Below are 144179 nucleotides of genomic sequence, written 5' to 3' on the forward strand. Positions count from 1 at the left end.
AATCAATTACCCACTAGTTTTTCTTTTGTTTCTGAAAAGAAAATCCAATTACCAAAGGATACACTGACTCGTTTTTAACAAGCCCATCAGAATTTCATTGTGTACAGGGTGGGGAAGCAAAATTTACAATATTTTGAGGCAGGGATTGAAAGACAGTGTATGACCAATTAATTTATTTGAAAGTCATGAGAATTTATTTGCCACAAGAAAATTTACATAATAGAAAATGTTTTTATTCTATGTGTCCTCCTTCTTTCTCAATAACTGCCTTCACACACTTCCTGAAACTTGCGCAAGTGTTCCTCAAATATTCGGGTGACAACTTCTCCCATCTTTAATAGTATCTTCCAGACTTTCTCGTAATAGTTTTGCTCATAGTCACTCTTCTTTCCATTATAAACAGTCTTTATGGACACTCCAACTATTTTTGAAATCTCCTTTGGTGTGACGAGTGCATTCAGCAAATCACACACTCTTTGACGTCTGCTTTCCTGATTACTCATATGGGCAAAAGTTTCTGAAAAGGTATGGATAATAGTGTTAGGTATGATTATGACATCAATATATGTTTGGTTTCAAAACAATTGACTGAGAAAAAACAACTAAATGTTCATTGTAAATTTTGCTTCCCCACCCTGTATGCTCTGTGTATACAGTGACAATAAAAGGAATGTTGAATCTTCTCCCTCCGCTCTGTTCTCTGCATGTGTAACGAACTGCCTTTCTAACCCCCCCTCCTTCGCTTCATGTCTCTGTCTCTGTCGTCCCTTCTTCTTTTACTATTCTCTCAGTCTGACTGGGGGAATGGGTGAGGAAAATGGAGAGGGGCCATTTTTCCAGACCACAACTCCTGCCAAATCCCCTGTGGTGGCCAGCGAGTTGGAAGAGAAGGAGGAATTGGTCAGAAACCATCTGTAGAGTCCAGACTGAGCTCTCAGATTTGGTGGGAAACTCCGCTTCAAACCCCGACCCCTGCCTTGTGTTCCATCTTATGTGTTCAGTCAGACAGCGTTGTACCAGATCTTTCCTCATACATCACTCATATTTGATTTCTTTTTTCTCTCTTGTTTGTGTTCAAAGCTTGAAGGGGCATTCTCCACCTCCACCTGTTCATTGACGACGACGAAGACGATGATCTGGACTGGCTAAACTGACATGACATGCAACCACAATAGTGTCTGTTTTTTTTTTTTAATGGTCAACACTGTAGTAAGTAAGTAAGTAAGTAAAGCTTTATTTATATAGCACTTTTTAAAACAACATGTTACAAAGTGCTTCACATAAAGGAGACATAGATAAGAACAAATAGGAAAGACAAGAATAAGAAAACAGGCACAAGCAACCCGCACTGAATGAACACCATGGCCACATATGTCACAAACAACCCCTAAGACAGACCCATAACCAACACTTAATACACCAATACACAGACACAATATAGATGTAAACAAACCTCCATACGCAAATATATGCACACACACTACACTGTCCTGATTTAATGAAATGCTTGTTTATAAAAGTGAGTTTTTAAGAGTCCCTCAAAGGTGTATAAAGAAGAATGTGGTGCTTTCCCATCTGTCTGCGAGGAGAAGCTCATGCTGATGAACTGAAGGAAAAGTCAAACCGATGAACAACTTCTCTGCGGTTTCACATTGACAACTGCTGCCACAGCTTCACGGAGGACAAAACTACAATCCTTGGCTTTTATTCTGGTCAAAATAACACAGAAACTGCTTTTCTTTAATTGTGTCATATCTTTTGGTGATACAATTTAATATCCAACTTTTTACACAGCACTGTAGCAGATTATTTAGTTGGATCAGCAGTTACCCTGTTGACGTCTGTGGTTTCAGACTGTATCGTGAAATAGTTTTTAATGATTAGCTCGCTGCTTTAAGAATAAGTTTTACACAATTTTGCTAAGTTTTGCTTATATTCATTCCTGAATATAAATGAGATGAAATTGTGGCCTTCATAATGTTTTCATTCATTAATTTTCTGAACCTGCTTTATCCTCACTAGGGTCGCTGGAGCCTATCCCAGCTACATAGGGGCGAAGGCGGGGTACACCCTGGACAAGTCTCATGTTCATCGCAGGGCTGAACATATAGAGACAAACAATCACTCTCACATTCACACCGATGGGCAATTTAGATGAACCAATTAACCTATCGGTGCATGTGTTTGGATGGTGGGAGGAAGCCGGAGTACCTGGAGAGAACCTACACAGACATGGGGAGAACAGGTAAACTCCACACAGAAAGGTCCCACCCCCCATCGACGGTGTTGGAATCGAACCCAGGACCTTCTTGCTGTGAGGCATCAGTGCTAACCACTGCACCCATCATAATGTTTTGTTCATGTTAAATCTGTTTTTGTCTGCCATATTTTTGTTAAGTCCTCTGAAGATGTTATTTTCTCTCCTCCATTCGCTTGTTAATTTATTTCTCTGAATATCCACTGCACATATATTCATGAAACCTGGATGAAGCGTAGAGCGTCGGCCATGGATGAACCCAGTAGTTTATGGAGCAGACATGTACAAATTGGATACTACTTTTTTTTTTTCTCATTGCAAGATTTTGATTGAATTAAATGACTTTCTGCAGGGGTATGCCCTACTTTTTTGGTTGTTCACATTGTTTACATCTATTCTATATTTATTGTATAGTTAATTACTTTGGAATCAATGAGCCTGGTGCTTGTGGATCAAATATTTGCCACCAGATACCACTGATTTAATTATTGCCTTAAGCCTTGGGAAGTTTTTGTTGAAGTAGTAAGCTAATTATTATGTTGGAGTTCAGTCTCATGTTAAACTTCAAAATATGGAAATGAACAATCATACCATTAGATTTAAGTGTCAAAACATGAATTCAAACCCAATCAGATGTTTGTTTGTTTTTTTAAAAAAAAAGATGCAATAATATTTCTAATTTGGACTTAAATCTAATGCTGTTAATTGTAATGTACATAAAAGCCTGAATTATTTAGTTCAAGGTTGCTGTAAATTTGTTTTTCCATTATTATTTTTTTTATACTGAAAATGTTGAGTTGATGTTGTGACTCCTTTGAGCCAGCAATGAGAGCTTAAGGCCCTCGTAAACAGTTATTGTAGCCAAACAGAAGCACCGGTCATGAACTTGGATCAAAGCCCAAACTAATATGAAATATTTGGTTACAGTCATGTAAAAGGTAGGTTTATTCCAGTGGCATTAGGTTTGGTGTAGGGGTATTAGTTGACTGTTGACCTCAAAATGAAAGACACTTGTGTTTTTTTTTTTTTTTTTTTTTTTTTTTTTTTTTTTTTTTTTGGAATTTTTAAATTTTTATTTATTTTTTTCATTTTTCTCCTGTTTTTTTTCTCCATACTTTACTTACAAAATACCATATACACATAGGCCAGAACATGGCATGGAGAAAAAAAATATGCTTGAGGTGAGGCAGGAAGAAATTATATACAATTACATAAATAGGTAAGTAAATAAAATAAAATAAAAGGAATAAACAAAAAGAGAAAAAAATAAATTACAACTTAAACTCTTCACATAAGGCTTTAGTCTTCACAGCTTTAGGGTTAGTGCAAAAGTTAAGTGTGTCTAGATAGGATTTCAAATAAGATTTAAAGACCACAGAGCTGGGTTTCTGATTGGCAGACTTGCTTGTATGTATATGAAATTTAGCTGATAAGGAAATGAGATTAAGAATAAATGATTTCCGAACAGGCTAATCAGTAATAAAGAAACCAAATAAAATATCTTCAATTTTGAAGTTAAAAGAAATATCCAGCTTTCTATTTAAAAAAAAAAAAAAAAGATTGATACCACACCAAAAAGTTGTACAAAAGGCACATTACCAAAACAAATGAGTTAATGTTTCATCTGAATTATGACAAAATGAGCAAAATGGGTCGACACTGATCTTCTACTCAATCAGAGCTGAATTAGTTGGATAACACCTATGGAACAGTTTTAAAGATACCTCTGTCACTTTATTGGAAATGAAACACTTCCTTGGTAATAACCATACCTTTTCCCATTCCACATCAGAATATAAATTACTCCAAAAAAAGATGGAAGCTGGCTTACAAATTATATCCCTTTGAATGATTTCTCTAATGCATTTATTACTAGTTTTGTTTGGGTTTTTTTTACTCAAGAATGGATGTAACTTTCCTGTGTATAATTCTGATTGTGCAGTTTGAGGGCTAATGGTTGTTGAAGGACTAATAGTAGAAGGTAGCAAAGGTTTTAAACCTGAAGGGATAGAATCAAACACAACTGCATATTCTCTAGGGAGTACCGGAGTTTTATATTCCAACCAAAATTCACTGTAAGTAAATAAGTGACCTTCCCTGTTAAACAACTGACAGACAAGCAGTGTTCAGTAATCAACCCAATTCTTTAAAAACAACGACTTACGTTCTGGTTATTCCATACACAGGGTGTCCCATAAGACTCCATACATAGGGGACATAATCCATTCCATGGTTCTAACATGTATTTCTTTCTATTTCTTCAGCAGTGGAGGACACGCATTGAAATGTGTTCCCCACAAAATGGTAGTCACATAGAGCATATTGTAGAAATCAAAATGGTTTATGTCAAGAAACGTTTATTTTTCCTATGTATGGAGACTTATGGGACACCCTGTATAAGATTTGTGAGGGGAAAAGTTATGGAGGACCAACATAAAAGTAAGTGCTGATGAAAATGAGAAAGTTTCTTTGGTCTAAATCCGGTATTTCCTCCCGTTTGCAAAGACATGAATTTGCACGTACCCTTGCCTCTGATTGGCAAGAAAGGCTCTTCCGCGGTTGGCTACTTCAATCTTTATTTATTTTTATTTATTATTATCTTTATTTGACTTGATTTGAGGCGTTTACTCATTTCCAAGGCAGGCTGTCAACAGTGTTTTTTTTTTGTTTTTTTTAAGAACGTTCTTTTAGAACACATTTTGGGGGTGGGAGGGGTGAGGCGTGACGTAATTTGTATAAGGGTTAAATACAGTGTCGAGCTTCCAATGGGTGGGGCAGCACGTTGGTTCAGTGGTCTAAGCTCATGTCTCGCGAAGCGAATGTTGTGAGTACGAGTCCGGGTGGGAACCCCTATGGTCAGATGTACTGGCAGAGCTGTGGAGTGGGCAGTGCTGGTCACCTGGTCGGCATGGTGCTCAGGGTGCGAGCGGAAGGGCGTGGGGCCAACGGTCCTACCGAGGGGGCTGGTAGGGAGGTAGGCTCCGCCCACGTCTGGAAGAACGTAATCATCCCTGGTCCAGTGCTGTGCGGGCCGGGCTGGCTGGCGCTGCTAGTGAGGCGGTGGTGGGTGCGTGCCAGTACGTCCCCAGGAGCATACGCCGAAGGGGGCGGGGCCAATGGGTTCTGTTGAGGCGTGGTTGGTAGGGAAACAGAACTCACCCGCCCCTGGAGGCGTGTCGACTCCAAGTAGGGGTTGTGCGTGCGTGCGTGAGTGAGTGAGCATGGGTGAGGGTCGCTGCGCTGGCGTGCTGTCCTTTTGGGTGTGGCTTGGCTGACGTCAAATTTACGTCATCCACATTCTAGAATAGAAAGAGAGAATGCTTTTTTTTTCTTTTTTTTATGCTGTAGGGACGCCTTAATAGGGGTGAATGGATGAATGCACGGGAGGTATTTTAAACCAAATAAATTATATTATACTAAATTTATAATTATATTACATTTGTAATTATATTATATTTATAATTACATTATATTACATTTATAATTATATTATATTAAATTTATAATTATATTAAATAATTCTTTTCTATCTTTTTCCTTTTTTTTTAAATAGACATATAAAAATATCAGGACATATCTACAGCTTGTAGAACTTGACATTTTGTTATTTGACATATTGTGACTGACATAAATGCCAAGTTGTCAATAATTTTTAGGGTAAATATCAAAGCAGTATTTCTTGTAAGTTTAAGTTTTGATTAATTGTGCAGCTCTAGTTTTAGCCTTCCTGGATGCACCGCCACAGGGATTCCCATATTCAGTCATTTGTACATGTTTTGTAGAGGGATCCTCTGTTTGTTTTCTTCCTGGAGCGGGCCCTGCTTATGTGACCGTGGGCACAGACAGTTTAGACAGGTGTCTGCATAGCTGAGAACTACCGAACTGAGAAGAAACAGAAGAAGGGAGAAGAAGACCCCAAATGAGCCAGTGTGTGTGGAAGTAGGTCAACAACACAGATGTGCCTGACCAAAGAGCATTTAATAAGAAAACAAGAGCTTCCGAAGAGGGTAGAAATCAGTAGATAATTTCTGCCGGCGGAAAAACAGGCCGAACCTTCTAGAAGGACGGAAAAGGGTGTAGAAGCTTGTGGGCTCTTGTGGAGAACAGCCCGTGTGTTTACTGTGTGTACCCATGGAACAGCTGCTGAAGACGGCCTGACCCAACTCTGCTTTTTTCACTCCAACTGTGAGTTTTTGAACTTCTATTAGGAACAGGACTTAGTATTCAGTTCCAGTGAATTAGTTTAAGAATAGAGTGATTTGGACTTCTGTTAACGGACGGGTTTTCCGTCAGTTGAACCTCCAGAAGGAAGGAAACAGAAACAAATGGAAACACACTGAGAAAAGGGCAAAGGGAGGGGGCTTCACTTTTCAAATATGTACTTGGCATATACAGCACAGTTTAATTCATAACGTATGCAACAGTTTAATTGTTCTTCCTCCTAACATATGTGGGTCAGGTTGACTTCTGAAACACTCCTGCTTTAGGAGGAAAAGCTCAGCTGCACTCGGACAGTTTTTCGCTGGGACTCAGAATAATGCTGCTTTGGACCACTCTGTACAAGGTAAGGATGAATTCAATTTTATACAACGTTATTCAGAATGACTTTATGCACTGTTTTCACAGAGCCAAGCTGCTCTATGCTATTAGCACCGAGCAACATGAATATGTCAGTGTCAATGCTAAGGTTAGCTTAAGTTACCACTTACGTTAGCTACACGACTGTTGGCGAGTATTATTTTATATGCGGTCATATTTATTGAAATGTACACACAGCGTATGTTTTGTGTCGACTTCAGTCTAAAGTGTGTGCTTTCAAGAGGGCTGTTGACAACTGAGCTTAGTTTAGTGGGGCAGAGGCAGTTGTAAGCGGTGCAGTGGCTTGGCCTGGCAGAGGAGAGCTAACATGATGGTTCTCGGTAAACATCATTCTTTACATTTACATTACGCCTGAAATTTCCTTAGGGGGTCAAATGAGTGGCCATTTTGGTCAAAAGAAAGTTGTAAGAAATGCATAGAACTGTGTTGAAATAATGCTAATCCATTTATGCACAGACTACTGATATTATTTGATAGTGGAACCTATATTTTCATAAATATTGGATTGTAATAGCAGGTGTATGTGAAAACTTTTGCTGGTGGACGGACGTGACATTACCCATGATGATCTGGTCAGTACCAGTACTTCATTAGTAATAAACTTACGTACTTACTATTGCTAATTCTTCTCTTATTTATACATGTTAGTATTGTGGATCTAAAACAATAACAGCTGACACAAACACACTAAATGTGTCTAAAAGAATAGAATATTTGTTTTTCAGGTATATTCAGTTAAAATATAACTTGGCCATTTGTGACATGAAAATATAGCATTAATTGTGATGGAACTGGACATTTTTGAGCTGAAAACATAGTTCATATGACCATCAGCATGTTGAACAGAACTGAAATCCTGTACATTTGCAGAACTTGCATTTACCAACACAAAGTTCCTTTGGGGATTCACTTATATTGATTTCATATGCACAAAGACAGAAATAAGACCTCCAAGCAAATTTTAGCCGTTTACTGTTAAGCAGGCGGGTCAGTTCCCCGTTTTTCCGGAGGTTAGGTTGCTGTGCCATGACATAGACCAGGGGTCAGCAACCCTGGTCCTAGAGAGCCACTATCTTGCATGTTTTAGATGTGTCCCTCTTCCAACACAGCTGATTCAAATGATAAGCCTATCAGCAAGCTCTGCAGAAGCCTGATAATGACCGTCAGGTGTGCTGGAAGAGACATGACATGTTGTCTTATTGCAAAAAACTCTCCTCTGAACTATCTCAAGTGCAGGTATTGGTGAGATCAGCGTTACCGCTTCCTGCAGAGGGGCCGCTTCACCCATTACAGCCGGGGGATTGGATGTTGGTCTGGGACTTAAGACGGAAGCACTGGAAGCAGCGCAGGCGGCAAGGCCCCTTCCAGGTGCTCCTGACGACGCACACAGCAGCCAAGGTTGCCGAACGTGCCACGTGGCGCCACGCGACCCACTGTAAGCGGTTTCTGGGAAAACCGAGGACGGGCTGGACCATCGATCGACAACGTAGACCCCGGAGCTGGAGACTCTGCATCACGCACCCACACTCACAAGACTCACTGGTTGAAACCTAGCGGTGATAACGACCCCAGTGACGTCTCATACACACTATCCTTTGCCTGGTTGCTGGCGAGTGACTGAAGACCCCTGCCCCACACATACACTGATTCGACGATGATGGAGGTGATCAAAGGGTCAGCGGTCATCTTCATGTGTCTGTACATATGGTACCATGGCACATTCTGTCAGGTATCTGATCCTTCTTCAACGCATCACACTCCAGTTGCGCCCTGGTCTGTCGGAAGACAGCAAGGGACAGAAGAACCTCGGAGACGTCACGGATGTGACCTCCACATCATTGATCACCACGAATATAATGATAATACGTGGTGGCAGGTGACACGTGATCTGACACGGCGTGTCACTAACCAGTCATGCTATGTGTGCAGTTTGATGCCACACAGCTCACACGAAGGTACTCTGTTTGTTCCTTATCCGCTCCCGATCAATCACACTTTGACACTGATAAAGTGGACAGTGGGGGACTGGCCGAACATCACATCAATATACCCCTGGCTGGGGTGGAAACCCAACATGATCTTCAGAGACCCAAGAAATTTTTCCAGAGACACTAATACTTCTATGGTACAGAAAAATGTTGTTTTTAGGCTCAGAAATCTCTCTAATCGTTTTTTCATTCCATAGCTGTGCTTCCATTTCCCAGTCACAGAACACACACGGTATCATCTGGGACACACATCAGGGTGTAACATTACTCTTAAGGTAGCCTGCGGGTTAGCAAATTGTGAAAATAGGACTGATAAATTTACCTTTCCTATGACAGGGACATTCTCCCCTTCTCCATTTTTGGTCCTCTATAACATCACTGCATTGCTAGGTACACCATCCCCATTGACATACTTTGATGCTAAAACTAATGTTACTACCACATATAATGCCACCGTAGCTCTCACCCCTTCTGATTATGGGTATGGCTGTCCCACAGATAGGGTGTGGACGTGTGGTCAACACTCATATCTGTACCTCCCGGCACGGTGGGCAGGTACGTGTCATCTCTCTTATCTGATTCCTGCTGTTTCCAAATTGACCATTAGTCCATTAATGTCACCACCTCACACCCGTGTTAAACGGGACCGGATTTCAGGAGGCCATAAGTTTGCGATCAGTATCATTCCCCTGTACGGCCCTGCCCGTTTAGCTTGGTATATAGAAGAACTTTCTGTTGAGTTGGAAAATCTCACTGCTTCAGTTGAACAAGGGTTTGATACTCTTACGAGTGAGATGAAGGCCCTCTGCACAATCTCTTTACAGAATAGGGCAGCCTTAGATCTCCTGTTGGCCGAAAAGGGAGGTGTCTGTCACCTAATTGGAGACCAGTGCTGTACTTATGTACCTGATATTACTGCCAACATGTCGGATGTCCACAACCAACTTGATCATCTTAGACGAGTCCTACATGAGGAAAACACTGCATATAGTACAACAGGCTGGGATTTTTGGGGTTGGTTGCTGTCTGGGGGATGGAGGGCTCTGTTGGTGAAAACTCAAACATCCACATTTTGGACACACCACCCATGTACATATTCTAAATGTCCATGCGCATTTAAGACATGGAATGCTTTAATTGTACATCAAAGTAGAATGCATTCCACACAGGTTAGTCACTTTCAAAAAGAACTGACTTCTTTCAGCTGTCATGTATGTGCATGCAAGAATTTAGCTAACGAAAGGGAGTACTCTGTTCATATCAACACACATCTGAGGAGAAATGAAAATATTTCTTGCATGTTTGTTGGCTGTAGTTTTCAAACCAATGTTTATGGAACGTTTAAGTCTCATAAGAGTCGCAGACATACACCTCACACCCTAAGTGATTTTAGTCAAAGTCAAGTCAAATTCATCTTTATTGTCAGTTCTGCCATGTACATTGTATACAGAGAGGACTGAAATTACTGGACTCTAAGGCCCCACAGTGCAAGTAAACATAAAGTGCAAATAACATAGAAGAGTCTAAAAGGTAAACATAAAAGAGTGCAGTAGAGAGTAACAAAAGAACAACAATACCAAGTATTGTGAAAACAACTAAATTAGCATCACCACCATTGTATGATTCTTTTTCTGATTGCAAAGACGAGGAGTGCATGGAAGAGGAAGTTTCTGATACATCACTAGATTCACTCCACTGGCTACTCATTTTATATTGTTTTCATTTCAAAATTCTGGTGCTAACTTTCTGAGCTCTACTTAATCATTTCTTGTTCGAGTTTAATATCGTTTTGTAGATAGTTAAATCAAACTGTCAGCTCTGTCGGAGTGACAGGAGCATCTCTTGTTTAAAAAGGCTGAAGTCTTACACCCACAACACACTGGGCCAAGGCAATCTAAGCAGAGAGGACACTGGTCCAGTCCCTGGAAAAGACGCCTACTTGGTACGATAAGGTTACTGAGCATTTTCTTAAAAAGAAACAGAGGGCCGAATGTATGTTTAAATAACTTGACTTTTTTTGTTTTGATGTAAGCCGACAATGAGCTTCCCCTGTCTGAAAGACGAGCAGCCGCCACTATACAGAGGAAAATGTGTGTTAACAAGCAAAGGAGGCAGATCTAGTTTATTAGTTTGTAAAAAGGGGGCGGGAGTCAATAAGTTATACTTCTTCCCACTCCTTTTCGAGCGCAAAAAAATTGTATTCATTTGTTTTGACCATGTTGTATGATTCTTTGTTATCTGATGATTCTATGTGCTCGAAATAAACTACTACTACTACTACTACTACTACTACTACTACTACCACCCTTTCCATTTTATATCTTCCATCAGTAATTGCAATCCACTGGTCCTGTGTTGGTGGTTCTGTCCTCCCCCAGTTCCTTGTAATAGCTTTTTTGCAAGCCACTAAAAGTATCTTAACCAAGTATATGTTGTTTCCTGCTACATATCCATCAGATAAGTTACAAAAATACAGAACATCACAGCACAGTGGAATCTCATACCCCATTATTTGTTTTGGTACTCTACACACCATTTCCCAAAACAGTTATTTTATCACATTTCCAAATAATGTGTGTGATCTACATCAAATTCTCCACATTCACTCCAACATTTCTGCTGTCTGTCTAACTGCTTATTTTTCTTCTTAGGTGTAATAGCATAGTAGCTTTTTGAAATTGGATCCCCAATAAATCAATAGTATAAACACACCTTCAATAAAAAAAATCTCCATCTTATAAACTCTTCTAAAGGGAAAGAATATTCCCTCAGTTGGTATTTTGATGATGATTCTGAAGAGTGTTAACACAATGGTCTAAAATCTCTCATAGGCATTCGACAGATTTACATGACTCATACTTACCATCCATTCAAAGTGAGTTCCAAGTGATGGAGGCCCTGTCAACCTGGTGAAGGCTGTTCCATGTAAATGTTCTTGTGACAAACAGCCGTTTGTCACAGTTAAGTATGAATACAGGCACCTTTTTTTTCACATAAGCACTTTAACTTGCACATGTAGTTTGACAGCGCAGCACTTTAAACAGACATATTTGCACAAATGAAATAATTACACATGATTGGTTTTTAAAGTAGTTCATTGATTTAATTGTCTTTCCTTTTCAGTTTTTACATCCAGTGGTACTTGTATTTTAATTGATGATTGCTTGGCCCTGGAGAAACAGGGAGACATAAATTAGATCACAAACAGAGTGCAATGTAAATGTGCAATATTTAAGTTTAGCTTTCTTTAGTGTCTGTGTGAGTGGATTTTAAAGTGTTTAGTGAATGGTGTTTAGTGTGTTTGTACTTACCCTGTCCTTGTGTCCAGGTCCGTCAGCAAGAAGATTCACTGTAGGAACAACAGCCCTGAAGAAGGTTCCGGCCTGGACCAAGGCAGGGAAATGTGTGGGGGAGCCTGGAGGTGTATTTTATTGGTTTATGGGTTTTTATTTATCTTTGGTGTCTAGGTTTAGAGTTTTTAGGTATATAGCTGGGATTTTAGATAGGTTAAGGTTGTGGGTTTTAGTTATGGAGGTTTTACATTAGTTTTAACAATTTATGTAGATTTGTAACTCCCCTGTTGAGTTGTAGTGGTTTTATCCAGTTAGTAGAATAGTATAAAATATGCCCATTTTCATCTGCTGGAGAAGACACTGCTGCGCCGACCTCCACATGCACTTGCACTTTTTAGCCTTTGCACTTTTTCAGCACTTGCACTTTGTTTGAAATAGGTATTATTGAAAATATTTTAAAAATTGTGGACCACGCCATCTCCTGCCTCTGCCTCATCTCCTTCCTCATTTCACTGACCTCCAACCACTAAACAGCCTGCCTACGTCAGTTCTTATTTGTTACCACTCTCTGTATTTTTACTTCAAAAAGATGCTAAAAAATCATGGCGATGCATGCACCTAACTGCAAAAATCTCACAGTGGTAATGGTGACACAATTTTAGCATTTTAGCAGAACTTTTGCAGCAAAAATGGAGCAGCAGAAACAGTCAGTATGACGCTGTACACCATAAATTGAAGATCCTGTCTAACTTTTAAAGTGATCAAGGCACCGAATCTTGAGCAAAACCTACAATCACATGTTATCTGCTTTAATTCCAAAGTAAAGTCTTTATTCATCTCTAATATATTAATTATTTTTATTTCCTTTAGTGCTTTACATCTGTCATGGATTGTTTTACTCATGTACTCAATAACCTTGGCTGCTGTTGGGTGGATGTTTATCGCTGGTCTAAACTGTTTGACATTTAGTTTTGTCCCTTTTCAGTTTTAATAGAATGTGCTGTAATGGGCTTCGTATCCCAAAAACAACAGATGGGTTGATTTAAGAGTCGGTAAAGGGGGGAAAAGCACATTAAAGGTAGTGAAAGTGAGAAAGTTATGCCATAAATCAGGTGGCAGTGGGACAGTGAGGCAGAGATAAGCATAGATAGATGGAGAGGGGGAGGGAGAGGAAGGGGAGAGGGAATGCAATAATGGGAATGTAATTAATTCTCGGGTGAATTTGTTGTGAAACGCTCTCCACAGCATGCGGTTTGTCTTAAAAGCCAAATCAACACCCAGGAACTGTTCTGAATTAGACTTAGACCGGTTCATCCATGTAAACACAGGGGAATCTTCCTCTGGGATGCATCATATTCAGCTCAGTGTTTCAGAACATGACGTGAACACAATGCATACACTACTGACCTTAAGTGATTTAGACAGAAGAAGTCAATATTTATGTTTTATAAGTCTAAGGTTGGAGATCTATAATTAATGTGGATAGACTACTTTGCAAGGTGGGCTTTTTGTGTCACTTTAAACATACTGTATCTCCTAAAAACATTTGGAAACTTCACCACATTTTAAATAAAACAAACCCTTTCATAAAGTTACTAAACATATAACTATTATGAATCAAAACAATGAGTCATCTCCTCAGCGTGTAAGTGTCATGTTGTCTGTTCTGGTAATATATGGTTTTAGAATAGAATAGAATAGAATAGAATAGATCTTTATTGTCACTTTTATGATAAAAATAAAAATACCTTCAGCAGTTCTGTTCTGTTAACAGCAGATTTTTCCTACGCTAACTACACTGTAAAAAATGACTGTAGAATTAACACCAAAAAGTTGTAAAATTGCAACATAAAAAAACTGTAAGTGACAATACAATGCAAAGTTGTTTATTTGAAAAGATTTTTGTGTTAACGATTGAATCGAATATAGCTGTAGTTCTTACAGGAAGAGTATGTGAACAAAATCATTTGTATGTAGAAATGATGTATTTCTATTGTTTTATTGTTGAAATAATGGCCTATTTGCTTTTTTTTTTTAATAAAAAGTTATAAAAAAAAAAAGTAAACATTTAACAATTTAACATTTTAAATTAGTAAATTCATGGGTTGGTAGAGTTGTTAGAGCGGCTCGTCCAATAACCAAAGGGTTGGTGGTTGGAATCCTGGTTCTGACTGTCCATATGTCCAAGTGTCCATGGAAGACACTGAACCCTAAATTGCTCCCAGTTGGACCTGGTGGCTTTGGAAAGTGCTTTGGACACCATGAAGGTGGAGAAAATGTGCTAAATAAGTGCAGTCCATTTACCAGTTAAATCTACATGTTTAAAATGTTAAATCTACATGTTACTCCGCAAATATGTTTACAGTTGGATGTGTTTTTTACAGTATTGTTTTGGAAACCACAGCTGCCAGTTTTTTTTTTCCGTAAAAACAACAGGATTGTTTTTACAGTGTAGATTGCAGTGAAAAAAACAGTTTAATACAAGATAATTCAATGTGACATAAAATGGACAAACTTGACACTAAAGTGGGCAATTTATAAGAAGAAATGCACTGTACAAGCACTTCTAATGACTTTTATTTCAGGGAAAGCAGTGACTTGGGACTGGACTCTAAATCATGTAGGTTTTTCACATGTTGAGCAACAGGGGCTGGGTATGTCCTGGGACAGAGCCTTTGACAGATATGGGTGTGGAAGCCTGTTCATCTGATGGAACACATCTAAACAACAGCTCTGACTGCAGCTCTCCTTCTAACAGTCCGTGGATTTCCACGGTCAGCCGCAGTGATGACAGGCGACCTGCCAGCTCTGCTGACACGGGCCTGATCTGAAGACTATTTGGAGAAGGATCTGTCTGGACATCTTTCCGACAGGAGGTAAAAGTGCTGTCCACAGTGGAGCTGACCGCATACATTTCATACACTTCACCTGCGTGTTTGGCAGAGCGCGCACTCCACTCATCCCTGCGTGTAAAAACATCCCCACAGACACAAGGAGGAGTGTGTGCCTGTGCGCTGCGCTCTGCCACTAGGAGAGGAGTCACTAGTTGGACCTGTTAGTAGAAGGAAAACATCTCTGGCCGGATCCCACCGCCTTTTCCCTCTTACCTTGACGTGCGTAATCGTTTTTTGCGCTTCAAGTTGCGTCTTGGCAGTCGGAGAGTTTAGATTATCACCGCAACAGAGCGCACTTAGCAAGGTAAAGTACTTCTGTTGTTCTGCACACTGCATGAAATATGACATGAATCTTTCCTTTCTTGGCTCAGATAAAGTTGGTACATTTATTAGCAGTGATGTAAAGGATTCGGACATTCTGGAGTTCATCTCAGCTGAAGTTGCTTGGAGTTTTTATACGTTGTCTTTATTTTTAATGAACAGCTTTTTTAGTTTTGCATCTTTGTGTCTTTTTACTGCTGCAGTCTTGTTGTAAAATTGCATTTGTGTTGTTTTTCTTCTTCTTGTGATTTGTTTATTAGAGAAAAAAAAAAGCACTTACAATCCTTGGACATGCAAGGCACAACAGTGGTGCATGTTTAGGGTCATAGTTGTGTTGAGAAATACTTTTTTTTTTTTTTTTTTTTAGCTTGAGCTGAGAAGAAATGGTTCAGTTTTTAGATCATAGCTGAAACAATTGGACAACTTAGTGAGAATTTTTGATAGTTAAGCATTAACAGCTTCCTAAATATGTACATGTTTGTCTTTTTATGAATGTAATTTCAACATTTTTGGTTTTAGACTGTTGGCTGCACAAAACAAGTTATTGGAAGACTTCACTCTTGCTTATTGTAAATTTAATTGAACCATTTTAATAATGTAAGTAACTCAATGGAGAGCTGAATCCTTAAAGAACCAAACATATATTTAACCTCCTGGCTGTCTTAAGATGAAAATATCACACAAACAACAACCCAAACATGGAGTCACTGATACTGATTTGACAAGTGACTGAACAGATTGCCTTACAGTAACATCAGTCATTTGGAGAAGTGGAGCAGTGGAAATGGCTCTGCAGCCTTTCCTTTCCACTCATTTACTCATTGTCTCTCAGAGTGGATGATCATTTTTGCAAGAGTTATCATAGTTGTGGTCGACCAGATTGTGCAGCGGAGGCCAAGTGATTAAGAGGCGACAACGTCAGGGCTGTGTGCAACTTTTAGTTTAACAAACTCTCTCTGTGTGCTGGCTTAGACATGGCGGCTCCACCCTGACCCCCACCCATTACCCCCATACTCACCCACTCAACGCACATTCACACACACAGACTGAAGCTGCACCCCCACTCCATGAAAAAGGGGGTCGATTCTTTTCAGGGACACAATGCACACTCACACACACACACACACACACACACACACACACACACACACACACACACACACACACACACACACACACATGCAGAGTGCAATTTGCTTGAATTACTTGTGATCAGGAATAAACAGGTTTCATTTGTGTGTGTGTGTTTGTGTGTACCTCTCTGTTCCCTTGTTGTGTGCAGGAACATGTGGGTTTAGATGTTAACTAAGGAGGGGACTATTGATTTGCTTTATGAATAGAAGTTTCTGTGGTGTTGGGGAGTGATGAATGTGTTTGCCATCTTGAAAGGGAGCCTTCCAGTCAATAGTGTGTGTATGTGCATGTTTTACCTCTATTTGTGGAATGATGTCTTCATTGGGACACACTGTTCTGACTTGTCCCTGTTTTGCAGATATAAATACAATGAAAAACATTTTCTAAGGTAGACTGTTGGTCAGAGTCTACTGTGTGATTGTTTTACATCTCGTGCTGTCACTGTTAGACTTTGATTTGTATCAGGTATTTCTGAGGAAACCTGGTGGAAACAGTCACAAAAATGACGGACAGACTGTTCATCAAGTTTATTCTTCAACCCGGTGATGTTTCTTCCTGTTCTGTAGTTAATATTAATACTTGTTACTTTGATGTTTTATTGAATACATTCATTTATAGCTCTTTTACACCAACTTGGAATAGATGCTGTTCTGGATCACAATGTTAATTTTGAACTGTTTGAAGCAAGGTTGTGTGCTAAATAGGGGTGTGTATTGGCAAGAATCTGGTGATACGATACAAATCACAATACTAGGATCATGATACGATATATCACAATATATCATGATACTGTTAAAAAGGCAGTTTTTTGTTTGTTTCTTTTTTTTTAAATGATTATTTCTCTGAAGATTTGAATTACACCAGAAGTATGCACAAATACTAAACACGTTTTTTTTTTTGTTTGTTTGTTTTTTTAGATCACCACAGGATCTAATGCTATATCACAAAATTTTCCTCTGTTAAGTCTTAAATTATGTTTCACAGAAATTACAGTTTAAGATCCTGTTCAAATGTTCATATTCTATTAGTTCATAACTAACATCAGAACATTATCTTTGTGCAATCTCAACAAAGGAACTAACATTATTTAATAAAAGAGTGTTAAATAATAATAAATAAAATATAAAAAAAGACAAAAATGAACCTCCACAACATCTGCATTTGAATAAATACCTAAAAATATTGATACAGTACTTTTTAATATTGATACAGTATTGGGAAATGGCATATTGTGATAAATTGCAGAACCAATATTTTCTTACACCCCTAGTGGTGAAATTGTACTTATTCTTATTGTTTATAAAGTTGAAATAATTTGGTTTTCAGACACATTCCTCTTTTTATTCCTATTTCTACACATCAGTAATCACCTTTGGACAGGTTGAATGATTACATACTCGGTCCCAGTCCCACTTTATCTCTCAAGAATAAATCACATTAGGCCCTTTCCCACAGCAGGAACTTTTGCAGGAACTTTGAGCATTACCCTGAATTTTGAAAAACCCTGGTGTGTTTTCATCTAAATTACCCTGATAAAAATTTTTCCCTCTCCCCCAAACTTTCCCCGAAGAAGTTCCTGGTATAGGGAGGTAGTACTTTTCATAGTCAGAATCATTTCATGAGAAGAAGGAAAAAAAATATAATCCAACTTTTGGAATTTTCATATTTGATGATCAAGGGTTCATTGTTTTTTGGTGTGTGTTTTATTTCCTAATATATGAGCAGAATTTTTTTCATTTATATCAATCACTGTAATAAAGTGTGATGTTGTGTTGTGAGTTTAAAACCACAAATAATCTTCAAATAATCACTCAGGACTAAAACTTGAAAAAAATAATAATTTAACATGATAATTATTTATATCAATATAATATTAATCTTTATTGGTCATATTATTCAGCCATAGTTTGAAACATTTTGACCAAAAATAAATGGTTTCAGAAACTTAAATGTTGGTTTGTTGCAGTAACTTGATGCTGTTTTATTCATCTACTGAGTTAAGGAAAGTGTCAGGTTTCAGTTGAACACAAGAGCAAGTGTTAAACCAACAGTGAAAAAGGATTAAAGAGAATAAAAGTTGATTGTATGGGGAAATATCTTATGGTCCATTTTGTATTATGCACCACTCTCCATTGACACATCCTTGAATACAATGGTTTCACTCAAACGTTTAACTGTGGGCTGATTCACGAGACGGCACCAAGCTTTTCCTCTGGTGGACAAGGCTTTGAAAAGATGTGTGAAAACAATGGAGATTGCCTGAATATGCAAAAAGCCCAAAGCAGATTATCAGCACATCTCAGACGTTTGTTTAACTTAATCTGGATTCCAGTCGTTCAGTGTCATTGTGCGTCCACTTAGTAACAGACTGGTTTGGTGTTTAGCTTTCTGGATTTGTCTGTTTTGTGTTGGCACAGAGACAACAGTTCACCTCCTTGTATAAATACAAAACATAGAACAGTGCCTGTAAACTGAATTTTGCCTGCGCACTGATCAGATCATACAGTTTTTCCTACCACTGATGTGATTTTCTGATAAATGACAGCACTAGTGGAAGGTTATGTAATGTAACACACTTTCTGTCAACCACATGCTCCAATGTGGTTTGATAAAATATCTGTTATTCCCATCAGCTGACTTTGGGATGGAACATGGTCTTTATTCTGTATAAGTCACTCACAGAAATACTCTGAAATTCAAAATGTCAACCACAGTGCATTATTGCAGGACATAACAAGACTTTATTATTTTTGTGAAATTTTTCTAAATTTCTTATTGTTGTATGGAAAATCAAGGTCAATGAAGTTACCATATTTGGTTCCTTACTTGTAAGTGGTAAAAAACAAAACAAACAAACAAACAAACAAACAAAAACAATAAGTACAGGATGGGGAAGCAAAATTTACAATGAACATTTAGTTATTTTTTCTCAGCAGGCACTACGTCAATTGTTTTGAAACCAAACATATATTGATGTCATAATCATACCTAACACTATTATCCATACCTTTTCAGAAACTTTTGCACATATGAGTAATCAGGAAAGCAAACGTCAAAGAGTGTGTGATTTGCTGAATGCACTCGTCACACCAAAGGAGATTTCAAAAATAGTTGGAGTGTCCATAAAGACTGTTTATAATGGAAAGAAGAGAATGACTATGAGCAAAACTATTACAAGAAAGTCTGGAAGATACTATTAAAGAAGAATGGGAGAAGTTGTCACCCAAATATTTGAGGAACACTTGCGCAAGTTTCAGGAAGCGTGTGAAGGCAGTTATTGAGAAAGAAGGAGGACACATAGAATAAAAACATTTTCTATTATGTAAATTTTCTTGTGGCAAATAAATTCTCATGACTTTCAATAAACTAACTGGTCATACACTGTCTTTCAACCCCTGCCTCAAAATATTGTAAATTTTGCTTCTCTACCCTGTATATATACAAAATACAAGAAAAACACATGTAAGGTGAAAGGAACATGCATTTTAGAACATTAGGGCTGTTTTCACAGAGTACGCAAGTCTGTATCTGAGTACGCTGGATCCCAAAGTCCACTTACTTTTATTCATGTGAATGCAAGTGTTCCATGCTCAAGTACCGTACCCGAGTCCAGTTGAGAAGGTAGTCCTGGGTACAGACTGCCCGGACTCCAGCACATTAGGTTGTCATGTGAATGCGATCTGTGCCCGAGACGTGACCTAATCACCATTCCAACAACGGAAGTGACCTAATCACCACGAGACCATAGATGACACCTTATTGACCGAACCGCTCAGTGATATATCAGGGACAATGAGGATTGCTCTTCTGCACTTTGCCTCAAACTCGCTAACAGATAAAAAAAGTAGTGCCTGTCTTGCCACCATTGTGGATAAATTAACAGAACATTCGCTCAGTTGATGACGTCAGGGTTTGTCTTCTTCTGACTTCCGCGTTTGTTGGATAGTGATAGAATTCCTTCCACACCTCCACCTACTGTTTCGGCCCTGTAACACCCACTTGTACTACGTGCTTGTGAACGCAACATCTGCAGGAAAGGTGTGAACATACCCAAGTACAGTACAGACTGGAGTACGCTGTGTGAAAATGTCCAAGAACATCACTTTTAGAACATTAGACCAACATAAGTGCTGATCCAGACCCCTGTCCACATCCACATTCCCCCTTTGAACATCATTCCTTACATTAGTACCATTACTTCATGGTACCTAACAAAGCAGGTACACTCACTGTTCATGCAGAGGTGGACCTTACAGACCCTGTAGACCACATTGGACCTGAGATTGTTCCCTCACTGTCCTCACTGTAACTGTTGCTGTCACTGTATTGTAATGTATTTGGGAATTACCAAAAAATAGTCACTTGCCCAGTAAAGGGTTAAAACCTGCTCTTGGTGGTTAAGTGACCTTTTCTCCCAAAACTGCTTATGATTATCAGAACTAAAGCCAGGAGATGATTAGCTTAGGTCTGCACGAAGACTGGAGACAGGAAACAAACAGCGGCTCTGTCCACAGAGTGGACCAGGTGGAGTCCCTTAATGAATGTAGCCAGTGTGGGTCTATGGGTCAGGCACATTTATTGCTTTTAAGATATTGTAGAGGTTGAGGAGAGGTTAGGACACTCATTTACTTTCTGTATAAAATAAACAGCTTTGTCTTGAAATAGATGTGATAGGAACTCCACTGCATAATATTCATACATATTCACTGATTCCAGCCATTGTATTCAGTTTGGCGCTTGGCAACATGTAGAATTAATTAAATTAATCAATGTGTTGCTTTGTGAAAATTATGAAAAATTCTTAAATGGCAAATTCAAGATTATTCCCCTGGAGAACTTTCTTGTTTGACAAAAATTCAACATGCAACCTCTTTGTTTCTTGTAATATACTAATAGTGAATGTGTTTCTTCAATCATTCATTATGGTTTTGGTAAAGAGCATAATCTTTAGTAAATGAAACCAGGAACAGAAAAAAAGACTGCAAATCATCTATAACACAAAAAAAAAAAAAATGAGATACATTTTTTTTTTGGCCACATCACCTGGTTTAAATCCAGGCATTGGTGAATACATCTCAAAATAATCATATATCATTCTTTTAGAAAAGCAAGAAACCAGTGAAGCAGAGGAAATGAGATATAACCCAAAGGCTTAAGGTTTTGTTTTGTTTATATAATGTAACACAAGGCTGTGACCTGTGCTTCTGAACTCTGACCCCTGGTGTTCACCTCAGACAAAGAAAATGAACAGAGCATATAACCAGACACATATACCGCCTTCCTCTCCTTTAAAGCAGCGCTGTGTAGGAGGAAGAACCAGAAGAAGAAGAACCTGATTAACTTGGCTTTCCTCAGGGTCAAAGCAGGCAGTTAACAGAGATGGGAAAGTGGTTCAGTGGGAGAGAGCATCATAAATTACCTTCGTACAGTGTGATGGGAGGGTCTGGAGGGAGGGATGGGGTGAAGAGAGAGGTGAAAGGTAGGAGAAGGGTTAAGGGTGTCGGATGAGTAATAGATTGTCAGGTCTTAAAGTCTTATGGATCTCAGAAATGACACCTGCTGGCTGTCATGGTTGATACATGGGTGATGGAGGGATGTGGGCATTGTTATAAGGATTCTAAAGTGGCCTTGTAAAGGAAGATTACACTGTTGTCAGACTTTGAATAGAGATGATAATGTGTGAATTGGCTGTCATTTAACTGGTAAAGACAAGGGAATCACACTTTGTTTACGAGCTGTGGTTTGAGCGGAGCGTCGTTGTCCTGCAGACGTCTCCTGTCACACTGATAAGACGTCAAGAAAGAAGTTAAACAGCCAGGTGCTAGTAGTGTGATTTATACTTTAATGTTGTGCTATTTCACTTCTGTGCAATTTCAGTTCAGCATTTAGTTTAACAAATAATTAGTAGTGGTGGGTGGATCGATACAAATATCGATAGTATTGATACCAAACTGGTACCGGTATCAGATTGATACTAGCGTGGTGAGATTGATACTTTAGTGCCAGTTTTTCTCTTGTATGTATTGCTGCAGTTTTGTCAAAGAGACAACAGCCATTGTTGTTCTACTGTTCTATCGTTTCTGAAAAAAACTTATTTTGATAATGAAGTATTTTCTATTTACTTATAAACTTTGTCCTAATTCTGTCTTGGGTTTTAACTATTTAATAGGCTAATAAAGACGGAAACATCACAAAACACTTGAAGGTCATGAAAATTAATTGAGATTTAGTAATTAGATTATGCAGCCACCTTAATTATTGAAATGTATCGATATGGGCAATACTGACCCTGTATTTACTTGGTATCAGATCGATACCATAATATGCAGTACCACACACCACTAATAATTAGCCCATCTCCAGTCTAGCCACGGCCACTGGCACTCAGGTGGTTAAAAGTATTACAGCTGCAAACTTTATCTAGTCTTATACTGGATTAATACAAACAAAAGTCATTACAAGTAATAAAAACCTATCACAAGTCATTTATGGCTATGATTGTCTTGTCTTTGCACTAACTAACTTACATTACATTTACAATACAATACCATCCTATTTGTTTGTTTTGTTTTGATTCTCACATCATATAGTACTTTTTTTTCTAGAAGTAATATTCAGTTAAAGTAGGGGAACACCCTTAAAATGATTTACGGGCCCACAGTGGTGGTTACATGTTTTATCCCAGTGAGTAGAAATGACTACTTTTCAAAGCATACCAAACATTTTTACACTGGTTTCCAAACTTCAAGCCAGCATTTGTTTTCCATTAAGAGACTGAAAACTTCAGATTTTTAATTTGATTTACATAGAGGGATGAGCATCATTTTGTTGTCCTTCTGGGACCTTTAATGTGGTGTGGTGTTGTAGATGCAGAGAGGAAGAGGAACGTTGCAAAGTCTGTCTCTTATACATCTCACGTATCTTTTCAGAGTCAGCTTTTGGTTTAATTTAAAGGAATAGTATAACAACTCTTCTTATTCAGTTAAAGATGAATTAAAAAGACTGAAGAAAAGCTTGGATGCAGTTAGCTTAGCAAACCACTCTGTCCAAAGTTGTAGCTGATCCATCTGCGTTGCCATGGTAACGTTACATGATGCTCGTAACAATATAGACCTGCTATACATCCACGTATCCAGAAGAACATCAGCTAAAAGCTCAGCAAAATCAATTGGTAGACAACAAAACACAAAACAAAACAGCCACTTAAATGGGCAAATATCTACAATAAGCTAACAGTCTGAGACCAGCGTACGTTATGAATAATTTCATAAAACAAAAGACAAACATGACAAGCTTTGGGGCTTCCCTAATCCGAATGACAAATGGCATGGAATAATGAATGACCACTAGGGTTAGGGTTACGTCATTCGTTATTCCACGCCATTTGTCATTTGGATTAGGGAGGCCTCAATTTTTGTACCACTAAACTAAGCTAACACTAAGCAGATCCAACAGTACAAGTATTATTTTCTACCACTAAAACTCACTGAATGTGACAAAGAAGAGCAAAAATAATTATTGCATTATAAAGCAGTGATCATGAATTTTGTCATACTTTTACTGTTTATTTGTTTTACTTGGTTTATGTGTATGAAGCTTCTGTTATCATGCTAATACATTAGCTATCAGCTAATATATCACATTAGAAACAAACGGTCTGGGGCTTAACAGGTTAAACAGTATATTAACACATATGGTCCAATACAGATTTTTGTTGAATTCACACATAAACTTAACTTAACATATCTATAGTTTTGGAGGATGTATTTATGAATGAACCACAGAAGTTCCTTATTTAACACAGACCTGACAGTTGCATCAGTCCTCCCATCCACACCTTGACCACAAAGTAAATAAATACATTTCCCAACATGTTAAACCATTCTATAAATGAAAGTAAAAATATCAGACTATTCTCTGTTTTTAGTTCATCATGAGACAGTGCAGTCAGTGCACAGGATGTTTGGGATAAATGCATTTAAATATTGAACACTGGACATCAGTGCCCATGCATCTTATTTCCACACATCCTGTTGCCTCATTGGCCACTGAACCTACATCACAGACCTACTGTGCTCCGTACTGAGGTCTCTTTGTAACGGGTGGTGTGACTATGACGTCAGAAATTCTGCACAGCGGCAGTGTATGTGTTTGTAGGTAGTGTACCGGCTTGAACCGTCACTCAAACCACTGAGGAAAATACGGTATATGTACTGTCCAACAAGGCAACTGACTGAGCTATTTATGAACATCTGAGGCTGCGTGTCTGTTTCAAATACTGTAAATACCCCACCCATCACTCCGTACCCCACCCTCATACCCAAACACATACAAATACATACTAACACTGAAGTGTGCCTGGCGAGGTATACTTTTCCAGTGCAGGTTTCCCCTCAGATGCTGAAACTGTTACATCAGGGTGTTCCTGTTCGTGTACAGATGCTGAATATAGCGTCTTTCCTGCATCATTTCCCAACAGCATGACTGCAGCGCTGTATGGAAAAGCTCTAGAGTGTGTGGGAGGGATACCTGGAAACACCTAGATACACACTAAACTCCACAAGTGGAATCCACCACAGCCTTAGAAACAAAGTTTGTGTTTAGTTGGAGGGAAAAGAGTTTGTGCAAAGAGAGTTTGTATTTCTTTTTTTTTTTTAAATTCTATCTTTTTGTTTATTCTAACTTAACCTAAATTTGCTTCGTGACAGCTTTCGTGACACAGAGGATTTCTTATCTTTATCACTGAAGTATCACTGTCAGCTAAGTGACCTGAAATACTCTGCAGGTCTGAACAGCAGTAGTCACTTAGATAGTAGAGCATTATTAAGTCCACCACTGCCTCCTGTTATCAACAACCACACAGAGAACACTCTGATGTGGATTGTTGAGTTACCATTTCTATGTGTTGATCTCTAGTCATTTAGTTCTTTTAACTCTTGACCCGTGTACACTGCAGTTTGTGTCTAGATAAATACTGTGGGCCAGTCATTTCGTTAATGTCCAGTGCATGTTAACCCTTTATAGGGCACTCATGGAAATAGTCCGTTATTAGAGGACATAAGAAGACTATATTACCTCCGCCAAGGAAGTTATATTTTTGCCAGGGTTTGTTTGTTTGTCTGTCTGTTTGTATGTTTGTTGGTTGGTTGGTTAGCAAGATAACTCAAAAAGTTATGGATGGATTTTCATGAAATTTTCAGGAAATGTTGATACTGGCACAAGGAACAAAAGATTAAATTTTGGTGGTGATGGGGGGGCAGATCTGCCTTGGCAGAGGTCTGCGCTCTCCAAGTGCTTTTCTAGTTACTTTTGTGAAAATTTTCCAAAAATGTCATTATGTAGAAAATCAAGGTTAATGAAGTTACTATATTTGGTTCCTTATCCATAAGTGGCATAAAAAAGCAAAAACAAGTGATGCCAGGCCCAACAAACCCCACCCTTCCCACGTACATTAGCTTATTTTGGCATTGATCCAGCTGATGTCATCATGTCTATGCAGGTGCTGATGTCAGCATATCAATTGCCTCTACATATGTGCCAGGTTTGAAGTAAATTGAAACAAAATTGATGTTTTTATAGACATGTGAAATTTTGCCCATTATAAGTAAATGGGAGAAAAAAAAAAAAAATCTTAAAAAATATGAACTTTGACCTACTTTTCCCAAAATGTAATGACATCTATTGTGGGTCACTGGCAATCTATAAACCCAATTTGGTATGAATTCAACCAAGAGTTTTGCTGCCAGAGTGTTAACAAAGAAAGAAAGAAAGAAAGAAAGAAAGAAAGAAAGAAAGAAAGAAAGAAAGAAAGAAAGAAACAAACAAACAAACAAACAAACAAACAAACAAACAAACAAACCGAACCAAAAACAATACCCCTTGCCTCCCCTTCAGGGGGTGGGGTAAAAATCCAAGAAGTTTATTTGAAAAATACAAGAAAAACACGCATAAGGTGAAAGGAACATGCATTTTAGAACATTAGAACATCACTTGTTGAACATACCAACAATATAAGTGCTGATCCAGACACCTGTCCACATCCACATTATCCCTTTGAACATTATTCCTTACATTAGTACCATTACTTCATGGTACCTAACAAAGCAGGTACACTCACTGTTCATGCAGAGGTGAACCTGAGATTGTTGCCTCACCATAACTGTTGCTGTCACTGTCTTATAATGCATGTGAAATTACCAATAATAGTCACTTGCCCAATAAAGGGTTAACTTGGTTCACTGCAGATGAATTGATATTTGACTTCATTAGCTGTTGTCGAGCACCCCTTGCTCACCAAAAGTACAAAGGAAATCTCCAAAGGTCATGCACAGTTTGCAGTAGAATTGTCCAGTAGATTTATGACCCACGTTTGGTCATAATTCCACAGTGTTTGATAGGATGGCAACATTATGCTTTGCACTGTTGGTGTTAATATAAGTTGGTGGTCAGTCATTCAGTCCACCATTTGGTTTCAGACTGAATGAAATACAATTACCATGATATTCCACTGGATACATTCAGGTCCCCAGGGATTAAATCTGAATGGTTTGTCAAACTTTTGCTTCATCCAGGTTAATGTCTATTGACTAAATAAACCATTTTATTCATTTTCCCCAAGTCAGCACTCCTATCTCCCATATGCTCAATCACTGAGACATTATCTTGGTTTGTATCTTCTAAACAAACGATGGTTTCATCAGGTTCAGCTTCACTTTATCCATCACAGGGTTCCTCATGGTCTGTTACCATAATGAACATAGTGTTTTCTCAAAAATTTGCTGTTTCAGCCTCGTAGAGTGACTTACAGTAAACATTTAATCAGCCTCTAGAAGTCACCAGTGGAGATTTGGGGTTTTTCTTTTACTGTGTTTAGTGGGTGTGGACACTTGTGACGTTTCATGTTTTATTGTATTCTCAAGTGTGTTCAAGAAGAAATGTGTGTTCACTTAAAGGAGTGATATTTTGCTTTAAAAAAAAATAAAAAAAAGAATTATGCATTTTAAAACATTTCCCTGTGGTCTACATAAACTGTAAATGCTATGCTTGGGTCTGAATTCTTCATTAATTCAACGCCACAGGTCCATCGACCCTATTTCTGAGTAATGACACCAGAAAGGTCATTTTGAGCACTGGCCCTTTAAATGCAAATGAGCCACTTCATGCCCTGCCCCCTCCAGGTTGTTGGCCGTACTTTCAGTCCCATTCAGGCACTTAATACAAACAACAACTGAACGTTTTAGGTAATTGGCTCGAAGTTTGGACATATTTTCAGTATGGACTACAACCGCTGCTGCTGACAAACAATTGTGGCATACTTGGAGAAATGTTTGTCGGAAGTCTTGACCTTATATGTGCAAATGTTGTGACATAATTAGTTATAAAACACAACAAATTAAGCAGGAATTGAAACTGGTTGTAGAAATCCACTTGATTTTTGCCGGAATGAATATAAAGATAGCTTTGCAGCACCTGGAGGGTTCAAATTCAAACTTTATGAACTATTAGGGTCCAAATACACAAATAAATGAACCAAAGACTAATAAAAGTGCGTTTAGCAAAATATGACCCCTTTAATATAATGCTGTTTTAGTGTCCTTTTGAGAAAAAAAATGTCAAAATTAAATGCAATTAAAGTTGTAGTCTTGTCTTTAGAATAGAATGACTATATTTGATAAGTGTATTTTGTGTGCTTAATAACATTCAGGTGAAATGTCTACTCCGTTATCTACTGTACATGATGAAGTATCTGCTTTAGTGATCCTTATTTCACTACTTAGCCTCTCTGACATATAGTAAGACAGAAACATGTATGGGCTGACATTACACTCTGTCTTTTTTTGCTCAGCATAAATCAGAGTTAACGTCTGAAAGACACGTGTAATGGAATCCATACGTTTATCTCTCTTCCTGCTCGGTCTCTAGAGCTTATACACACACTCTGTCTCCGAAGAGGCCCTTTGAAGGTTCCTCAGTCTAACATTAAATTAAGTTAAAATGATTTATCACCTGGATCAAAATAACATTTTGAAGGGTAGGAAAAGCATCTCTTGGCTCAATTTAATATACTTTATTTCTCTGGAGATGAAAGTTTTCACTGCAGTGGTATATGCAAAGTGATATAACAGCATCACAGGCCAATGTAGGCTTCACTAACCGACCCTCTGTGGTCCATCAGGTTACTTAACTGTGACTAAGGTCACTGAAAACACAGTGTGTGTAAAGGCTTTCACTCTGTCATGGCTTCCTATGTTGCAGACTCAGATAAAGTTTCACCATGTCAAAGATTTAAAGGCCAGATTTATGACATTTTTTAGTTTCCACACACAAAATACATGACCCTGACATATTACAAGGGGTTTTTATGTCTCCATGCTTCTCGCTTTTCTCTTTGCAAATCAGTCTCAGGTTACTGTTAGACTTTAAGCCTTTTCATGTTTCACACTTCCTTTACTTCTCCCACTGAAGAATGATATATGAGGGTCAAGTGGCCACTCAGTTCTGCATATGAGTTTCAAACCCGTGGAATGTGTCCAGTGTTAATGAGAGAAGAAACAACTGTAAGGCAGATGAGTCAAATATGTGATGCACTTGCAGATACAAAGTACAACACAAACACTTACTGCATAGATGTGAGTAAGAGGCTGAGGAGGTAACATTATATTTAATTGGACCTCTTTTTCTCACAGGAAGTTAAAAAGATGTTACTAAGACTGTGATTAGAGAAGTGTTAACAACTTAGCCCCATTATTACTGTCATTGACGTAGTTAAAGTGTTGACGCAGAGGGTGAAAATGCAGGATCCAGTAAAACACTTTAACTTCACTCAGTATCAGTGCTATATAATCTGATCACCAATCAAATAAAAGCAAGTACATTCCTACTGGTGTGAATTGGAAAGGGCGTGTTTACATCATTATATCAGATATAATGAAATACTGTTTTCTAAAGGGGGCGTGACATTTCAAAAAGCTGCATCTGAGCAAGTTTTTTTTTACTTTATTTAATTGTAAAGGTCAGTTTTTGAGGTCCAGGTTTTTCAACACTTGTTAAACCAAACATAAAGTGTGCAAAAGTTCTCAGAGTGACGATGCTTTATTGCTGGAACTGGATGTAGCAGGTTCATATATTAATCCTGTAAATCTTGAACCATTAAATCACTGACAGAAAATTCCAGTTCTTTGAAACTGGAGCCTTTATTGGTCCTTCTGAACAACCCAAAACATTTTTTTTAAAATATCAATTTCCATCTTTTAGTTCCAATTTTGTGTCATAGTTGAGACATCAGGTCTCAATGCTCAAATATTATTATTTTTGAACAAACAAAAACATAATATAACACAAACATGTCTTACAAATTGGTAATTCCTTTTTAAAACTGGTAAAGTTCTGTCTCCTACCCCCTTAATGACAATCTTGTAGTGTCACTGGAAAGGCGTCTTGTGAACAAGTTCCTCCCTTTGGTGGATTATCAGTGTATTGCATGTATTTAATTGTATACATCAGGTTTCTCAAGAAAAAAAAATTCACACTGATCATGTAGAGGGCTTCAAAACTCATGTATCAAATATGATACATTTGGCATTGTAGGGTTAAAGATGTACTCACACAGTAGAGCAGGTGTATTTCTTCATTGTGACAGCTAATAAACTTAGAAAAGGCCATTGGCAGAAGGATTATTGCATCATATCCTCAACACTCATTATCTAATCATGGAGCAGCATTGGATTTACTGGAAAAGAAGAAGTACAGCTGTGAAAGCAGGACCAGCGCAAAGTCAAAGGGTTTTATAGAGCTGCCAAAAATGGACAAAAGAATATACAAAATTAATTAATGAATATGCTTCTGTGGAGTATGGGGACGTGCAAGAGACAGATCAAAAAAAGAAAGAGATCCTGACTTTTAGTGTAACAGCATTTTATTTGTAGATACATTGTTATTTCACAGGAAATGCAATATTTCAGGAACAGTTTGATAATATATCTTAGAATCTGGTGCAAAGACTCGCTTGGTAGCCAAAGGCCAAAGGTCAAGGTTATAGTGACCAAGGTTATAATAGTTTGGGATTTTTCATTATAGTTTAGTTTTATTTAGCTTTGGGTTTTTTTTTCTCTAATTCAGTTAGTTCGAATTAGTTTTTTTCTAAATGCTTAGTTTTAGTTTAGTTTTAGTGTTAGATTTATTTTTTTCTTATCTTTTATCTTCCTCCCCGTCATATTCAAATAAATCCCAGACAGGACTCTGCTGCTTTCTCCCAACTTTAGTCTCCAGTTTCAAGGTAGAGTGGGGACAAGAAGCTGACTCTAAACCACAAGTGACAAGAAGTGATGGACCGTGAAGTATCATATGGTGCCGCCAGCTAAAACTGCTCTAGCGAAATAAATCTTTTATAATAGATAATTAATTTCATATCAATCCGACACTGACAAAGATGAAAACAAAGGGAATTTTACCCATAATTTTATACATTTTAGTTAGTTTTGTAAGCGCACGATACCGTTTAAGTTAGTTATCATTTTTTCTTTTAATTATAGTTTTTATTTATTTCAGTCAACGAAAATGTTTTTCAATTCTAGTTTTCATCATTGCGTTTGTTTTCATTTATGATAATAACCTTAGTTGTGACCTCCTCTGATCCCCCAGTTTTGGCTATAACACTGACAGGAGCTGCATGAGCAGATTATGATGCATGGATACACTTCTGATTGACTTTCCAGTTCTTGTCTCTTTTCTATGTCTCAAAGTCATGTTTGAAAGTCCTCTTTTTCCATTTCACCCAAGATAAGTTTATTTTCTCAAACTTGTTAAAGCTTCACAGCTGCCATTTCACAACTCAATCGCTAACAGCAAGCAAATTGATTCTGATGTGAAAAATCATTGCAGTTATTTTTATAGTTTGCATTTTTTGTTGGAAACAAACACTGTTCAGTTAGTTTTACTGTGTACAGATCAGAGATTACAGTATGTTAGTGTTCACATTGTAATCAGGCCATTAAAGATCTTAAACTGGTAAAAGTAGATAAAGGTCACGTAAACATAGGTCTAATGGAAGACATTACTGCATGGAATGTCTTTTGTTAACAGAGAGTAAATAAAAGAGTGTTACCATACAAGGCATGGAAACGGCTGAGCTTTGGCTAAGAATTTCTTTGCTGTTCAAAAAGTACCAAGAAAACTCCAAAACACATCACCTTGTTGCAGAAGATCCATCTAGTAATGTGTCTATACCCATAGAATTCAATAACCATAGATCCTTTATTGACCAAAATATGGCAGTAAATGTGAAAGTGTTGGGAAATAGAAGGTCTGTCCACTTTATTTTACCATAGTGTGCAAGTGCGTTTGTTTTGGTTGCCCCTTGCAGTTATGGTAATGTTCTGCCAAAGATAATATGACTTTTTTTTTTTCATCAAAGCTGAGGCTACAACACTAGATACATTATTTATTCAGAAAATTGTGTCAAGTGAGTGTGTCTTGCCATAACAGAATGATCTTTGAGTTTTTCTTATAAAGTAAAATGATCAAATGAACAGCAGATACATGCACACTCCAGCACATGCAGTGTATTAAAGTCTATCCAAAAAACAGTTTTTCTCATTCTAGTATTGATGTGTGTGACTCTGGCCTGGTCAGAGTCCTTGGATCGCTGTAGAGACTTAATGATCAGGGCGTAGGAGAGGTCCTGCTTTTCTTCTACAGATTGCTTCATTGTCATTGGCACAAAAACAGCAACAAACAAACAAAAAAATTACCTTAATTATTGCTCTTTCTGACCTCTCATTTGTTCAGTGTTTGTTTTTCTCTTCTTAAAGGAATTTGATGCTTGACATTGAGATTTTTACATCCACTGAAGAGGTTTTATTTTCATAAGGGTTTGTGTTTTTGTTTTGTGCATTTGTGTGTTAGCAGTGTTACACAATAACTACTGCACCCATTTTCATGACGTGTGGAGCATGGGCCATGGACCAATATATTTTATCCTGTATATTTGATGTCAGATTACATCAGAAATTGTGAGATTCTATAAATTAATGAGACAATAGTTATTACTTCAAAGGAATGTTTGTCTTTGAGTTACAAATTCTAATTCAAAACACTGTCTAAACATTACAATACATTCACTTTTCACATTTTACATGGTGTAAGATTTATAAAATGATTATATAAATTTACATAAAAAATATGTATATACTGCATGAATCACACTTTCTCACATATCTTGAAAATAAATTATTAGCCCTTTTGTCATTTGTTTTCTACTTCATCTTATCAAAGTATGGAACACTTAGCACATTTTATCTCTGAAACAGGTGATTTCCAAAACAGTGTAGCCCAGTGTTATTACCAAGAAAGCTAGTTAGTTTAGTAACTCTAGTGTTTACAACAATTAAAGGCTTTTAATCATTCGCAGAACTGCAGACTGAAGCCCCTTTTACACAGCGCTTCTGATATGGGAATGTTTTGCCTTTATTCCGTCTGTGTACATGAAATGGTGGGGTCATTTGATCCCACTTTCGTAACGCCGCTTGAAGTAGTAACAGAGCTGTTACCGGAACACATCACACAAGAAAACTGTAAAACAAAATTCAAGAAGTTAGTCAAGAAGCATCTATTGACCGTGAATGATACTTGGGCTAAATGAATATACACTACCAGTCAAAAGTTTGGACTCATCTTCTCATTTAAATGACATGAGATGGACCGCAGATGGCTAACAAGTGTTCAGCATCACTGGGAACTCCTTCAAGACTTTTGGAAAACATTTCAGGTGACTACCTCATGAAGTTCATTGAGAGAATGCCAAGAATGTGCAAAGCAGTAATAAAAGCAAAATGTGGCTATTTTTGAAGAATCTAAAATATAAAAAAACGCTTTGAGTTATGTCACACTTTTTTTTAACTCCATAATTTCATGTGTTCATTCATAGTTTTCATGCCTTCAGTGAGAAACTACAATGTAAACAGTCATGAAAATAAAGAAAAAACAGGTGAGTCCAAACTTTTGACTGGTAGTGTATGAACTGTATATGCCTAAAGGAGCTGTCATGTCTGTATTTTGTCTGTTATTTATTTTCTTTCATGTTATGTTGTATCTGAAAAAATGTTGTGTATAATTATATTGTAAGTTATTTGCATTGACTAGTTGTAAAGATTATTGTAAGGACCCCAGGCAGAATAGCCGTAGCTATGGTACAGCTAATGGGGATCCTTAATAAAAGAACGGAAAGAGCCGTGATAAAGGTGGAATCATGATTCCGGAACATGATGTAAAAGGAACACCTCTGCAACCAAGATCTGACGTTTTGATGACGGCGACCCCTGCGCCTGAGAGACAGCAGGCGCATATGGAGGCACTGACATGGATTCTGCACCCCTGGTGTCCCAGGGATGCCACGGCTCCTGGTGCTGCAGCTACATGACATTTTCACCCGTGGCACAAAGCTGCGGGACCGGCACCTGGGGCGACTGCCACAGAGTCCATTCCAGTGTCTCCATATGCGCACTATATGCTGCACTGCGTCACCCCCTCCTTTGATTCCAGAACGCAGGTCCGCTGTGTAAAAGTCCAGCCTGTCCCACCTCTGTTCCTCCTTTGGCTGTGGAAATCGGTCAGTGGTGGAAAAAAGGTGGGATCACCATCTCGCCTTTTTTCCAGGATCTGTGTGTAAAAGTGGCTTGAGTATCAGTTACCAGAGTGCGATTTGTTGGAGGGGGGTGGGGGGGATCAACCACCCCCCCTCTGGTTTTTACATCCCTACTTCTGCTCAGTGAATTTCATCCCCGGGGGGGGACAACCAACCAACAGAAATAACAGCAGGTTGTGACAGTTTTCTTCCACCTACAGTATATCCTACATTACTGGCACTAACGTTCACCTGAACCGAACTGTCGGCAGTCTCAGAATTTGCAAACTTCCCCATGCACTGGGATGCCGTATGGGGGGGTAAACATGACAAATTCATGGGGCCCAGCATTTGTGTGTTCAGTGGATACAAGTTAGAAGTTGTGAAAATTTCGTGTAAGATCCGCTGTATAATAGAGGAATAGAACCCAGGAGTTGGACGTTGAAAGTATGTAAAGTTTAACTTTCATTTCACACTAGTGTTAGTTATGTAAGTTAAGGACCGCACCACCATGTATATAATTGCTGGCCCCGCCCCCCCTTGTTTTTTTTTTATTTTTTTTTTTTACAAATCTCATCCTACCTGTTACTGTTAGCTATATTGACATTAATGTGTACTATAAACTGTAACAGTGGAGAAAAAAATCTACCAGTATAAACATCCAAGTTTTAACAGCGGGGAAATTTAAGCAACACTGTATATACATTAAAACAGTTTTTATCCAAGGCTGATGGTTTGCATGCTGGCTATAAGAGACACCATCAACATGTTATTAGAGGACAAATAGGTGACGTACACACACCTGGCCTATAAAGACGTCACCTTGTTTACCCGCCACACAGATGGAGGCTGAGGAATGCCCTTGTGAGTCAGTCAGGGAGACACATTCACACACAATCTAATGAGTGTGTGTTGGTCATCTTGGATGTTTTCCACAGATCAGACCACACAGACTGATGCTTAGACCATGTGTAACTTCTAAAGACTTGAGTGTGTCCAGTTGCTGCTTCATAGTGAACACCTGCTAACGGTGCTGATGGAGTTTGAAACAGCAGCCCCTGCATCATTTCTGCTGCTGCAGAGTCCGTTAGCCTCTGCCACCTCCCTCCCTGCCTGGGATTTTTTTTTTCTTGCTGTATCGGACTGTCTTGCTGTCCCTCCTTCTCTTCTCCATTATTCTCATTTCACACATCACCTGCTCTCCTCGTATCCTGCAGAGAACAGTCTGACTCAAAGTTTGCCCCTTTCTGAAAGGACATATCACAGCTTTGGCTACTCATGCTACACATTCTAAAATGCTCCACCTACTTATTGCTGCACCCCCCCACCCCCCCTCCAGTCCTGGTATGCGTAATGACTATTTGCAGTCAGGGAGGGAAACTAAGTGATGTGTGTGTGTAACTGGCACAGTGTGTGTGTGCTGCAGAGCTGTTCTGCTGACTGCAGGAGCTCCACCTGGCAAAGGGGGCCGGCGCATCAGCATTTTGGGAGGGAGTGAATGAAGATAAGGAGGGAGGGGGTTGGAAGAGGAGATCAATCTGGATGACAACCCGTACACTCAACCGCACATCCTATAATGAAAAGAAATCTGAAAAGAATCAGATAAATACTGTATGAAGGAAGAGGACTGACAAAAATACATTTAATGAAAACCTTCCATTAGTTCAGAACTGTTCTGTGAACATGAACAGTTCTATTGTGTAAGTGTATTTGAAATCAACTAAAACATGTAGAATTTCTGTTAAATCACAATAAAATGAGTTCAACTTTTAGGCACTTCATTGTAGTTCAGCTAAATAATGTGAAATGTGTTGCAGTGATGAAATGTTCCAATTATACGGAATTTAATTGAATTTAAATGATATGATGTAAGGATTATTCTAATTTACATTCATGCATCACCAATATAAAGTAAATACAAAAATTTGTAGTTACATGATGTCTGTGTTGGAGGCTGTTTTGAGCTGGAACTGATCTTTTTTGGACTTCAGCTAATTCTGTTACTATCTAATAACTGTCTGTATTGCCTACAGGTTTCATATCAGCGCCCATATGAACTGTTAAGATGCTTTGAGATGAAAATGGCCAATATATAAAAATGATCTGACTCCTACACAACTCAGATTTTCATATGAGTCCATGCAAATGTTCCCTATTAAATCTGTAAATATTGTCTTTCTTAAATAGTGTGCAGTGTTATTGTTACCTTTTCGCATTCACATCTGTCTTTATTTTATGAAGGACAGATGCAAATGCAAAGGTTAACATTTTCTGAACTGTTTAGTCCTTGTGAGGGTCATGGGGGTACAGGAGTCTATCTCGGTTACCAAGGTGGGGTACACTCTGGACCTGTCACCAGTTCATCACAGGCTTGATATATACAGACGAATGTTAGAAAATCACACCACAATAAAAGGTCTTAAGCCACATATTGATGCATGGCATTGATAATGGTCTTCTTCCTGTGTCTTCATCAGGTGCAATTGCCAGGTGTTATTGAGGAATTAAGTAATCCTGTGCAAAAAAAAAGAAAAAAAGAAAATCAAGAAAAAGTTGAGAAGTTAGATTTTGTCATTTACAATGGAAAGAAAAGTGGAAAAGAACATATAATGATAAAATTGAGATAAATTATTTAACTTTAATATTGGCACAGTTTTATTTCCATATTGCACGTTCATGCAGTGGCAGTACTGTAGTGTGTACCTCTGTTTTTGGCTTGGCTGCAGTCTGGTTGTGTGTGTTTGAGTGTGTGTGTGTGTGTGTGAGAATGAAGCCTGAGGTGGGGGGGTGCGTTCTCTGTGGGGAGACGCTGCACTGTGGCTCAGTCTCCCTCTGAAGTTGTGGACTGTCAGTGACATCGGGACATGGTACAGTATGCTGCGTCCTCGCACTGTTGGATGACAGGAGACCTTTACTGCACAGTATGTATAATTAGACTCACGCTGCATATTTGTGTGTTTGTGCATGGTGGTCACATGTAGTCCTCCGAAGGGTAAAGAAGTCACAGGATGTTCCATTGGAGTAAATATGTTTTTTTTTGTTTTTGATGCTGTCAAGTAACTTTGTGTGTTTAACATTTGTGTGTGTGTGCACTCATGCATAGAGACAAGGATGCAGGCAGTTCTGCACTCCGATAGTAATTACACAGCTCTTGCAGGAGGGTACAGCATTGCAGATAGAAACACTGTGTCGAACCAAGTCCTGACAATACAAAGGCCTGCACTTTGTAGATGACTTTTCTTTCTTTGTTTTCCATGTTTTCTGTGTGACATGCTACAGGACATGTGTTTAGTTTGTATCTTCTTACTGAACTAACATTAACCCCTTCCTGTCTTTCTTTCTCTGCAGTGAGCTGACCCCCAGTTTGGCGAGAAGATGATTCCTGTGCTGATCTTAGCTCTGATCTCACTGACTGTAGCAGACAACTTAGATACTCTGTATCCAGAACTGGAACACTCCAGAACCATCTATGTCGTAGGTGAGCTCATGTGTCTTTCATGTACTGTCACCATATGATGTGATGTAGAAACGGAGGGCAACAAGAAATTCTTTTCTTTTCTGTGTTTTGTTCACAACACCCACTCTGCTGTGTCATTTGTCATTTCCTCTGCTTATCAGTTAGTTCTGATGCTGTGGCTCAGTGATAAGATGGCTAAGCGGGGGATTATCAGCTCAGTAAGATAGTGCAATCTCATTAGACTATCTGCATTTGCACATAAAAACATTTTTACGTACAATCATTGCTTTACGCTCTTCCAACACTTTTCCTTAAATGACATATTGCTGCATAGCTGTCACTGTGAGACCTTTGAAGTCAATGCAAACAATCTTATGCTTTTTATGTGATATTATTGTCCATATAGATGACTGAGGCTGTAGATTACCAGTGTAATGATTCAAGAACTCAGCTGAAGAAGCAGTTAAAAAGAAAATGCAAACTCTCCCACTAAGAGTCACACAGTCCAGTACATAGGATCAATGTGCTATTAGCTGTTTGGTCAGTTGACCTGACAGGCACACATGCTTATGCAGCAGACAAAGTGAAATGCTGTGGTGGTCAGGAGGCAGTGAATCTAAAAACCCTGTTAGTAACGGTTAGCAGAAGATCTGAACTGCACTACACATGACATCAGGACATCAGAGAGATGAGGAAGGAGGACTGGAAGATGTGGATGTAGTGAAACATCTCCTGTCCTGTGAATATTTTACATTAAATCATTACAGAGACTGTGATATTTATGAACTGTGAAGTCTCATCTATCATCTCACAGCATTGGATGTTAGGGCTGGCTGGCTAGTTTAAAATCTCTTCCACTGGTTCTATTTCATGTATAAAACAATTCTTGGACTGCTACAGCTCATTTATGCAATGATAGCTCACATGAAAAGCAAAGCTGTAAATTATAAAATGTTAAAAAATGAAGTTTAATTCCCTGTTTTGAAATTCTGTCTTTGCATTTTACCCATCCTAATACACACACAGTACCTAGCATTAACATTAGCAATTAGCATTAGCACAGAGCACACATTAGGAACAATGAGCTGCTATTGAATACACTCAATAAATAGTCTTTTTTTTTTTTTTTTTTTTTTTTTTGAGTAAGATAAAAGATTCAAGAATTATTTAGAGTCATTTTGCATGCTAATTAGCAAAACACACAAGCTGAAATTAGAGTATAACAATGTAATAACATTGCAAATAACAACATTATAAAGAGTAGGTAAATCGTAGGTAGCAAATTTTAAAGAAAATCGAAAAATGTACTTGAAAACAAAACACACAGTAGTAAAAAAAAAAAAAAAAAGCCTTAATGTATGTTGCTCCCTATGTGTTGAACCTGCTGCAAATATCACATCATCACACTTAAAATCAGTTTCAGTTCAGTTTATTTCAAATATGTAATAAAAATAAGCAAAATAACCACACATTAGTGACTCCAAATAAAACAGATGAAACTTATCACAGCATATAGTGACTTGATTTGCATATTCAAAAAGGATTGGGAGGAAGTGTAAATTTATTTAATCCCACCCCTTCTCCACATAACAGTCAATTATTTAGAATCCTATCAGTATAAAGGATGTACCAAAAATGACACATAATGAGTTCTGAAACATTGTTATTGTCTGCCAATTTTATGTTGCTGTGGCCAAGATTTTTAATCTTGAAATTCTCCTGGTAAATTCTGGGTTTAAAAAATAAATAAATAAAATGAAATAAAATGAAACACAAGTTGTTGGCATAGTTTTGTGAATTTCCACTGGACACTAGACTCTATATAACATCTGATCCCTAAAGCCTTTTAGTCAAAGTACTACTGGACCACCTATCACAGCTGGAAAACCGCACTATTTTGGGGAATTTTTGGCAAATATCATAATTTACCAGTCTTATGATGTTGAGAATGCGCACCAAGACAGTCAGAACTCCACCTACATAATGGTTTCACATAGTTGTTTAAACAAAATGTCAGTAAATAACATGCTTTTTTATGGTTGTAACATCTTTTTCTGTTGTTGTGTTCCAGAAAATGGCCCTCACCTCTCGGTGCTGTCAGACCAACCTAAAGTGGTGTCCAGACGAGGGGGAAATGCTACTTTATCGTGTAAGATTCAGAGGGACCCGTCTCTGTCACCCAGTCGCAAGATGAGGATCAAATGGACAAAGCTGACCTCAGACTACCTTAAAGAGGTTTCCTACCATTTGTCTTCTACTGTCCATGATTATCATTATAGACTGACATACACTAACTGCACACCAGGTTTTGGATGTAGATTGTAGATGTAAATTTGTGAAGCTAATGCTCTAAAACTCTGGGAATACTGTTGTTGCCTGCATGGGTTGGAACTTATGACTCCTGCTGGGTTACTGTTACATCACTGACCACAACTGATGACAGTAAAACACCAAGAAAAGCAGAGAAATACAATAAGACATGGAAGAAATGCAATCCAAAAACACATAAATAATATGGATGTAAACGGTCCAGATTTCCAAATATGAACAAGATAAGGTAAAGTAGTGTTTTTTGACATTGAATATACAGTATATTCAACATATTGATACGTTCAAGAACATGCAAAGTGTATTTAAGAGAGAAACTCTGAATATAAATGCAAGTGTAGTACAGGAAAACCCCAGGGAATATCTTTAATTTGCAAGTTTTATTGAATGGAGCCATTTTTTCCCAGCTGACACCTGTCCAACACCAGTTTGCATACAGTACTATCTATTGATTTTTTTTCATATTGTGAGCTTGACTTTTTATTTAAAGAATCAATTTAAATATAATGTATGTGGTCAACCTTTGTATAAATTCTGCTGTACAACACACCTACCAGGCTGTGTGGCTTGAATAAATCTCTGTTATTTTTGGATTAGTAGACAATAAGACAAGTCATAGTGATTAATGTTTGGAGGCTGAGTGTTTATTGTTCTGAAATTAGGTCGAGGCAGAAAATTATGGTGCCTACCTCATTTCCTATAGCCTTATCTATAGCTAAGCTTAGCAATTCATATTATGATGTTGCAAGCCATATGCAATATTTGGAAATGGTTACTGAGTTTTTGTAAAAAAATTAGGCCCAAAATTGTCTGCATTTGTATTAAAAGATAAGGATTTCCCTGAGAAATTGTGTAAAGTTCATTGTATGCCGATGACTCAGTTTTATATTTCGGTCACATTAAACTGAATTACAGTAATACTCGCTTTTAATTCTGCTGTAACTTTTGATAATAATAATAAACATTGCATTGAAATTATCCACTAACCCCAACTAAATATTGTTTGTCGTAAAAACCGTGATGCATTTGTATTTTCATCAAATGTGAATAATGGGTCAATTCTTCATCTTGCTCTAGGTGGACGTCTTTGTTGCCATGGACTACCACAAAAGGAGTTATGGACGTTTCCATGGCCGTGTCTATTTACAAGGCTCCTCCCCCCTGGATGCCTCTCTGGTCATCACAGAAATTACTTTGGATGATTATGGGAAATATAAATGTGAAGTCATTGATGGTCTAGAAGATGGAACAGTGGTGGTGTCTCTTGATCTTGAAGGTATTATTTCTGAATGAACGATCCCTGTAAATAAAGTGTCTATTTAATGTGGCTGTGTGGTAACAGACTTTGGACTGCAGTCAGTCTAAATTTAGCACTATGTGAACAGACTGCTCGGGGGAATGTCAGGAGCAAGTGCGTTCTGTAAGCATAATGTACATCAGTGTCAGAGCGCTTTCATTATGTTTACGAGACATCAGCCATTACTGCCTGAAGCCAAAGGAACTCATCCAACCTGGCATCAGTCTGACAGATACCAGCTGGGCGTACACAGCGAGAGACTTTAATGAATCTTTATTTTGACTACTTCCCATCCTTACCTCCTTCTCTACTCTCTAGGTGTCATCTTCCCCTACTTCCCTCGCCTCGGTCGCTACAACCTCAACTTCTATGACGCCGAGCGGGCATGTCGCGACCAGGACGCCATTGTGGCTTCCTTCGATCAGCTGTACGAGGCTTGGCGAGGAGGGATGGACTGGTGCAACGCAGGCTGGCTGGATGACGGCTCAGTCCAGTATCCCATCACCACACCGAGGGAACCCTGTGGAGGCAAGAACACCATGCCAGGGATTCGCAACTATGGTGTAAGAGATAAGGAGAAGAACCACTACGATGTGTTCTGTTTCACATCCTACTACAAAGGTAAACAACCCATTATAACGTGTGTGTGAGGCTGTTTATCTGTATTTACCCAGAATTCTCCTGTATGCAGCAGTCCAACAAAAGCAGTTTGAAGAAGAAAGTTTGTCATGACAGTCTTTGCCTCTGATGTGTGTTTTTTGCTGTTCGTTACAATCTAGCATTATGACACATGAAGACTTTTATCACTAAAATAAACCATTACCTGAATTCTCTCAAAATCTTCACACTGAGTGGATCTTGCTGGGTTTACACAAGTTTACACAAATAAGACTTTTTTCTGACCATTTTCACTGCAGTTTAAGGTCTGTTTTGACCTTGAAGAACTTGAACCTGCCTTTATCCCCTCGAGACTTTACTTAGAAAAAAACCAAAACAACAAGAAAAGCACTTGGAGAGCGCAGACCTCCACCAAGACAGATCTGCCCCCCCCCCAATCACCACCAAAATTTAATAATTTCTTCCTTGTGCCAGTATCAACATTTCCTGAAAATTTCATGAAAATCCGTCCATAACTTTTTGACTTATCTTGCTAACAAACAAATAAAAAACACGCACGCATGCAAACACATAAAGCAAAGTGATCACAATACCTTCTGGCGGAGATAAAAATGCTGTCCACTGCAAAATAAATTCTATTTTTAAAAAAATGCATCTCAAAAAACTGTTGCATTATGCTGTTTCCAATCAAGACAATTATTCAATGTAAAAAAGCCAAAACTTTTACTTTCTTGGAACTGAGGACGATATTAACCCATAAAGACCCAGTGCTAGTTTTGTGTCACTTCCCAACTGAATTTTTCTAGTTAATGTTTCTCAAGTGGTTTATCACCATTTATTAGAATATTATCCTCTGTATTTTCCATTTTTCACTGTAAATCATGTATTTCCTCTATTTAATTTCCTCTATTTTATTTAGATATTCATGAAAACTGAGTTAATTCAAAGGTTATTATATTAAAATACAGAAAACTGAAGAAAAAGTGACTTTTTCAGCTAAGATATCAATAAGTGAATATAAAAACAAGTGTCTTCATCCGCTGTCATTGATCCAACTCCATGGGTTTTAGTGGTGAATCAGTGTTGTAGGAGATGACGGTGTTTCCACGTTCACTACGTAGTCTCTGAACGTCCAAATGGGTCGTAGACCAGGAACAGATGACAAGCTGCATTTTACACCAGTTACTTACATGTATTGATAAGATTAATGGTTCAACAGATGTTGAACATTTAGTTCAGTAGATGCGTTTGGTTGCCGGTGAAGGTTTGGGTCTTTATGGGTAAAATAAAACATTATCGCATTTCTTGTAACTATTTCTACTCAGTATACACACACCACCAAGGTCTACTCTAATAAATTGTGACCAGTTTGCACTAGTGTTTTTTGTTAATATGTTGGTTTCATTTTATCATACACACATTTTACAGCAACGCTGTAGTTAATGCATCTTCCATATAAGATTAACCTCATAATATGAAAGAAAAGCAACAGCAATGTCAATGTTTGCTTTTATTCTTTTTGTTTATTAGCTTCTTTTTCTTCCCAGGCCGATTCTACTACTTGATCCACCCCTCGAAGCTGACTTACGATGAGGCGGTCAGAGCCTGTCAAAAAGATGGCGCTCAGATCGCCAAGGTTGGTCAGATGTTTGCTGCCTGGAAGCTTCTGGGATACGACCGCTGCGACGCTGGCTGGTTGGCTGATGGCAGCGTCCGTTATCCTATATCCCGCCCTCGCCGCCGCTGCAGTCCAACGGAAGCTGCTGTGAGGTTCAATGGCTTCCCAGACAAAAAGCACAAGCTGTACGGAGTGTACTGCTTCAAGGGCCACAACTGAGTTCCAAACACACAAAGACAACCTGCAAATACACACACATACACTCACATGCACCCACACACATACACTGGTAAACATACTAGTGGAGTGAAAAGGAGAATGGAGGAAGGGTATAACAGATATGAACAAATGCAAAACTGTGATGCTTAATTTCATTGAAACTTTAAGACAGCATTGTCAGACCGATGTCATGTTGCTTTGTAACCTGAGACGTGATATTTCTGAGGGATAGTTTACACATATTTAAGGTTCATATTATTTAATCAAGGCCTTTGTGGGAGGGTTAGGGAGGAGGGTGGGTTTTAGGGGATGTGACCAGGTGGCCGGGGGGGCGGGGATCACACAGCCACAGCGATACCGTCATTGAAAATGGACTAGGCATGCCATAAAACAAAGGACGACATGTCTGGACTAAAGAGTTTAACAGCAAAATGTCTCATGGTTGGACTAAAACTTGGCACTTACACTGTTTTGTTCAAGACTTGGAACAACAACAAAGCCATGATTCACAGCTGAAAACAGACGAAAAGAACGACAGCTTAGATCACACAGTATGATACTTGTTAGAATGCAAGCCTAGCACAACCTTACCGATCTTTGCTGTTCATACTTCACAAGGTGCTACGACTGGTACTTTGTACTTCATCATACCATCAAGTATTTTATGTTTTTATACAAATGTGTTGGACCAAACATCAGTCTCACCACCAAATGGATTAAAAAAAAAAAAAAAGAAACATCCAGCTGTTAGGGTTGTTTTTATGTTTTCTAGGTATGTAGATGTGATTATCTAGAAATGTATTTCTGTTACTGACTATTTTTTGATATAGAAATATTTACATTATTATTATGTCTTTATGGCCAAACTATCTATATCCAAGTCTCTTTGGTTTACATAAAACATAACAACAGTGGAAAAACTAATTCCACAATCCTAAAAAAAAACATGAATTTTTGCACTGAACATACAGGAGATTACAGTATAAGGAGCTCAGAAGAGCAAGGAAACACTAGTTTGCCCTGTAAAGCAATAGAAAATGCCTGGCAAAAATAAATACAAAACTGTGCTGTGCAGCGTTATTAATCTACATGCCGAGTTCAGACTATGTTTATAGACCTTTATGGCAGTATATCTACGTTTGGCTTAAACTTAGAGCATGATGTAGCTTCTAAAAGCACACGGCAAAGCAGCTCCCGGCATAATATCTATCTAGCGCCTTGATAAACCGCTATTTTTGATACAACTAGTTTCTTATAGTGAAGGAGCAGAGCAAAACAGAGCCTCACCTGTGTGTTCATGACTGTAATTTGGTTTAATAGCATTCCTTACACAAATCAAACAGAAGAACAGCTGCTATCAAACGTATTTTCAGATCTGGACTGGCTGGGAAAATAAACTGTTATTTAAATTCAATACTGTCCCTCTCCACTTTCCCCTTCCTCTCTGTTATTACCATTGTAATATAACTTTATATTTGTGAGCCTTTACTTTTTTTTTTTGGCAACTTCATGTGATTCAAGACTGTGCAACTTGTTTTAGCATGAAAGTTACCCACTGAAATTAGACGACAAACCTTGTCATTCATAGTAGACTTCATCAGGGCTACCTCCAACATAATGCAGATCTTTTTTATTTTTATTATACAAAAATACTAGGGATGTCCGATATTGGCTTTTTTGCCAAAAACCGATATGCTGATATTGTCCAGCGCTTAATTTCCGATTCTGATATCTACCGATACTTCTGCCGATATATGTGGGATATTAAACTAATTTTAGGTAACATCACATATCTCCTGTCATGGAATTAACACATCATGCCTAATTTTATTGTGATGCCCCATTGGATGCATTCTCAAATGCAACAAGGCTTTTAAAATGTAAACACTGTCTGTGCAAAGAATACATACTTCAACTTAAGTCGTGGAAAAAATGCCATATTTATTTATTTTCTCTCCCTTCTTTCATGAGTCTATTACAGTGTGGCAACTCTACAGTACAATTTTGAAAACTGCACATTTCTTTCAGCTACAAACAATGCTTCACTTACACGTCGGTAAATGCCGGCAAAATCAAGGCATTATTTTATCGGTTTTAATGATAGGCAAAAAAAAACGATAACGATATTCACCGATATTACATTTTATGCCAATATCGGGCCGATAATATTGGTGGGCCAATATTATCTGACATCCCTAAAAAATACTAGTTGCTCACAATGCATATTATTTTGTTTGCAAAGGTTGAAAAACATACTTTTACAGCTGTTCGTATTGTAATGATGTGTGTGACTCATCCTCTTGCAATACCAAATATGGCCAGTACACAAAAATATCATTGTTATTACAAGCAACTACTTCAATATTATACTGAATAATTTTATCAATTGATAAAAAGTGACTAAATGTCTTATAAATGTGCAGTTTAGCCAGGGTGACTTTTAGATAACAGAAACAGACAAAAAGGGGCGTGTAAGGAATGCTATGTAGTCAAATTATAGTTAGAACACACAGAGCTGAGATCAAAAGTTAAACTAAGCCTGGTCCTGTGTAAGCATGGTTTTTCCTGGCTGTTTTTATCCTCTCCGATTGCTATCTAGGCTCTGCAAGACTCAGCTATGAAGCAGCCAACCTGTCTCCGATCAGGCACAGCAGGCCTGCAGCCAACCTGCACCAGCCTGCTGAATGAGACAGAAATACAATACAATTCAAATACCAGTAATTCCTGCATGGGGGTGCTCAGGCCTTCTCCCATTTAAGGGTATCACAGGGAAAATGGTGCACATTGATCAAGTGTAAGCTCAGTGTACACAGCCCCAGCTGGCCCTGACTATGGCTTAGGTCATCCACTTGGGGTTGGTGTAGGGTGAGCTTTACTTGGCCTTACCTTTGACAAGCCACTGAACAATCAAAAGGAGCGGTAATGCTACACTTTATCACTAAAGAACTGCTGGACAGACTCATAAAAATAGCTTTCTGTTATGATTATCTATGATTGACGCAAGAGATAGAAATGTTTGGTTTAACAGATTTAACAGAAGAAACACAGTACTGAAAAGTCTAAAAGATTTGCTTCTCTTAAGTTGTATTATTTTCATTTGTTTGTGAACAATTTACAGTGAATTCATGGTGTGAAGAAATCCCAAATGACCTGTTGCCTTTTATTGTGTGCATTGTCGGACTAACTTTCTTCATCAGGAGCCTTGTTAATAACCGCAGCGTACAAGGAAACCTTAGGGACCCAAAGACAAAAGGACAATAAAACAGTACATAAGCCATGACTCTGTCTCCATCTCTTTTTACTGGGATCATTGGGTTCAGTTATTATCCTAAATACATCATATCCTATGAGCAATGAGCCTGCCGTTGCAAAAGAAAATAAAAGTCAGCAGAGTTGATATGGGCTGGAGGTGGAGCGGTAATTGACTGGAGGACGGCTGGTGTAGTTGCTGGGTAATGCTGTAATGTGCTCGACGTGTTTCCAGAGGGAGGGGTGCTTGCACAACTGTTTTCCTGACAGGAACACCAAGGCCATTCATGGTCCTGCTCTCCACTTATTTTGTAAAAAAAAATGTTGCTTTTTCAGGACCTCGGTGACGACATCTGAACAGTTTTTATGTTGATTCATATTCTCGAGCTGGTTTCTAGGAGCCCGTTGACTAAGAAGGACAACACAGGTGACACGAACATTTATCATGACTCATGTTCTCTGGCTGCAGGAAATCAATATAAATAAGGCAGTGTTTACTGCAATATCACAGAGGTGACATTTTTGGAGAGAGCAAACATAATTGTATTAGATGTATAGTACTGTGCATAACTCTTAGGTCAACATTACACTGCAAATTATTTAGTTCTGACCAGGATAAAAAACAAACAAACAAACAAAAAACTTAGATTTAGAAGTGTTAGATAATTTATCTTGTTTTAAGAGTTAATTTCTTATTTTAAGTGTTCATAAATCTGTAGACAGGCTTATTTCTAGATATTAACAATCTTAATTCAAGAAATCTTGTCAAGTGAAATTATCTTCTGCATGGACAGATTTTTCACTTGTTTTGAGCACTTTTTTCCTCAGATTTTGTGTTTTTATTTTGTTTTTAGACACCCCTTTTTTGCAAAGTTAAGTTTGTTGTTTTAAGAAGACTATAAAGATCATATGTACTATAGCCCATTCAGTTGGAATAAAATATTTTAACCTCTTCTCATGAAATGGTTTGTGACAATATGATTTATTCTTGATAGAAAAAGTGTAACTGAGACTCTTGTAAGTAATTATTGAACCTGATCAAAGGTGATTACTGATGTGTAAACAGAATTATTACAACTATATGGGCAGATGTGTTTATGCATTTCTGAGTGTACAACTGGAATATACAGGAAATATGTAAACCGCCTTAAAAAAAGAGGAAAAAATAGTAATATTACAGAAGCTACAGTATATGGGATCATGTGGTCAGAGAAAAGAATGAAAGATCGCCCAAGTGTGAAGAAAAATTCTCCGGAAGGTTTTACATGAAGGTTGGAAAAATAAACCACAAGGTTCTTTCAGACCCTCGACTCAGAACAGTTCAAGATGCCCTAAATCCAAATGGAGGTCACACTAAATACTGGCTTATACCTGTAGAAGCCATTTAGTAGTGGTTTTATTTGTGTTTCAATAATGTGCATGTGTTTCCTGCATTTCATATCGTGACAGATATGAAGATGCATTCTTTATACAACCCTGCAAAAACAGCAAAACTAAACTTAACCTAATACTGTAATTGATCTTTTTCAAGTTTTTCTAGGATTTTCTCTCATAAAAGTCCTGTATAGAGTTCATATATTCCCTAAACTGAAAATAAATAGACTTGATATGTTTGTTTTTGTCAACAGCAACAAAAAACAAACAATTTGTGTCTTGATTTAAGCAGCACTTATTAATACTGGGCCACTTTGGTTCAGCCTCCACATTGTTTTTTGACTCTTTAATAGGAATAAAAGGAGTTCAGAGACAAAAATAGGGTATTTGCAGAACAATGTCGCTGAATTTTGTTTTGTTGTGGGATTTTTTGACAATAAGCCCTGAAAATGCCATCCTTCCTTGCATAACGTGGCATAAAATAAAACAGCAGGTCAGGTTGTGTTATAATAGTTTCTATTATTGCACACACAGCTGACAATGACATTGTAACAAGGACAATGGACACTTACAGTAACTTGAATGGGGACAGACAGTGATTACATAAAAACAAGCTCTTGTGCCACAGATACAGTAACTCAATTAACCACACTGTAGAAAAACAATAAAGTCATTTATATTGTGACAAACAGAATATATAAAAATGGAAAATGAAGGAAGAACAAAAAAGCAAAGATGGCAAAATTCATAAGTATCACAAGAAACTGTATGACTGTTGCATGTAGACGTTATCTCTAGATACTCCTTTTGAGTCAGACAATTTTCACATTCCCTTTTTTGTGTTGTAAGAAAAACAGATTCCAGATCTGCAGCAAAGAGCAACATCTACCTCTAGCTGAAAAAACATTCCAAAACCCAACGTTAAAGGCTGCAGGTCGGGTTGGCTTTGAGTTGCAGAACAATTAAAAGCATGAGCAGCTCAGCGAGTTACTAAACAATATGCAAAATGTAGAAAACATACATGGCGGCAGCATGTTCTACATGATAGGATGCTTTCTTTTAAAGTTTCAATATGACAGAATCTGTAAACAGCAAGGAAGTCATCACTTCAGTTCCAATGACCTTTATTTAATATCACAGTCCATTTGTAGTTTTAAGTATACAATAAGTTAAAATCATATGGCTTCATATAATATCTATGATATAAATCCTATGAATAATACCACTCCTGTAACACACACCAAACATTCACACTGTAATAATCTACTGTTCCCTCTTTAGCTGTATGCTACTCTTTAATCTATGACATTATAGATTCGTCTCAATTTTGAGCATGTCATGGCACATTTAGAGCATGGAAAAACCATGAATTATATTATTGTTTTTGTGTCTCTACAAAATATAAGTCATGCACTTGCAAAAAATCTTTCTCTGTGCTCTCCATGTGCTGCTGTTGAGACACAAATGTAATTCCTTATAAAAGATTTCCCCACTCCCTTTTTTTCTTTGTTGGATTTTGATAAAGTTTTGTACAAAATGTAAAAAAAAAAAAAGGGGTCATAATAATCATCTTAATCTGCACAAAATGACAAATTGAAAATGCTCTATTATAATAATTTACAGCGATGAATTCATGCTCCTTATATTCTATCAATAACGTAAAACAAATTCTCACAATTACAGGGCTAGCTCATATAAAAATAGTGTGTTTTGGTAGCTAGACGTACTGCTCAGTATTTATGTGCCGTGTTATTAGACTTGAAGATTTCACAGAAAGCGCCGGTGTTCGGATTCTGCACTGGGATGTGAAGTAGAAAAGGAGAACACCGTATGATGATTTTCACAGACCACCTGTGTGATGTTTGACTATGCCACACAATGAAGCCTTTAAGGCATTAGTCTTCCTGTTTAGAGCACTGTGACATTGATATGGGAGACTGTTTCAGGAAATATAATCAGTGAGCTAATTTACTAATGAAACTCACTGGTGTACAGACCCTGGAGTGTGCTGAAAAGGTTTGCACTACTGAAATGTCTCCTATGTCCTTATGAGAGCCATTGATAGACAGTTTGGTGCATTACTCTGTCTATCCATGCCTCTGGATGACACGACAGGCCTGCTACTGCTAAACTGATTTACAAAACCACAAACCAGATCAGTGTCTCATCTGATCTTCATCCTGCGTTAGGCCCTCCGGTTGCCTCTTCTCTCTCAGCAGCTGCTGGAAGCGCTTCTGGAAAGGGCCCAAGAAGTTATGAAGGATGCTGTAACTTTGTTGTTGCTCTGGTTGATTGTGTTTTTCATGACTCTTGGTTTGATGGATGTGATGGTTCAACAGCCTGTTTTGCTGTTCGTTGTTTTGGTTGTTGCGGCGCCGGAGAGAAAACGACTTGTGGTATGTTGCCGCTAAGAAAATAGAAAAAAATAGAGTAAGCATCAATGAGAAATATGCATTGTGTGTGTTGTCGTAAAGCCATAATGTCAGCACTCACGGCTCATGCAGGTGACTCGCGGTGTGTCCCACTGGCCATTGGCTCGACAGCGAATAGTGGGGGGGTGTCTCTGGATGAAGCCTTGTTTACAGTGATAACGGACCAGGGAGTTGATCTCATAGCGAGGCTTCATGGCTCCAAACACTCGAGCATCCTTCACCACTGGAGGCTGCCCACACGCCACTGGATGGTAGAAAGAATACATGACGGTACTCATATTTTCAGAGTAAAACTACTTGATTACAGCCTTTTTTCTACACTAGATTAAATGCCTTCCAGCCTCATTTCAATACTCACACTTACACAAAAGGTCTCAAACAACTTTAGAAAACTTCAGAAAAATTTTGAAATATTTCATTTTGTAGTCTGACATATTTAACCCCATTTAAGGGGGTCGATCATCCTCCTAAAGTGGACATTTCTTTGAGTTTGGTTTAGTTCAAACTGGATATCCACAACATGAATTTTCGTTAAACACTTTACACTTTACAGCACAGCTAAGAAAGGCATTGGTAAAAGATTATATGTATATTTGTATGTGTGTATGTGTACTTGTATATTGTGTATATGTATAAATGTATAGATGTATGTATGTGTATACGGATGTGTGTGTGTGTGTGTGTGTGTGTGAATAGATATATAAATATAGAGGAGCAATGTAAAAGGAAGAGTGACATATATATTATTAATAATATTTTAGGGAGACGGGGTGGGATTAAATAAGTTGCACTTCTTCCCACCCCTTTTCGGGCATGTAAATGGAACTATTGTGCTGTTCTTCTGTCTAAGATTGTTATGATTCTTGATATTTGTATTATTATGTATGTCTTGATAGTTTGCATATATGTTACATTTCATTGCATGTTCACAATAAATCACAAAAAAAAAAAAAAAAATCACAATAAATTACTGTTTTATCCAAAAGCGGCACATTCAAAGTTAGTCAGACACTCTCAGTAGTTAACTGGATGCTAAAAACATTAATCAATAAGAAGTCAAGTTTTTTCATAGTGAAGGTCATTTTCCCTGTTTGACTGTTCTGTTTTAGGACATTGAAATAAAGCAGATGTAACCTTAGGGGAAAGACATCAGACTCACACTTTGCTGTCAGAAACATGTGCATGTATTTCCATTTTTCCATGTGTGTACCTGTTCCTTTTTTGCAGGTGAAGGTCAGGTGGTAGTTGCAGGGCACGTCGTTCCACTGCCCCCCCTCATGCCAAATCATCACCACACAGTCCTCTCCTGACTGGAAAAAGCTGTCGGGCTGGTTGGGTCTCCAGTGGTCGTATTGCTGTCGGAATAGTCACAGAATATCAACTTAAGGGTAAAGTACCTTTAGGAAAGAGCTGCAAAAATCTAAACTGAAAGGCTGGGAGTGGTCTGTGCTTCACCATACAGAGAAATTCAACATGATTTCTGCAATTACCCAGCTGTATTCAGTACTTCCCAGACATATGCAGCATTACATGTATAAGGGATGAGAAGCCCCCACCTATCCCCATGAGGAATGTGGATGGCGCAAAAGCAGGGTTAACTCACATGTGACTGGATGTAATTCACAGAGAGACCAGACAGTGGTGCTATTAGGACAACAAATAGCAGATGCAAAACCAACTCTGTGGCATCTCTGTGGCTTATTTACAGGAAGAATACCACAAACAAGTCAAGACTAAGGAAATGTCCTGACAGAGAGCATACACAGACATAACAGATGGACTGCATGCATGGTTTTGTACAGCCACTCACTCTAAAGAGCATACACTGTCTGGACAAACTTTGGCAATGTTCACCCAGTAAGGGTGTGCCTCTTTATACTCTGGATGATAACACATTACAACAACAGAGTCCCCCCAGTATCAGGTTTCTAGCTCTCATCGGTCCAACTTTTGCTGCATAATGCAGCTCACATGCTTAAACAGCTGAGCGTTCCCAGCGGACGCAGAGTGTGAGGATGTGTCATCATCGCCGAGGACACAGAGGAGGCAGTGGCTGCTATGCAGAGCAGGAGTCACGTCACTATGAGCAACTGCTGCACGGCATTCAGTGAAAATGATGTCATGTGACGCTTTCATGACAAGTACACAGGTCAGCACCTTGAATGTTAAATAGTCCATACTGGCGCATTTTGTGTCCTTACACGATCCTCTGTCTCACTGCTCCTTAGAAATGCTTTGTCTGGTTCTAATTTTCCAACCATTGTTTTCTTTCTGGGAATAAACCATGCACAGACAAAGATATGCATCTTGTTCTGCTTTATGACCACTGTATTACATTTATTATTTCCTAATATTTCCCTTCCAAATCAGTTTAAGATGAAGTTAATAACATGATGAAACCAGCAATGCTGCTGCACTAATAAAAACATTACTGACTCCTCTATGTCTACTTTCTGTTATCCTGACACTAAAAATCTCAACAACTAAAGAGCAAACTCAGGGCAAATGTTTAATCTGTGAAATACTTCATATATTAAATACAGCAAAGCTTTATTTGACTACTGAACATGCATTATTTTGCATTATCGTTGAGGCGTTTGTTTGGTGTGACATGTAACAGTTTGGATTAATGGATTCTACGTTCACTGATGTTATGCTCAGCTTCTGAAATACATGGACATGAAGGTATTTTATATGTATATGCATGTGTATATGTATATGTATATGTATATGTATATGTATATGCATGTGTATATGTATATGTATATGTATATGCAGTGTAATCACAGACATAGGAACCGTGATACCACCCATTAGTTTATGAGCTGTGGTTTGAAGTAGTTTGCGATTTGGCCATGACCCTATTGGCTTTTTGGAGGAAGAAGTGACCATATTTGGATAAAAGGGGCAGGATGACAGGAGCCTGATGGTTCAGAGCCATCAGCGAGAGGTCACTGCTGAGCTTAGGGTAAATACAGGCTTCTGGGATCAATAAAAGTGACAGGAAAAACTGTGTATTAAAAAAGTAGAAATTCTGAACGCCCATCTTACTAGAAATTTTATTAATGGAAGAAAAATGTAAAAATGTACCACCAGATTTATTTATAATTGGACTTATTAAAGGTTTTCAATAAAACAGATGAGACCTGAATGAGTCCTGAAAAAAAAAAGACTGTGTAAGTGTATGGGCTTTTTGGAGCTACTCCATGTGGCCATCACTGGTATTACAACTTAAAGATACTTCTACATTCATTTTCATTTTGGAGCTGAGGTTCAATCGCAAATAGCTTTATTTGTGTACATAAGTCACACCGTTAACTCCTAATTTCTTAAAATCTTATTTGAAAAATGTGAAAAATATTCTGTATTATAACGTAAATATAATGTGTGTCTTACCATTGGTCTACCGTCAGTCCATCTGAAGTCTCTCTCAAACATCTTGTCGTTGAGGCCTATCCACTGGTAATCACTCCCCAGTCCTGTACAGGAGACACACTTCATCCTATTGAAATCTATTATTGCACAAAGCCTGTCTGATAATGAACAGACATTACTGGAGCTAATTATTATGCAAAGGATTTCAGATGAGAATGGAACTGCATCTGAATAGACCTGGATATTCAAAGAGAAGAGCTGTAAACAAAAGAGGAAATGTTCAGTTGACACACACTGTTTAGCACATTTGTGGTCTGAACATGTGTGTGGCACAAGGGTTTGGTGAAAGGGTTTAGCGCAGAGTGTGAACAAGCACAGAGCAGGAAGTGGAGGATATGTTCTGGCTGTGGAATGGCACGAGTCCATTTCATCTCAATGAGCAGCTTCCCCAGTAAAATGAGAAGCAGGGTCCGTCTGCATGTGGCTCAAGCTTTGATTTGTCAATGAAAACTCTTCACCCCCTGTTTCAACTTTTATTTGATCTTTTTAATACTACTTTAATACTATCCGATGTGACTGGGCTTCCTTCTAAACACACAAAAGCACCAAAATGTTTCAGGGAACATTTGCAGATCAAATATATTTTTCAGTGCAACAATAAGCAAATGATGTCACAACAGAAGGACAAAATATGGGATACGCACAGAAAAGAAAGAGTTTAAGAAAGGCTTATGAGGGTCATATATTATTGTTTCACTGGTTGAGTTAAAGCCACTGTGATTGGGTAAGATAAGATAAGATAAGATAAGATAAGATAAGATAAGATAAGATAAGATAAGATAAGATAGGATAAGAGGATAAGAAAAGATAAGATAGGATAAGATAGGATAAGAAAAGATAAGACAAGATAAGATAAGATAGGATAAAAAAAAATAAGATAAGACAAGATAAGATAGGATAAAAAAAATAAGATAAGACAAGATAAGATAAGATACGATATGATAAGATAAGATAAGATAGGATAAAAAAAAGATAAGATAGGATAAGATAAGGTAAGATTGGATAAGAGGATAAGAAAAGATAAGATAAGATAAGGTAAAGTAAGGTAAGGTAAATTAAAAGTAAGGTAAGGCAAGGCAAGGCAAGGCAAGGTAAGGTAAGGTAAGGTAAGGTAAGGTAAGGTAAGATAAGATAAGATAAGATAAGATAAGATAAGATAAGATAAGATAAGATAAGATAAGATAAGATAAGATAAGGCAAAGGTAAAGCAAGGCAAGGTAAGATAAGACAAGATAAGATAAGATAAGATAAGATAAGATAAGATAAGATAAGATAAGATAAGATAAGATAAGATAAGATAAGATAAGATAAGATAAGGTAAGATTGGATAAAGAGGATAAGAAAAGATAAGACTTTATTGATTCCACTATCAGGAAATTGCAGTAAAATACAAATTGCTGCAAAATACAAAAACAAAGGGCAAGCAGAAACATTTAAGTGTGAAATATTTAATCTAAAAGAGAATCTGTTATTTATATTACTTGTTCAGTCCTCCTGTTCTGGTGACTTGGCTTTTACTTCCATCCTGCCTTCAGTGTACTTCTGTAATGAATGCTGAGCACTAAACAGTGTTTATGAAAGTAATAGAAAATAGACTTACGGTTGACGAACTGCTGCTCCTCATATGACAGGATGCTGCTAAGGTGGGCGCCGTGCATCCGACACTCCCTCTCAGCAGCGTCCCAGGTCCGACGGTGTGTGAAATACTTATAGCAGTGAGACTGAAACTTCTGCCAACCAAATCCACATACTTCAGTGTCTACAGAGAGGAGGACAAGGGGGATGTTTTGACAGTTTAATTGTTAACACTCCTTAAAGGTTTGCTTTAGTTTGTATAGTATCAAGTGTACGATGTCCAGTCTTTAGTCGGTGTAGTCTAAACACAGTTTTTCATCTTGTGAAATATTGTGCATTGCGTAATTATTCTACTACATCCAGTGTACAGCAGGCATTTTTTACCTGCAGACATAGACCATTGTAAAGCCACTCTACATTCATTTATTATTCTGTCTGACACTGAATTCAACCTTGGACCTGTTCTGTAGGAAATAACACTAACCACTGTGTCCAAAAGAGAAAGAAAAGAGAAGACTTTATTGTGAGCAAGGCAAATAGAGGCAATGCAGCAAATGTGTAATGACCAATAAAAGATTCATTAAAAATACTGTAGCAGCCCTTACTGCTCAATCAGGCAAGAAAAAGACACAACAGCAGCTGCAGAACTGGAAACAATGAGGGGAAAAGTTGCTTAAAGTTAGGTTTCAACTAAAGTCAACATGGCACTGTTTAGGTTGAACTGTTTATTCTTTTTCAACAAATATTCATCTGTAGTTAACTGATAAGTCCTCTGGGGTCTTTGCTACAAGTACAGTGATGCAGGGTTACATGAGCAGCAGGGTCTGCATCAGCTTTAACTCTGAGGCTGAATGTTGTCACTTTGTTTTTATGTTTCATATGCCAATGTTTTCGGAGAAACTACAAGAAAAGAGCAACTGACGACCAAGCACTTGAAAACAATAACCACCTACACATTAGTAACATTAGCAACCAGGAGGAACATTGCAGCAACACCTTAGCATTTGAGCAACTGCTAAACAAAAGGTAAAACTCAACTCAAACTCAAATCCCACCTCTTCAGATCATCATTCGAAAACTGACCGCCCATTCAACCTCTTCCACTCTCACCTACCGTCTTTTGTGTGTTTTTCTTTTGTCAGTATTTGTCTCTGTATTTGTTCTTCGATCACCATTTAGTATTAACTTTGTATCTGTTTGTTGTACCTTGGTTGTTTATTGTAAAGCATCTTTGAGTACTTAGAAAAGCGCTATAAAAAACTGATGTATTATTGTTATAATTATTATTATTATTAAAAAAAACAACAGCAACATACCTACTTTAGTTTGCAAAATTTAACCAACTACCAATATTACAACTGTATGGACAGATTTTACATCCTTAAGGAAAGAAATGAAAGTAAGCACCTCATTTAGCTGATTGAGGATTAAGAGCAGACTAGGGAAAAGATTTCACAAAGCTGTGATAGTATAAGTTGTATAAAATGCAGCATACACACAAGTCTCATAGTCTTTAAAACTGGATGGTCTGTGGCAAGACTTGGCTGCTTTGTTCTGGTAATTACATTATATACACTACATTGTCCATAGCCAGTTGATTTGCTTCCCTGCTGTGGTAACATAAACGTATTGCAGCCACACAATAGCTTTCATTTGTTTCTTTCTAATCAAGCTCTGGTTTAGGCAAAAGAGAGAGGGAGAAATAAAAAGACAGCGAGCCCGAGCTGAGGTCCAGCTGGGGAATAAAGGCCCCACACTGAATGAGCTCAGTAACACACAGTTGGACTTCATTAACCCTCACAACTCTCCAGTTGTCTGCAGGTCAAACACACGCACAGTGATAATGTACAACACACATATTTAGTTTGCTATACAATGACTTTAATCAGTTGTATGCTTTGTCAGTCTCAGTAAACAATGGATGTTTTGTATCAGTGGCCTCAGAATGATGCGTATGCCAATAAAGCCATGAAGGAAAGTTGCTGTCAGACCTGCGGGGTATGAGCTATCGTCAGCCCACTGCTGATCATCTTAATAACTCCACTGTGCAGCCACCTGGAGGGTCAGGTGAGGACTCCAGACCCACTAATAAACACATAGTCTTGATCCATGACTCTGCCTCTGGCATCCAATCACTGTTTGCAAAAAGCAGATTCTGATGGAAGGAATCGGTTTACGCCAGCCTAAACACTGCTTTATCCAAATGGTGAAGTCTGAGGCTGTATTTAGCAGTATTTAGCATTATTTCAATGCCACACAGCTGCAAAAGCTTTCGGACTAAAATAATAGAGCAATTATCTCTTTTCTTGCTCTTTCCACTGGCAAACTGATACAAGAGGACAGCTGTGTCTGCTCTTTATCTAATACTGCATGTACTGTATGTGGATGGGGAAACTGGTCCAATACGATTTACATGTACACCATGTTGTACAACCTGCTCAGATCCTTCACATTTCTACAGCATTCTTAAAAAAAAACCCCCAAAAACATACAAGTGTTTTAACTGCAGATAATTAAGCACAGACAAGAAAATACTCTTGTTTAAAACCGGCTTTATTTGATTTTTAATTAAATATGCAACTTCCTTGCTATGCTTTATTAAGAATAAATAATGTCAAATTTTTCACAATTACACATTTACTATAAGCACTAAACTGATAATTCTCCCCCTACAAGAAATATTTATAGGGTGAAATCTGAATAGTTTCAAGTTCGCTGGATGAATTCCAACAAAGCTTTTCATAATTCATACAACCTCATCCATTAAAACTGTGGGTAAAACTAACTGCACACTTCTCTCCCTGCTTTGACAACTAGCCGGTATTACAGTGTTATGACTTTTATCATTACCTCTACTACACAATAGAAAAAGGGAAAGCAGCTTCATTACAGCATTTCTATTTCATAGAAGTCTAGTTAAGTGCAAGAAATACTGGGAGAGGAACACTAATATCAATTTTTTATGGAAAAATATTAATCCTTGGAGACTCCTTGTATGGCTGAACCTTGATTTGCTGCTGAGTAATGGCAAAAATATTGGATTAGAGGCTGGAACTAATCTGCTGTAGAGCCAACGCCCAGTGCAAGAGGACAACTGCGGAGAAAAAAATCATTCTACACATTGTGTCCACCTGTGTGATGGCACTTCAGATAGTTTATTGTTTAGGTCTTCTTATCTTCACTTTGAGCATCTGTTCTATCAGTGTTTACTGAGCTCACTATGTTTTTTTCAGAGACGTGGAGTCGGAGACAGTTTGGAATGAAGCCATGAATTTGTTGACTTAAGACTTGCCTGTTAAAAACCAACATGTGTCTTTGACTGTAATTATATTGATTTGCAACGTCACTTGGACTTTTTTTGACCTGGAATGACTACCTCAACCCAACAAAGAAAAATGACTTTATAAAAAAAAGTTAAGTGAATTAACTGAATCAAGAGGGAAGTTGTGTCTGTATTAGCGCAGATTAGTAGAGAAGCACTGGATGATGGCTCACATCTGAATGTTGATGTAGAAACCAAAGACATACAGCAACAATGCAAGTGGACATCTGAAAACATTGGTGAGGTGCATATAATGACTTGTTTGGACTCATGGAGCAAGTTCAGTGCTGTCAGTCTTCACTTCAAGTTAAGACATGAGACTGACAGGACGTTAAAAACAACAGCTTTGTTCTCCCTCTGCTTGCCATACCTGTGAATACACATTTTTCTTGTGACTCTCAGCTTATTTGTACCCTCTCTCAAAGAATAAGAATAAAACTAATGCTAAGAACGGTAAAACTAACACCAAAGCAGCACTAATCTTGAATGACTTTGCTTTGTTTTTGTACTTTTTGTGCATAAAGTGATTGTAAAATCATTCTTCAGAGGCTGACCTTGTTCGCAGAGCTCTCCTGAATAGCTGGGCAGGCAGAGACAGGTGAAGGAGTTGACCCCGTCCAGACAGGTGGCTCCGTTCAGACACGGGTTAGACTGGCACTCATCAACATCTGCAGACACAAGCCTATATTATTCCTCATCGTCCCATCTGTCAGTACAGGGTCAATACGGTGTGTTCAAAAAAAGCACATGTGTAGGTGTGTGTGTGTGTGTGTGTGTGTGTGTGTGTACCAGTTTCACAGTACTGCCCAGTGTATCCAGGTGCACACATGCAGATATTTTGTGGTCCTCTCTTGTAGCAGGAACCTCCGTTGAGACACACACTATCAGAGCATGGCAGGAGATCTGTACAAATGACACCAAGCAAATGGAAACTCATTAAAATCACACCAGTGTATGCGTCATTAGCAGAGCTGTAATGGGCTGTAGCTCACTGGCTCTCAGTGACTGGAGGAGGCTCAAACAACAGCTGTGGATTTTATTCATCTTCACAGATTCAGCCAGAGAAAAGAGAAGTACTAAGTGTTTACACTGTGGTAAAAGCTCAACAGCAAAACATTAGTAATACAATTCATGTACCTCTGATATTCACAGTGCTAGCTTCCAAAGAATACGATGAATCAGTGCCAGTCTCTGGTTGCTGTGTGGCTGGGGTCTCTTCTGGTGCCTGAGGAAGTGCCTCCACCAGAGGAGGCCTGATCTCTTTGTCATAGTCCTCAAAGTCATCTGGGAGAGGGGTGGCAGCAGGGTCAGGGACCAGAGCCCACTGGGGGACAGAATGGGTCCCGTGCTCAAAAGTGTACAAGGGTGTTGCTGTTGAAGACACTGGGTGGGGTATGAACTTTGTTGAAGTTGGGGTGGGTTTCTCAGTTGTGAACTGCTCAGTTTGGTCTCTGTAAATCTTGGTGGTTTGTGTGGTTTGGTCAGCAGGGGTTGTGGTTACAGGCTCAGTGGTAACAGTCAGATGTGTCATGTCATCTGTGGATACGAAGGAGGGATGTTTAGTGTGTTTTGGCGTGCTAAGCTCGGATGTTATGAGTTTGGTGGTGAGGGTGGTTTGGTCTCCAACAGTCACAGCTGCTAAAGCTGGTGCAATTGTAACAGCAGCCTCTGTAAGGTAAACCAGACCATGTTCCCCAGAACCTCCCCCCTCTCCGGATGGCTGCTCTGTAGCTGAGCCTGCTTCTGTGGCTCCGTCACCAGGAGGTACGACAACAGGGACTTCAGATACTCCCACTTCCACCGAAGGCTGTTGTGGATGGAGGGTGGAATAAGTTGGTGGGAGTGTGTGCAGAGACCTGGGTGACAATGTGCTGGTTATCGTAGGTGTCTCTGGCAAGTTAGCATCTTGGCCTGAAGCCTCGTCCTCTCCTGATGCAGACCCTTCGAACTCTTCTGTTTGTGTCTTTGTTGTAGTGGGTGTTTCCTGTGTATCTGGAGTTAAAGTGGGAACCTCAGTCCCTCCGATTTCTGTCTCATCAGTCATGACACCTGACAGAATCTCTGGAGCTGGTGTGGGCAAAGATTCATCGGCTGATCCCTCCAGCGTTGTCCCCGCCTCGTCATCCGTGGCCCGGCTTGCAGACCCTTCCATATCCACGTAAGTGGAGGGTCTTTTGGTCACAGGATGGGAGACAAGAGAGGAAACTGAAGCAGAGGATACAGTAGGTGCCACTGATGAGACCAAGGATGAATAAGTAGTTGTGCTCATAGCTGCTGCCATCTGATCATCTGGTTGTGGAGTTTTGACTCCCTCAGAGTCTGTAATTATGTGGTGAATAGTGTCAGGATACAGGTCTGACTCTGTAGTGACATCTGGGTATGTATCGGTGGGATGAGAGTCCACATCATCTGTTTCCTTTGTTGGCGTCTCCTCTGTGTGGATTTCTATGTTGCCATAGTCAAAAGGGGTAGCACTTTCCTCCTCCTTCTCCTTGTCATCCCCTTCATCTACCTGGACAGGGGTGGCTGTCTCAAACTGGTCTCCTCTGGCTTCCTCTGGCAGCTCTGGCTCAAAAGTCACCTGCCCAAAAAAAAGTCACAATAACTAACACATATATACATAAACAAGACTAATCCTTAGAATTCTTTAAGAAATTTTATGCAAAATCTGACCTTTGTTCTCATGTTTTACACTCAACTAGATATGTGCTGAGATATTTGACCACAGCAGCAGCACTAGGAATACTGTGAGTAGTCATAAAGGTCTGAACAAACCTCCAAATGGATATGAAGCGAATCTATAGTATGTGAGCCATCAGATGACAGCAATTGGCCGTATACACTTAGTATTAACTTATATTCTATCTGTAAAATTGTCCTTTTCATTCTTACTTAATAACACTTAGCTGCACTGAATAGTTGAGGAAAATTGTGTTGTAATGAAACTTAAAAAGACTGTAGTATATTGTAATTATTACAACTGTTTAAAGAATTATCAAGACAACCAAAGTGATAGTGAATGAATGAAATGGAATGATACCTAATCACACAAATGTCTTAAATAAATAGATCTGAAGTGAGAGATTTGAATATTCTAGGTACATTTTTTCTGTAGCATCACCATGTTCCTACATCTCAGAAATGTCTTTTCTGAACACAGTGTTATTAACACGGATATAAATGATGTCCAAAGCTAATGAGCCCTTAGAGTCCAGTGGTTGTACCTCATGTTTTCCGTTGACAAAGCTGACCGTTGGAGGCAGGCCAATAGGAGAGGGGTCAAAGGAGTCAGCATCACCACTGCCCTGGATAGCCTCACTGGCAATCTGGGAAAAGTCAGTAATCTGGGGGAAGAACTGCTGGGAGCCGTCAATGCCACCCCCAGGTTGGTTCAAGATTTTCAGGACATCGTCAACTAAAAACAAAAGAGAAACAAACAACATGAATAGATAGATGTACAGATGATAGGAAAGCCTGATAATAGACAATAAAATCTAATGGTAGAACATCCCATTTTGTATGGGCTTTTCCCTTTATTGCATCTGTCTACATATGTCTGTCTTTAGCATTAAAACAATTGCCTTGAGCTGATAAGTGAAGTCAGTGTCTCAATTGTACTCAAGCTAATTTCTGATGTTGATTAAAAGGAACCAAGTGCATATCTGGATGGTTAACAGTCAGCGGTCTATGTTGGTTATGATTAAGGTTGGTCAGTCAGTGCCAGGGGCTGCACTCAGACAATGCACACTTGTGTCTCTTCATTAAGACTTTATGGTACACATGGAAACAATATCGTGGGAACTGGGGTAAAAAAATGTGCAAAAAGCAATGCGAAAACACCAGACCTCACTTTATCTTGCTTGAGGATGAAAAGACGCTCTCTGCATGTGACTTATCTAAGCAGTTAAACTGCATTAGCTGCAATATGTTTGCCCAAAGTCAAAAAGCCTCTGTTTGACTCGGAACTCAATACCACAAGAAACAGGAATACGTTTCATCATAATGTTCAGTGCAACAATTTTCCTAATTTCCTCAAGACGTGGAAACAGTGAGTGAAAGGGCCTCACACAAACCTGCGCCGGGTTCATGTGATGATATATAACCTATGCAACATAATACTTCTTTAATATTTCAATAACAAACACAACCCTGAGAAGATGGCACGACTTGGCTGAGAGGGGAACAAACACATTAAGAGTGTAATATGAGTGGGTGTATGTGTGTGTGTGTGTGTGTGTGTGTGTGTGTGTGTGTGTGTGAGTGAGAGACGGGTTAATGGCAACAGAAGTACTACAGACAAATGTGGGGGAGGAAAGAGAGTGTAGAAATTAAATTGTTGGCTACGGCAATTCAGGCAGGTCCCTAGAGAGGGGACAATTAAGGTCAACAAGTTGTGGTTTGTTTCCGGTTCCTTGTACAGATATTTAGACCTCAACGTTGAACACACAACTCTAGTTACATTCCTGCTCAAAAAAACCAGAGACTGATGACTCCTTAATTGGACCACCAATGTGTGTGTTTGACAGAGAAAGAAAGAAAGAAAGAAAGGTAAAGTGAAAGAGAGCCGCTATCGGACACGTTTGACTGTGATTTGAGCTTGTTTTCCCAATGGAGACACTGTGATGTGTTTACAATATGTTTAGCTACAAAATTGGCTAAGCAGAGATGACTGACTTCATAACTTTCCACATCTGGCTTTATTACCAGTGTGTGTTTTTGTGTGTGAGAATCTGTCAGCGTGCAAGAGAATACAAAGCTGAGAAAGGTAAGACGCCATAAGCTGCTTCATACGGAAACAACAAACAACGCTAAATCAACGGAGGAGATTACTGTAAGGATTTTGACAGTTCAGCGCAAGAGACATGAAGTCATGCTTAAAGACAAATGTTCTCGCTGAAAGACCGAAAGGGAAATCCAAAAATCCTTGAACCCAAAGCAGTCAAAGTTTGGCGCAATGGAAAATGTGTTGCAGCTCATGAGTGGGAATATGGGAATGCCTTGTTCTGTTGAAGTCATAGGTCAGAGTACAGGAAGAGGAGGTCAATGTCTACCATCTCTGGAAGTCTTCTCACACTATAGGCCTATGCATCTACCTCTATTGTACCATTTAAACAGAGCTTTTTCAACGCTTTAACCCATAAAGACCCAAACAGCCACTGGCAACCAAAACCATCTACTGATCTAAACTGTTTAATACCTGTTGATCCACTAATCCTATCAATACATGTAAATAATTGGTGTAAAATGCAGTTTTCATCTTTTCATGGTCATCAGATATGACCCATTTAGACATTCAGAGGCTCCGTAGTGAACGTGAAAACACCGTTATCTTCTACAACATTGATTCACCAGTAAAACCCATCGAGGTTGATAAATGACAGTGGATGGAAACACTGGGTTTATGGTCAGTTAATGATAGATTTAGTGGAAAAAGACACATTTTCTTTATTTTTCTGTGTTTCTGATATTATGACAATCAACTTTAACCTGAGCTTTTATGAACATCTACATGATCACTGAATTGAATAGGGGAAAATACATGATTTTCATTGAAAAAAAAAAAAGCAAAACACAGAGGACAATATTATAATAAATGGTTTAAAAATCACTTAACAAGGTTAGATACAGAGAAAAATTTATTTGGGAACTGACAAAAAAGTAGCAATGGGTCTTTATGGGTTAAGAAAGATAAATTATATTATATTATCGTATTAAATAATATTGAGATTTTATCTTTCAAGCACTGAAACCCATGAAAAAGTATTTAAATCATTCTGTCAGTCTCTTTCTAAACATAAAAATCAATACTGTGGATGTCTTTCAGATTAAAGCATTATTATAAATTGGATGCTTTTGTGTGTATAGTCCAGTTTAGCAGTAAAGAAAAGTTGGATAACAGGTAGCTCTAAAATGAAAGCTGGAATCGTCTTTCTGACAAGGCCTTGTTTTGACCAATATGTGTCATGAGCTCCACTTTAGTTTAGTGGCAACATAAGTGAAATGAGCTGAAGGGAAAGATGGATGTGTCACTCACCTGACTGGTTGTGGTCCTGCACATTAACAATGATGACATGGATCGGAGGTTTGCCTGATGTCTCTCCATCTACAGGAATGGCCACTGACCGGTCATGGTCGAACACTGTGATGAGTCCCGGGGTGACATCCTCTTTGAAGACCACTGCGGGCTGTTGTCCCATGTCTCCACTGCCACTGGGAGGCCTGGCTCTGGGGTGACCACTACTGGAACCACATACTCTGGGTAACATCTACAGGCAGCTGTGGCTTCATTGGGGCTTCCTTTGATGCGGTTTCCATTCCCAGCTCTGACTCTGTGGTGACCCACACCTGTGTTGGGGTGACCACTACCCCCACCTCAGCCCCGCTGGAGCTGTCATCACTGCTGCCTCCCTCCCCGCTGCCGCTGCTCTCACTTCTGCCTGACCCCGCCTGGCCTCCGTCTCTCTCGGGGGCGATATCTAAGTGTACGGTCTGTGAGCTGGTGGTGGGTAAAGGAGGCAGCGGCATGGGGAGCAAAGCGTCTCCTCTAACAGGTACAGACTCAACCATGGTTAAGTTCTCAAAATCCCGGATGTCATAGTCGTCTATCGTGGGAGTGGGGCTTACAAAGGCTGTGGTGTGAGGGGAGGTGCGGCCTGTCTCTGTGTGGGGGGCTCCATGTTGGTCTGGTGAAGTTGTGTAATCAGGCCTATGTGTGGCTGTGTGTGGTCTGTCTGTTGGAGAATATGGTACTGGCTCTGGTCCTCTAGTTTGAATGGCAGCGCTGTCCGGGACTGGGGGCTGCGTAGGTGTGGGAGAACGGGGAGAGTGTGTGCTGCTGTCTGGTTTAGACGAAGACGGAGTCACTGACGGGCCCACAGTGGTCGGCTCTGGTAGTTTAGCTGTAAGAGAGAAATAAAGAAATGAGAGAGGGAGTGTTTTAAAAATTGCAGCTATGATTCGGGGTCAAAACTCTCGCTTATTAATGATGTTTCCCCTTTACATCATGTTGCGCTTTGTGTGTTTGCTACTTCCAGAAGTGGCCACCAGTGGCAGTAATGAGCTCACTGCAATTTGATTAACTCTTCAGTAGTGATGTAGTTCTCAAGACCGGTCTCGAGAACAATTTTTTGTGGTCTCGGTCTTCTCACGGACTCAGCTCATTTGGTCTCGGTCTTGTTTTGGTCTCTACTCTCTTTGGTCTCGGTCTTGTCTTGGTCTCGGAAATAGCGGTGTCGATGGGATTTGTACAAAAACTGCATCATCACAGAATAGTATTATCTACGCGCCCTCTTCAAATACATTGTAGAACTTTTCTCAACAGACAATGCCAGCCCTGCACAGTCTATTAGAGATGTAGTTCTTAAGAATGATCTTCTTTGTGGTCTCGGTCTTGTCACGGACTCAACTCATTTGGTCTCGGTCTCGTCTTGGTCTTGATATCCTCCGGTCTTGGTCTACTACTCTTCAGTCAGTAATCAAAGAAAGTAATGATGGGAAACTTGGATCATTTTAAGAATCTGGATCACTGTGAATCGCTCACTGGTAGGATCTGGGTTGTTTGAGTCATTTGAGTAATTTGAGCCAGAATTGTCCAATCACACCCGAAAGGACGAATCTAAATCAGAGAACTCACATTACAACAGATCCTGTGAGTAAACGAATCTCTGCTTGTGAGTGGATCTCTGTGTGAGTACTGAATCTTCTTGGTGAGTGGTTCTTCTATCTGCAAGTGGATCTTGGGTAAGAGATCTGAGTATGGATTCATCCATCCATCCAGATTGTTGGGTTCACCATTACATTTGGTTTCCTCCCTACAAATCAACTCTTTACTGTAATTTATGGGACTTTACTAGTGGATATCTACAATCTGAGTAAATGGACACAGATCTGTGAGTCAAGAGTCATTTTAGGAATGCAGGTAAAAGATCTGAGTAGGGATTCAATCGACCATCTCCACAAGGAAGGAATACTGCAAAAACAATTTTAAATGATAGTTGTATGGCTTGAATGAGGACTATGAACATGAAATTCTCCAAACACAACAAAAGCTAAAGATTAGCTTCATTTCTGTAGAAACATGACACAAAAATTAGCAGTTTAATGCCAATAACTGATCTTAATGATTTCCCCCTCCATTTTCATTATTTATAAGTGACGTTATATTGTCATGCAATATGGTCTGTGGTCTTATCTATAACCTATAAAACCACAGGTCTGGCTTTCTTGAAAAAAAAAAAAAAGCAAAAATGAGACCAGTTAACATGAGCTAACATCAATAAAGTGCAAAAAATGTTTACAGAATGAATCAGTATTGCCATGACTCATTAGAAAATGTACTGTACTATCAGAAAAATGCTAAATATGAGTCTGCCTGAGAACTGTTAGAGTACGACGGGCTATAAAAGGAAACAGAACTGAGTTTTAAGACATGAAGGTAACCTGTTAAGAATGAAGCCGTTTCAGACATGGAAACGTCTGGTGCCAGAATATTAACAGGATAGTCTTTTGACAATGACTGGATGTTTTTTTTTTTTCTTTTTCCTATAATGCTATTTACAATTGTGAGCAGACTATAAGGATTTGTTGTTGAGGCTCCTCAAAATATCCTGCGATGCTCGCAAAGATTTATATCTCATTATGATGGAATACATACCATATGAGAAAAGACAGGAATCCAAAACACACATACAATGCTTCTTTGTGCAGGTTTAAGTGCTGAGTTCATATAGTTAGTGTCTTGGGAGTAAGCAGGAGGCTTTGAACGTCACTGCCATAATGCTTTAATAAACGGTGTGTAATTGACTCCCTTCCATCCATCCCTACCTCCTGGCGGTCCGGGGTACGTATGGACAGATGAGGAGGGTGGGATGGGGTGGGTTCCCCTTTTCTCCATTTTTTTATTCATTTATTTCTTTTACATTTCCATTCTTCCTCTCATTCTCTTGTTGTTTTTTGTTTTTTTTGCGGTTTCCATGCCCGCATAACAGAGGTGTTTATTGCCAACTGGCCTGCAGCCTCGGAGGAATAGCTGTAGTATGGTATGGTCCTTTTTTGCACCGTGAACCAGACCTTGCATGTTCAAGTTCGGTTCAGCCCTGCCCAGATATGATGTCATGTGTTTGGCGAGCCGTGGCCATCTGGCTGGGCTGGGGGTCTGTCTCAAACTGTCACTTTACCGTATGTTAGCTCTCGCTTTTGCAGCTTTGCCACCTCACTTAAATTTTGGCAGAACGCATTAGCTGAGAAAGTACCTCCACATGGCCAGAGATATGACTTATATAATTTTTAGTCATATATAATACTCAAGGTTATCCTTTACTGAATACCTACTTTGCAGTGCACATAAGGTGACCTCTCTTCTTATGATCCTTGCGTATTTCCTAATAATGATGTTACATGTGGGAGAAGTAGATCTGCAGTCTCCTTTCCACAGTTTCCTCCCCTCTGTCTGTCTGTTTTTTTTGGGAAGGGTCCAGCTGTGAAGCATTAGGGACCTGTCCCGTTTCTGCAGTATCTGTGTTAGAGTGCATGAGTTGGGTTTTCCCCTCATAAAAAAACGTGCCCCACCATAAACAGGGCAGAGGGAGTTTATTCTTCTCTTGTTTGGGTTTGAGTAACATTTGTTTTCAGCTGAGCCTGGTGTCACCTCTTTCTCTCGCCACTTCTGTACGCTTCACTGGTTTTAAATGGCTGTTGGTGCCGCACTACACCTTAGTATTTATGTACAGAGCAACAGTTTTCTTGTAAGGTTTCTTAATGATTTGAAAGCTTGGATGAGGACTTGCAAAAATGCACAGTGCTGACCTAGATTTAAGCTAAGAAGAGAAGGAAAGAAAACACTGTCACTGTAACCTGTAGATAAAAGTTCTCAACCTAGAGGATGGGATTACAGATAAATCAGAAGTGCCTCAAGATGATTAAAGATGAAAAAGATTGAAAAAGGCCTTTTTATAATAACTGTGATCTTTTCTCTGAATAATCCCCCCCAGCCTCATAATATAACTTATTTTATAGAGTGTGGGAATTTAAAAGTTTCAGTATAAGGATTAGTATTAGATATTCATTGATATATAATCACCTTAATATGAGAATCATTTGGTTTCTGTTACCTAAGAATGAGCCATTTATTTTTCACACAGGAAGTGGGTTTCTACAGTAACTCAGAGCAGACTTCTTTGGGTTTTATATTAAGTGGCATCCAGTGTTAAGGTGCATCATTATCACCTAGAATTTTTAGAGTTATTTTATTGTTTTCACAATTAAAAAAGCTAAAATTAAACCAAACACTGGCTCTAATGGGGTCCTTGTGCAACTTCAGACTTATTGAAGGGGTAGGGGGGGTATTCAGATAGATGTAATCTTCACCTTCACCACTAGATATCACTATTTTACACAGAGACACAAATAAAAGAAAATAAACATTTACCATAAAAGTGATTTTTTTCTCTAAATGTTCAGATCCGTATGTTCCAGCCTTACCCTTAAAGCAGTAAGCGCCGAATTTGTCAGTAGGGTCCGGGAAGCCTGTTTGGTTCTCGAATTTGTACATTGTGCGAACCCCCAGCAGGCCTCCACCGCACTGAGGCCTGGGGACGGTAGTTGGGTAGCGGACACTGCCGTCCGACAGCCAGCCGAAGTCGCAGCGGTTCAGGCCTTCCCTCCAGGCTGCAAACAGCTGACCGGGTGATGCCAACACTGTGCCGTGCAGCTCACACTCCTCAAACGCCTGCTGCAAGGTGAGCTTTTTGCTGATTTGAGAGTAGAAAACTTCACCTACAGAGAGAAGACAGATGTACCAACGAAAATAAAAGTCAATGTAGTTAACAGTAATAATTCACATCAAAAGTTGAGTTGATGTGGAAGCCTTACTGACCTTAATCCTACTCCTTGACCTTGGACACAGTAGTGAGATTAGCATAAACACAATGTGCATCATATTAACTCATAGAGTAAAGCCTGCCTCAGGAGTTTCTACACTTTTGTCTTGCAAGGTTATGATAAAAATGACCTAACAAGTTGGATTCTGGAAGTTGTTGGATGTACTGCTGAAAATCATGAAGAAGAAATCCCATGGCCTGCACAGTAAGGCATTCATTAATAACTACGGTGACGTCTTCAAATTGCTTGATTTCTTTCCGGCCAACGGTCCAAAACCCAACGACATTCAATCCACCATAATATAAAACTGAGAAATAGAGGAAATCCCTCATTTTAAGAACATTTAAGAACTTCAGAGGATATTTGGTGCAGTTGATTTATTGCATTCTTGTCACTAAATTATTAAAAACAGAATTATTTATTTTTCCCTAAAGGGCTGTAAATAATCATACACTCCATGACAAGTACAAGCACTTGTATTCCTTTCAATGTGTTTTTTTTAAACTTGTGTGTTTACCGTGCAGTCTGTCTACGTAGCAGTACACATCATATTTCTCTGCGGGGTCTCTGAGGCCGTACGTTCTCACTCCTGGTTTGCTCATTAGATCACCTGCACATCCAGGACGGGGCGATGTGATTGGGTATCTGACAAGGAAAAGAACATTAGAACATAATAATAATAAAAATAATAATAATGGATTAGATTTATATAGTGATTTTCTATGAACGCATACTCAAAGTGTGTACAGTGGATCCATTATTAATTCACTCACACATTCATACTCTGGTGGTGGTAAACTACATTAGCTGCCCTGGGGCAGACTGATGGAAGTGTGGCTGCCAATCTGCGCCTACGGCCCCTCTGACCTCCACTGAACGTTCATACACATTCATACACCAGTGTGAGTAGCAGCACTGGAGGCAGTGTGTAGTGTCTTGCCCAAGGACACAACAGCACATGAGTAGAACAGAGCAGGATTCGAACCACCAACCCTTTGGTTATTGGATGACCCACTCTACCAATTGAGCCATGGCCGCCTCTCACATTAGCTTGAACTCTGTACGTCAGTGTGATTTTACAACAATGCAGTAGAAACATAATGTAAATGTATATTTGTGTACACACCTGACAGTTTGGTCAGCAAGCCAGCCTGCATCACACTGGTCAAAGCCATCTTCAAATGCAGCAGTCAGCTGCTCAGGTGTAGCAATAGTGGCACCTGCTGCATGGCACGCTGCACTAGCTCCAGGAAAGTCCAGACTGTAGCGACTAGACTTAGCCCTGTAATGGAACACCACACCTGGAGAAAGATCATAAACAAACAGTCAGTTACATTAGATATGGTGTTGGCTATTAAAAGTATTTTAACTGTGTGGAAGCAAGTCATAGAGGAGGTAAAAAAAGAACTGCTCTGTTTGTGACATCACCTGTATTGGGCAGAGATCATGTCCTGTTGACATAATCTGTCACTAAGTCTGACAAACTCTCAGACACTGCCAATACACTCCTGACAGAAACTGATAACTGCAGCAATATGAAAATCTAGATAATTGCATGCCAGCATAGGGAAACACAACCCAGTCAGCTATTTCAGCTGTCATCCACAAAATATATGTAGTTGTCCTCTTGTGCAATTAGGTCCTTTATTTCCAGCTGGGTGGGTGGATTATATCTCATCTGCGAGGATATCCTGGCAGAGCAGCAGTAGGATGTGAATAGATGACTGAGCTGTTAAATGGAGAGTTGTATGACAGTCATAGGGAGCGTCTTTGTCTGGGACTGTCGAACAAAGCCTCCTGTTCAGTATTAATGTGGAATCTGTGTAAATGTCTTGGGTCGAAGTTTGGCTCAGTTGTCGGATATTCCTCCACAAAGCAGTGTGGTGATTCCACTGGATGAACCCAGAAACCTTTGATAACCACACTTTAATTTATTGTACACATATTTAAGAAAACTGTGCATATCACTGAGGCTCTGTCATGTCATTATTGGTTTGTTACCACACAGCAAACCTGAAGCAGGTGCGCACAGAAAAACTGCTCATATTGTGCAGTGCCTGGGTGGTATTAGGGTCTAATGAGGCCCTACATGGAGGCTCATTTTTACCCTTAAGCCACACAGAGAAAGTTAATCCAACCATGGCACTGTGCAAATACATCTAATGGTTGCTTGTAATTGGCCCTGAATATATATAGCTATATAATATAATTAGAAAGTGTTCTGCCAGGTAATTACATTGTGGTAAAAAACAAGACTTGGTAACAGGAGGAGCTGCTCTGTGAAACACCTGACTGCTAAAGTCCACTGCATACTGCTATACATGACGTAAACATCTGTTTATCTGCTGCTCCTAATGTCTAATGTCTAATGTCTAATGGTTAATGTCTTCCACATACTTTCAAATCCTTGTATTGGATCCACAATGGAGAATATTATTGTCAAGGTTGCAAGTAAAAAACTTACCTCTAACTCTCAAAGTACAAACTGCTGCAAACAGTCAGGTAAGTGTGTTTGATAAAGTTGTAAGTCTGCAATGTTTGCAAAATAGCAAGCTACTCATTAGCTTTCCTGCACTGACATATCCGCATTCAAGAAGTGGCAGTGGGCAATTTTCTTAATTTCCAGTGGGCTATCGCTGTCATCACCAGTGCAGCAGTGCATGCCAAAGTCTACACACCTGTTCCATTTTCCCATGTCTGTTGGAGAAGCCAGACCACTGTATCATCATGTGGCTAAGTTAGAATGAAACTGTCTTTAAAACAGTCTCACTAACAAACAAAGGAGAAATTTAATATCATTAAAGTGAGTCAGCTGTGTTACATATACGCCATTAATGCAATATTATGTATATAAGTATAATCTACTGTGCTATGACTAAATACTGTAAAGCTCTGACTGCAACATTACATTCAACTATACGGCAAATAAGTAAATAAAATGTATGTACAGAACAGTCTTCTGTACTTTGTTTTCTGTGCTTTGGTTTTTTTTTTTTCTTGGCTATTTATTGTCTCCTCAACTCCCTGCTTTTTATAGTTATATTCTGTTTATATGTTTTTCCTACTATGTCCATTTTGCACCGTGGGGCTTTAGAGTTGTGTAATTTCAGTTTTCTGTATGCAATGCACATATGGTAAAACTGACAATAAAGCTGTCTTTGACTTCACTTCAATTTTTTTCCTGTTTATCAAAGAAAACACTGTTAATCTCACTGAAGAGCCAGATATTTCTCTGAGGAGCTTGTGAAAACCAAAACAGAGATACAAGAGTAAACATTCATCACTGTTTTCTAGTTTTACTCTATATCTATGTAAATAAATGTGTAAATAGGCAACTATTTGCTTGGATTACCACAACAACTTTATGAGGTGATAAAATGTTAATGTTGTGTTTACAGCTCGGCAAACTTACATTACAGTTGATAGAAGAAGAGTAATAAAGTCAGCAAACTGCATTCAGAGTCAGTTACACGACAATATGTAAATATGTAAACTTTGCTAACTTCGAGTCATAACAGGGTAATAATGTAATGGTGGGAACCCTGGGGTGAAGAATGAGTTCTAACTGCTTATTGATTCAACTTTTGTCTAGAAAAAAGTGCATGTCTTCCTTGAATGGGAGGCACTTGTTTCTTCTGCCAACTCAACACATGTGGATTCTTCCATTATTATCCCGCCCCCCCAAAGGGGAAGCAATGGGTATTGTTTCTGGTTTGTTTGTTTGTTAACACTTTAGCAGCAAAACTATTGATTGAATTCACACCAAATTTGGTTTATAGATTGCCAGTGACCTAGAATAGATCTCATTACAATTGAAACATTAAGGAACAGTAAGTCAAAGTTAAATATTTTAATTGAATTTTTAAAATCTTTTCTTTCTCCCATTTACACATAATGGGCAATATTTCAAATGTCTATAAAAACATCAATTTTGTTTCGATTTCCTTCAAACTTGGCACATACTGGGTGGGGAAGCAAAATTTACAATGAACATTTAGTTGTTTTTTTTCTCAGCAGGCACTACGTCAATTGTTTTGAAACCAAACATATATTGATGTCATAATCATACCTAACACTATTATCCATACCTTTTCAGAAACTTTTGCCCATATGAGTAATCAGGAAAGCAAACGTCAAAGAGTGTGTGATTTGTTGAATGCACTCGTCACACCAAAGGAGATTTCAAAAATAGTTGGAGTGTCCATAAAGACTGTTTATAATGGAAAGAAGAGAATGACTATGAGCAAAACTATTACGAGAAAGTCTGGAAGATACTATTAAAGAAGAATGGGAGAAGTTGTCACCCGAATATTTGAGGAACTCTTGCGCAGTTTCAGGAAGCGCGGTGAAGGCAGTTATTGAGAAAGAAGGAGGACACATAGAATAAAACATTTTCTATTATGTCAATTTTCTTGTGGCAATAAATTCTCATGACTTCAACAAACTAATTGGTCATACACTGTCTTTCAATCCCTGCCTCAAAATATTGTAAATTTTGCTTCCCCACCTTGTATATAGAGGCAACTGATATGCTGACGTCACCACACGCATAGACATGATGACATCAGCTGGATCGATGCCAAAATAAGCTACAATACGTGCGATGGGCAGGGTTTATTGTGCCTGGCACCACTTGTTGGACTTAAAACACCTTCATCTTTCTCGTACTCACCGGTGACGTTGAGGCTGACGGTGCCCTGGGTATCTTCCATCCCATGCATTACCTCACAACGATAATGCCCGGCATCGCTGGCCCTGAGTCGTACAATTATCAAAGAGGCGTCCCCGACTGACAGCGGATGGCTCGGTACCGACACCCTGCCCTTGAACTCCTGCCCCACCTTCACCGCCCCTGCCTGGGCGACCAGAACCACCTTCTCCCCATCTGCTTCCAGTTTTGTCCACTTGATCCTCAGCTGCTCCTCAGGGTTCTCAGTGTACAGAGCGGGTGTTGGGGTTGTTGTGCTGTATGATGGACTGTGTGTTGAGGTGCTAAGAGAATCTGAAATTATAGAGAAGTGGCAAGGCAGCACTACTTTGCCTGCCAGAGAGCCACTTGCTGGTGAGTTCTTCGCCATCTGCATTCTGTGTGATGGACCTGAAAAACAGAACCCTGTGTCAGTGATCATATGTTACCCAGCTTTAACCCTTTATAGGACACTCATAGAAATACGTTGAAATTCAAAATTTCAACCTTAGTGTGTTATTGGAGAACCTAACAAAACTTTATTACTTTTATGAAATTTTTATCGTCATGTAGAAAATCAACATCACATTACCATACTTGGTTCCTTACCCATAAGTGAAAAAAAGTAAAGTAAGTAAGTAAATATAAAAAATACAAAGGTGAAGGAACATGTATGTTTAGAACACTGAACATCACTTTCATAACATTAGAACATTATGTAGAAAATCAAGATCAATGAAGTTACCATATTTGGTTTCTTGCCCATATGTGGCAAAAAAAAATGCAAGAAGTAAATATAAAAAATGCAAGAAAATGACAGTAAAGTGGAAGGCACATGTATTTTAGAACATTAGAACATCACTTTCATAACATTAGACCAACATAAGTTCTGATCCAGAACCCTGTCCACATCCACATTCTCCCTTGAACATCATTCCTTACTTAGTACCATTACTTCATGGTACCTAACAAAGCAGGTCCACTCACTGTGTCATGCAGAGGGGACCTTACAGACCCTGTAGACCACATTGGACCTGAGATTGTTACCTCACTGTCCTCACTGTAACTGTTGCTGTCACTGTCTTGTAATGTATGTGGAAATGACCAAAAATAGTCCCTTGCCCGATAAAGGGTTAATAAAATTATTCTTTTTTTTTGTGTGTGTGTGTGTGCATTACTGGAAAGTTTTGATATGCAGTGAATGCGTCTTCAACCTTAGTGCGTCTTGGATCTACAGTCTGGCACATATCGATGGCCAAAAAACAAACCTCCTATCTGCAAATTTTTAGATTTTGAGTTTTCACGTTAAATGGACTGCACTTTGGGAGGCATAAATACCTAGTATGTATTGTTAACACATAATATAGAAAGAGAGTCTGAGAACAGTAGAATTTGCTTGGATATCTTTAACAAAGACCATACTATAATAAAACTAAACATTTTTTTTTTGTTTCCTGAAAAAAGTGAGTTTTTCAGATGGAAGGTTTTGTATTCTGGCCATCGATATATATATCATATAGAAGAAAGACCAGGAGGAAGAGTGGGAGGAGAAAGTGAGGAGTGGAAGCTACATCATTTTATGACTCACCTTGTTGAATATCACCAGAGCACAGACACACCAAGCAGAGCAGGTGTGTGAGGACGTGGGGAATCATCTCAACACAATCTATAATTTAAAAAAAAAAAAGGAAAATGTAGTGATAAACATGCAAGAACACACTGAAAACAAACCAAAACACTACAAACAGTCTGATTTCATGCATATGTTTTAATTTCTCTGCAGTGTAACACATTCTAACAGTTAATTAAAATAATGTTTGGCTCTACTTTCCATCTGACACCAGCCACAAAAAGGGAAAAAGCCAACGCAGACGAGCTGATGTGTGGTTCCAGCTGTGGTGATAACACTTATCAAATGATCAAGAAGTTCAGCTGTCAGTAAATGTAAATAATCCTAATTGGTCCCAAGCATCACTTTTATCAATGGGTCTCTTATCCTTTGGCTTATCAGTGTGGGAACATTCTCGACCACCCAAAAAACCATCTTCTCCTGAAGCATCCATTGGAGCTCAAACTAAGTCTGCACCTAAAAAATCCAATCACCTTTAACAAGACGCACTAAATATGTGCACAAACTGGATGGAGCTCAACACTTTCCTACCTTGTTCACTGGTAAAATGTCCACAAATCCACTTGGCTTGTATAAATTTGGCCACTTCTGTAAACTTTTCCAGTCCAAAAAAGAAAAATCCCGGAGGTCCTAGATAAACAGCGGCTTCTAATAGCGCCTACTTTAGCGGCAGCGCAAAAACCACAAAAATAAAATGAAATTAAAAAAATAAATAAATAAAAGCAGCGGTTCCTTGGAAACAGCTGTGTGCGGGTCGGTCCTCTTCTGCCTCTCAGCCCTGGATGCAAGTTCAAATGCACTTTACACCCGCTATTATGCAGACATTATGAAGAGGAGGGGCGCACATGCTCCTACACCCCCCGAATAATCCACCACCCAATGCAGACAGAGAGGAGAGAGAGAGAGAGAGAGAGAGAGAGAGAGAGAGAGAGAGAGAGAGAATTGGAAATGGAGGAAGTGAAAATGAGGGGGACGAGGAAAGCCTGTGTGGGAGAAGTATAATGACAACAATGTAAGAGAAGGAAGGAGAGGGAACGACAAACCTTATTACAAAAGCATCACATGACCAACAATTCAGATTTATTTCAGCTACAGGACTTTTTTTTTTTTGACTCTCAGTCCATGTGTCACATAACATATTGATTGATACTGACTCTAGAGTTAATTTGTGCAACCTGTGATTATAAATGAGTTTTTATTTTTTAGATACAGTGCTACTTATATGGCACTTCCCAAATGATTTTTCTCTAATCTTTCTTAAGGGATTTATCCCCATTTACTATAACATTACCCTCTGTATTTAGCATTTCTAAGTGAAAATCAAGTATTTTCCTATATTTCATTTAGCCTACTGATTATAGAAATTCATAAAAGCTCAGAAAAGTTGGGTTTTTTTTAAATATCAAAAACAGAAAGCTGAGGAAAAAGTGACTTTTTTTTGGCAAAGATATTAATAACTGAAGGTAAAAGTATCTCCAAGTATGTCAAACTCCATGGTTTTACTGGTGAATCAATGCTGTAGAAGATGATGGTGTTTCCATGTTCACTACGGAGCCTCTGTACGTCCAAATGGGTCGTACAGGGTGGGGAAGCAAAATTTACAATGAACATTTAGTTGTTTTTTCTCAGCAGGCACTATGTCAATTGTTTTAAAACCAAACATATATTGATGTCATAATCATACCTAACACTATTATCCATACCTTTTCAGAAACTTTTGCCCATATGAGTAATCAGGAAAGCAAACGTCAAAGAGTGTGTGATTTGCTGAATGCACTCGTCACACCAAAGGAGATTTCAAAAATAGTTGGAGTGTCCATAAAGACTGTTTATAATGGAAAGAAGAGAATGACTATGAGCAAAACTATTACGAGAAAGTCTGGAAGATACTATTAAAGAAGAATGGGAGAAGTTGTCACCTGAATATTTGAGGAACACTTGCGCAAGTTTCAGGAAGCGTGTGAAGGCAGTTATTGAGAAAGAAGGAGGACACATAGAATAAAAACATTTTCTATTATGTCAATTTTCTTGTGGCAAATAAATTCTCATGACTTTCAATAAACTAATTGGTCATACACTGTCTTTCAATCCCTGCCACAAAATATTGTAAATTTTGCTTCCCCACCCTGTATGTGACAACCATGAAAAGATGACAAACTGCATTTTACCTCAATTATTTACATGTAATAATGCGTATGATTAGTGGATAAACAGGTACTAGACATTGTAGGCTACATCAGAATATGACATTAGTTGCCAGCAGCTGTTTACATCTGTAGGGTAAATGGAGGCTGAGGATAGTTGTGTCCATATGAATCCAGTGTAGAAAAGCCCACCACAATTGACTATCAGGCTGACTTAAAATACACACCCTGCTCCTCTGCCTCTCTGTACTAAACATCTGGATATAAAGTCAAGCCAAAGCATCATGAAAAAGGAAGTCATGTGGTGTCACTTCTGTGACAAACCACAAAGTCAGAGCATTAGACAGCTTAGACCAGGGGTGTCAAACATATGGCCTGCAGGCCAAAACCAGCCCACCAAAGGGTCCAGTCCAGCCATGGGATGTATTTGCTAAGTGGAAAAATTACACAGAATTATATGTATTAAATAATACAGGGGTTGGACAAAATAATGGAAACACCTTAAAAAATCAACAAAATATAATTTATTATGGTGTAGGTCCGCCTTTTGCCGCAATTACAGCCTCAATTCCTCCGAGGTATTGATTCATACAACTTGTGAATTTTTTCCAAAGGAATTTTAAGCCATTCTTCAGTTAGAATACCCTCCAACTCTTTTAGAGACGATGGCGGTGGAAATCGACGTCTTACTTGAATCTCTAAAACTGACCATAAATGCTCAATAACGTTGAGGTCTGGGGACTGTGCCGGCCATACGAGATGCTCAACTTCATTAGAATGTTCCTCATGCCATTCTTTAACAATTCTAGCTGTATGGATTGGGGCATTATCATCTTGAGGTGAAGGTGTTTCCATTATTTTGTCCAACCCCTGTAGATTGTTTACTTCCAGATGTCTTGTGCATTCGTAGATCCACTGTGATCTGTACATTGTAATGTACATGTTAATATGATAACCTCAGGATGTAATATTGTTAAAATTATTCTTTTTTCTTAAGAAATTTCAAGTTGTTGCAGTTAGTCACATTAGGTATGAAAGGCTACAGGGTGGGGAAGCAAAATTTACAATATTTTGAGGCAGGGATTGAAAGACAGTGTATGACCAATTAGTTTATTGAAAGTCATGAGAATTTATTTGCCACAAGAAAATTGACATAATAGAAAATGTTTTTATTCTATGTGTCCTCCTTCTCTCTCAATAACTGCCTTCACACGCTTCCTGAAACTTGCGCAAGTGTTCCTCAAATATTCGGGTGACAACTTCTCCCATTCTTCTTTAATAGTATCTTCCAGACTTTCTCGTAATAGTCTGGCTCATAGTCATTCTCTTCTTTCCATTATAAACAGTCTTTATGGACACTCCAACTATTTTTGAAATCTCCTTTGGTGTGACGAGTGCATTCAGCAAATCACACACTCTTTGACGTTTGCTTTCCTGATTACTCATATGGGCAAAAGTTTCTGAAAAGGTATGGATAATAGTGTTAGGTATGATTATGACATCAATATATGTTTGGTTTCAAAACAATTGATGTAGTGCCTGCTGAGAAAAAACAACTAAATGTTCATTGTAAATTTTGCTTCCCCACCCTGTGGTTTGTAAACATTTTCATAATATAATTTTACTTTTTTTTTTTTTTGTACTAAAACAAAAGAAACATTTGGAGTCATCATTAGGTTATTTTGCTATTGTTTTCCTGGTCCTGCCTGTTTGAGATTAAATAGGGTCGTATGTGGCACCTGAATTAAAAGAGTTTGACACCCAGTGATTGGTTATTGCAACTGTCAATCACCTGTTTTCTGTTTTCATCTGCTCTGAAATGACCTGTGATTGGTCCAAATTTTCTTTCATGGGCTAAATTCGATCTGAAAACAGTACCAAGAGGGAGTGCAGAAGTCTGGTTTCCTCTCAGACATCTGAATTACAACAGACAACTGAATACATTTTTGACCATCAGTGTCAGAATACTGTATATAAATACTACCTACTATAATTTAAATCACAGAACACAAACAGCCAGTCAAAAAATAGCTGTAGCAGAGGTAATTACAGCATGAATTTTCAATACTGAGTGGATTATGGGAATAAATGACACATTAAAAAAAACATCAGTTTAGTCCTATAGTATGGCTTAGTGCAGATGAAAATTGATACAGCACCTCATTCACTCTTCTCTGTTTGATGATTTCTGATATTTTGTGGCTGTGACGTAGAAGCTCAGTATGACCTCCAGTGGACAGCTAAAAAATTGACAATATAAAGGACAAATGTTTTGTTTGTTTGTAGAACCTGCAACAATTTGACGTCTTCGTTTCTGCATATGCAGTTTCACCTGGAGTAGTGACTGATGCATATGTAATCGTGGCCTTTGTCATTCTTTCCATCACCAATGCAAGTCAGTAAATTTGTTAAACCTATAAGCTATGATGGATCTATTGAGTTACAGGGGTTGGACAAAATAATGGAAACACCTTCACCTCAAGATGATAATGCCCCAATCCATACAGCTAGAATTGTTAAAGAATGGCATGAGGAACATTCTAATGAAGTTGAGCATCTCGTATGGCCGGCACAGTCCCCAGACCTCAACATTATTGAGCATTTATGGTCAGTTTTAGAGATTCAAGTAAGACGTCGATTTCCACCGCCATCGTCTCTAAAAGAGTTGGAGGGTATTCTAACTGAAGAATGCCTTAAAATTCCTTTGGAAACAATTCACAAGTTGTATGAATCAATGCCTCGGAGAATTGAGGCTGTAATTGCCACAAAAGGCGGACCTACACCATATTAAATTATATTTTGTTGATTTTTTAAGGTGTTTCCATTATTTTGTCCAACCCCTGTATGTGTTCTATATAAGGTGTATTGGCAATTACATGGAAAAAGACACAACAAAACAGAATTCAGACGGTTGAAACAGCAGATCTAACAAAAAATAGTTTGATTTTAATATGAAAACACTGATACACTACATCCTTAAAAAAGTTAAAATATATAGCCAAGTTCATGTTTATTTCAAGAATTAATACAACTTGTAGATTAAAAATATGTAGATCCCACAGTTTTTACTTATTGATGAAAGCACAATTATGTTTAAAATATATCATGATTCATATGATCTATAGATGGGAGAGAACAGATTTGACTTTCACCATTAAAATACTACTTAATTATTTTGAGGCTACATCCGAAATACGACAAAGTACAGTTTTCCCATAGATTTTTTTCTAATTACACAGTACATAAGACAAATTAAATCATGTATTCATCATCTTAAAAATAAATCCCACCTTTATGAACATGTATCAATAAGATTCATGTTTGGATCTATACAGTGTAGTTGATGCAGGGTCAAAAGTCCTCAAACAGGTCCTCTGTTTCTGAACTTGCTGCCGCAGCATCTGTGGCGCGGTGGGGTTTCTGCTGCTTACTGGCTGCTGCAGGGGGCTCACTTCTGTGCAACAAACACACACACACAAGAAAAAAGCAAGAGAACAGGTCAGTGGGCTAATGAGGCTGGTTTACAGGAGAGTTTTCCTGTTGAGACGGGAAGTGTATCATGTGGACCAGACTAGAAACACATGGGCATGGACTTTTATACCTGTGTGTAGATTTGTAGGTGAGTGTGTGCATCTGTAATTGCAGGTCAGCAGCTACCCCCACCATAAGTGGTCTACATCAGTTCCCGGTCTTGCCTACCTGTGTGTGCTTTATGTTTTCTCCAGTGTATGTAGTATCCAGCCTCAAAGGTCCAACGTGTGCGATTTAGACCTATCTGATTACAGAAATATAATATTCATGACTAGGTTTTCATTCGTGCATAATAACCTGAAGATATGAAATGCTGTATTTTTGCAATCCTGGAATGAATGGTTATTATCCCCTTGAGTATAAAACACAGAATGAGAAAAACAAAAACTAATGAGAGCTGGATGTTTAGTGGCCAATGTAGAGGAGAGTGAGGTAAGAGCAGAATGGTGCAACTTTACCACTAAATATTACACACTGAACCTTTAACTTAGATCTAAAGGGATTGTGGGTAAAATGAGGACAAGAAGAGACAATATGAACACACATCCAGGCCAGTGTGGAACCACTTTTCTGACCTTTAGTGCATTTTTTAAGACTTGTATTAAATTTCTTGTATAGCATATGTTCCAGTACCCACAACCTTTAGCCTTGCTTCATGTAGGAATGACTGATGAATCTAAGGTAATCTGAGGACCACCCATAATCCTGAGAAGCATCTTGAGCCTTATGTCACATGTTGCTTTTCTGAAGACTTTGACTATATAAATACTATGACACCTTGTGAATGAGATCATGAGACTGATTGCTTTCTCTTGCCAGTAGTACCCTATTTTAACAGCGATTATATATATATATGTATGTATGAATAAAAACCCCTGGTGTGAGAAAGCAGCAGAAGTGGGGTAGAGGGTATAGGCCCAGAGCTTGTTTAAATCATTACCAACTGTATGACAAACACTGCGCCCCGCCTGGAACCAGTTAAGAGGAAACAAGAGATGTGTTCACTGGAGAGGGGGAGCTGTTTGACGGTGCCATGTAGGACCACCAGAGTCTTGAACACATGGGAGACGAGGGGGACGTGAGGAGAACAGTTTTAACCCTGAGAGGTGAGGTTAAGCTCAGGCATGGGGACCGGAGCCCCCACATGCAGCGGGTCTGGGGACATATCAGAGCTGGAGCATATGTACCAATTACGTGCTAGTTTAGAGCTTAAGAAACTAAACAGAGATTTAGTCTTTAGAAGCAGGAATTTTTGTCTAAATAAAATAATTGAAACCAAAGTTGTGTGACTATGGGTCAGCTCGCTCAAGTTACAAAAAGATACACCAGTGTTGGAGTATTTTATGAATCGAGGTTTCTGTCTTAACTCCCCTCCTTTTTCAAAATAGTAGTACTGTTAAAAGGAAGTACAACTTGCCTGACAATTATTTTCTGCATATAGTTATGTGAAAAGAAGAAGCTGTTAGCTTAGTCAAGGTGACTGGTTTTCGCACTTTGCAAGTGTTTGAGAAAGTGCAAAGACAATTCCACTGTTGGATGCTGCTCCACGCAAAGACAGAGCAAACTTTTCATCCAAAAGCTACTAACATATAAAACTGTGACCACTTCCTTTTACAGATGTTATTTCAGAAGGGTCTGACCTGAGCTGAAGTCAACGCAAAACATAAGTGAAGTTAAAATGTCAAAAAATGACAGTGGAAACATAAAAAAGGTGGATGTGGATAAATGTACAGTTATTGCAGACTTCATTGTGTGATTTTATTCAGAAAGCAAAAAATAAAAGAAGTTTTGGGCAGGTCACTTTGCATACATGCAGTCGGTTCTTCTGTTACAGCAAGTAAGCGTCTGTGCAGATCTCACTTCGTAGGCAGAAATACATTTTCTATACTGTTTTGTTGGGAAAAAAGTTGTTTCAATGACTCATCACAGAACTTTTTTTGCTGATAAGGACTAATATATAGTATTCAGTTTCTATAAACATAACCTGATGTATTCAATCTTCTTTTATCAATCATTTTAGCAACATGGCATATATTAAACCTTTGATAATTCATCAGGATCACAGATGAATTACACAGTTAGATGTCACTAAGACGTCTCTTTGACATCACATTTAGTGCAAAACCAAAGCTAAAGAACCAGTGATGATCCCAGTCAAATACAGCAGCCAAACACACAGCTACAACTCTACAGTCCCATGTCTTGTAGTGATTATCTGCAATGGCTCAGAGCAATGTTTGATGGTTTACAGAACCTGTGTGTGTGTGTGTGTGTGTGAGAGAGACGGAGAGAAAGTGTGTAAGTGTGCTTTACTGCAAGCTTCTTTAAGTTTCTCTTCATGGGAAAACAGTTCTTTCAGTATACAAACACTTACTTCAAGGAAATGGTAACAGGAACTACAAGTTAAAAATAAGACGCTGATGATCATGACAACCAGTTGTTTAATGAAGCTCAAAATGTTAATAAGTTGAAAAAAAAAAACACGGGCATTTTGCTAAAAATTTAAATTCCATTATGAGAAATACGCCTATTAGCTTTTTTCTTGAGAGTATGGTGAGAAGATCAGTATTATTTGTGTTAAACCTAACTTAGCATAAAGATTCGAAGGATGGGGAAATGGCTCGAAAAAGCAGAAAACTTAGAGAACATAAGTGTCTCATTTACACATTCATCTGTTTAATGTACCGTGATTATAAGGGGATGCAGGGGGATTACAAGTTGACACTACTTGCTTTCACTAAAGATGCAATACGACCAAATCTTGGCACCAGACACTGCCTTTCATCAAGAAATGGTTCCAATCTGTACTTTATGACCCTCTAAAACCACAAATTGTGTTTTTGACATTTGTCTTTGTGGACTGAGTAAACAAACAAGACAGAAATTGGTTAGCTTTGAGAACAGTTAACACTTAGGACCAGTTAAACTAATAGGTAGGAGGCAGTAAATGTACATAATCGACTGCACATAACGTAAATGTCTCTCAGCATAAAATGTTGTCGTCTTACCTTGAACACACTGAGAGCCCCTGAACCGGAGTCAGATTCTTTAGATGTATGTGTGATTTTCCTGAACTATCTATTTCTACAGTTCTAATCATATGAAACGAGGTTAAAGAGCATAAGGAACATATTCCCAAAAATCTATTGGTTTAATTTGTGATCATCCTCGTCTTCTCTTCGTGTTTCTATGCAGGCTCATTTTTTCTTTCACTCTTTTCATTTTCTGCTCCTCCTTCTCTCTATCCTCCCTGTGGATGACCTGCACAGAAAAACACATGAAGGTAATAGAGGAAGGTGAATGGGTTGAGTGATGGAAATGGAAAAAACAATAGTAGGGTGTAGAACTGCCAACAGCTCTGAACCCCCTACTTAACAGCCATCTCCCTCTCCTCCCTGGCAGACAAAGGCCCCTCTTCTGCGGCCGAGTCTCAGGGCCGGTGTTTGCCAGCTCAGAGGGGGGCAGCTTCTACAGGGAGCCACTGCAGTGATCAAACATTGAGCCAACCACAGCTGCTCATCAGCTCACTGCTGCTTCTTGTTGTTGTGAGCAGAGCTGGTTAATAAGCCCCGGTAATGGGCACCACTACCAACAACTGACAGCAGCTGGGGATGGATGGCATCACTTATGGCCATCTGCATCTGGCACAGTTTACAGTCGCTGGCACTCCGAGAAGTTTGGACAAAGCATATTCACGCTTTATTGGAAGGGTTTTGAGGATTGCTACAGAAACATCGTCAGATAGAGACATGCCTTTGGAAAATTTTCTAAATGGCGACATCCAAATAGAAACTGGCAAAAGGGGAATATGGGCACAAGAACATGAGTATTGTGAGGGTTTGGATCTGAAGCAACAGAGATTCAGAGCTGTGTGAGGGCCTGGGTGTACATTCAGGGACTATTGACACAATGGATATGAGTGTAAGGAGAAGAAAGAGGAGGGTGAAAAGCAGGAGCGTTGCATAATTGTTTCTTTGAGCCCACTGACTGACTTTGGCAAACTAGTACAGCACTTCTTAGACCTCTCTCTGAAAACCTCTGTTCAAATGACAGAATCATGGAATTCAATAATATCTGAGAAGGTGGTATATGAAAAAACACATTTTCTTACATACCTTGGGTTCGGTTTAGCTGAGTAGGTAGGCTTCAGGGTAATGACCCAACTTTTGTTTCTCTGGCTTTGATCCAAATCTTCTTAAATAAGTCTCACACCTCAAATTTGTTCAGTAGTTCGACCCTTTAGCAACATAATTCATAACTCACTGTGAACGACTTCCATTAGACCCAGAGGTAGAGTGAGAAGGAGTAGCTGTCATGGTCAAATTATCAAAAAATGCCAAGACACATATTTCGTACGATGGCATACATATTTGATTTTCATAGTTCTATGGAGAATGACTGTGGAGAAGTAAATCCACACTGTGGAATATTGGAAAGGTGGTCAGGTGTGTTCAGGTATTCAAGGCTTAAGTCACTTTATTATCCCCAAGGGCAAAATTATTGCACACCCAACAGTACACACATCAAAAACAAATGACAGATACACTGTACAGACGCCTGATAGCAGCAGGAATAAAAGAGTTCTTGTGCCTTTTGGTCCTGCTGCGTGGTACGGTGTATCTGCAACCAGACTGAAGCAGTGTGAACTCAGATTATAGAGGGTGGGCGGGTCCTTCAGGACCGACCGGGCCTTGTGCAGAGTTCTGACCTTATGCGGGTGTGTAAGGTCATTCAAGGTCACCCCTGCAATTCTACTGCACACCTTCACAATACCCTGGAGTCTGTTTTTATTTGTGATGGTAAGTAGACCAAACCAGCAGATAAAAGAAGGTTAGAACCAACTCAGTAAAACAAGAATAAAAATTATTCATAAAAGTCCTGTTGACATTAAAACTCTGGAGCTTCTGATAAAAGTAAATGTGCTGATGTGCTTTTTTACAAACAGCATCCATATTGGCCTCAAAGGACAGTTTGTCATCAATGACTGTGCCAAGGTATTTGTAATGTTCCACTGCTTCAGCTGTCTGGCCATTGATCAGAACAGAAGACATGACTGTAGGATTCTTCCTAAAATCCACTGTCATCTCCTTGGTCTTGGACACATTTATGTCCAGAAAGGACGCTTAAAGGTATTACTGTTCAGTCACACACTGAGGTAGAAACCATTTAAAATGCATCAGTTTTTGTTCCCCTAAGCTGTTACCTGGAGCGTCTGTTAAACAGTCCATATAACTTTCCGAAGAACTCCACAAATTAAGGTATTTTATTAATTCTGAACCAGATCCAAAATGGAAGCAGCTGTATGTAGTAAGTGGTAAGTTGCAGGTTACAGAACAAAAAAAACAAGCAATAAAATGCTAAAATGATCAACCATGCAAGTTATTATTAAAAATTATTATGTTTTAAATGGTCAAGGATTGAACCCCTACTCCTCCTCCTCTGCAGGTGTGTGTTTTGTCAAACAGTGTGACCACACACACTCAATTTTCTGGTGATTTGGCCAGAAAATTAAATCGACATTTTTTTTCAACATTAGGGACGATGTACAGATTTAATCTATTGTTTCTGACTACAAGAACTGAAGCCAATAAATGATTTAAATACTTTATCTATACTAAAAATTAAATGCCATATTTGACATTGACAGTTAATATATAACAAGAAGCAAACGTGATAAGTTTTGATTTTTTTGATGCACAAGAAAAGTCTCTGGAGGAATGATCTCGATTTTGCAATTTAGGCGTTTTTCACAATTTTTGTAAAAAAAATACTGGCACAAATCACATTAATTTGATATATTGCCGAGCCCTACTCACACTTTTGTGTTTGTGTTTAATACAGTTGCTCTGTGTTGTACCGTTTATGGTCTGCATACAGTCACTTCACATGACAATACCTTGAGAAACTCAAACCTTGCTAGATGTTGGTTGTTGTTACAGTTTTAAGTCTAGTTGATCAAAAATGAGGATCATCCAAAGCTGTGTTTTTGGAAAAAGTAGGAAAGGCAGTGATGTAGAGTTAGTTGTAAGTCAATCCAATCCAATCACTGACAAGGATACATGCACACTAGCACCACTAAAAGAGTCAAAAGGCACACGGCTGACAATATGGAAACTGATGCAGGTTTAAATGGATAATCACTGATACAGCCTTGGTCAGAGGCCAGTGGCGTGTTTTCCACACACTCATTAGTGGAGCTGCGTCTTCACATAAAGTCCAGAGTGGAAAAGGTCTTTCTCCTGAAGCTAACTCCTCCAGTCTCCTCATCACCAGCTGGCGACGCCTAAAGCCAAGGCAGCATGTGTTTGTGTGGTTAAAGTGATAAAAAAGACACAGGGAGGACCATCAGATAGAAAGACTGATCTTCAAGCAGTTCAGGCCCAGCAGCAGAAATCATAAACCTGCAGGACAACGGTGGTCTTTTATCACCAATAAACTCTGAGAGGTGAATCTGATATTCTCTGTGAGAGTAAAGTTGTAAATGTGATAGTGCCCTAAAGGTGTACAGCTGGGCTTTCTCTGAGGTTCTTAAAGAAGTGGGCAAGAGGGAAAACTTGGACATGACCGCCGCTATAAGACATTCTCCTACTCATATCTTCAGTCGTGGTGTCCAGTCTGCTCTGACTACACCAGTGGTTCCCAACCTTTTTTGGCTCGTGAACCCATTTTAACATCACAAATTTCTGGCAACCCCAGACATTCAAAACAGAGACTTTTTTTTTTTTTTTGCTAAAATAAATTCGTTTTTGATCATGTAATAGTTTGTTATACTATGTTGCAAATAAACGTTAATTTTAGATGACATTTAGGCTATATAATGTATATTATTATTGACGGAGGCAGAAAAGCCAGGTGTAGATTACTGCACAAAGTGAGAATTTTATTTTCCTTGGCCAGGATATGTACAGTCAGTCCAGCTTGGATTTACAAGACTGACAATTAATATTGAAAAAACAATAACTCAAACTATGAATTATGAAAGAGCTGCAGCATCTGAAACCGACCACAATGAACATTTGAAAGATAAACAGTACCACAGTGCTTCAGTTTCAGCTTCCGAGTTTGTCAGGTCTTTTATGGATTGTGATTATCTCTCTCTACTCACCAAATATTTTTTATTAGTAAGTTTTTATTTTTATTTTTATCAGTTACTAGAAATTTCAGGTGACCCCATTTGAATTCCAGCCAACCCCACGTGGGGTCCTGACCCCAAGGTTGAAAAACACTGGACTAAAGTGACCAGTGTTCAGTGACACATGGTCAGCTCTGCAGCTATCTATAACAAACTGAATCTCCTGAGACCCAGCAATGCATTTTTGTCCTTTGTAAGGGACAAAACAGTGAGTTTTACTCAAAAAATGTTGTCCATTACAAAGGACATTCCAATAGGAAAAAAAAAAAAAAAAAAACTTAAAAATTGGTCTGGAAAGAACTGTTGCATTATTCAGTTTCCAATTAAGACAATTTTTGAATGTAAAAAAGCTAAATTTTTCACTTTCCTGGGTCTCAGGAGGATATGCTATATGGTTGTGTGTGTGGCCACATGTTTGATGCAGGTCATCCTTTCCTGACTCAGCATTTACGCAGTGGAGTTGAAAGTCACAGCAGCACCTGGCTAACGTGGCTGTGAAAAAAATACTGGAAATATAATCATTCTTTACCATATAAATTGGCCAGATACACTAAGGATGTGCATTTCCATCACTGATACCAATGGGAAACACATCGTGATGACTTGGTGTGATCTTATACATTAAACAGATGTATTTAGCCACTAACACTGTGATATGATATGATTCAAACGTATTATAATGCCGTACAACTTCATATGACTTGATTCAGCTCAGTGTGATTGATTTTGATGCATCAAGAATATGATGCTGTGCAATTCAATAGATAGTTTGTTTAAATTTTGTTGGTTCTTGTAGATAAGACAGGAAATACAAAACTGACCAAAAAGGTTCATCTTTGCATGATATTATCCATTTCTCCAGTACTGAAGCTCAGTATCTCATATGTGGTTTCTTAAAAAAAAAAAAAAAAACAGAAACCTTTTCGCATACTTTATCCAGAAAAAAATTCCTGTGACAAAAGATAAAATAAAACTAGGCCTGGCTGGACCATTTCTCCTTTCCTGTTCTGTCTCCACTTACACATTATATCACACCTCTGTAGCAGTCTGACGCTTTGTATCCTTCACTGACACCAGCAGAGATGACAGAGATGATGGGAAAACAGTTTAGACAGGAGGAATCCATCGAACTGTAAATACTACATTACTGAACACAAACTATTGAGTGTATTTCTAAATGATAAAGACATAGCACCTCTGTTAATAATTCTGTTTATACAAACCTGTTTTGCCAAATGAACCAATTGTCATCACATCTTGAACTTTAATGCCAATATATGCAATATATGGACTAATATATCGACCACAACTTATACTCATGCATCTCTTGCATCATCATTTGCTTGTCCTATTTTTATCATATTTTGTATTTGTAACACCCTCTAAGATAAATCCCAGCAACAATAAGAAAAACATGTCTGTCAAGATACTAAAGTGGATATAATTTTTTAAAAAATATTATCATTAATGCTACATCTAGGACTAAAAACTACTGCATCTAAACAATAATAGTAATTCATCTGTTTTTGTCTTTTAATAGAATTAAGATATGAAAATCCACTCTGCTGTGACTGTAATATTATTCCCTTTGTTTAATGCTAAACATACTTATCTGTTAGCTGATGCTAATCATACAAATAATAATTGTATTTTTTGCATTATTTTTCAGTTTTTTGCTTCTTTTTCTTAATTAACACTAAAATACTTCACAATTGTATTTCTCCAGGGTGAACTTAAGTAGATGTAAAAAGAACACATCTGAAAACCTTCACTTTCTCTACAGCCACTTCTTCCCCTCACACTTTTAGAAACCAGCAGAAATTCACACTTGCACCTTCAGACCGATGGGGTAATTTAGAGCAGCCAATTAACCTCTGAACTTACAAGTCCTTGGATTGTGGCCGGAGGAGAACATTCACTCTACACAGCCAGGTTTGAACCTTGGATCTCCTTGCTGTGAGGTGACAGTTCTAACCACGGTGTTGTCCTCAGTGTAAACAAGACCCTTCAATAAATCATTCATGAAGCAAACTGGCCGCTAGCACTTCTTCCAGCTGCTCTGTCCTCCTTTCCATTTCAAACCCACTCCCCCACAGTCACACCATCTAACCTGCAGATGTTCAGCTCTTTGTTGTGACATAACAGTCTGATAATAGTATTTAGGTTCCACTCATTACATCAAAATACACGGTGACTATTTGTAGATGTTGTAAAATGCGTGCTCTGCTGCATATTTCCCCACATGCCTGTACTTCGTTGATTTTGCTGTGGCCAATCAACCAACTGTTACCATACGAATGAGATTAGCTTGACTGCCACTTTACCTCCATGTGAGGTTCACTTGTAGCGCAACAGCAGTTTGGGGGGCAACCATCAACGATGTGAATGCTGAGGTCAAAAGGTTAAAAGCCACTGAATATGCAGTGGAATTACCCATCATAAAGAACATCCTTGACAGGGACGTTTTTATGATGTTTGATTTTCCCATTCAGCGAGATACCAAGAGGAGGAGAGAGATGGAACAGAAGAATGTCAAGGTGAGGAAGGATTGTTCACTAAGTAATTATATTAAACATCAACTCGCTCCAGATAGCCGAGACAATCTATGAATATAAATCTAGAAAAGAAGAATGTATATCACAACCTAAACTTGGAGCAATACAGTGGTGCTGTGCGTGTTGTTGTTGCTATTCTTGGTAAAAGGTGTCACACCCTGGTTAAATGAATACATTGTAGGATCACTGTATGAACGGCATAGGAGTTACAAAGCCAATAAAGTGATCTAAAAAAGACACTGAAACCACAAAGCATGAGCCTGTTACGTAGGAGGACCTCGTTTTCACACACTGTCAAAACAAACTGAACAGCAGCTCAACGCTAAGTGATACACGTGTAGACAGACAGTCTCATGGAGTTGTACCTGTTTTTCTTGGAGGTCTGTGGGTTAGGTTGTTTAGCAGCCAGGTCCGGGGGCCCGAGGTGACGAAAGCGGCGCTTGCGACAGGGTGCTACGTCTGTGATGTCACTCAGACTGTCATCCAATGGGCTTGGTGTTGAACTTTCTATGGAAAACAACAGTCAGGTTTTTCATGAATACAGTCCCTCTAATGTACACTTCAACGTCCTGTAGTAAAATTACCAGTATCAAGATTTATCGCAACCTTTCAGTAATAAGGTGAAGGAGCAACAGAGCAGAGCTCAAGGGATCAGCACCATCATTAGGATTCCATTCCTCAAGCATGTTTTACCAAAATTTCATGTTCTCTTCAAGTGGTGTTATGTTGTTACTGTTGCCTAGCTGTTGGTCAGTGTCACGATAATTCAGTTACAGGGTGGTGATGTTATGGGTTATACAAATGGTTTGAAAATTATATTGAAATTCAAGTCAGGTTTTCAGAGTGTCATCCAATGGACTGCATGTTGGTGCAGAGTATTTATGTAAAAACTGACTGAGAACAAGAGTCAGACAGGTCTGAATAAATACAGTACATTTAATTTACACTGTAACTTTCTTTATGAAGTGCTTATATTGTGGTGTGGGTGAGTACTAACTTACTGACAGGATGGAGACTGTGTTTAAAATATATGTTAGCCATAAAGTTACTACCCCAGTTTTGTAACCATAGAAACACCCCAACATAATGGCAAACCTAATAAAGCATCCTTTGATTGGTCTGTTTATCTTCATAAGCACTTAGGCCACATTTCAAGTGATGGGCGAATTGGCAAACTGCCGTGTTTATTATTGAAATTTAACGAGAGATCCAGTTTTACAACTGTCTAGGGAGAGCTATAGGTTATGTAATTCACAACACGTTTTCAAGAGTGAATTAACTTCATACATTGTTTTTAAATGCATGCCATTCCGATACTTTCTGAAAGATGACATCTGCTCATCCCTCCTCAGCTCTGTCTGACTGTTCTTTCATCACCTGTCCTCTCTTCCTCTGTCCTTAAAACTTGGGATACCTGGATGAGCGTGTGGAACAACAAAGAAGGCAGATGGGCCTCTGGCCACAAAACAGCACGTTCCAAGGATCAAAGAGCAGAGCAGTGTGACTGGATCCAGGAGGCGAAAGCTGACTGTGGAAAATGTGCAAACTTCCTTTAAATTACGTGTTCTTCCTTTTCTTACAGTAATTGCTAAACATTTTCCTCTGTTCAGTCTGATGACTGCTTTCCACATTGTCTTCTCCATTTGCACTGAACAAAATTTCTCAGTTCTACACAACAGTCTGTAACCACTGAATATAAAACAACACAGACATGGAAAACTTCAACAACACAGACACGTCAATAATAAATGAGCTGTGGAAGCCATTAGTCCCTGAGGCCATATTGTTTTTGTTTTTATATTTATCTCTGATTTATTTTATTTACCATAATGACAACTTTCCTTTTTATTCACCGAAACTCTCTGTAGTGGTTGTTGGTTTGGTTTGACTGCCACTTCACTGCAGTGTTTTTGTTATTCGTTCCTGTAAGTGGCATAAGCTCCTGGATGATTTATATCTATGTCACTATGGAGCTTTACTTTCAGATATGACATAACATGAGTAATGGCAAAATGTACTTGAATGAAAACCACAAATACTTGTTGTTACCTTTAGCATACCAGCAAACAAATAGCTAAGTCTGTTTAAAATATGTAAACATAACAACAGTTACCAATCCATTCAGCATATTGAATGGATTGTGATAAATTCATCATATTGGGACAATTTGCCCCAAACACAAAACATCAGCCTGACGGTGGCAATACAGAAAAGCTCCACTAATCATTATAGTCAGTAGGATTTCATTGTTTGGGGATGTGTAAACAAAATTTCACGTCCTGTTTAAGTTGTGTTTTGTTGTTGCTGTTGCCTAGCTGTTGGCCAGTGTCACAATTATGCAATAACACAACAGTGATGTTACTAGTTATATAAATGCTGTAAAAAATTACATTGAAATGCAAGACAGGTGTGTTCTAACCCTCTGAGATGACAAAAAAGTCTGTCTACACTTTGAAATTTTTGTACTTCTAAAAAGAAAATGTACTGTATTTGTATGTATGGTTGTAAAGGCACAAACATATAAAATATTTAATTTTGACTTTTTTTAATTTAATAATTTTACCTTTATCTAGATTGAGAAAAGAACATTATGGTTTACTTGAATTGCATTGGCACTATACCATTTTGTATGGACACTTTCACTCATCGTTGTCTCACTAGTAGCAGCAGTCTCTATAAAAAGACCGAAAACACCCACACTGAAACCACATTTTTCTTAAAACTCACGTTGCCCCTTCCCCTCCTTTCACTCAATCTGTTAGCACTAACTGGCAACATGCAGTTGTCTGAGTCATTGTCGTGGCAACAGAAACTACATATACAATCCTGTGAGCTTTTCCTCATCAGTGTCAGTGCACAGATGGAGGGGAAAGCCCAGGGAACAGGGACACCTACGTAGCCCAACAGCCTGGGTGGAGGATTTAAGGTGTGGAAGGTGGAAAGTTAGGAAAGTAAACAGCTGACTGGAGGGCAAAAATCCCCTTCCACACCCCACTTCAGTTCCACGGTAGGTGACTTCTGCCCTACCCAAATCAATCTTCATGTAATGCAGAAGTACGCTCCATACATCTGGCCTTCTGCTAATGGAACATTAATCACATCCAGTCCTGTGGGGGGTGGGGGGGTAGGGGGCAGGAGTCTGGGGGTTGATGAAGTACAATGTCAACAACACTAGAGCCGCTTGTCTTTTTTAGCTGTTTTGGGATGTCAGTTCACTACAGTCCACTACTCTGGATTATATAATACCTCAGTGATGTCATTGTGTATGAAAAACATACATACAGCTCTCAACGATGATGCAAACACACTCAGCTACCATGGCAACAGCTATAATGTCCCAAAAATAACATGTTTATAGTCACTGTCATACAAAATGTGTTACATCACAAAGCTGCATTTTCTCTTATGGTGGTGGTTTGGTTCTGGGCTCACTTTGCTTCATATTTGCTCATGCCCCAGTCAGTGACATCACAGCAGGTGTTTTCCATTGGTTGTCAAAGTCAGAACACCTGCAAGTGCAATGCTCTACCTTATGTGATTTAATGTCCTTTAAATGACAAATGATGTAGTTTCTGTTGCAGATCGTTTAACGTTGATATCATTGTGTTAATGTATGGTAGAACATATTGAAAAAGGTACCATTCATATTAAGGTCCAGTGTGGAAGACTGAGGGGGGTTTAGGAGGCTCTAACTGCAGAAGAAAATATGCGTAAGTATGTTTTCAGAAGTGAAAAACTTAAACATATGTGTTTTTGTTGCTTCAAATGAGTCGTTTATATTTACACAGTGTAATGTTTCTACAGTAAACCAGAATGGACTTGCTCTTATTCTCTTTTTTCCCATTCATTCAACAATATGGAGTATTACCATCCTCTGCTATGTCTGAAAGTAGGCCAGATTTATTACCATAAGGAAATGTTAGGAGTTCAGATGGGTGGAATGTGCAACTTCACCGCGAGACGTCTCTAAATATCACATAGTAAATCTTAAATATCAGGGAAAAAAAATCAAGTTAGTAACTATCAAATGTATTTGCAAAATTAAATCAAAGGTTTAAGGGTTCAGGAAAAGATTTCATAATTCATACTTCATAGTATTCATACAATCAGCCAATGCTGACGGTAAAATAGGTTCACTTCTACATGGCAACACTTTTATTTACAACAGATCAGATGTGTAATGAGAGATCATTTACAGTTACAGTTACCCAACTCTGCAGGTCCTTTCACTTCAATTTTACCATCTTTTCAATCTTTGCTCTGAGTTTACTGTTCTCACACAAAGTTTCACTCCCCACCCCACCCTCCCTTCATAATCTGAAGCCACAGATGGAATTAATAACAGTAACAATGACTGTATCTTAATCATAGTATGTTTTGCAAGACCCCCATACTGTCCATATTTAAATGTCTTAATGAGACATTTAAATGGAACAGAGACTTTAGATTTTGACCAAAAGAGCAGAAAACCAAGCAGTTTATGAGGCTCCATATGGGAATACTGTTGAGTGTCCACTAATGTCATGTTTTATGGTCAAATACAGCTACAGGAAATGCTTGCTTGATTTAGTTCATGTAGGTCTGGGGACTTCTTTAATAAAAAAGCTACTAGTTTTCTCTTATTCACATTAAAATGATGAATGGGTGTCAGACAGTACAAAGGAAAGTACATCCAGTGCAGGAGTCTGACAGATATCTTACCCTGGTTGGTTCCGTAGAGGCTGGTGCAGCCTGCTCTTCCTCTGGCTCCTCATCAGTACTTCCTCCATATTCATCTTCTTTAGCTTGATCTGCTGTTTGGTCAGATTCTGTCTTTTTTGGCTCATCTGAACTCCTACAGCAGAGGCCACAGAGCATAACTTATTTATATTGTTTTAAATATGTATACAATTGTTAAAGGAGATGTATCATAAAATGGAAAATGGACAAACATAAAAAGCTCTTAAGGAATTTAATAAACAAGTAGAAAGAATGTTTGCTGCTGAAAACCTTCACCTGAAACATTTGCTTTATCATGAGAAGTTTTTAATAAAATGAACACTCTGTGAAGCTGCTTAGCTTAGTGCTGCGTAGGAGTACAGTTTAAGTACTAAAGCAGTTGACATGTCAGCTGCAGCTCTAGAGAGGTGTATCATTGAATGTGTCAGTTAAAGGTTAGTCACAGCATTACACTTCGGTTAACAAAGTGCTAAAGACAGGTGAAGTATTCTCTATGATATCAGTTGTCGCTCTCTTAGAGGACACAAAATAAAAGTAGCTTAAGTGTCAACAGACCTAGAAGCACTGAAAGGAGAAGTAAAAGATTTTAGGAGCACTGAAAGCCGTTACAGGGATACAATACAAGACAAGGCCAGATAAAGAGCACTACTGCCAATGAGAGCATATTTAGTGTCAGTCAAAAAAAAGAGAGTAATAATGTTTATGGAGCGTTATAGTATGTGCACCTAAAACAGTGGGCATACATAGGCACTGTCATTTTAGGAGAAGCTGAAAGTACATCAACTGATAAATTAAAGTGCAAAATCTTTGTTACATCCAGTCTAGTCTGTAGAACCCAGCTTTTACTACCAGTATACTGTACCTCACGTCCTGTAGGTGTGTGACGGTTTGCTGTAGACTGCGGATCTTAGCTTTCTTCTCATTGAGGATAAGGACAAATCGAGAGTACAGCTCTGCCTCCAGCTCCTCCTTACCGCTGGCATAGCGCTTCAGTCTGAAATTTATAGTAACACACAAACACATTCATGTCATCAAATCTAGAGAGCTGCCTGTCATTCTCCTGCATCTACAAACCACACCTGGCTGCCATTAATACAAGTCAACTAAACCTCCCTTAAGGAACATAACACCACTATTGCTAATCAGTGATGAATAGTGCAGTCAGCAGGCTGATGTCAAGGCCATCAGTCATACAAGGGAGCAGCCTCTTTACTTAGAAGAGTTTGGTTTATTTAATTTAAACATTATTATATTTAACATGCAATATTTAATACTTCTTGTGACTTAAAGGAGTGATATTTTGCTTTTTTTTAAATGGAATTATACATTTTCAAACATTTCCCTGTGGTCTACATAAACTGTAAATGCTCTGCTTGGGTCTGAATTCTTCATTAATTCAACTCCACAGGTCCATCTTCAACTCTATTTCTGAGTAATGACACCAGAAAGGTCATTTTGAGCTCTAGCCCTTTAAATGCAAATGATCCACTTCACGCTCCCCCCCACCCACCCCAGGTTGTTGAATGTGCCGTTGAACCAAGAACTGAACATTTTAGGTAATCGACTCGAAGTTTGGACATATTTTCAGTATGGACTACAACCACTGCTGCTGACAAACAATTATGTCATACTCGGAGAAATGTTCATTGGAAGTCTTGACCTTGTATGTGTAAATGTCATGACGTAACTAGTTATAGACATAACAAATTCAGTAGAAATTAAAACGAGTTGTAGAAATCCACCCAATTTTTGCCAAAATGAATATAAAGATAGTTATGCAGCACCTGGAGGGTTCAAATTCAAACTTTTTGAAATATTAGGGTTCAAATACACAAATAAATGAACCAAAGATTAATAAAAGTGGGTTTAGCAAAATATGACCCCTTTAAATTTAAATGGTTAATGAACTCGGGTGAACTTCTTGAGTCTTAAGGAGAGTGAGTCACTGAGGCCCCCCTCTAACTTTTAGCTTGCTGTGTTGCACGTATTCACACACTTTGGTGACGCTGGTTTATTACTCAAGGTGAATTACAATTGCATGAGGGTCAGATGACCCCTCCCTATACACTCATACATGAGTTGGGTAACAACTGAGTGAACACTGATACATTTCAAAAGAAATGAAACTTGTGCTGCTTTACTTCAGACTGGTTGTGTTTTGCGTTGGGGTTCCACCAAAGCAGTAACAAGTAAAATCAGATCTTTTAAGGGTCATTCTGTGTTTTGTGTGTGTTTACTCTGCAGTGATGCGTTGCTGCTCTTGTCTCAGTCTCTGGTTCTCCTTCTGTAGTTTCTGGTTATGGCACTCCAGTGTATTTCCCCTCTCCAGACTGTGAATCAGTAATTCTCTCACTGCCTCCGCTGGCTCTGGGATGGGGCCCAACAAAACAGAGCCCAAGCTGAACTGGAAAATTGAAAGGAGAATGGAGAAAAGTAATTAAAATTTTGAAATATCTCAATGACTGCATTTGCTTTTTGAATCTCTTGTGGATTTCTTGCAAAAGAAGCGAATTTGCAAACAAAATGAACCCTAAAGCGAAAGGAAATTCTGTATAAAATAAACATCATCATCATCATACTTATCACAATGTTAAATTAGATCACAATAATTATCATCCTTTTATCATCAAGCCACTTCAAAGGTTCACTGTTGATAACATGTAATTTTTGGGTCTTTGTACGTAGTTTTTGAGAAGCATAAGCAGGCAGGCATAAAAAGTCTCTTCATTCTCCACCGTCTACATCGGCTGGTTTCTAACTTTGTCTTGTTTGATGATTGTCAAGTGAGAGTTTGCAGATTATAATCACTCTCCATTTCAGATTTTTGACCTGGTCACTGATGTCTCCTGGGAAACCCAATTTTCTCTCAAACACTGCTTTCCCATGTTTGCCCACAGATAAGAAGGAGAATGGTCACTATCACCGCTGACCTCTTTGACCATCCATTCCCTAAATAACTGACCTCCACTGAGATGACACAGCTGTGTGTTTTCAGGTATGGGATTCTTATCCAGTCTGTGCTGAGATAACTGGTGCAAATTAGCTAACGGAGCATCATTTAAAGCTGCGGGAGTCAAAATCAGGGGTGAAATACACAACTTCCCTTTGCAGCTTTCTCCGCTCGATCCAAACAAAAAGAGTAAGTGTCAGTATAAATGACCTGAAGACTCTTCTCTACGTTTCCACCTTTCATGTCAGACGACTTGAATTGAATATACTGAAATGTATTTGTAGAATTTTTGTCCAATAAACAAAAAAAAAAAAAATCACTTCGGCTTAAATAGATAAAATAAGTTAAAATCTGCAGTCAGGTTCAGTTCATTGAAAGAAACATAACAACCATGTTTAGCCTTAATGGCCTAAGCGCTAACAGTAATTTTTTCACATTTCTTGCCATTGCTCCCGGTCTCCCGTGTCCTCCCACTCTCTTTGCTCCTCTGTCACATTTTGTGATTTACTTGTGGCTAATATTTGCCAGCTATTACTTCATCACCTCTACGAAAGTAAATAACCTCAGACTACGCAGCAGACTAAATCACTGCTCGAATGGAAATACTGCTTCCAAACCCTTCTGGCGAACACTCCCGGTTGTTGCCTCATCGTATACACTCAGATGGCATTAGGCTCTTAACGGCTTTCAATTTCACTTGAAACAGTACTTGAGCTGTCATCTGACGGGTCATATTAGCGATGTGGACTGTGACGCTACTGGTCAGTCACATTCATCACTTGATGTTGACTCTGAAGACAACAGCGGGCTGGCTGGACAATGCCGGCTGCCAAGCTGTTGATGTGGGCAAGGTTTCTCATGTTGTCATGGAGACGTGAAAGCTGCTTCTGACTCCGTGATTCACATTAATTAACTGATGGATACTTTTATTTAAAGAGAGGCCTCTGTGTGCAACTCCACCTATTGTAAATTTACTACTGAAGTGGGTGAATGTTGCAGTAAATATAGAGCTGGTGAGTGTTAAAATCATCAATACACCCACGTTTTACAGAAAAGAAAACTGCAACCTAAGTAAAAGTAAAATGCAGTTTATATAATACTCTGTTAATATGTGCTGTTTGGAGGCCTTGTGTCTGCACTAAAAGCACACATTTTATTTTTATTTTGCAGTATATATGCAAAGTTTATGAATAGACAGTCCATCTGTTAAAAGTAGCTTGAAGGAATGGTAGAAAGTAGTTTAGGATATTCGGTTTTGGCAAAAATGTGGTGGGATATTAAAATCTATTACCATTCATCCTATGGGGAACAAAATCATCTTTACAATTTCATAGTGACTGAATGTGAGAAATTTCACAGCAATCCATCAAATAGAGAGACATGTATCACTGTCCAAATGACTGACCACTAAAGCCCTGTTAATAAATAATACTAAACAGTACTAAATATGCAATACATCTGTTTCTGTCTCAGGTGCTAAATGAATGGCAAAAACCTCAAGAGAGAACATCTGCAATGTCAATGCAGTTTTTTATCCATATGAAACTATACTGCGCATGCAATCTCTGTCTTACTACCCCGCTGTTAAAGAGAAAAGGACAAAATTCATAGAAAAGAAGATAGAGAAACAGGAAGAAAATTTACTATAAAATCAGCAGTCTAGTTTCCCTTTTTTAGTTTTCCTTTTTAGTTCCACAAACTCACTTTCCTTTCTATGATCAGGGTCATTTCTGAAATGATGAAAATGAATGAAAAATGAAGTAGTCGTCTTCTGATGCTGACTTCTGTAAATAAGCTGGGGAAAGTTTTAGTAGGGGTTTACTGAAGAAAAGTTAATACATTGACACCCCTCCCTCCGTATTCATATGGTATTGCTCCACCAATATTTTTTAGAATAATAAAATGATTAGTTAAAGATGCATTTTCAAAACCAGTTTTACACAATTGCTATGACCATCTGACTATGATTACCACACACAATACTAATACTGTAGTTGTGGGAACTTGCCTTACCCTAAATCGATTTCATTAAGAGATTTAGTAACAGAAAACATTTGTAAAATGCAAACCAACTGTACCTTAAGCTCAATGCTTCACCCACTGTAACAAGACGCATCTGACCAAGGCATTTCTTATTTGACCTCAGCAGTGTTACAAAAATGTCCTGTCAAACACATAAATGCTTGGTATGCTAATCACCTCAGGTAACACCTGTACATGTGTGTGACAGTCTCATTTTTGGGTTCTTTTGGTGTTTTGCAGCACTGGACATGAGCTGCTATTAGAGGGGAATGACCAGGCATTAGGCTGAAGCCTTTCATTATGACTCATAACTTTATGACAGATGAATTACTGCTTTTTTTCTTAATGTTGTGCAAGAGAAGCTCCTGGATATCTCAAATGACGCATCCCAGTGTACTTCTGTTCTAAACTCTCATTTTTAGACAGAAGATTTGACGAGTTTCCCCTTTGCTGCAACAGACATGTAAGGTTTCCATTCTGTCACAACTACCATAGCAACAAAAGTTTTGTGTCTTCATCATGAGTCAGTGCTCTCATGCCATTAACCCCTGAGCAGGAATTATTCAGTCAGTTGCCAAACACCATCAAGTTGCTTAACTCAGCACCCACTCTGCTCTAATCATAAATAAAAAAATTAAGCTAATACAAGCTATAGGTAACTGGACGCGCCAAAAGTACAGTCACACACTCTAATATTTCTTTGGACTGCCTTTAGTTTTGATTATAGCATGCAATCACTGTGACAACGTTTTGATAAGTATATGCAATGTCACAATATTCATTTCTGTCCAGATCTGCATTAGTTTTCAGCCTAGTGATGATGGGCAAGTTGGACCACTGCGTATACTGTAGTCTTTTCCATTACATCCCAAAGATTCTCAATGGGGTTCAGGTCTGAATTCTGTGGTAGCCAGTACATGTGTGAAAATTATGTGTCATGCTTCCTGAACCACTCTGTCATTACTGGATCCTGATGAAAATACTGGTCATTCAGTACATTCAGGTTCAGCTGACCTCAGTTTATGGACACATAACATTACTGAACCTAGTCCTGACGAACTGAAGCAAGTCCAGATCATAACACTGCCCCCACATACTTGTACTGTAGGCACTAGGCATGATGGGTAACCACTTCATCTGCCTCTCTTCTAACCCTAATACATCTATCACTCTGGGACAGGGTCAATCTGGACTCATCGGACCACATGACCGTTTTCCATTGAAACACAGTCCAGTCTTGATGCTCCCTCGTAAACCAATGGGAATCTACTCATTGTATCAGTTAGCTAGAAATAACTTACTGCCAGTTGGAACATATTAATCACTGAAGTAATTATCCAGTGAAAGGTTTTAATCTAATTGCTTGGATGAATCCAGGTGTGGACTTTTTGGCCAGGTCATGTATATCATCACTGTCACAATTCCTTCCAAGTCTGGACTCATCAGACAACATGACCTTTTTCCATTGCTCCACACAAGGCTACACAGCTGTTTAGTCCCAATGCCTTGAGTTCTCTTCAGATGGTGTGTGTGGAAATGCTCTTACTTTCACTATTAACATAGTGATGTTGATATTTTATTATATAATTTCACCAAATGTTTCACTGATCTTTGACCACAGTTACTTAAAGTTTTTTGTCTGACCACATTTTGTTCTCAAAGATAATGGTTCACCACTGTCCTCACAGGTTTAACAGAGTTAACGCAGTTTTAGTAGTTACAGCCATCTCCTTGGTTGTTTTCTTTACTTGACGCAAGACGATACTTTGACCCTTCTGAAACAGAGAGGTCTTCTCCAAGGCCATGGAATATGTTCTGACATGGCTGTTTAAGAAATGCCGTTACAGTTAAATAACTTGTTACCAGCTGAAACAACACATAATCACTGCCTTCCAAATGGACAGCCCTTTATTATTTACTGTGTTAGTTTTTAGCTAGGCTGTTTATATTAATGCACTGAGTTTTAGGTTGTTCTGTCTTATTTTTCTTTTAGGGTGATAAATCAGAAGTTTTTCAAAACTCTAAATCTACCTGCTACCCCAACAGAGACCCAAGATGTAACAGGAGATCTGTGTAATATAGCCACTTTCAAGCTAATTACACATTAGAGTCTTCCATAGTCTTAAATAGCTGAAATTTCCTTTTTTTTTTTTATTGCGTTAGCTACAAGAAAATCCACAAATCTAAACCAGCAAGGTGTCTTTCAGTCTCACTATTCCCTCACATTGTTTGTAGTTATTATTAAGTCATTTCACTGCATGCCTTTTGCTGAGGTAACCCTATGACGTTCAGGTGAAACCACATCTTGTGTCTCTACAGTAGTACTGCCAGTTCAACATTTCACACCTCATTCATTATTCACAAACAACCAAACCAAACCTGGTTTATCTGGGCTTTAAAATATCCCAGGTGGATTAAGGGAACAGAGGTGACAAGTGCACTGTTATCTATACTCTGACGTCATGTGAAAAAACAGCAGCTTTAAGCCTTAAGGTGGCTTTAATGTCTGCCATAATCTGTGCACTTTACTGATATGTGAAAGCCCACAACCACTTCTTTTTAAAACTAACTTTCTGACTCATCTTTCAGGACAGAGAGGTTTTATATAAACATACTCCCACACAAGGTGCAAAAAGTCAACTTTGTATTTCCAGTCATTCATTAGCTCTGAGTGAGAGTGGATCCACCGACATTTATCAGGGTCAACAGATTATCAGTATTCAAAGAGACTAATAACTGGTATTTGGAAGCAACACAAATTTGCAGTACAAATGAACATATTAGTATCAAACAAAATTTTATGGTAATATCTTTATGCCAACTGTCAAATCAAATATAGTAATAAAATACATTTGAATAATATTTCAACTGCCAGTTGTCATACTGAACTGGAGGGAGTAAATAATAAAGTAATAAGTGAATAAAGTAAATGTTCTTTTCTCATTTTAGTGTTAAAGCTATACCTACCAATCTGGCATTTTACACAGCACTTAGTAAAAATTTGAACATGAACAACACGAATCCCTCCAAAGCCCCGCCTGCTTCCCCCTGCCTGAGCTCTGACGCTCCCCTCCTCTCACCTGACGCTTGTGGTGGAAACGGAGGTGGAGGTGGAGGCAGAGGTCCGGTCCGCTTCAGCGTGGCCACAGACCCCTCCCTCAGCAACCAGACACATCATCCACCTGCTGCACAACAGCAGCTCCTGTTTCATTAGGAGACCCTGTATTTAAGGGTCTGGTCTGTGCAGCGCTGGGTCAGTGTCTTCACTGCACCTCATCACCTAGGCGATGAGGTGCCCTGGCGATGGGCGCGTGCACTGTGAGCGCACAAACTCCGCAAATTTTCAGTGGACATTTGAGGTTTCATACTCCATACATTTATCATCCTACATCATCCTACATTGTGTGACACCATGTACGTGTAGGCGGAGTCCAGCGGTCATAAAAATTGAGCGGTCATTCACTGGACTCTGACTGCTGCAATTGGGTTTTTCTGTTTGTTCCCCTTGGTTGTTTCTGTTAAGAAATTTGTTTTTTCCCTTCAACACCGGGCATTTGAGTCCTATCCATTCACAGCCCTAAACAGGAACCGCGGTCAGTGACAGGAGGAGCAGTGCGAGTTAAACATCAGATTCAGAGGCACTGGTAACGGATGTGGGACAGCGGTAATGGATGACTGACAGGAGGCTCAGCCAGGCGTGGCCAATTATTTTATTCGGACTGAATGAAATGATTGGTCAGACTTTTATCAGAAATATATGACAATTAAACATTTTTGACTTTCAAAACATTGTGGATTTCTTTTACATTTTAGTTTGACACTCGCTTATTAGGAGCATTTTAAGATTACAAAGGAAAAGTGTAAAAATGCCACATCATACGGTATAGCTTTAATAGGATATTTCAGATAGTGCTTAGGGCAGGAGTAGAGCTTACAGATAAGTTCATTTTTAAATGTATTTATTTTATCATATCAGATTAAACAATACTGATACAAATACTGTTAAAAATTATAAATGTCAGATCCGTGGTTGACCAGAATTAGTGAGTGGTCTCTCCCTAAACCTAAAAATAAAAACTAATGATCAGCTTTACTGAGTCAGAAGTGTGTAGAGCACTCACAGAGATGTCCTTCTGCACTTTCTCATATGACAGCGTAACAGTGGAGCTGCATTTTGGAGGAGTTGGCGTCAGGCTGAAGGTGTAAGTGACGGAGCTCACTGTCCCGGTCAGTGCCTGGTGCAGGTCCTGGATGTACCTCTCCAGCTGCATCTCCAGCTCCTCTGCTTCGCCACATAGTGTTGTCTCGCTCACTGTGCAGAGAGAATCCTCACCGTCAGTTGCTGTATCACAATTACTATATAAATGCTTGATCATACATATTTGAGTTAACTACAAATGTTTGGCATAAATGTCATAATGGTCTTTATTCACTTGTTTAAAAAACCACTTGATCAAACTAAAAAAATACCTGATTTCCATCACCATTTTTTAATTAACTGGTGCACTTTTAATGACGCCATCCTCATGCACCCCTTCATGTCAAGATGCTTCAGTTGGTATGTTTCACTATCATTATTAACTGTTAATATATTTCAGTATTGAGATTTTACATAACTTATGTCAAATCTCTCCTGTGCAATTTTGTTTACAAAGCCTCAAAGGAAAATAGAAATGCATTCATGTGTTCCAGAGGTCAATACTCACTTCTTTATTAGGTGACCTGCGTGTATACAATTACTGTTTGGCTTAAGTGATACTAGCACCACAAAATGAACACAAAAAGACAATTAAATCCTGAATCATAATCATCTATAGGACAGTGAATGGTTAACTAAAATCGTATTATGTTAAGAACCTTAGCAGTCAGATAATACAGCAGAGGAGCCTGAATAAACATAGAAATGCAAAGCCATAACAGCTCAGACCAAAGTCTTTCATCATTGTGTTGAATCTAACTTATGAGTATTCAGGCTGTAAAAGGAGAAAAAGTACTGCAGAACCTGAAGGGTGAAACTCATAAATTTTCCAGTGGGTGCAGCTGAGAAGGTCAACGACGGTACAATCATAAACATGCACAGGTGAAGGGAGAAGGGTGTGTGTGGTCAAAAAGGTGAAAGTGTCCAAGTGTCGGGCGAGCAGTAATCTGTCAGGTCAAACATGTAAAATGAGGTGACTCTGGGTGAGATTTCACCTTCTCCTCTCCAAGCGTCTTGTCCATCAGTCAGCAGCAACTGGAATCCTGAACCCAAGTCCTGCCCTTTCCAGTCCACCCGCAGGAAATAGGAAGAACCTGAAGACACGTGGATTTCACGCACTGAGATGTGCATCCCTGCAGACACCTATGGAAAAATTCAGCAATTTAAAAGTCTGACAATTTCATTATCAGTTTACTAATTATTATTTGGGTTACAGAATGACCCAAAAATTGTAGGTTCCTGTAATTCCACCCAGTCAACATGATATTTTCAGAATGTAACATCCAGAACATGGAAGACAAAGGGTAGCAATTCTTGTATTCGAGAAGCAAAAATCTGCAAATGTTTATCTTCACTTGACAAACATCATTTTAACCTTTAAGTATTATAGCTCTTAAAATAATCAAATCAACCAATCAATGAATCAATCAATTGATTAATTATTGGGAAAATTAAAGCAGGAACCAAAATCAGGGGTATAAAATGCCAGATTTGAGAATACACGCATTTTCCTCTCAGTCCAACCCAAAAGACTAAACATAAATATAAATGACCTGACAGTGTCTCACGTTCTATGGGAAAGTGAAGCCACTTTTCCATGAGACAATTCCAGGTCCAGTCTGACCGAAACTGATCAGCAATTAGTAAACATGGCTCTCACTATCACAGTTAACCCTCCTGCTTGTCTGAAAATGCCTGTGACTGGTCAAAATGTGGGTGTCACAGGGTAGATCACTATAACTCATAAACACAGGCTAGGAGAAAATACAGAAGTTTCCTCTCAGACCACTTGAATTAAAATATGCTGAAAAGTAAGTATGGCTGATGACAGAAGTCAGAGCTTTAAGTTTGTTTCTTTGTTAGCTTTTACACACATTTAACTTGTGTGGGAAAATTGCAAATGGAGACACTGGGAGTTATAAAATGAAAGTATAAAACAAATGCATTCCCAATTTTTTTTAAATTTTACAATATGTAATGGAAGCATCACAGACCATGCCAGTGGACACAGAAAAGAGAACATTTGTTCAATAAGTCTCCCATGTTACATATAGGAGCACTGACAGTACACACTCTTCATGTCAAGTATTTATCTCTCTGTTATATTTGCACAACAGAAGTATATTAAAAACAGTCTGATATGTAAAACATTTAAAAAGAAGCCAAATTATTGAAACATATTCATGAAAATTGTTTTATCTCCAAATCAATGGCAGTAAAATGCTTCCAGCAGTCTTAGGACTACTGTGTAAAGAATGGAACAGAGATTTAAGGTCCATCTACATAGTTTTCTGTCATTCATCCTCTTCTTCATTACATCCAGTGACACTATAACTGAATAATTCCATCCAGTGAGGAAGACCATGAGAAAAAATCAAACTGTATATAATCTCATATTGCCTAACCCAAAATAGGGTTGAGGTTAATAAGTAGGCCTATTAGATGGTAAAGCTAAAGTAACTACTGTATTAAAATCTGAATTAGATTTGTGTTTTTTTTTACTTCATATACTGAGGTCATTCTGTGTTAAAAAACCACATGTAGTGTTTGTGAAACCAGAAACAGCCAGTACAACAGTGATATATTCAAAATGCAGATTATTTTTTGGCACAAGCAGTGATTACAGTGACAGTCATTTTCATTATTCAGGACATTGAGACACCGGTGTCTGGAGAACAACATGGGCACCAAATTAAAGGGCATGTTCATGAGAAACGGCATTAACACCAGTGAAACATATTAACATTAAACTGAAAAGATGAGTTAAATCATTTTCAGATAAATTGAAAGACATAAATGGCATATTTTCTCATTTCGTTTGACAGACGCTGCTTCTGATGAACTTAAGTATTAAAAACACAGGGTTTTCAAAGACTTGTGAGTCCTAATAGCTGGAGGTGCGTCAAACTTGGTAGAGACCTGTCATAATTCCCACAGCTGTTCTTACATCATTTTCCTGGCATCTGTTGCAGCATGCTGTTCACGTGCTGGGCTCTAACTCCCTTTACCACGACCAACCGTCCAGTTTAACAACCTCTGACAAAAAAGAAAACAAAAAAAAAAAACAATCCCTGAATGTGGATCTGTTTTACAGCAGCTACACTGACATGCTGTGAATTTATCTTTGCAAACCTTTTAGCAGGAATCGCTGGGGGCCGAGGTTTTGTTAAAGAGAGAATGGAAGCCATGTTTAACGTTCACAGGCAAAATGGATCTGTAAACCATCAGAGACCCCATAAGGCTTGGCCGGGGGTAACCCACAGCCTCCACAGGACGAAACACACAAAGCCTGTCTGTTGTCAACTGTTCTCGGTTACAAGAAGCCCTACTGCCTGACAAGAAGGCTGACAGTGAATGATTCAAGCCCATGACTAAAATCCTCATAACTAGGGATGGGCATTTTAACTACTTGAGTCAAATAACCAGTCCAATTTAAATTAATTAATCATGACATTATCATTAATCCATGCCCTTCATCAAAACAAAAACAACAACAATAATAATAATAATAATAATAATAATAATAATAATAATAATAAAGTATTTTTAATTAATATAAATTAACTTTAAACACTTTTTTCAGAGTTTACTTAGCATATGTTGTCTCTCTGTGAAGTAAAACATAAATCTCTACCCATCCCCACCCCAAATAAAAAATTGCCCACTAGCCTATATAAGCTACTGTTTTGACTAATCAACTAATCAGTCATGCACATGCACATCCCTAATGTACAGCAACATAAGCATCCCCTCTCTTTTACCACTATCTAGCAGATATTTCACTGCACACACTAGTTTGGATTTAGGATACATCATTGTTAATGGTATATTCGGGACACTATTTCTAAATTGTATTTTTGCCCCTCGTTTTAGCCCTGCCAACCTCATCTCCCAATGTGCAGATGCTCAGTGGCTGTTTTTTGGTTAGTTTGTTTTAGTTTTTTGTTATAGCTATTCAGTCCTGACATTTAGTCAAATCTAATACAATCTTTACTGCTCCATAAGTGACTCTTACATGTTCACTGCACAAAAAAATGACCAGAGTTCATGCTAAAGAGAGAGAGGTGGGTTATGTAATTGTTTAACACTGGCTGATGTTTAGTACTATTTGGTGATATAATGGCCAAAGTGAACAGGGTTGTTGTAAATGATTACTCCAGCATCATGCAACCATATTATCAGAGCCGGGTGAGCACTGTAATGCACCAACACACAGCCTCTTATTATTGGTCTAAGTACAGAGTGAGGCAGAGAAACTCATACCTCACTTAGCTGTATACTAATGACCAACCACTGCCGCATGCTTCCAACACAGCAAGCCACATGTTTAAGCAGAGCACAACAGCAGCCTTTTCTTTAACAACATCCTTTTAACACCTGCTTCAGGGTAAATATATGCACGGTCAGAGAAACTCCTCATTTGAAAATTAGATGCTGGAAAGTGTAATTCTGCACCACAGAGAGAAACAATCCCTCATCTTCGACTATTCAATTTCCAGATGTTTAATGGGGTTCGGTGCGACTTTCTTTCCGTGAACAGTGTCCAGTGAAACCTCATATGACAGCAGAAACAGGAAAATATTGCTCTCGTCCAGTATTACAAAAACAATCTTAATATAGCTAGCTAGAGCTGCAGTTCAGCACTCAGCTACAACCACTGGTGTGTTTGTAAACACTGTCACTAAAGGCTCGACATGTGGTCAGACACGCGAAGAAAATATATTTACACTCCGAAAAGTTATATTTCACTTCTTAGCTCACCTAATACGAGACCACGTGTGTCCTGTATGCTGCTTTGGACCAGAAAAGCGTATCTTTGGGCTGTTGTGTGACAAGTCCAGCACTGTTTTGCCGGGCGAGTTGAAACTACGTCATCATTAAGCGACAGAACTGAACTGAACAGCTGATCAAGTATGCACGGACTTTTCTTTCTTTCTTTCTTTCTTTCTTGATTTCTTTCTTTTTTTTCTGGTTTTGAAACACCGGAAATAACATTTTATGTATCTTAATATAATAACCACATGCCAATCAAGAAATATAGTGTATGAAGAAAATAGTATTAGTAGCCTGTTGATAATTTAATACATTAAATATAATAATAATAATAATAATAATAATAATAATAATAATAATAATAATAATTGTAATGTTTTATTAAATTATTAACCTATGTTTTTGCAGCTTTCATACAATTTACTGTTCCATTACATAGTCTAATGTTGCTTTTATTTACTTAATACCCAACACTATTTACTTTCAGACAGTGATGCAGCTCCTGGAAGCCCCTTGACGTGAGGCAGGGTCACAGTTGCTCTAAAAAGCCATCTTTTCCTCTTCACACTCAATTCCTTTCATTTTCATGAGATATTAGCTACAATTATATATCAAAGTGCCGTATTGTGATGTTGTATGTTTATGTATGTACTGTGTGTATGTCTATGTACTTCTATATGTATATTCATATGTATGTCCATGTTATATTCCCTTTTTTAATCTATAGCCTTCATGTTCATGCACTTTCACATCTGTTTGGAGCCGCTCATCTGCAGAGGAAGCATGTTACAACAAAATTAATAACCTTAACTCTGTCCTTGTCTCTTAGTGATGTTTTGCCTTCCTTAAGAGGCTAAGGCAACAAGCTGTGTGCCACATGTTGTTAAGGGGGAAATGAAGGGATTACCTGAAGACTGTGATTTGAGTTCTGCAAACAGTCACTCTGTAAAGCAAGAATAATTGCTTTAAGAGATTGACTGGGCATTAAAATTCATTCTGTGCAGAAAATGCACACATAATGGGGCCCACATCAACTGTTGTGCTACAGGGATTTGCAGTATGTATGTGTATTTGTGGAGAATGTAAGTACTACATGCATGATTGTGCACATCAGAGAGGTTCACATATATATGTCACTCTCCCAGGTGGCCTTTTAGTGCATGATCACATGTGTGCATGTGCTGTGGGGCATATTACATTTCAGTGAGAAAATCTCTGGTTTATAAAAACAATGCTGAAATCACTCAGTGTATAGATTTCGATGTGTTACAGACTGTCAAACCTTTAGAGTGGTGCAGTAAAAGCCCAAGACTTTTATACAAATGTGAGATCTGTATATATTTATGTTTGTGGGGAATTCTTTACAGGAAGTTCAGTGTGTCTCAGTACAGACGTTAAGACATCAGGAAGTGTCTGACCTGCATCCTCTGGTCCATTTTAGCTCTCAAAGCTGCAGTGGACCTCTGTGCTTTCTTTATTACTTGGCTACATTTTAACCTGAGGTGAAAAAGACTTGTTTCCTCCATCATGAAATCAAAGAGAAAAAAAAGAGCCTTTACTTTCTTATTGTGTTGGCTTATCGTGTTTCCTTTTGTGTTTGTTTAACTGACCCTAACAACAATAATTTCCTGTTTATCTGTTTATGTTTATCATTAAGTGGTTCCTTCAATTCTGGGTTCTGCCAAAGTAAATCAGTTTTGATCTTACTAAGTTTTTGTTATCGAACTGTGTTTTTCAGGGAAGCAGGGCTCAAATGAAAAAGTGGTGTCTCATACTTTTATGCACCATTTAGAATCTCCACAAATACTGAAATAATCCTTTAATGACAGATGATACTGATTGCAAAACACTCAAATCTGATTAAACCCTGCCTGTCCCGTGTCCAGAGTCAATGTCAAAGTGGTAAATGTTTTCAGATGGTTTAAAATTACATGCATGACTTTGGGTCATTTTAATGGAGGTGTACATTGTGATGAATCTAAGAGAAGTTCAACATTTTAGCTCACATTATGACTGGTTGATTTAATCATACAGTGTATTTCCAGACAAGTGAATGGACATAGTGGAGACAAAAATGGAGCTTCACAAAGAAGAGATGCTGATCCTGCAGCTGAAGACTTGAGTCCAAATAAATGTAGATGTTGCTCTGTGAGTGTGATACAAGCACCTACTTGATAGGGTTTTGGTCAGTGATTGCTTTTAGTTGAGTGATGTGTTTTCAGTTTTTCCCACGGTGACAGGTCCCAAGTGAAGAAAAGAGAAATGTGCTGTTTCAAACTATGTTGTTCATGTTAAAACCAAATACTTCAGCATTTTTTACATTATTCATACATTGACAATGAAGCTCTCCCATGTACTTGTTTGTGAGAGCAAACCACTAACTTTTAAACACATGAAGGACCAATACAATACAGTGTACTGTAGTATCTGCATTTAATTACAGTACCGATAGAGTCAGTTTTGGACATTGTTCATGGTCACAGTGAATACAACCTCCTCCATTCTGCCAGGGGCCTTATCCAGGCTCAATCAGTTAAACAAATTGGCTTCCAGACGTCTATGTAAACACATCTGTGCTTGTTTTGTTATTGTTGTTATTAGTGTGGGTTGTCAATGTTATTACTGTCCAGCATATTCAGTCCTCTATGGCTTTATGTGGTGAGATCAGCCTTCATGTATTTTTGGGAAAATGGGGCTGTACAAGAGAGAAGTACTTTTACTTCAGCTATACATGCAAGTCTTATATACAACATATGCCAAACATGGCTTATGGTTTGTCAGTCTAGTAATATATCTGGATCAGATACACTTAGGCAACTTTGTGCTATTCCTAAAACATGCTCTTTATATTGGCTTTGTAAGATATTGTTACTCAACATCTGAGTTTGAGTTGTAATTCTCAGGAGTATTTCCTTTGCAATGTCAGTGGTTTCCCACTATTAAAGTGTGCTGAATGACAGCTAGTCTGTGTCTGGTGAGATATTTATACGCTGGCTTTTAATATGCCTGAGACGATCCATAAAAAGTCTTTGTATTTAGACAGAAGATGCAATGCAATACAGCAGCAGCATAGAATAAAGGGTTTATTCACAGCCTTACTGTACAGGCTGGTTTTGAACGTGGCAGACCTCTGAGGGCCTGGCGATAGAAAAGGTCAACAAACCAGAGCTTTCTGAAGGGCCTGGGTCATTTATTTAGATTGGCAGAGTGAGAACATGGATCTGGTCTCAGCTTGGTTATGTACTGTATATGTTGTGGGCGTTGATGTGAAGACCAGGGAACATTGTATCTGATCAGTTAAATGTGTCAGTCCCTGGAGGTTTAGCTCAGCCAACACATTTACTCATAGTCATTTGATCTATTTTGACCAATCAAGTTTTGTGACCACACTATCGAGATACAGTATGTTCAGAGGGGGGTGAAACAAAAACATTGTGAAGCTCACTTGCCTTCATACTCAGTGGAAACATGCAGCATCGCAAATTTGCTGAACATGACCCAAAAAGAACTCTGAGTTCAATCAGATGTGCATGTGTTGACTATCCTTCTATTGTAATCTGTCCATGCAGTTCACTCATTAGCAGTCATGGCCAAAATACATTTCGTGTGGGTACAACAAGTTTGACCTTTAACCTGTGGCCACAATAGTCTTACTTCATGTGTGAATCCAACATACATGCCAAGTTTGAAGAAATTACCTAAACGTGTTCCTGAGATATCTCATAATGCGAATGGACAGACATGAGGTCACTGTGACCTTGATCTTTGACCTTTGGCCAGTTAATTCTTGAAGGCAAGCGATATTTATGCCATATTTGAGAACTTTCTGAAAATTGTGTAGCAGCCGGAGTCTGATTAATGAAGTGTTACAGTATGACAAGGTAGTACCTCCCTTTGTTCTGCTGTGATATACTAAAGTTAAGACCTCACTCTCAGAGAATACAATGCTATGTTCAGCATTCACATGAGAGCTCTCTGTAGCAACCAGTGGGTGCACGTTATGTGTTACATAGTCTACTGCCCATGCAATGTGATATCATGACTTGGGTAAATATACACGGCACTTTTAATTGGGATGTTATCTGTACGCATTATAAGCTTTCCATGTGTATGTTCATGCCATTATTAGCCCCCTGTACAACCTGAATCGATGCATCAAATACCACACACTGAGGGTTTGGGTCAGGGTTAGGGTTAGGGGTTAGGGTTATGTAAGATCTTGGCGTAAATTGACACGCAATCAAATGGCGTTGAATAACATGTGAAAGGTCGAAAATACATACATATAGCACACCAAATACCATAAGAACTGGCGTGACATACTACGCCATTTATTGAGATCCGTCTGGCCCATTTATGACAAGTAGATATTGAGCTGTGGAGACCTCGTATGGTACGGTCAAAGCTCTGTAGAATAAAGTATCAGGGTGAAAACTGCCATTTCAATGTATATGAACTGTCTGAGCCAAGCTGTCTGACCCCCACGTTAACTGCCAGCCTGCTAACCTTCCTCACTTAAATCCATCCCATGTTACAAGTGTTCCAGAGATGTCCCTTTTCATATTTGATCTTTTGCTTGTTTTTAAATGGCATTGATCAACAAATGGACAAACCTTCTTACAGAGCAAAGTCCCTCGACATTGCAAAAAACAATGTAAAGAGGTTATGTTTTTCACCCTGAGCAAATAATTCACATATTTTTCACACAAATGTTGACCAATTTTCGGACTGTAAATTAAAAATGCCTTCATTGGGATCACAGGATCACACATACCAACCGGCACATGATACACGATATAACATAGTACCTCCTGTATTTATATAAGTAAATATTAGTTTGGTAAGAACAATATAATTGTTGTTTGGAAATCATGGCCCATGGTATAAAAAAAAAAAAAATATGGGTCTGTTAAAACAATGCTCTTCTAAATGTTGTGGTCTTCAAATGAATCAACCAGTATTTATTTACTCATGAAAAAAGTTAGTTAGTGGCACAGTATTTCACAATTGCGAATCATGCCCTGACCATATTTAGTCCAGAGGACCCACGCAGAGTCTTAAGAACTTCATGGGACCCACCAGATAAACAGAAACATGTTTCCCAATGGCTCCTGGCATCACCAGAGGGCCTGAGCAGACAGTGCAGTCTTATTAGCTCCAATAGACTCCTACCAGATTCAAACAGGGCTTTTGGTTTCTCATCTCCTCTCCTCCGTCATTAACTATAACCCTTCACTTTCATCTCTCCCTCCTCTGTACTACTCAGGGATCCTTCCTTCCGCTTGTCTTTAGCATTGCCCACTCTTAATAGCCTCAAGCGGACATATGTGCATGAATGTGTGCATGACGCATGCACCCGCACACATGCAGTCAAGCACTTGAGGCTAAAACCTGCAGTAATGACTTCCAGCTCAATCTTTAGGTAACAAGCATTTCCTGGTAGATGTGTCTGCCTGAGGACAACTCTTGACCAACTTACTATCACTCGATCTCTCAAACACCCACTCTTTTCTTTGTCACTACATATTTCTAACACTTAAACCTTCTGTTATCAGCTGGATTTCACATCAGCTTGACATGTTGCCCTTATGTTTTCATGACAATGTGAGGAACCTATTCAATTACAATGAAATTTAGAACAACTTGGACATTATCTAAGCGAAACACTACTACCTGATTCTCCTAATATAAGTCAATCCTAGTGACACTGGTGAGTTTGGCTTGTATGTTCAGCCACAGCTCTTGTCTTGAAAGACTGGAAATGGCCAGTTTGGACCAATTGCTGAGGTTGGAAGAAGACAAAAGATGGGGTTGTCCCTTTAGAATTGACTGTCATCAAAGCTGAAAACTTAAAGATTCAATACTGCTAATGAACAGTAGATAGTGACTATTTAAAAAGAGATAAAACTCAGCACATTTAGTTAAGTTGGTGCTAAATTCTCATTTATAAATACTGCACAATGTATGATAATGTTTAGGATAGTGTTGGCAGTAAAAAGTTGGCTGTTGTAGCTGCTTAGATTAGAATTCAGCTGTGGGTTTATGTTGCACTGTCTGGAACTTATTGGCACACTCACAAATTTCTGTATTGGGAGTTTTTTGATTACTCAAGTCACATGACACAAAAGTGAAAAACACCTTTTTTTTTAATAGACAATCACTGCAAATACAATGGCTGTAAAGTGTTACATACAATATTCAACAAAGCAGAAGAAGAAGGCTAAGTCATTGTGTTGCCATTTATGTGGGTGTTTTTCTTGAGTCAGCAGTTCATCAATTAAGTAATAAAATTAGCAAGAGTCACACCATTTTTTTACTTGAACATTCTGACTGCATGGATTTGGATTCAGTAAAAGAGATGTTGGCTGGAGACCTAAAGAATGAGGCTTTTGTCATCAGTGTGTAGCGTTCATCAGTCCTGAGTATCCCGCTGTGCTGGCTTTCACTTGTTTGTTTGCTTGCTTTGTTTCTGGATTTGTTTTGTTTCCTCTTATGTTTTATTTATTTGAAACATTTTATGAATCAAAGTGACATGTGCGAATGGTTAAGGAGGTCGACATGTTCATTGGCTTCCATAATTTGCGGTTTGCAAAAAAGAATCTTGTGAAATGAAAGGAACTCCAGCTTGACTTGTCTATAAAATGCATTTTAAGTTCAGGTACGCTGTAGTAGGTGGTAGAAAATGTTGATTTTATGGTTCATAAAACTGACTTAACCCATAAAGACCCAGTGCTACTTTCGAGGCAGGTACAAGATAGTTCTTTCTCTTTATCTAACTTTTCTTAATGGATTGATCACCATTTATAACAATATTATCCAGTGCATGTTGTGATTTTTCAGTGAAAATTAGGTATTTTACCTGTATTTTATTTACTGATCATGTCAATGTTCATAAAAACTCAGATTAAAGTTGAGGAATATGATGTCAGAAACAGAGAAAACCCAAGAAAAAGTGACTTTATCAGCGAAGATATCAATAACTCAACATAAAAACAAATGTCTCCATCCACTGTTGTTTATCAAACTCCATGGGTTTTACTGGTAAATCAATGTTATAGAAGATGACAGTGTTTCCACATTCACTTCGGAGCCTCTGAACGTCCAAATGGGTCATATCTGATGACCATGAAAAGATGACAAACTACATTTTACACCAATTATTTACATGTATTGGTAGGATTAGTGGATCAACAGGTATTAAACAGTTTCTAACAGTAGATGCTTTTGATCACTGGTGTAAACTGCTGCAAATATCACAGGTAACAAAGATTTGTCCCTTTCAGGCTGTTACAACCTTGGATTAGTCTCCCCCATTTTTTCGTTTTTCACAGAGACTTCAGGCTAATGGGTGGATGGGCTTCACTGCCACCCTCATAAGAAATAAACGCTTCAGAAAAAGGATGGATGGACTTTAGTTTAAGAGAATATGGGGCCAAATATCACTGGACATTTGGCTATGCAGGTAATGGTTACCACTAAAATTGCAGGGTTGACTCTTGAGTATCAGAGGTTTGAACCCAGAAAGTTATGGGTTAAATGAGTCATATCAGATGACCATGAAAAGATGGCAAACTGCATTTTACACCAATTATTTACATATATTGATAGGATTAGTGGCTCAACAGGTATTAAACATTTTGGATCAGTAGATGCTTTTGGTTTCCAGTGGTTGTTTGGGTCTTTATGGGTTAAAATGTTTTAATATGGCTATACTGTGACTTGTAGTCATTTAATTTTACAGAAAAATCTATATTAAATGTCAGCTTGACTGAAGGACTCCCCAACAGTTCCAAGCAGAGAGTTTAGTGAGGGCATGAAGGTTAATCAATTTGTGATGTTGCTGTGAAGTTTTTCTACATCAGCAGAAAAGTAGAGGACTCCCTCATAGTTGTTTCTCTCCTCTGCTGCCTCTTGTCAACCCATCCCTCACAGTGTGGGGCCTTTGGAGAGAGTCCATAAATGTAGGCAGTGAAGTTCTTTAGACCTGGCCTACTTTTGAAGGCAGGGGCACTGAATGGGGCAGCACAAAGGCCCAGGAACATCAGACAGATTATAGGTATTTACTGTTAAAGGCGCCCTGATGAACTGCTGTCACTGAGCCCAGACATTTTATCAGTGTCCCTGTTTGGGGAGATTACTGTAGCATGGAATGAATCTGCATCCAGTCCAGCTAAAGCAATAACCCGTGGAGGTGCTTCCTGTTTTGATTTGGTGTGTGATGAGCTAACACAGCAAATGAGCTTTGTAACATATGCCAGGAAATTAAATGTAGAGGGAATGGTTTGTATCTGTAAATGTTGCTGTAAATTGAAGTATTACATGAATTGTAAAAGATGATCAAACGTCTCACCTGTAAGGACGTACGGTGTGTTTGCACAAGCTCAGAGGGTAGAACGAGATAAAAAGTGGATATTGGGCAATCTGATGATAGAAAGACAATAGTTGAAGTAAAGACCCCCTCTTAGCTTCCCTTAAATTGGAACCAGGAGACATGAGTGAATGAACCCTCTGTGCTTTTGTTTTCAGGCACATACACATGTATCAATGCATGTACACACACACGTGCAATCCCCACTTGTGGATGAAACGTTTGGGTAAATTGTGTAATCAGCCTCAGTGAGCTGTGAGCTGGCAGGGTACGGTGGTCTGGCCCAGCTCCTGATCTCCATGGGCCGCACTTTCACTTCGCCTCCATGAGAACGCATCAGGCTCTGTGGAAACCAGGCATGGGGAGGAGGGGGGATCTTTTAAGGGGAACCTCCAGGAGCTGTTCAACCCTTTTTTTTTTTTAACCCAACTTCACTTTTACTCATTCAAGGAGTCATAGGAGAGAACATGAGCCTTAAAAGATTGCACAATAAAACATCACTGCGTGGTTTACAGAATCCATATGCTGCTATACCCCATGAATACAAAGGTTTGTTATATTATACAAGTTTTTCCTTTTTTATAGGAAAAAAAGACATTTTCATGATGGCTTCAAGACCAATACATTGAAAAAAGCTGAAGTCATAACCTATGCTTTTACATTCACATTACATTAACTTACAACACCACTGTGTATTTTCCTGTTGCTCATATAATGAATGTGGCATTGATTATTTGGAGTCGATGCTATTACTTGCACTCAGGGTTGGATTTTTAAATGAATTTCACTGCTAGAGAATTAAGACACTTTAGAAATACTTTTAGAAACATTTTTAAAAAGAATGACTCACGGAAGGACCCCACCATCAAACCAGATAAAGCCATAATGTAACAAGAGGGAGTGTTGTGTGTACTACTCCTCGTATGTCACTGCTTTATCAACAAACCGCACTGACTTCCATCAGGGAGTCAATGTCTATGGTACAGTTGTGTTAAACTCTGACAGTATCAGTGTTTAGTCAAGTTTGTGCTTTGTATTTGTCTGCTGCAGACTGGACAACACTGCTGAGTTTTCAAAGAGCCAAGAAGCTTTTGCATCATCACTGATGTAAGACCTTTTATTCATGCTCTCCAGGGGAACACACACACACACACACACACACTCAAGATGATCTCCGCTCTGTGTTCTGGAAAACAAATAGCAGTATCTTCATTGAAAAAATCTGGACTGAGAGAAAAAAAATGAAGTCTGTAGTTGTGCGTGTGTGAGAACAGCAGTTTGAGAGTATAGACATATTGCTGCCTCTCGCTCTTTGTGCTGACTGTGTGTTTAATTATCAGTATATAATGAACTCAGGCACATCACAACCTTATTGACTGGTCACATAAAGCTTTGGCTGGAGTACTATCTCTCCATCAATTCTCAGATTAAACCCACTGCAATGAAAACTATAAACAGGCAGCCATATTATCACATTATACCCTCATGTCCATGAAGAGGAAATTTATCTTGCAGCCCTGAAACACAACTTAAAGAGAAAAAGATGTCTGTGCTGCCTCCACTATGCTCATTTTTTCCAGCATAACTCAATATGAGAACAATAGGCTGTGTCCTCTTCAGTACCATTATCAGGACATAAACGTGGACAAAATGTTAAATACTGCATCAAATCATTCACTGAATTTTGTATATTTGCATTTTCATTGTATTTTTTATTTTTCTATGTCATTTTCCACGCCCCCAAACCAGGATTACCTTTATATCAACTGAAATACATTTGATATAAGTTTGCAATTCCATTTTATAAACCTTATTGTTACAAGCAAATATGTGGTGGGTACGAGGCTGTTTAAAGGGTGTATATGTAGTACTGATATTCTAAACTCTCGACATCAGGAGGAAGTTTCCTACCAGAACACACTTAGTACTACCAAAACCACCAGCGAATCTACACTGTGTATCCACAGACTGCATCACTCACTGAATAAAGTATGAAGATCATTTTTTACACATATCTGTATTATATTATCTTTTCTCCTACAAACAAAAACTCATAGCCTAGTGTCTTATAATTTTCACATACGTTACAGTATCAGCTGATAGTTTACATTATAGCTGTTAGCTTAGCTCTGTTTTTAGACAGAAAACAGCCAAAATAAAAACACAAATCACCTCTGGTTTCTGTTGTCAATATCTGCACTAATGATCTGTTTGGAATAGTCCAAGCAAGGTCAGAACTGTCACTGTTTAGTCTGAACCGTGAATCAAAAATCAGTGAACTTAGCAAAGATATTACCATCACATAAGTTTAGACTTTCATAAGCTACATAATCAAACTCGCCCGAGTAGAAGAAACACTGCGATTTCAGCATCAAACTCCATTCTTTTCATTTAAAGCTGTGTCTAGTGGTGAAAACAACAGTGTTTCTAAATTTTATCACTTTCTTCGAATCATATCATCTCATCATATATCTCAAGACTTTCTGATACTTTGGTCAAAGGCCATGTGGTGTTAGTTTTCTTCACCATGGGAGACTGACAGAGTGACTCACTACTCTTTCTAGTGGTCACATGAATCCACTGGACCGTCCAGATAAATATATTCAGTTTGTTGCTCTACAATCCAATACACTGGTGTCTTTTACACAACTTCAGAGTTGTTTACTCTAAACAATCTAATGATAGTTTCTCATAATTTTTCAGTATTTGAATAGAGAAATACAACATATAGCACTTTAAGGGTCATCAAAGGGCATCAGTCTGAACGCACTCATCAGGTCTTGTACAGTCTAATATTTGGGTAAAATCAGGCCATTTTATGGTATGATATTAAGGTCTTGGTATAGTGGATGAACTCGAGGCTTTCTCTGATCTGCACTGAGATAATCTGAACAGCAATATGGTGCACACTTTAGTACAGACTCCCCTTAAATGTGTCCATGGTCCAGTTGGCTATAAAGACAATATTGGACTCATGCAATCACATCCTTATCCTCCATGCCATGACATATTGAAGACACATCCATTTGACTTGCTTATACAGCCTTGTTTAGACTTTAACTAAATCATATATATGACATTGTTTTTGGTTTGGGTTTTGCCCTAAAATATTTAAACGACCGAGAAAAAGAAGAAAAGAACATATTTCACTTTATGAAGATATTGTTTATATTTGTGGAAGCTTTAAAAATGTTTCTTCTTCATTGAGTAACTATCAGATCATGTTTAATTAAAGCCTATTTTTTCTTATTCTGGTCTAACTTTGCATGATTTGACATCTCTTCCATTAACATTCAGCATTCAGAGCAGGGGAATGACAAGAAAACAGTCCTCCTGTGGAAAAGCCAGCATTCATCTACTCCTGACAGAGTCCACACTGCCTCCCTGTGGCCACGTGGTCTGAGTAGAATTGCAAACATACTGTTATGTTTAGATAGTTCAGCTCATATTTAGGGTATATAACACAGAGGATATGTTCCTGTCGTACTTTCCCATAGCGCTTAAAGCTGTGCTTGGGGTGTTGGAGCCAATGAAAGTGGAAACAGGGTGAACTTATTTTTGTTAGTATCCTACATATTCTCTTATTTTGTTAGTAGTGTGTGATTCACCAATGTTCTCTTATTTTTACTCTCACTCCAGGTAGAAGAAAATTTTATGAGTGGTCAAGTGCACTTTTATCAAGATAAGAGAAAAGCATCACACCCTAGGAAGTAAGCAAACATACTAGGAAACTAAAAATGGTAATGTATTCTAATGTTGGATGCAACTTATCACAAAATGGAAAAGAAGACAAGGTTTGTCCTGAATTATTAAAGAAATGTGGGAGTGACCCACCTCCTCTGCAGATATAAACACATTGTAAGGTAATGAAAATACATTGGTTCTTATTTTCATGTTATTACAAATCAATACAAACATTATTCATTTCCATTTCTCCATTTAGATCCCTAAAAATCTTTCACACTTAACATTTCAGAAAAGGCTCATGTCCCTGCCTTCTGACACGTCTTAAGTCATTTAGAGCCAGAAAGCTTCAGTATGTCCTGTTACATAGTATGTCAAACACAGCATGCCAAAAATGCCAGAACTGGTAAATCACAACGTCCACCCTCACAGATTCACAGACATGTAGGCGTATTCCCAGTGGACCCTAAGGGTTTAGGGCTGTCCCACGGTAAAAATGTGAAACTGTGGGCTTGATCACAGGCATGTCTGCCCTTTATGGACACTTTCCATAAATCAACATCTTCTGCAGACTTTACCTGATTGAATTACCCACAATTCAATGTATTATGATGTCCAACTCAGTTACCAGGAAAAACGCTAAAACATTAAAAAATAATAATAATCAGCAGAAGACACACGTGTGTATTACAGATTAAAGACAGTTCACATCAGATTAGAGGAATGGAAGAATCTGATGACACAATAATTTATCAACAACTGTTGTGGATATTTACTTTATGACAAAAGTAGTAAACTTATTTCTTCGAAGTGTGATAATGAAGATGTCTACAAACAAAACTAAGTATTTAAATTTTACTGTATTTTATTTTAAGCCATAATCTGTGTCAACTGAATTTTCTGATAGAATTAATAAAGTTCCTCTCATGTCTTTATCGCTCATACCCACTTCCCAACAGTGTCGCATGATGTATGAAAGTAGAATCTGCTTCTTTTGACACCTTTTCAGACCCTTACAGATTCTCACACTCAGTCACTGACCAGGAGATTTGGGAAGATATTGGAATTGGACAAATATCCTGGTATATCTGGTCATATTTTGCAGTGTGTGAGCCAGCCACCTTTTTCAAGCTATTCCTACCCACAATCCTCTGCATGCAAGCTTGAAGCTATTACAGTCCAGTAGGCAACGGTAATATACCCTGTCTGCAGCATACAGCATGTACATACTTTGTACAGACAACTATAGCAAATATTGCTCGAGAGGTTTTGCCACTGTTATCTTTCTGACAATTTTAACAGAAGTACACCTTAGAAGAAAAAGTATGGCAGAACCATCCAGAGTCAGGTAAGGCTTACATCACTGATTTATTGCAAAACTTCAATTACAATTAAAAGGGAATCAGAATGTCACTGTGAATTGTAATGAGTCCAGTTATTACAGTTGAGGTTTTGTCTAGTGCTGTTTGCCTGAAATATGGGGAATCTGTTGTGGAGAGACTGCTGCACAGATCTTCTTTGACCTGAGTGGGAGTCTAAATGTAGAGATACTCGGAGCAGATCAGAAGACAACGACCTTGGTCTGCTTGGGTTTGGCTTTCTTTACTGGAACATGTACATCCTCATGGTCTGCACTCATATTATTGGACAACCAGCCCACTGTCAAAGAGTTGGCTAAAAAAAGACAGACAGAACAAGACAGTGGAAATATTAGAGCTCTGACACAACAGCTGATTGTTGAGTAATGAGCAGTATGTGAACAGAGAGACTTACTTGCAGCCTGATGTTCTGGACAGTCTTTCTGAAAATGTTCCACTGAGCCACAAACACGACAGCAACCTCCTGCACACACAAATGATAAGTCAGAATGTAACAGCTCTCACTTCTTAACACAGGAGCATCTGTTAGAGCTGTTTGTACCTTGTGCGTACAGTCCTTTAGGATTATCTGGGCAGGACCGCGACAGGTGTCCAGTCTGACCACAGATGAAGCACTTTGCATATGGATATTCACCTGTAGGAGTGAGCACATTAACATCACTATGAGTGTTATATTCTATGAGTATGTCAGGAATCTAGAGCTGGCCTTTGTGTCCTCCTCACCCAGAGCAGGGTCCACTTTAGCTCTGCATTTGTGGATTTCATGTTCAGTTGAGCCGCAGCGGAAGCAGATACCTCGGCCCATCTCCTCGTCTCTGTCAGCCTCTGGACAGTCGGCCAAACCGTGACCTGGCTTTCTACAGTTAAAACAAAGCTGGAGAGAGGGAGCAGAAAGATCAAGAAAAAACACATGCACACAAAAAACACAGTCTATTTCATCACAGGTGAACTGAAGTGCTATTTGTGTTATTCAACTAACCAAGGCTTTGGTTAATGAAATTCATTAAAAATTCTGAAATCACAACAAAGACATTAGTCATCTGGTGACCTCTGTTGATCAACCAAAATACAAAATGCAAAAAGAAATTGAGAAAAGAAAGAGTATTTTTGATTCGTATTATTTTAGAGTCACATTTCTGGTTATTTGGTATTTAACTGCATTCTTTTTCTTTTATTTCTGTTTTTGGTGTTTCTTTAAGCTTCTTAGGGAAGCATTTGGTTATTTAGCTGCTGAATATACCAGTTAACCGAGTGCAGCAGAGCATATCTGATGAGTCGTTTGGTATAAAACACCAAAATCGTCTCTGTTCTGGTGATTTTGGTATCTGATGATGCTCTTCACACTGGTAGTTGAACCATTACAGTTGATACTGGATGGCCATATTTACCCCTCAGACAGTTCAATCCAGATCCTGTTGGACCCCACAGTCTGAAACCACTCACCATTTTGTTCTTCTTGTCTTTCTGCCTCTTTATCCGTCTGTCCTCTCTCCTTTTGTCTTTTTTCAGAGCCACCTCCACCTCCTCCCTGAGTTCCTGCTCCTCCTGCTTCCCTCCTTTATCTGATTTGGGCAGCGACTGCCCAGTTTGCTGGAGATATTCCAGAAAGCCATTCACATCCTCATTGGCATAGTCCTTTTTCTTACGGTTTGGTTTTTTCACAGCTGAGCCATTAGGCTGAGTCCTTCTCAAATGCTCCTTCTGGGGTCCTTGTCTTGCCCCTGTGGAGCCTCCTGAGTGATGTCCTGCCCCTCCTCCTCCTCCTCCTGCTGCTCTGAGTTGACTCCATGGAGTGGCCTCTGCTGGCTTGTGTTTATGGACATTGTTAGCTCTCGCCCATCTTGTCATGACTGGATTCTGCAAGTGAAGACAAAAAATGTGTTGTAACTAAAAAACAGATAGTATTCAGTGTTTTACCAGTTAGAAACCTAATTATTTACTATACTTGCAGTGACTAATCACTGCAACCCTTTGAGCACCAGCTGGTCAACAAAAGCAAATAACATATTCATTACAAGTACCTGGAGTCAGTGGTTACACCATAAATATGCTAATTTTGTCCAGCCAGCAGTGCAAACCTCAACAGTATTTAGTAACAGATGAAGAAAACCAAACATAAGCACATATCTAAGAGGCTGTAAACAGTATACCCTACATTAGTGTCATTGTCAAGTCATAAAAGTTCAGATAAAGTCAATTTTTATATTGTTTACTTGCAGAAAAGTATGTAATCAGACTGTAATAGAGGGGAAACATTGCCTTGTAAGGGATAATATTAACCACCTAAGACCCAGCTAGGGGTTTTCTGTCCACATTTGTGGACAAGAGTTTCACAACTTCATACAAAAAAACACAAACAAAAAAAAAAAAAAAACTGTCCACCACAAAGGGCATTCCATAAAAATTTTAAAAACTGCATTTGAAAAACTATTGCATCATGGTGTTTCCAATATAGGCACTTATTTAATTATAAAAATAAAAAAAAAAAGCTTATACTTTGCTGACATTTCCTGGGTCTTAAGAGGTTAAGCAAGGTTACTGTGGGAACGCGTTCTTTTTTTGTTCAAGATGGATCTGGCTATATTTTTTAACATGAAATGTTGTTTAAAAAAAAAAACAAAAAAACAAAAACAATGGTATTCCATGTCAAATATTGGATATGAACCTGTCGTCTGATATTTTTAAGGTTGAGAAGGAAAGTTGCTGATTCTATCCTAATGACGAAATACACTGCGTACTTGTGTTTACATTGTCTGCCACGTTATTACATTTGGGTTTAGCTACCAGTGGATGTTTCTGTTACTTCATCGATGAAAGTCGTGCGTTGACAAAAACCTTCTCTGTTGGATTTTTTTTTTTAAATAACTGTATCCTTGCTACATCTTTAGGTAGAAATGACTGCAGACACAACAAAAAGGGAATAGCTATCATCGCTCATAACATAGCCGTTAACATATCTCTCTAACACAGACAGTTACCGTAAATTATATCAAACAACAGCATATTCGAAACACACTGTAAATAATCAGTCAACCACTGATTTGTTAAACGTGTCTTACAAATTATTAAGAAGAAAATGCGGAGAACATACCTGAGAGGTTTTGATCCCATGTGTTTTATTTGTCCCGGAAGTAGTCGTCTTCTTCTACGTGCTCATTTTTTGCAGGTGTGTGTGCTCACTCTGCACTATAGCCCCCTAGTGGTTAGATAGTGATGTGCAAGTTACTCACCTAAATTATCTGTTCCTTATCTTATCGTCGTTTTTAATCCTTGAAGACCCACAACTATTTTTGTCAAAACTTCTAAGGGATTTTTTTGTCTTTTCCTACTGACTTATCACCATTTATTATAATATTATGCATTTTTCAGTTTAAATCGGATATTTTCCTATGATGAATTTACTGATCATGTAGATGTTCATAAAAACTCAGAGTAAATCCAAAGGTTATTAGGTCAAATCCAAAAAACAAAAGCGGAAAATAAGTGACTTTAAACAAAACAAAATATACCATTAAATGTACATAAAAAAACAAGCATCTCTAACCACCATCATTCATCCATTTGTTTTACTGGTGGATCAGTGTTGCAGAAGACTTGTTTTCACATTCACTATGGAGCCTCTGAACATCCACATGGGTCAGATCTGATGTCTATGAAAAGATGACAAACTGCATTTTACCTCAATTATTTACATATATTGATAGGATTAGTGGATCAACAGGTAATAAGATTTTAGATCATCAGATACATTTTTTTTTTTTTTAACTTGTCTTGTCCAGCATCATAACAGCAAAATGGTAGTCTGGCTGCCTTTTTGTGCTGAACAAATGCGCTTTGCCAAGGGAAGCTTCATGAAGCACATGAGGCTCCTCTTGACATTCTACTGTCTTTATTTTGAGTTTCGTTGAATGATATTTCGGACCTGACATGAAGGAACAGGGCGAAGGAGAAGAAAGGGGGAGGAGATAAGGAGAGAGTGAAAGAGGGAGAAAAAGGAAGATGAAGATGGCAAAGACCCTCACAAGAGAATATCAACAATACCAACAATAACAACCTTGGTGATAATTATAATGGTATTGGTAACAATAACTAGAACAAGAACAAGAACTGAGAAAACTAGGCAGAAAAAAAAGGAAGAAATTACAATGAAATAGAATGAATAAGACCTATTAAATGAGAGATATAAGAAAGGAAAACATGAACAAAATATCATAAACAATGATAGCACAAATAATACCAGCAACAAATCCTCACAACAGCAGTTGTTCACGTTTGACCTCAATTATTTACATATATTGATAAGATTAGTGGATCAACAGGTACTAAACATTTTAGATCAGTAGATACATTTGTTTGAGGGTGAATGTTTGGGTCTTTATAGGTGAAACAACAAATATGATCTTTATTTGTTCTTCAAAAAACAGACAAAGTACAGCTGCAAAAGCACACATGGTCTGATTGAAATCATTAGAAGAAAAGGCTACAGTCAGTTTAAGAGCAACAGAAGGTATGCATGTGACGTCACCGCTAGCGGAAGTCACCACAGTTCCGTCCACTGAGTGGCAGAAAGAGGGAGACGAGTAGCGGCTTTGACTTGAATACTGCGAAAACTTTAGAACAGTCTAAAAAATGGGGAAGAGCTGTTGTGCCATTGATCGCACAAATTGGTTTAAAAAGCACTCGGAGGTATCGTTTTAGTGGCTACCTAAAGCCAAAGACAGAAGAAGCAGATGGATCGCTGCAATTTGTAGAAATAACTGGAATCCAGACAACGAAACCTGGATTGGTGGTTGACATTTCGTGTCAGGTAACGTTAATTTATGCTGTATTCTTGTGTAAAATCATACCTTAAAGTACATATCGTTTTGGCTAAAGTTACTTCTTAGTAAAGCCCTTAATGTTAGCATCTGTCATTTAGTTCTATATTTCATAACTGAAATGTTTTTGTCTTCAATTGTGTGATTCTGAACCTTGTGCTCTACATGATTTGTGAACTAGCTTAAACTGAGGCTAACCTAGTTTTCCAAATAAGGGGGTACTCTAGCACAAAGCTGTTGTAGCTGTGTTGTATCAAGTATTTGATGTTAACTCTACTTAAATCTCCACAGTACCAGTAGATCATCCACTCACTTGGGTCAATACTAAGGGTTCAACTGCAATAAATCAGTAGTGAACTGTGAGCACTACTGCTGGGCCTTTACCTCGGCAATCACAACCAAGAAAATACGTCTTCACTGACATTAAACTTCAAAAACAATAGTTTGTTGAATTGAAAGCACTCACCAGCTGTAATCCTCTAATTAACGATGACGAGGATGTCAACAACTCTATCTTTTGTATGCTTTCAGCCTTTGCATTGGGTATTTTCCTGGCGTTGAAATCAGGTTCATATAAATGTCAGGATGAGTGATTTCCGGCCACATATCAATGTTCGTTGACCACTGGTTGTTTGGTAGCTTGTATGGATCCATGTCCAGTTCAAATGTCTTTAATTTCATGTTATATTCCACATTTTTCCCGGTCTCGCTGTAGTTACTGCTATGCTCCGCCATGTTGAGCCGGTTTGTTTTTGCCACTCAGTCTGACTTAGAGGGGCGTGGCCCAGAGGGGAAGTGACGTAAGTGCATCCCCTCTATAGTAGCGTGAAAAACATCTTCTTCTTTTGTTTTTAATAGCGGTTGGCAACCAGCTTAAGGTGCATTACCGCCACCTACTGGACTGGAGTGTAAGCAGTAAATTGGCAGATAAATCAAAGTAAAATCAGAAAATAATTAAAAACCTATATTCTGTCAAACAGTCCTGTTTCCTTTAAGAACATGATGAGATTTCTGAAACAAAAAGTACTAAAGCTTCCTACATTAAATGCTGTTTTTGCTTTCTCTGTTGTTTCTTTCAGTGCTTTCCTTTCTTCCTCATACCTCCAGTATTTAAACATAACCTGCTGCACTGATTCATATTCATCACAATGATCACATTTTCCATCTATGTGTTTACCTATTCTATGCAGTGTTTCACTTAATCCAGTATGCCCTATTCTAATGCAAGAAACCACTGCCTCTTCTCTCCTGTTCCTGCCCTTCATTTTTTCTTCCCATCTTGCTTCTGTTTGTTGTACAGCTGCCTCCCCTCCCTGTATTATGATTGTCCCAATAATTTTGTCCTCCTGCTTGTATCTGTTTTTTGATAATAGATTTCCCTTCTTCTCTGCTCAGCTGTATTTCTATCTCTACAATAGGAGACTTAAGACATTGTTTAGCTATTTCTGCAAACAAACTGGCATCCTGCATATTAGCTAAGTTAATCCCTTGACCTCCTCCGTTGCGCCGCCCTCTGACTGTTGCAGAGTTAGAGGAGGTGGGAGGACACAGGTGAATTTAGTTAAGTGATAAATGAAGGAGGGAATTTAAAGAGATCAGTCTGACAGTCTGCTCTGACCTTTGCAACCATGCTTCATTTGCTCCTCAGTTTAATTATGTTCACTGAAAGCTTAAAAAATGGTAAGAAAAACATTTGTTTGACTTAGTCTTCAGATAATCAGCGAATTGAAATGTGTCTCATCTTGTCTGTTGTTTCGTAGTAAACTCCGCTGCCATAAATGTAACCAGTAAAGGTATGATTGGAGCTTATTTTAGCCAAGATCATCAATGGAGACATTTCTGCTGTTGCTGTTTCTTTAACACATAAACCTGTCGTCCCACAGAACCTAATGCAGATAATGTCACCCAGGCCATCGAAGATCCAGACGACAACCCAGAGACTGAAGGTAAACCATAAACGACTATACAACTCCTCCTAATGTCTTTAAAGGTTCAGATGTGCAGATGAAAATCCATAAAGTCTTTTCTCAGAGGAAGAGCAGGAATCCCATCACCTTGCTGTTGTAGAGGGAGACATGGTGTTGAACGTGAGTAAAACAATAGTTATTTACCACCCATAAAGACCCGGTGCTAATTTTGTGGTAGTTGCCAAATGAATTTTTCTCTCTATTTAACCTTTCATAAGTAATTTATCACCATTTATTGTAATATTATCCTCTGTATTTGTATTTTTCACTGTAAATCACGCATTTTCCTATGTTTAATTTAGATGATCATAAAACCCAGAGTGAATTCAAAGGTTATTGTATCAAAACAAGGAAAACTGAAGAAACAGTGAATTTTTCAGCAAGGATATCAGTAACTGAAAGTGAAAATAAGTGTTTCCATCCACTGTCATTGATCCAACTCCATGGTTTTACTGGTGAATCAATGTTTTAGAAGATGACAGTGTTTCCATGTTCACTACAGAGCCTCTGAACGTCCAAATGGGTCATATCTGATGACCATGAAAAGATGAAAAACTGCATTTTACACCAATTATTTGCTTGTACTGATAAAATTTATGGATCAACAGTTATTAAACATTTTAGATCAGTAGATGATTTTGGTCATTGGTGGCTGCTTGGGTCTATATGGATTAAAGTTACATCAATATAAATGTCAGAGTGGGTTGAGGTTTAGTATTAAAACTGAGCATTTGACAAAGTTTTGTCCATTTGTTTAGAAACTTAATGCGTCAGATTTGAAACTTGACTCATATGGACTGGGACAATCCTGGCTTTAAAATTCAACCACTTTCAAACAGGTCTGCAAACTTTCTGAGACTTCAGTATTGTACTAAGTCAGTGTAAGGGTTTACCTGTGATTTAATGAAATTCCAGGTTATGCAGAAGCAGTGTCAAGTTGCATTATGGGAATTGTAGGATCCAGTGAAAGGAAAAGTATGGATATATTTACCTCTTCTGGTTTGACATGACTATTGTTTTGTGTTTCTTCAAAATGTATGACGTTGAAAATAATTATTTCACCATCACTAAGTGAATGAATCTCTTCAAAATGAGCTCGTGATAATCGTTTCTTGGAATATAAATTATTTCTAGACTGTTCTTAACCAAGTTTTTTAATGAAGATAGAAGTCTTTATTTAAATTTATTTATCTTGTCAAATTAAAAGATTTGCATGTCTTTGGCCTAATTTCTAGTGTGCAAATAGGAAAATTTTTCAGTAATTATTCCCAAATCTGTATGTACAGTAAGTGCAAAGCAAGTTTACTGAAGTGTCTTTATTTAACTCTTTAGGACGACAGGAGTTTAGTGATACGCACATGGCCAACGCTGAACATCGCCTACATCATCAGTTCTGAACTAGGTAGTCTGGAATTTACTTTAAACTATCTGAGCTTCAATGTATCAAAACCAACTCTTAACATTTTTGGATCTATTTCAGCCGACCGCACAAATGAAATCCTTAAAGCTTTGGGAATAGTGTCCTCCATTTCTTGTGTGGCATTCCACAAGCGAACGACTGAGGACAACTACCTGAACTTCCAAAAGAGTAAAGGGTATTACTAATCAATATTCAACCACTGTTTCCAAACTACCTCTTTTTTTTGTTTTTTAAGTGTTTACCAACTCTTGTTCCAGCTGTGCTTCTTATGTTGGCTTCAATGGCGGTAACCAGAGGGTGTTTCTTGGGCCTTCGTGCCGTATGGGAAACATCGTCCATGAGATCTTTCACGCTCTAGGTACAACTCATGAGCATACAAGGAAAGACCGGGACAAGTATATCACTGTTCTCAGCCAAAACATCAAGAAAGGTAATGTTTGACCTGTTTTGTGTGTCATACAGGATTTAATTTTTTTTTTTTTTTTTTCTTGTTTGTATTGTCCACTTACAGCAGCCAGTTAGGAGAATTTAACCCATAAAGACCCAAACAGCCACTGACGACCAAAACCATCTACTGATGTAAAATGTGTAATACCTGTTGATCCACTAATCCTATTAATATATGTAAATAACTGGTGTAAAATACAGTTTGTGGTCTTTTCATGGTCATCAGATATGACTCATTTGGACGTTCAGGGGCTCCATATTGAATGTGCAAAACAGTCATCTTGTACAACATTTATTCACCAGTAAAACCCATTGTTTGATCAATGCTAGGGGATGGACACACTTGTTTTATGCTCAGTTATCGATATAGTTGTTGAAAATGTCACTCTTTCTTGAGTTTTCTGTTTCTGATTTAATAACCTTTGAATTTACTCTGAGCTTTAATGAACATCAACATGATCAGCAGATTAAACATAAGAAAATACCTCATTTTCTTTGAAAAACTACTATGGCTCAGGAGGTAGAATGGCTCGTCCAATAACCAAGGAGTTGGTGGTTCGAATTCTGCTCTGTCCTAGTCATGTGCTGTTGTGTCCTTGTTTGGTGGTGGTTGGAGGGGCTGTTTGGTGTGAATTGGCAGGTACGCTTCTGTCAGCCTTCCCCAGGGCAGCTGTGGATACAGATGTAGTTTACCACCACCAGAGTGTGAATGAATAATGGATCAATAATGTAAAGCGCTTGGGGTGCCTTGAAAAGTGCTATAGTAATCTAAAAATAATAATGGATTAGATTTATATAGCGCTTTTCTATGAACGCATACTCAAAGCGTGTGCAGAGGATCCATTATTCATTTGCTCTCACATTCTCCCTCTGGTGGCGGTAAACTACATCTGTATTCATAGCTGCCCTGGGGCAGACTGATGGAAGCATGGCTGCCAATCTGCACCTACGACCACCACCAAACATTCATACGCACTCATACACCAGTGTGAATAGCACCACTGGAGGCAAGGAGGGTGAAGTGTCTTGCCCAAGGACACAACAACACATGGACAGAGCGGGATTCCGCAGACCCTTCAGTTATTGGACGACTCGCTCGACCATCTGAGCCACGGCTGCCCCCAGTCTAATCTAATCTGTTTTTATTAAATACAGAAGATATGTTATAATAAATGGTGATAAATCACTTAAGATGGGTTAAATACACAGAAAAACATATTTGGGAATTGCCACCAAAGTAGTGTTGGGTCTTTATGGGTTAAACCTACAACTGTCATTGGCTGCTGTGCACTTGACAAATAAAAATGAACTTCATGTGTTTTAGGAAAGGAGAGAAACTTCCATAAGAAAGAAATAACCAACAACTTGGACCATCCATACGACCTAATTTCTATAATGCACTATGGACGGTAAAGTGTCTCACCTATGAAAACAATGAGTTTATGATGCCAGTGCTGTTTGCTCATTCGTGTTTTCTGGCAGTTTTGTTTTTTCACGCAATGGCTTACCCACCATCGTAACCCATGTGAAAGATGAGGACAAGGTCAGATACATGGGACAAAGATTTAAAGTAACAAAGTTGGATGGCAAGAAACTCCGCACCCTCTACCACTGTGGTATGTGTAGTCTGTGGTGTAGACCAAACCGATCCAATGCACGTGTGAATTTGCATTGTCTTGTCTCTTTTGTCTTTCCCAGTTTCCCAAACAAACCAGAACAATGACGTGTTCGTTTAAATCAAGTCACTGGGACCACCAACAGACTGGACCACAGCCAAAGTTCTGCCAGTCACTTCTGCATCTCCATCTGCTACGCTGCAGTACCCACATGTTACCACCAGAGAACACAAAAGCACTAGGAAAAAACTCCTGACCAGCGTATCAATAAACTCAAAACATATACAGATATTTCATGAGTGTTTAATGACTTTGTTTTTCTGAAAGCATGAGTTATACAGCTTAATTTCAGTCTTGCCCAAAGTCGTGGCTTTTATAGAACTAAAATAACTAAAATAAACTAAACTAAAATAACACCTACCACAATGTGTTAAAATACTTCACATAAGGAAGAGTGAAACTTTTTCCACTTGGTTCAGTATTTATCCACTACACTGCAATATTCAGTGTTTCTTTGTTTTTGTTTTTAAATCATGAAAATCAAAGTTTTGGAAATGCCAATATGGAACACATCTTGAAGCAATGCAAGGTATTCTGCACAAAAAATAAGGGAAGCTGTTGCATCTTACTAGGTTTTATTAAATAATCTTCTGTTTTTCTTGCTGTAATCCTCCACCCTGTTGATTTTAAAACATCTCTTCGAAAAATTCACTTTAATGGAGTAATGGGAGACAAACTCTACAACTTATTATTTTTTTGTACAAACTTAGTGAAGATCATTTGAAGCTTCAGCTATTCCTGCTGGGTATTGTTTTTGTCTTTCAAAGTAAAAGAACAATCTTGTGATCCATCTCAGCAGCTCAGTGTTACATAAAAATACAAGGTTGGAGAATGTCTTTAGTTTCTCCAGATAAATTTAATTGTCTTTCAATTTTGGTCAAAAAGAGAACAGTCATTCTTGTCCTATATCCACTGCACAGAAAGCACATTAGGAAGGGATGTTTTAATGTTTAGTATGAAAAGTAAGAATTATAACAAACCTGCAACCTTTGGACACTTCGCTAATATTGATATATGCTTTCAGTTTTCCCTGTAAAACAATGTACAATACCAGTTTGAGTAAGAAATGAACCCACGCACATAACCTTTAAAGGCATTAATATCTGTGCGCCCAGTGGAAATGTGAGTTGGATGTGATGTAAGACCTCCAGATCATGTTTGAAGAATGGGACAACAAGCTGTGACATAATGTGTTACCCTGGAAGAAGCATTGTATGCATTATGGACATCATTTTTCATACGGCTCTTGTGCTGAGTAAAACAGCCTATTAATTATTAATAATGTTTGATTAAATCTTTTTTTTTTTTTTTTTTTTTTTTAAGATTAGACACCTATGAATTGTGGGTAATCCCCCTCCAGCAAAAAGCCTTCGCTTGTGCAGACTTGTGAAAAGTGTGCATAATGGGTTTAACAAGGTTAAGGCAGCTCAGGTTAGATTTTTAAGATTAGACATTAGCGATGGTCAGACTGTGGGACGAGTGTATTTTCATGGAAAAGCCACGTTTTTTGTCCACTTGATACAATGATGTTCAGCTTCTCTTCCATAGATTTCTAACTGAGCAGCTTCACATGGTGCCTTTTGCAGCTGAGTCATCTCAGGGCTTGTCCTCCATCATTAAATAGCAGAAAATGCCAGTAGGAAAAAAAGATGAAGACGGGAATTTAAGAGACTGAAATCTCAGGCTAATTCATAATAGAACAGATGGTTGTGATAAATAAATATACAAATTATTACTGTATATTATGTCCTCACTCTGCCATGTAGAATGTGTATATATTGCTGCATTTAGCACAGTTATGCTTAGATTCAATGTCTGACTATTGTTTGATATAAAATGTAAATGTCAGAGCAATTTTCCACCAGCCTACCTGCATGATGATAGACTGAAACAGAGATGAATTTTGACAATTAGCTAAGATTACAGAAAAGCAGGGGTATTATGAAATATTTATTGCCTGAAAGCTTTTTTAAGCTGAAAATCAAATGGGTTTAAAAGTTTTAAGGTAGCCTGAAAACTAACTCCAGCATCTGAAGTAACAGGAGTAAAGGACAGGGCTCTGCAATAACCCCTTTGGAAATGAGTTCCTACCTGGACTTCAGAGATAAGCTGACCTTGCTATATTGTACCAAAGCACGCATTCTACATATTGATGACTGACAAGGGAAGGGGGAAGACAAAAAAAAAGTATTTTTTTTCCTATGTGGTTATCTTAGCTTTGAAATAAAGTGCAGCCTCTGATGTCAAATTATCACTATATCACTAAATTACTCCCACACTATGATATGATGCATCCGCCCACATGAAGGCACAGTATACTGATAGACATCTATGGAATGTGCATCTCCTGTCACTGACATGCATAAATAAAAAAGAAAAATAAATAAGTAAAATAAAAATCTACTGATAAGTCCTCGCAAACAGGCCTACTGTTTTATGATTACTTCCTTTAATGCAGAGGCCATTATGTGGAAGGTAATTATAGAAAATCATTTGGTCCAACACGCTTCACTTACAAATACAAACATCGAAACTGGGTGGAAATCATGAGGACCCGTCTCGGGTGATGCGGCATCCTCTGTGACACACACATATCTGGTTTTACTTAATGGGAATGCAGGCCAGAAGTAGAGATTCTTCCAATATCCTCTTTAAAACATCGATTTTATCTGTTCAGTGTCAGTTTACAAGGGTTTGTAATTGTTCTAAGAAGGCTTTTAATAATCTTTATTGAGTGGTGATGTGATTTGTATCGTGTATTCAGCAAAATAAACTAAATAAGATGTGCGCCACCATGCATGAAAAAGTTAAAAAAAAAAAAAAACTAGAAGAAAATATTGTTTTTATGGGGGGTGGGGGTGTGTGTGAAATATTAAATTCGTAGCATTGTCTTTACACCTTCAACTCACCCCCCTCATCGTCTCCAGTGACAGTCATAGACGTGTATTTCACCTTTACCCTGATTCCCACAGTGGACATTGTGCGCACAGCCTGGATGAGGGCAGTTTGGATCCAGTGTGGGCTGTGCGTAAAAGCGCCTCCTCGTTTAATCCTCCTCGTCCGCTGCAGTTCCCTCTCATCTCTCTCTGCCAGCGGACTCTGTCTCCAGCGTCTAAAGTGAGATGACAAACCGGGAGAAACATCCAACCAGGATATATCCGAACGGACTGATTTCCATCCTTTGCGTCCTCGGTCTGGCTATCTGAGACGAGCCAACTACTTTTACTTTTCTTTTTCTCTCCGTTTTTCTGACGTATATCAACATTATTTTATTTTACCTGCTTTCCTTCTCTACAGAGTTTTTTTTTCTCTTTTTCTTTCTCTCTTTGGAGATAATAGAGGACTACATGAATCAATTCTTCAGTTTGTTGGAAACTGTGTGAACACTTATCTTAAACTTCTACATAGAGTGAATGCAAAAAGAGCAAAATAACTTTTTCATCTATGGATTATAACTCCTATGGATTAATGCATTGATGTGTGTGTGATGGACACATTCCATACATTGCAGTAAGTGGGATTCATTCTCTATTTTTAAATCATCATTATTATTATTATTATTTATTATTATTCAAGCCGACCATGCACAGTCCTATAAACCTGTCTCTCTCTTGCAGAAAGTTCCTCATGGTGTAAAGATCACATGACTTAATCTTGACTTCCATCTGCCCACTTCCTCGGTCTTATCGACTGAAAACCCAGTGTTGCAATGTTTAGTCGCAGAAACAGTCCTTTATTGTTGGCCATCACTCTGTAAGGAACCGTTATCTTCATCTGTCACCTTCTTCATCATCTCCATCGCCATGGCAGCTGCCCCTGACACACCCTGCCTCTCAGAGATTGGTGGACTCCAGACAAAGAACATCAGCACCATCTCGGGCACCAGACCCTGCAACCAGAGCACTGTCAGGACCTCGTCCTACTCACCGCCCGCCACCGCAGCCTTCGCTATTTCCATCACTTTCATGATGATCGTGACTATTGTGGGGAACATCCTGGTCATCATCGCCGTGCTGACATCCAGGTCCCTCAAAGGGGCTCAGAACCTTTTCCTTGTGTCCCTAGCTGCTGCGGATATTTTAGTGGCCACCCTCATCATTCCGTTTTCATTAGCCAATGAGCTGCAGGGATACTGGGCATTTAGCACCATCTGGTGTGAAATTTACCTGGCGTTGGACGTCCTCTTCTGTACGTCCTCCATTGTGCACCTGTGCGCTATAGCACTGGACCGCTACCTGTCAATTTCTCGACCTGTGTCCTACGCTGCCATACGTACTCCATTACGCATTAAGGCAGCTATAATAGTTGTTTGGCTCATATCTGCGGTCATCTCTTTTCCACCTTTGCTCACCCTGGACAAAAGTGAAGGAGGGGAAGAAGTATGTGAACTAAACAGTGAGACCTGGTATATTCTATACTCCACCATTGGCTCCTTTTTCGCCCCCTGTGTGATAATGATTCTGGTGTATGTGAGGATTTATCAGATTGCTAAGCAGCACACACGCTGCCCACCTGGAGAGAAGCATAAAAAGGTGGCAGGGAATGTAAGTGTCCCAAAGAGCGAGCCTGCAGGGAAGTTAGCAGAGCAGTCACAGCAGAATGGAGATCAAGGGGATATAAATGCTAGCCAACGGGAAAAAGTCCTGACCAAAACGCCTGGCTCAGATTCCACCCCATCATCACTTCAGAAATGTCCTGAGAACACTGAAAACCAGGACACTCAGCAGTATCTGAATTCAAGTGTTGCCCCAGTCCAAAAATCCATCTCCTCCACCTCAATCCCTCAATGTGACAGCCAAATCCTCTCAGCTGTTCTGCACAAAGACACCCAGAAAGAGCCTGACAAAGGGAGGGTGGCGCAGACCGACGCTCTCCCTGACAACACCTCCAGCTTCGGGTCTGAGGCTGAGCTGGAAATGTGCGAGGAAGGTGTTACAGGAGAGGACAGCAAAGACGAAGAAGACGCCAGAAAGGCCGATGAGCGAATGTTGGCATCATCTCAAAGAAAAGGGTTCAAAGTTCAGGTTCTAAACTTGGCCTGTAGATACAAGAACACAATGGCCACGTCATCAGGAACTAAACTCGTATCTGAGGAAACCCCAAAGATTCAGGGGACTCCCATATCCCGCCGTAAGGCCATGGTGAACAGGGAGAAGCGCTTCACTTTTGTCTTGGCCGTGGTAATGGGAGTTTTTGTGATTTGCTGGTTCCCCTTCTTCCTCTCTTATTCTCTTCAAGCCGTCTGCCCAGATACCTGCAGCATCCCCAAACCTTTGTTTAAGTTCTTCTTCTGGATTGGTTACTGTAACTCTTGCCTCAACCCAGTCATATACACTATATTTAACAAAGATTTCAGGAGAGCCTTCAAGAGGATACTTTGCAGGGACACAAAAGGTACATTTTTCTAGAGTGAGAATGGAAAGCTGCCTCCAGACAGGAATATCATTTTCTGCAGATGTGCAAAACTGCAGACGGAACTGGTATTTCTTTTTCTGTACATGATGAGGAAAGGAAAAAATCTCTGCGGCACAGGACAAATAATGTACATGCACTCTTGTACATTAAGGAGGAGATTGCATTAGTTTTCAGTTCTCCTTGTGCTTCGATTTGGATAGCAGAGTCAGTGCAACACGGGCAGATTTCAGAAAGCCACCATCAAGCAGCTGAATCAGTTTTCTTTAATGTTATTTAACAATACAGTGTAATTGTATATACAATGATGCAGAATCATTTGATTGCATTTTACAATGAAAGTCAAAAGGATAAGAGGAGTATAAAACATAACAAATGTGTGTGTGTGTGTGTGTGTGTGTGTGTGTGTGTGTGTGTGTGTGTGTGTGTGTGTGGTCCAAGTATTTATTATGTTCCAGGGATATGAATGTTTGTTTCCCGTCACTTGTGGAGACTTCAGTTAGGGCTGGGTATATTATAGGTTCAGTAATACTCTAGGAAATGAATGTAAGTTAATGTAAGTTCCCCCCAAACACATAAAAATAATTGTGTGGACTTGTGTGATCATATATGCACGGAATGGTCGCCTAAGGGTCTTGTCTGAAGAGAACAAATATCACTAAGTGTTCTTTATTGCTGATAAAATGGGCACTCAAAGAATATGAGATCTGTGAAAAAGTGCATATCTTTCAGTTTGTGTCTTTGCTACCGTTCTTCACTTCTTCCTCTATCAAAAGCTGTGACTTGGGACTGGTATACGGTGATGGATGAAGTGTTTTCTATCTGTATTCTCCAGCCTCTTTGAAGCTTGGGATGTTACGTCTCTCTCTGGGATTTGCTCATTAAGGTGATAGCCAGAGGCTTCAGTGGGAAAACTAAAGTAAAAAAAAAAATAAGCGAATATCATCACAGGTTACATGAAAGATGGGAACTCGACATGTGAATGTGATACTCGGAGGCATTGCAAGCTGAGGTGTTCACTTCCCCCACTTGCTCCTTTTACATAATGCTCTCCTCTCTAAACCAAAAACATTGCAGGAATTGTTGGGATGCAGACAACAGCAAAGGTGTGATTTTACAGAGTATTTGTGAAATTTAATAAACATGAAGGACAGTGAGTTGTGCATCGGTACAGTGAGCTCTCTGCCAAAGCAATAGAGACTGTATCTGAACCCGTTGCTGACCCTGACTATGAGCAGAATCCATGATGAAGAGTTTCCTCTCACAGGACTGATCTGATTCTGTGCGTGACTGTGTGAGTGTGTCTGTGCATAGTTGTGTGGATGAACTGTAGAACTGGGGAGATATCCTGGAATGGTTACACTTAGGGTTAAACACTTAGGCGAAGGAATGTCGATAGAGCGTCTTCACATAGATACTGAGACTCCAACGTTCGTATGTTTGTATGAGACAGAGGATTTGCAGCTGCATGTCTCGAAATGCACTTATTTTTTGGAGACCAACAAAAACTAGCTTGACCAGAGAATATTGTACTGTATACACATGTAAAATAATTTGCCTTTGTACATAAGCTTAGGCATTAACTAATATTTGTCCTTGATATTATATGACATTGTATAAGTCCAAATGAAATTAAATTGCATGTTTTGTATTTTTTTGTTTGTTTTTTTAATCGTACTGTTTTGAGGAAAACACTTATATGTGTGTGGGTTTTTATTTGTGTTTTGCCCGATGCAGTTAAATCATTTGCCATTTTAAAGCTGAAAGCACTGGTTGTTTTACAGTTTTATTTAAAGATGGTTTAAATTGCTGTGTATAAATTTATGGAGACGCTGAGTGAAAAACTATGAGTATTATCACAAACTCAACATTTCACCTCAGTTCCTTTGGAACATTTTATTTTACTTAAGCTCATTGTTGAACAGCTCTAAAGTTGTGTTACAGTCTTGCTGTTCTCACCAACTACGACATTTTGATTAAATATGCATATGAGTAACAGTGAAAATGCGTATGTATAGTGAAAAAGTGCATTCATCGGAGGATGAAGCCAAAAAGGATTTTATTCAGACTCTTCCATTAACTTCACTACACTGCTTTACTTTTATGGACCTCACCTTTACCATGTTGCTCAGTCTTTATTGCTCTCACTAAACTTTCAGCATCAACTGCATCTGGTGCTACATAAGCACAACTAAACAGCAGATAAACTCTGTAGCTGCTGAGCACTGGGAGCATCCAGAAGCTAAAGAGTCAAATATTTAGCTTAAACATGACAGTTAAAAGAGAATTAAAATGAGTCTGTTTGGGCAGAAAAATGACTCCATAAAGGTTCATGCTGGTCCGTGTCAGCTGTGTTGAAAGCAGCCTTTTGCTTTAAGGTGATAATTTGCTCAAATGATTTTTGTTGCTGTCTCCCACTGGCTAAAGAATTAAAAAAAGTTTATATTGACGTAGCTTTGAGGGTGACATTGACAATCCATCCAGAAAACAGCTTAGCTTTAAAGCCTAATGCGCTGGGCCACATGCTGTATCTTCAAATGCACTTTGGTTTGTTGAACAAGCTGCCAAACAAATATTCACTGAGGGAAATGTGCCCTGCAGACAAGTACAGCTTCAACTGCAAATGTTAAATGGTGTAGTTTCCTCTCTTCCAAATGTTCGTCCTGGTACTTTTGCTCGGTTTCATTACATCACAGTGCTGCAGCTACTTATCCACTCGAGATTCGTCGTCTAAGAGGAACATCCATCTGTTTTGTTTTTTTCTTTCTTTCTGTCAATAATTAAAAGATAATTATTAAGTAATTACCAGTGAATGGCCTTGACAATTATTTTTGACTGAAATAATGAATGACTCTTGTAATTCCAGTTGGACTCCTAGTTTAAAACAGTGATCGAAGTATTCCCTTGTATTTCTTGCAGTTATCTCTCCTTCTGTCTTTGGTGTCCCCAGTGCTGTGTGTTTTTTAACTGATTACTATTAAAGGGTTGAATAAAGGACATGGTTTAACAAAGCACTGATACCGCTTGCTTGTTGTTTCTGACAAGAGTGGGTGGGTGAGCACTTACAGAGCAAAGAATAATGGAATCATGCAATTTACCATCACTGCTTTCCATCAGAGATTTTTTTTTTTTCTGGAGGATAAGCTTTGTCTGTTTCAACAACATCTGATGAGAATAAAAGGTACAATATGGAGATCATAGGCAGCACAGTGACATAAGAGGAATTTAGGCTATTTTGGGGGTGCTTCAGTAAAAAAAACATAAAATAATACAACTAAAGGTTCATTGTGTATGATTAAGCGGTATTGAAATGCTGAAAGTGTATGGGATATTCAGAATTATGACTTCATTAGTGTACAATCACCTGAAAAGAAGATTCACTGGATTTGCTTTTCCACAGAAGGAGTTGTTTATCTGCAGAGGGAGCGGGTTGAAGCTCTATTTTTCTTCTACTTTTGGGTATCATCTAGTATTAAGGAACATTTCTATCACCTATTGCGTGTGAGTGCAGACCAGAGTTATTATTCCCCTGAATAAAAACCACAGACACTAGGGACTAGAAATATAGTCTTATATGGGTCAGAATGGTTGCTTAGTGAAGAGAAGCTTAAAAAGAAACCCAGGGATGTAAAAGATCAACCTATTATGTTTGGAAATAATTTTATTTAATCATCATTGATCATCTTCTGTCTTTCTTTCTTTCTTTCTTTCTTTCTTTCTTGATGTTATTGTGATCAGTCTTCATTTAAATTCTGTCAAAATGGTTTATATTCATAGTTTCATCCTTTATTTATCCAAGAGGATCCCATTGAGATTTGCAATAAGATCGTCTCTTATTCCCTCGAGTCCTGGCCAAAATGGAAGTAACAAATAATCACATAAAAACCTATGATAAGCATACAAATGCAAGAAAGGTTTTGTGATAAAAGATGAAAAAAAGAGAAATAAAGAATGTAAGAAAGAGGCACACAGACAATACTAATGATATCCATAACTCACACCTTCTGCAGACGTTTATGTAAAGCAGAGTTGTGTTTCTTAGACAGTCTCTTTAGATGCGTTTAAAGATGAGGATGTTTCTGGTGAAATGGTGTTTTGCAAATCATTCCTTGCCCACGGCGTATGAATAGAGAAAAATAAGCTCTGAATTCACTCCGAGAACATTAGGAAGAATTCAAACAGTCACTCTAGTGGTGTAGTTACTGATGCAAATGAAGGATGAAGACTCTGACTGCTGTGCTGAACTGGTTTATTTGGATCTCAGTGTCTAGTTGTCATCTACAAACATGGCAGAGACTTTGTACCAGTGTCCTCTATGGAGATTATCCCCTTCCTCCTTTTGTATCTAAACCCAGAACCAGTAGCACAGTGACTGTTTTACGACACTCATTTTAGCAAAAATATCTCTGAAATCAAAAATAATTCCAAATTATAATGGTTTAATGCTCACTCTGTGTCCATGTTAACATTTATTGAAGTTGTTTTTTAACTGAATTTAGTTCATTTCTATGTAAATTTTTAAAAGTGTGTGAAGAGATGCTCTCATTGGAGGATTCAACATTTTTTTCTGCCCTGTTGCCGATCAGAAATGATTTATTTTCTTGTCTTTACATGATGGGATAGTCTTCACTGAGTTGACAACTGGCTTTGAGTGAGACACAGATAGACCCAGTTCTACTTTTGTGGCAGTTCCCAAATTAATTTTTCTCTCTATGTAACCTTTCTTAAGTGATTTATCACCATTTATCATAATATTACCA

General features: G+C 38.6%; 5 protein-coding genes across 9 annotated transcripts; 2 read left to right on the forward strand and 3 right to left on the reverse strand.

Moving 5' to 3' along the window:
• Positions 1-15175: 15175 nt before the first annotated feature.
• On the forward strand, positions 15176-43919 carry hapln1b (hyaluronan and proteoglycan link protein 1b). Its single transcript, XM_030148502.1, has 6 exons — positions 15176-15335; positions 37455-37584; positions 39635-39798; positions 40969-41167; positions 41507-41809; positions 43354-43919. The coding sequence occupies exons 2-6, from the start codon at positions 37482-37484 to the stop codon at positions 43641-43643; spliced, it is 1059 nt and encodes a 352-aa protein (XP_030004362.1). The 5' UTR covers positions 15176-15335; positions 37455-37481; the 3' UTR covers positions 43644-43919.
• A 4846-nt stretch (positions 43920-48765) lies between these two features.
• vcanb (versican b) lies at positions 48766-77032 on the reverse strand. 3 transcript variants are annotated; one of them, XM_030150853.1, is made up of 13 exons: positions 76757-77020; positions 76184-76261; positions 74581-75006; positions 71035-71209; positions 70426-70553; positions 69510-69803; positions 59820-59933; positions 59585-59698; positions 55734-55892; positions 54095-54177; positions 51909-52053; positions 50760-50942; positions 48766-50673 (listed from the first exon to the last, which is right to left on the reverse strand). In XM_030150853.1, exons 2-13 carry the CDS (start codon positions 76248-76250, stop codon positions 50423-50425), a joined length of 2139 nt encoding a protein of 712 aa, XP_030006713.1. In that variant the 5' UTR covers positions 76251-76261; positions 76757-77020; the 3' UTR covers positions 48766-50422. The 3 variants fall into 3 exon arrangements, with proteins under 3 accessions (XP_030006713.1, XP_030006711.1, XP_030006712.1); XM_030150851.1 differs by lacking the exons at positions 69510-69803; positions 70426-70553; positions 71035-71209; ... (1 more) ...; positions 76184-76261; positions 76757-77020 and adding exons at positions 60168-61611; positions 62255-62445; positions 65065-65252; XM_030150852.1 differs by lacking the exons at positions 48766-50673; positions 50760-50942; positions 51909-52053; ... (2 more) ...; positions 59585-59698; positions 59820-59933 and adding an exon at positions 65084-65929 and having other exon boundaries at positions 76757-77032.
• Positions 77033-81360: 4328 nt separating this feature from the next.
• xrcc4 (X-ray repair complementing defective repair in Chinese hamster cells 4) lies at positions 81361-110347 on the reverse strand. Of its 3 annotated transcripts, none has more exons than XM_030150799.1 (8): positions 110238-110347; positions 106472-106619; positions 105400-105590; positions 98544-98710; positions 97169-97300; positions 96289-96421; positions 91953-92095; positions 81361-81820 (listed from the first exon to the last, which is right to left on the reverse strand). In XM_030150799.1, the coding sequence occupies exons 2-8, from the start codon at positions 106605-106607 to the stop codon at positions 81721-81723; spliced, it is 1002 nt and encodes a 333-aa protein (XP_030006659.1). In that variant the 5' UTR covers positions 106608-106619; positions 110238-110347; the 3' UTR covers positions 81361-81720. The 3 variants fall into 3 exon arrangements, with proteins under 3 accessions (XP_030006659.1, XP_030006658.1, XP_030006660.1); XM_030150798.1 differs by having other exon boundaries at positions 81361-81823; XM_030150800.1 differs by lacking the exon at positions 81361-81820 and adding an exon at positions 84555-85161.
• A 13303-nt stretch (positions 110348-123650) lies between these two features.
• Positions 123651-126867, reverse strand: zcchc9 (zinc finger, CCHC domain containing 9). Its single transcript, XM_030150961.1, has 6 exons — positions 126772-126867; positions 125124-125537; positions 124404-124554; positions 124222-124314; positions 124075-124143; positions 123651-123975 (listed from the first exon to the last, which is right to left on the reverse strand). Exons 2-6 carry the CDS (start codon positions 125526-125528, stop codon positions 123863-123865), a joined length of 831 nt encoding a protein of 276 aa, XP_030006821.1. The 5' UTR covers positions 125529-125537; positions 126772-126867; the 3' UTR covers positions 123651-123862.
• A 10233-nt stretch (positions 126868-137100) lies between these two features.
• On the forward strand, positions 137101-140351 carry LOC115429204 (alpha-2A adrenergic receptor). The gene is made up of 2 exons (XM_030148475.1): positions 137101-137517; positions 137625-140351. Exon 2 carries the CDS (start codon positions 137811-137813, stop codon positions 139413-139415), a length of 1605 nt encoding a protein of 534 aa, XP_030004335.1. The 5' UTR covers positions 137101-137517; positions 137625-137810; the 3' UTR covers positions 139416-140351.
• The last annotated feature ends 3828 nt before the right edge of the window (positions 140352-144179 follow it).

This window comes from Sphaeramia orbicularis, chromosome 12 (assembly GCF_902148855.1).
Source record: "Sphaeramia orbicularis chromosome 12, fSphaOr1.1, whole genome shotgun sequence".
NCBI classification, from domain to species: Eukaryota; Metazoa; Chordata; class Actinopteri; order Kurtiformes; family Apogonidae; genus Sphaeramia; species Sphaeramia orbicularis.

Coding starts and splice junctions, on each gene's coding strand:
- hapln1b (XM_030148502.1), top strand. CDS start 37,482: ATGATTCCTGTGCTGATCTTAGCTCTGATCTCACTGACTGTAGCAGAC. Junction 39,799..40,968: donor CCTCAGACTACCTTAAAGAG/GTTTCCTACCAT, acceptor ATCTTGCTCTAG/GTGGACGTCTTTGTTGCCAT. Junction 41,810..43,353: donor TTTCACATCCTACTACAAAG/GTAAACAACCCA, acceptor TTTTCTTCCCAG/GCCGATTCTACTACTTGATC.
- vcanb (XM_030150851.1), bottom strand. CDS start 65,227: ATGGGACAACAGCCCGCAGTGGTCTTCAAAGAGGATGTCACCCCGGGA. Junction 59,934..60,167: donor TAGCACTGTGAATATCAGAG/GTACATGAATTG, acceptor TCATTTGTACAG/ATCTCCTGCCATGCTCTGAT. Junction 50,943..51,908: donor CACCTGCAAAAAAGGAACAG/GTACACACATGG, acceptor TCTACCATCCAG/TGGCGTGTGGGCAGCCTCCA.
- LOC115429204 (XM_030148475.1), top strand. CDS start 137,811: ATGGCAGCTGCCCCTGACACACCCTGCCTCTCAGAGATTGGTGGACTC.
- zcchc9 (XM_030150961.1), bottom strand. CDS start 125,528: ATGACAAGATGGGCGAGAGCTAACAATGTCCATAAACACAAGCCAGCA. Junction 124,315..124,403: donor TAAAGTGGACCCTGCTCTGG/GTGAGGAGGACA, acceptor TCACTCCTACAG/GTGAATATCCATATGCAAAG. Junction 123,976..124,074: donor TCCAGAACATCAGGCTGCAA/GTAAGTCTCTCT, acceptor GTCTTTTTTTAG/CCAACTCTTTGACAGTGGGC.
- xrcc4 (XM_030150798.1), bottom strand. CDS start 106,607: ATGCACATCTCAGTGCGTGAAATCCACGTGTCTTCAGGTTCTTCCTAT. Junction 92,096..96,288: donor CCTCTACGGAACCAACCAGG/GTAAGATATCTG, acceptor TTGTTTTCCATA/GAAAGTTCAACACCAAGCCC. Junction 81,824..91,952: donor CAGACCTCCAAGAAAAACAG/GTACAACTCCAT, acceptor TTTGTTGCACAG/AAGTGAGCCCCCTGCAGCAG.